Source organism: Nomascus leucogenys, chromosome 13, assembly GCF_006542625.1.
Source record: "Nomascus leucogenys isolate Asia chromosome 13, Asia_NLE_v1, whole genome shotgun sequence".
Taxonomy (NCBI): domain Eukaryota; kingdom Metazoa; phylum Chordata; class Mammalia; order Primates; family Hylobatidae; genus Nomascus; species Nomascus leucogenys.
In genome coordinates, this window is record NC_044393.1 from 5207660 (window position 1) to 5350890 (window position 143231).

At 46.6% G+C, this 143231-nt stretch overlaps 2 protein-coding genes and 1 long non-coding RNA gene across 17 annotated transcripts; 1 reads left to right on the forward strand and 2 right to left on the reverse strand.

Annotated features, from left to right (window-relative positions):
* Window positions 1-29732: 29732 nt before the first annotated feature.
* On the reverse strand, window positions 29733-101496 carry GNAS (GNAS complex locus). 15 transcript variants are annotated; one of them, XM_012511786.2, is made up of 14 exons: window positions 86329-87666; window positions 85533-86184; window positions 45210-45282; window positions 41493-41495; window positions 37371-37425; window positions 37166-37285; window positions 35454-35551; window positions 31725-31779; window positions 31518-31591; window positions 31362-31420; window positions 31137-31257; window positions 30860-30990; window positions 30527-30594; window positions 29733-30245 (listed from the first exon to the last, which is right to left on the reverse strand). In XM_012511786.2, the coding sequence occupies exons 1-14, from the start codon at window positions 87664-87666 to the stop codon at window positions 30099-30101; spliced, it is 2994 nt and encodes a 997-aa protein (XP_012367240.1). In that variant the 3' UTR covers window positions 29733-30098. The 15 variants fall into 15 exon arrangements, with proteins under 15 accessions (XP_012367240.1, XP_012367239.1, XP_012367247.2 ...); XM_012511785.2 differs by lacking the exon at window positions 41493-41495 and adding an exon at window positions 41983-42027; XM_012511793.2 differs by lacking the exons at window positions 41493-41495; window positions 85533-86184; window positions 86329-87666 and adding exons at window positions 41983-42027; window positions 100331-101496.
* LOC105740695 lies at window positions 52059-77052 on the forward strand. Its single transcript, XR_001116768.2, has 5 exons — window positions 52059-52095; window positions 57816-57928; window positions 59031-59093; window positions 73293-73379; window positions 76671-77052. It is a non-coding gene; the product is annotated as an uncharacterized LOC105740695 (long non-coding RNA).
* Window positions 100373-101513, reverse strand: LOC115830355 (neuroendocrine secretory protein 55). The gene has a single exon (XM_030825860.1). It carries the CDS (start codon window positions 101105-101107, stop codon window positions 100373-100375), a length of 735 nt encoding a protein of 244 aa, XP_030681720.1. The 5' UTR covers window positions 101108-101513.
* Window positions 101514-143231: the final 41718 nt, after the last annotated feature.

The following is a 143231-nucleotide window of genomic DNA, read 5'->3' on the forward strand; positions in this document are numbered from 1 at the left end:
GGGCACGGTGGCTCACACCTGTAATCCCAGCATTTTGGGAGGCTAAGGTGGGTGGATCACCTGGGGTCAGGAGTTCAAGACCAGCCTGGCCAACATGGCAAAACCCTGTCTCTACTAAAAATACAAAAATTAGCTGGGCATGGTGGCATGCACCTGTAATCCCAGCTACTTGGGAGGCTGAGGCAAGAGAATTGCTTGAACCTAGGAGGTGGAGGTTGCAGTGAGTGGAGATCATGCCACTGCACTCCAGCCTGGGCAACAGAACGAGACTCTGTCTCAACAACAACAACAAAAAATTAAGTTAAATGTATTATAGCAGGGATTGGCTAACTATAGCCTGTGTACCAAATCTGGCCTGCCACCTGTTTCTGTATGGCCCGTGAGTTAAGAATAGTTTTTACATTTTTAAGTAGTTAAACAATCAAAAGAAGAATATTTTGTAGCACATGAAGTGATATGAAATGCAAATTATAATATCCATAAATAAGCTTTTATGGGGACACAGCCATGCTAATTTGTTTACTTTTTTCCGTGGGTGCTTTTGTGCTGCACTGGCAAAAGTGAGGAATTGTGCCAGGGGCTGGATGTGACATTCTCATTGCCTTAAACTGCTACTTGGCACAATGAGAATTGCAGTTACACAGTTAAAAAACAACAGGATTTTGAGTGCTACATATATTGCCACACTCTAACTTTAAAAAAATCATGAGTACATATCTTTCATGTTAAAAAAAGAAGATAAAAGTAGACTTTGAATGTCTGTTTCTAAGGCATAATGGGGTGTGAATTATTTTGCTATCACATCACATGACAAATCATATCTATTGTGCAATGACATGATAGCTCTTCTAAAAGAGGATAATATGCATCAACATTGCAGAGATCCTGGCAAAATGTCTTCACAAAAATTAAAAATGACAAAGAATCCATAACTAAAATAAATTATCAAGTAGTTAGTTAACCAAGAAAGAAATCTGTTTATAAATGCTAAGTTAATTACATGATGTTTGATTACAACGGCTGAATAAATGTACCCAGAAAAAATAAACTTGTTTAAGAATATTAGCCTTGCATTGAGGATAGTTGGTTGAAGACTTTGGGACATTGCGAGTAGCATCAATAGTCCACTAAAAAACAGGCAGTTTTTTTGTTTGTTTGTTTTATTTTGTTTTTCGAGATGTAATCTCGCCCTGTTACCCAGGCTGGAGTGCAGCAGCATGATCTCGGCTCACTGCAATCTTTGCCTGCTTGGTTCAATTATCCTGTCTTAGCCTCCTGAGTAGCTGCGACTACAGGTGCACACCACCACACCTGGCTGATTTTCGTGAGGTTTTTTTTTGTTTTTGTTTTTGTTTTTTTGAGATGGAATCTTTCTCTGTTGCCCAGGCTGGAGTGCAGTGGCGCGATCTTGGCTCACTGCAACCTCTGCCTTCTGGGTTCAAACGATTCTTCTGCCTCACCCTCCTGAGTATCTGGGACTACAGGCACACACCACCACTCCCAGCTAATTTTTGTATTTTTAGTAGAGAAGGGGTTTCACTATATTGGTCAGACTGGTCTCAAACTCCTGACCTCAGGTGATCCACCTGCCTCAGCCTCCCAAAATGCTGTGATTACAGGTGTGAGCCACCGTGCCTGGCCAACAGGCAGTTTTTAAAAAACTTGAGAAGTCAATGCCCAATTTGAAGTGACTGGAGGAGTAGCTTTTATGCATGTAACAACTACAGGGGAGAATTTTTTTTTTTTTTTTGGAGATGAAGTCTTGCTCTTTTGCCCAGGCCGGACTGCACTGGCACTATCTCGGCTTAGTGCAAGCTCCACCTCCCGGGTTCACGCCATTCTCCTGTCTCAGCCTCCCAAGTAGCTGGGACTACAGGTGCCCGCCACCGTGCCTGGCTAATTTTTGTTGTTGTTGTTGTATTTTTAGTAGAGACGGGGTTTCACCGTGTTAGCCAGGATGGTCTCGATCTCCTGACCTCGTGATCCACCTGCCTCGGCCTCCCAAAGTGCTGGGATTACAGGCGTGAGCCACCGCGCCCGGCCAAGGGAGAATATTTTTAAAGAAGTTGAAAAAATATTAATTCATTACAGTCAGAAATGGAATCTATTAAGGTGTGTTACAACTGATGACAGTAAAAATATATGTGGAGCAGCAAGAGGCTTAGCTGGACAACTCTATAAAGCGTGCAGAAATATAAGAGGTTTAAAGCCTATGAAACTCATTGTATTATATATCGATATTTTGAGGAAAATATTTGAATTGTGTGTTATTGAATGAGTACTGTTAACACTGAACTTAACTCTTGTGGACTTAATCATCAGTTCCATGAATTTTTATCAGAAATAGATGATAAATACCCTGACTTGTTCTACCACACAGAAATTTGAAGGCTCATTGGTAGTGAAGTTTTATTGAGATATTTTGAGCTCAAGGCCAAGATTTAAGTTTTTCTGAACAAGAATAGCCTCTGTCAACCACTATTATACCATAGTATAATAATGCTTAGAATTTGCTGTGAATTTGAAAGTATTAATAAATTCAAGCTAATATTAAAAGGCAAAACAGTGCTTATATGCAAAACTTATATTGTGGTAAAGTCATTTTGCCTTTACTAATATTGTTTGGGTCACAGCTGATGTTGTGTCGCTTTAAATACTTCCCATGCTGTCAAAAGTTGAAACAAAAAGGAAGATCTCCATTTCCATACAAATTTCCTGTGGAATTGTTTTTGGAATTCAAGCTACAGTGTAAGCAATGTTTCTTAGAATGTGATGTGTGCTGAAAGGAAACTTACATGCTTCAAAGTCTATTTAACTGTGCAATAGAAGAGTTTCCAAACAACCTTCAATTCGAAGTGATTAATACATAATGAAATGACATGCTAAAAGGCAAATATCAAGGAAAAAATCTAATAGAATTCTGTAAATGCCTTACATGTGATGAATATAAATTACATTTAAATCACAACGGAATTCAATTCAATCACAATTAAATTCAATTAAAATCACATGCCTGTGGACTGATATCAGAATTGGCAGTACCTAGTTTTGTGAAAAGAAATTTTCAAAGATGAAATACCCAAAATCTCTTTACAGATCATCATTGATAGATGAAAATTTGCAATTGGTTGTGATGATAACTTTGACCCCCAATTAAGTAAAATGTTACCTCCCCCCAAAGAGCTTCATTCTTCTCATTAGTAGAGCTGTAAAACAAAAAAGTACTTATCATATTTTGAATTTCATCAGTTAAAATTTTGTGAAAAATTTTTTTCCTCTCTTGTTACATAATTGCCTATATAACATCCTTGAGTTTGCCCACAAAGCCTAAAATATTTACTGCCAGGCACTTACTTTAAAAGTTTCCTGGAGTAACGTTAGTGACAATTTCTGAATAAGAACCTCTAAAAATTCTCTTCTCCAGAAGAGCAATGAGAAAACTGACAAAATAGTCAAAATCAACAATTTTTTTTTTTTTTTTGAAACGAAGTCTCGCTCTCGCCCAGGCTGGAGTACAGTGGCACTATCTTGGCTCACTGCAACAAAATCAACAATTTTAGAACTTCGAAAATTAACCAAAGGTTTGCAGCCATTAGGAAAGCATGTATTTAAGAAAAATGGCTGAATCTTGATAAGAATAGTGAGCTTTGTGGTATCTTAACTTCCCCTATTTCTATTTCCCTTTCTCCAGTTTTCTGGCAGCCTTGAAAACTAATAGTGGACAATCAAAGTGGAAACCAGAGCTGGTAGTTACCAGAGAGAATGAAATGAGGTTGAAGCTCCTTCAAAGCCTCCTTCTCAGGAATTATCATTATTTTACCCATCTGATTTGTTTGCCATGACTGAAAGCTTGTTTAGTGTTAAAAGCCTCTTCCTTGGGGGCATTTGTCAAAACAATTAGGAGCGATTGTTTAATTTTATGCCTGCTTGAGGCAGTAGGTAACAGTTGGGACAAACAATAGGCTAACCAAAAAGCTGAAAAGGAAAAGTTGGGGAATTAAATGCCATAAAAAACCATAGGATCTTTGGAAAGCACACGCCCAAGGCTATGCACAGGCTCATGATGAACCAGTGAGGTTCTTTCATCTCTGGGTCACCTTGAGGCTCTATGCAAGACGGAAGTAAAGACGAAGGCAGATTTGTCAGCTGCCTGGTTCAGTATTGAAGGCATGCTCCAACATACGCAAAAGCTCCCTGGCAAAGACTGGGAGAGTTGTTGATAACAAGAATTTAAGAAAATGTCTTTCTAATAATTAGCTGACCATTAAGCTAACAGAGCAAAGACTTCAGTGGCCACACATTATAAGAAATGCAGATTTTATGGAATTTATTCAGAAAAGTCACAAAGAAGTGACAACAACAAGTAGCAATAACAATAAATAGCAACATCAACAAATCCTGGGGAAGGGAGAGAATTTGATTTTCAGAGTTGACATAGTATGTTAAGAGGCTGGTTTTCAACAAAAAAATTATGAGACATGCAAGGAAATGAAGTATTGCCCATACATAGAAAAAAGGAGCAATCAGCCGGATGCGGTGGCTCACGCCTGTAATCCCAGTGCTTTGGGAGGCTGAGGTGAGTGAATCACCTGAGGTCAGGAGTTCAAGACCAGCCTGGCCAACATGGTGAAACCTCGTCTCTACTAAAATACAAAAATTAGCTGGGCATGATAGCAGGTGCCTGTAATCCCAGCTACTCAGGAGGCTGAGATGGGAGGATCGCTTGAACCTGGGAGGCAGAGGTTGCAGTCTGCCGAGGTCGCACCATTGTACTCTAGCCTGGGTGACAGAGTGAGGCTCTGTCTCAAAAAAAAAAAAAAAGCAATCATAGAAACTTCAGAGGAAGCCCATGTAATCCCTGTCAATATCAACACAGTCTCTATCAATATCCAGCAAACATTTTTGTGGAAACTGACAAGCTGATACCAAAATTCATAAAGAATAGCAAAAAACCCAAAATAATGAAAACAATCTTGAAAAAGAACAACAAAATCGGAGGACTCACTTTCTAATTTCAAAACTTACTACAAAGCTATGCTAATGAAGACTATGTGGATACATCACATCATGTGTAATAGAATTGGGAGCTCAAAAGTAAACTCATGAATTCATGGTCAATTGATTTCCTCCCCCCCTACAAGCTTTCCTTCAGTATAAGAATCAATTGATTTTTGACAAGAGTGCTAAGACAATTCAATGGTGGAAAGAATAGTCTTTAAAAAAAAAATGGTGGTAGAACAACTGGATATCCATACCTAAAAGAAGGAAGTTGAATCCTCTTTTGAGGTAATATCCAAAATATCATTGTCCAGATCAATGTCATGGTGCTTTTACCCTATGTTTTCTTCTAGTAGTTTTACAGTTTCACATCCTTTTTTTTTTTTTTTTTAGACAGAGTCTCACTCTGTCTCCCAGGCTGGAGTGCAGTGGCACTATCTTGACTCACTGCAACCTCTGCCTCCTGGGTTCAAGCAATTCTCCTGCCTCAGCCTCCCAAGTAGCTGGAACTACAGGTGCATGCCACTATGCCTGGCTAATTTTTTTGTATTTTTAGTAGAGATGGAGTTTCACTATGTTGGCTAGGCTGGTCTCGAACTCCTGACCTCAGGTGATACACCTGCCTCGGCCTCCCAAAGTGCTGGGATTACAGGCATGAGCCACCATGCCTGGCCCAGTTTCACATTTTTAATCCATTTTTTTGTTTGTTTTTTATTAGTGAAGTAAGGGTCTAATTTCATTATTCTTCATATGGCTATCCAGTTTCCCCAACACCATTTATTGAAGAGATTGTTTTCCCCATTGTATGTTCTTGGCATCTTTGCCAGAAATCAATTGACCATTTATTCCTAAGTATTTTTATTTTGTAGCTATTGTAAATTGGTTACTTTCTTGATTCCTTTTTGAGTTAGTTTATTGTTAGTATGTAGAAATGCTACTACTAATTTTTGTATGTTGACTTTCTTTTTTTTTTTTTTTTGAGACGGAGGTTCGCTCTCGTTGCCCAAGCTGGAGTGCAATGGCACAATTTAGGCTCACTGCAACCTCTGCCTCCCGGGTTCAAGTGATTCCTGCCTCAGCCTCCTGAGTAGCTGGTATTATAGGCATGCGCCACCATGCCCAGCTAATTTTTTGTATTTTTAGTAGAGACGGGGTTTCACCATGTTGGCCAGTCTGGTCTCGAACTCCTGACCTCAGGTGATCCGCCCACCTCAACCTCCCAAAGTGCTGGGATTACAGGTGTGAGCCACTGCGCCCAGCCTATATTACAAAGCGCCTAACCTGCAACTTTACCAAATTAACGTATTAGTTCTAACGGTTTTTTTAATGGAGCCTTTAGGATCTTCCATATATAAGATCATGTCACCTGCTAACAAAGACAGTGTAACTTCTTCCTTTCCAATTTGGATGGCTTTTTTTTTTTTTCTTGCCTACTTGCTCTGGCTAGAACTCAGTATTGTGTTGAATAGAAGTGGCAAGAGCAGGCATCCTTGTCTTATTCTTGATCTTAGAGAAAAAACTTTCAACTTTTTACCATTAAGTAGAACATTTGCTGTGGACTTGTGATATATGGCCTCGATTGTGTTCAGATACATTCTTTCTATACCTAGTTTGTTGAGATTTTTATTCTGAAGCAATGTTTAATTTTGTCTAATGCTTTTTCTGTACCTATTGAGATAATGATGTGGTTTTTGTCTTTTATTCTGTTAATGTGTTATATCACATTTATTGATTTGCATTTGTGGAATCATCCTTGCAGTCCAAGGGAAAATCTCATTTCATCATGGTGAAGGATCTTTTTAATGTGCTGTTGAGTTCAGTTTGCTTATATTTTGTTGAGATTTTTGCATCTGTGTTCATCAAGGATGTTGGCCCATAATTTTCTTTTTTTGCAGTGTTCTGTCTGGCTTTGGTATCAGTAAAACTGGCTTTGTAAAATGAGTTTGGAACTATTCCCTCTCTTCAATTTTTTGGAAGAGTTTGAGATGGATTGGTACTGGTTCCTCAAATGTTTGGTAGAATTCACCTGTGAAGCCATCAGGTCCTGGGCTTTTCTTTGGTGGCAGATTTTTGATTACCGATTCAATTTCCTCATTTGTTATTGGTCTGTTCAGATTTTCTATTTCTTCTTGATTCAGTCCTGGTAAGTTGTATGTTTCTAGGAATTTATCCATTTCTACTAGGTTCCCCCTTTTGCTGGCATGTAATTATTTATAATAATATCTTATAATCCTTTGTATTTCTGTGCTATCGATTGTGATTATTCCTCTTTCATTTCTGGTTTTACTTATTTTAATCTTCTCTCTTTTTTTCTTAGCCTAGCTAAAGGTTTGTCAATTATGTTTGTCTTTTCAAGGACCCAACTCTTAGTTTCATTGATCTTTCTTATTATTTTTCTAGTCCCTATTTCATTTATTTCTGCTCTGACCTTTATTATTTTCTTCCTTCTACTAACTTTGGGCTTTGTGTGTGTTTCTTTTTCTAGTACCTTGAGGTATGATGTTGCGTTGTTTATTTGAGATCTTTCTTCTTTTTTGATATAGGTATTTATGGCTATAAACTTCCCTCTTAGAACTGCATCCCATAAGGGCCAGGCACGGTGGCTCATGCTTGTAATACCAGCACTTTGGGAGGCCGAGGCGGGCGGATCACGAGGTCAGGAGATCGAGACCATGGTGAAACCCCGTCTCTACTAAAAATACAAAAAATTAGCCGGGCGTGGTGGTGGGCGCCTGTAGTCCCAGCTACTCGGAGAGGTGAGGCAGGAGAATGGTGTGAACCCGGGAGGCAGAGCTTGCAGTGAGCCGAGATTGCGCCACTGCACTCCAGCCTCGTCGACAGAGCGAGACTCCGTCTCAAAAAAAAAAAGAACTGCATCCCATAAATTCTGGTATGTTATGTTTCCATTCTTGTTAGTCTCAAAATATTTTATTTAGTTTTAGAGACAGTGTGTCACTCTGTTGCCCAGACTGAAGTGTAGTGGCATGATCATAGCTCACTATAACCTTGCACACCTGGACTCAAGTGATCTTCCCATCTCAGCCTCCCAAGCAGCTGGGACTACCAGCATGCACCACCACACCTGGCTAATTTTTCTATGTTTTATAGAGACAGGATCTCACCATGTTGCCTGGGCTCAGGCAATCCTCCCACCTTGGCCTCCCAAAGCGCTACGATTATAGGTGTGAGCCACCATGCCCAGCCCTCAAGATAATTTTAAATTTCTTTTTAGCCTCATTTGTTGTTAAGGAGCATGTTGCTTAATTTCCACATAACTGTGAATTTTCTGAAATTCTTTCTGTTAGTGATTTCTAGTTTCATACCATTGTGGAAAAGATAAGATAGTTGATACGATTTCAATCTTCTTAATAACGTTAAGATTTGGTTTTTGGCCTAGCATATGATCTCTCCTAGAGAACATTCTATGTGTGCTTGAGAAGAATGTGTTTTCTGCTGCTGGTGGATGAAATGGTCTGTATATGTCAGTTGGGTGGAACTTTGTTTGTTTGTTGGTTTGTTTGTTTTTGAGACAAAGTTTTGCTCATGTTGCCCAGGCTGGAGTGCAGTGGCGCAGTCTTGGCTCACTGCAACTTCCGCCTCCTGGATTCAAGCGATTCTCCTGCCTCAGCCTCCCAAGTAGCTGGGATTACAGGCATGTGCCAACATGCCTCGCTAATTTTTGTATTTTTAGTAGAGACTGGGTTTCACCATGTTGGGCAGGCTGGTCTCGAACTCCTGACCTCAAGTGATCCGCCCGCCTCAGCCTCCCAAAGTGCTGGGATTACAGGCATAAGCCACCGCGCCAGGCTGGGAACTTTTTTTTTTTGAGACAGGGTCTCACTTTGTCACTCAGGCTGGAGTACAGTGGTGCCATCTCGGCTCACTGCAGCCTCGACCTTTCCGGTTCAAGTGATCCTCCTGCCTCAGCCCCTCAAATAGCTGGAACTACAGACGTGCACCACCACACCTGGCTAATTGTCGTATTTTTAGTAGAGTTGGTGTTTCATCATGTTGCTCCGGCTGGTCTTAATCTCCTGAGCTCAAGTAATCTGCCCACCTTGGCCTCCCAGAGTGTTGGAATTACAGGGGTGAGCTGCCAGCCAACCGAACCCTTTCTTTTCTTCTGCATTCTTTATTTTTTATTTTTATTTTAAGTTCTGGGACATATGCGTGGGATGTACAAGCTTGTTACATAGGTAAACGTGTGCCATGGTGGTTTGCTGCACCTATCAACCCATCACCTAGGTATTAAGCCCGGCGTGCATTAGCTGTTTTCCCTAATGCTCTCCCTCCCTACTCCCTGATGGGCCGCAGGGTGTGTCGTTCCCCTCCCTGTGTCCATGTGTTCTCATTGCAGGCCGAACTCTTTAAATATTAAGAATAAACCTGCAAGAGACTGAAGCACATCACAACAAAAATGTTAGTATGATACTAAATAAATTATAATTAATAATGACAGTAATAATTGATCACAGTTGGAGGATGCTAGGGGATCTATACATTGTTTTGAAAATGAGTAAAGAGAGGGGATCAAGCACTTATCTTGCCTTTCCTATAACAAGTGTTTATTCATGTAACCAAATAGTGGATGGGAGAAAGTTTCTTTTTCAAGAAGCATAATACGTGGAAAGAGAATGCTAAAATTGGATTTTGACGATTTTTCAGCCTCTGGAGAATTAGGGAATGCAGATATTCAATATCAATGGTTGTTCACAATAAAAGGAGAGAAAGCAAGACGTTATGTTTTTCCCGATGGAAGTACACAGCACCGCCTGTAAAGTCATCTTGTAACAAAATCAGATTTGAATCTGATGAAGCCTGTAGGCCCAACGGCCAATCTTCATTATTGAATTCAGAATTCAATAAACGAATTCCAGACTGTGGGAAATAAAACATTTTAAGGAAGAAAAACAGGGAGATAGAGGAGGACCTACAAATTCAGAGACTTGAAAGTCATGTCAAGGAATCTTGTTTCTTGAATTCTTACCTTTTTAATGCTAAAATAATTTATGAGACAATTTCAAATTGAAAATGGACAAGTGAGGGGTTATTTGATGATATTAAGGGAATGTTGTTGATACTTGTAGGTGCGATAATGCTATTGTGATATTTTAAAAGTACTTATCTTCTAGGATAAATAACATTTTCCAACAGAGACAGAGACTGATTTGCCAACCTCTTAGTGGTAGAGAGGTGCTGTGATTAATGGGTCCGTTTAGTTTTGCTACAAACAGAGAAGGAGAAATCCTTCAAATGAAAGGTGGGAAGCCCTATGAAGCTGTCAACCCTCCAATAGTCTGATATTTTTCTGCCAATTTACCTGAAGGTCCAAATTCAGTGGTCAAATGATCTAATTCTCACAAGCAAGCAGCCAGAGTTTAACACCAGCTTACCTACTGCATAATAACGTTTCCAACCCACCTCATCTCACTTCAGCCGGTTCCACATTTTAAGATTCTGCTGCTTTTAACACTCTACTTCTGTTAGCAACTTTCATTTTAGTTGAGGCCGGGGGGTGGGGGGTGGTTTCTTAGTTTCTTAGTCTGTTCAGGCTGCTGTAACAACATACTATAGACAGGGTGGTTTGTGAACAACAGATATTTATTGCTCACAGTTCTGGAGGTTGAGAAGTCCAAGATTAAGGCACACAGGCAGCGTCTGGTGAGGGCTTCTTTCTTATAGATGGCACCTTCTTACTGTATCTGCACATGGTGGAAGGGGCAAGGCAGCTCCCTGGGGCCTCATATTTTATGAAGGCACTAATCCCATTCATGGGGGAAGCTCTCATGATCTAATGACCCCTCAAAGTCCCCACCTCCTAATACCATTGCCTTGGGGGTTAGGGTTTGTACCTATGAATTTGAGGAGAACACATTCAAACTATAGCAGGGTGCTTTGAATTGCAAACCTCAGAAACCTTATTCAAACTAGATTGGTCAAAAGAGAGGATTACCTGTCTCATGTAACTGGGGAATCCAGAAGCTCATTTTACACATCACTGAAACCAGACATCCAAGTTATCAGGATCAGACTAGGTCTCCTGCCTCCCTCCTCTCTCTGTGCCACCTCCTGCTGTCCCTTTGTCAATGTGCTTTCCTTGTGACAAAGAGGATGGCTTCCAGGACCCTACAATTCCTTTTTCCCATGCCTGCGTCCCGAAAGGCATTTAGGTGGCTGGATAGTGTTCTGTTTTATTTAACCAATACTCAATTAATGAATATTTGCCTAGTTTCAAATTTTTCAATATTTTATGTGATTCTGTGATGAAAGTCGTTGCAAGTAGGGCCAGTGGCACAATGCTCTTTTTCAAATAAGTCCTAGAAGTAGAAATGCTGAATCAAAGTTTATGCATTAGTTCCCCCCCAACCCCCACCATCTCTCACACACACACACATACACACACACACACACACACACACACACACACACACACACACTGATTGTTCTCTTTCCCCAGCTTCAGTTTCATGGTCCATCCTGTCATCCACCCTCTTGCTAACACCCTAAACCCATTGCTCTTTACCCTCTGATCACACGTGTTGGCAGAACCCCAGTCTGGGATGAATCAAGTATGTATCATGCATATACCTAAGTAGCTAAGTTCTGCGGACAAAAGCCCACAACAGGATGACCTGATTTCCCGGCAATTGCTGATCACCAGCATCAACTAAACCATCTGTTCTCAAATCCTTCTTTCCTCAAATCGACACATTCTCCCTTTCTCTACAAAGATGTGTCAAACTTTCTATTCTCTCCTCAGACCTCTGACTTCACTCACCATTTCCTACCTTCACCCTTCCCACCTTCTATTGCGGAGAGAAAACAGTCCATGTGCAAGCACCCTGTCACCCGCCTAGCACTGAAGGTTCACCCCGTCAGCACTGGGCTGTCCCTCCCAGGGCCCCACCTGTGCTGAGGATCCTCTGCACTCCGCCCTCTCTGGAGTCGTCGTCTTTGGATAATTCCCTTTTCATCTGCATATTCAATCTCTCCCTCCTTTACCCTCAACATTGAAATACTTAGATTGCTTCAATCTTAAAAAGAAGGCCACTGCATGGTGGCTCACGCCTGTAATCCCAGCACTTTGGGAGGCTGAGGTGGGCAGATCACCTGAGGTCAGGAGTTCGAGATCAGCCTGAGCAATATGATGAAACCCCGTCTTTACTAAAAATACAAAAATTAGCCAGGCGTGGTGGCACATCCCTGTAATCCCAACTACTCAGGAGGATGAGACAGGAGAATTGCTTGAACCCAGGAGGCAGAGGTTGCAGTGAGCCAAAATCACGCCAGTGCACTCCAGCCTGGGCAACAAGAGCAAAACTCCATCTCAAAAAAAAAAAAAAAATGTTCAAACATATTCAAAAGAAGAGAGACTAATATAATGACCCTCAGTTTCCCAACTTCAATAATTATCAATATTTGCAAATCTTGTTTTATCTGTCCCCCTACTCCCACTGGATAATTTTGCAGGGATTTCATCTTTTCTGGCCCCTAGAAGCACTAGACAGAGGTGACCACTCCATTCCTCTTGAAACACTGGCTTCCCTTGGCCATCTCCTAATCGCCCTTCCCTTCTCAGACCTTTCTTTCTCGGCTGGTTTCTGTTATGGTCCTCTTGGAACCTCTAGGTGTTAGAAGACTGCACCTCTTGGTGCTGCTGTTGTTCTTAGTCACCTGTCTTATGCTCTGGAGAACACTCCAGCACTCTTGAGTGAAATTAAGTGCCTGCTCCTCTACCCAGAAACCCCACTCCTGGGTATGTCCCAAAGCTGTGTCCTCTGGGTCTGTAGGCGCCTCGTGCAGGCATGAGTCCACACAGCCTTGTTTGGAGTAGCAGGGAGTGGAAGGCAGCCTGGGGGTCCATAGTAACCATCAGGACTGTTCTAGATGTGCCAGCTTTCCTCTCCTACTGCCACATGCTAGAATGGAACTTCCCTGCCATATGGGATTAGGTGGAGCCAGGTGACTTATCTGGGCATGGAAGTGTGTGCAGAAATGACGTGTATCACTACCAAATGAGTCAGGGAATGCTTTGCTGTGCCTTTTTGCCTGGCATAGCAAGCGACAGTAATAGAGAGGGCACCTAGGTCCCTGGGTGATAACAAGAGCAGAACCCTCCTGTCGGTCTACAGTGGTCATGCAGTCTGAATGAGAAATGAGCATTTGTGCCTAAACTGTTACCATCTCAGGAGTGTATGTTACAGCAACATAACCTACTCTATCCTGACTGACGCAGTGACACATGTAGACACTGGAAACAATGACGGCACATACACAGCAATGTGCATAGATCTGAGAAACAGGGCCGGGTGAGGAAAACATGGAATGAGATCTGTAAGCATATCATTTATGCCAATTAAAAATAATGTACCCCTTGGCTGGGGATGGTGGCTCATGCCTATAATCCCAGCACTTTGGGAGGCCAGGGCAGGCAGATCGCTTGAGTCAAGGAGTTCAAGACCAGTCTTGGTGACACGGTGAAACCTCGCCTCTACAAAAAATACAAAAATTAGCTCGGCATGGTGGTGTGTGCCTGTAGTCCCAGCTACTCACAAGGCTGAGTGGGGAGGATCGCTGAGCCTGGGAGGTCAAGGCTGCAGTGAGCTGAGATCGCGTCATTGCACTCCAGCCTGGGTGACAGAGTGAGACCCCGTCTCAAAATTAAATAAAATAAATAAATAATAAAAACAATGTGCCCCAAACAATGTACATGTTTTTCAATAATACAAAGAGAAGGAACGTATCAGACATACTGGAATTGCTGCCTACAGGCAAAGAGAAGTGCAGCTAAGGGGAATAAGTAAATAAATAAAACAAGCACCTTGCACACACCAGTGAAAGTCTGGCCACGAAATGAGGAAGACAATGATTCCCATCTCCGGAGATCCAATGGGGGGAAAAGATCACTGCTGTGTATCTCCTCCCTGGGGCATCCAGTAATACCAGTTAGGCCTTTTAAGCATATTCACACAAAGATACATTCTCCCCTCAACACCACATGCACACTAACAGCCTTTTAATAGAAATAGAAGCACGCCAGTGAATACACTGCTCAGCCCGTTGCCTGCTTCTCAGCCTATGATGGTGAGGTTGGAAGCTCTGAAGTTTGGGACAGGCTTTGTCACAGACTGCAAAAGAGATTTGGTCTAGGGGAATGAGGCCAAATGCAGATATACACCCTTGCTCTTTACAGAGTATTAGGAAACTTTCAACTAATTTTGCCTTTTGTTTAAGGTATTTTATATTGCGTTTCTGTTACATATAACAAATCCTGACTAATACATCTGAATGCTCCTTTAATCATATATTAAATTTCCATAAACTTTGGCCTGTTTCTGGTCTTCTGTTTTGTTCCCAGGCTCTTGTCTATTCCTGTAGTAGAACCACACTAGAACGTGTTATAATATGTGGGGTATCTGGTAGGGCAACCCCATGGCCAACAACCTTCACTGTTGGAATTCCATTTGCTATTCTCTTAGATAATTTATTCTTCCAGATAAACCGTAAGATGATTTTGCCACATTAAAAAGATCAGGGTACTCTGGGGTTGCATTAAATTTAGAGTTAACTTAGAGCAGAGGTGTCCGATCTGTTGGCTTCCCTGGACCACACTGGAAGAAGAATTGTCTTGAGCCACACATAAAATATACTAGCAGTAGCTGGTGAGTTAAAAGAAAAATCTCCTAATGTTGTAAGACAGTTTATGAATTTGTGTTGGGCCACATTCAAAGCTGTCCTGGGCTGCATGTGCATGGCTAATTTTTGCATTTTTTGTAGAGACAGGTTTTTACCGTGTTGGCCAGGCTGGTCTCAAACTCCTGGCCTCAAGCGATCCTCCTGCCTTGGCCTCCAAAAGTGCTGGGATTTCAGGCATGAGCCACCATGCCTCATCTGGGATTTAAAAAATGACTGCCTTACACACACATGCGCGTGCACACACACACTCTTGTACACACCCCACACACACATACACACCCATACTCATACAAATTCATACCACGGTGGCCCTTGGCAGAGCTGTTGCTACTTCCTGTCAAAGGAGAGTGCAGGCAGGTGAAGCTCCCCTCCACCAGGGAAGGTCTTGGACGGTTCCTGAGGGTTAAAAGCTGGGCTTCTGGAACCAAAGCGGGGCCGGAACCCCAGCTCTGCCCGTGAGCTTCTCCCTGACTTCTGGCGAGGGACACCTCTCAGAGGCTCAGTTTCTGCCTTTATAAACAGTGAGATTTTAAAATATAACGTAATGTAGTCTAATATAATATAAATTGTATACGGTTTAATATGTAATTCACCTTATACAGGTGTAAGTGTATGATATGAAATATACTGTGTAAATATAAATATGTGGTAATGTAAAAGTATAGTGTTATAATATATAATAAAATATAATGTAGCACAGCATAATATAAATTATATAATTTAATGTATATCAAGTTATGCATATATAATTAGAAAATGATATAAAGGTATACATTTAAATTGAAGTTATGTGGCCTTAATCCATATAATAAAATATATTGTCATATAATATGATATAAATATATATAACTTAATATACAATATCATATCACTTTGTACATGTATAATTGTAACACATGAATATATAAATATAAATATGTAGTAATATAAAATATAACAATATTAATAACCTATAACATATAAACTATACAATGTAATATAAGTTATATGCAATTTAATATGTAATATATTACATAAATATAATTACACCATAAAGTATATTATAGAAATACATGTGTAGTAATATGTTAATTTATATTATCTAACAGAAATAGGATTTAAAGCCTCTTAATTGTTATGAGTATTAAAGTATTTCAACAGGGTCTGGCACATAATAAACACTCAGTGCGAATGAAAATCTTACTGTTGTAGTTGTGTGGTGTAAGAATAGCAAGCCCTTAAGTAGTACACGTGTGCATGGTAAGTACTCCATCAATGCTAACTTTTATTATTATAGTTAGATAGTATACGAGTATTAAGGGACTTAGAATGGGGCCTTGGCACTCAGTGAGTGTTAAGCTTTTATTATCGTACATCAAGAGAGTTTTCTGTGGGGGTTTTCTAAGCTATACAATCATATCATCCACACGTAATCACAATATTACCTTCTCCTTTCTCATATTTTCGACTTCAATCTTTTTTGGTCTGATTGTACTAACCATCACTTCCAGACCAAAATTAATAGTGGTGAGAATAGGTACTGCTTTGTTGTTCCTGACTTCAAGAATCTTAAGAATATTGATGGCTGTTGGATCCATACATGCACAGGCACACACGTGAAATGACATCAAACAAGCATTTTTTATTATCATTTTGCCAAGGGCTTTGGTTTAAAAAAAAAAAAAAAAAAAGGGACTCAATGCTCTTAGATGCCTTTCAACCCTATTAAGCTGCCAAAGGCATCTTCTCTTTTGACCCATTAACATGGACGGTATATAGGCAAATTTCATGATACTCATCCTTTGCATTCTATGGTAAGCCCTTTCGCTATAGTCTGAATTTTGTTTGCTATGATTCAGAGCTTACTTTGTAAAAAGTGTGTCAAGCATGGGAGAAGGAGACCCAAAGCATCAATATCATTGTAGGAAAAATCAAATGAGCAAGAAGCAAAGCCCAATATGGCAGCATTCTTCTAAATGTTACCATTGTTGAACTAGCGCTAACAAATGCATGCAAAAGAAAATTCTCCTGCCTCCCTCCTCTCTCTGTGCCACCTCCTGCTGTCCCTTTGTCAATGTGCTTTCCTTGTGACAAAGAGGATGGCTTCCAGAACCCTACAATTCCTTTTTCCCATGCCTGCGTCCCGAAAGGCATTTAGGTGGCTGGATAGTGTTCTGTTTTATTTAACCAATACTCAATTAAGAGTATTCAAGAGCAGCGACAGAAATTAATCTTCAAAACTCTAATGAATTTAAACTCTCACAGTGAAGATTTGGGTTTCAGAAGATGCACTGAATTATCCATGACAAAGCCCTCACTGTGGTCAGATGTGTAGATGAGTTAATTCTATGTCTTTCTATAATTGAAAAAAAGTGACTTTTTTTTTTTTTTTTTTGAGACAGGGTCTCACTCTGTCACCCAGACTGGAGTGCAATGGTGCAATCTTGGCTCACTGCAACCTCTGCCTCCTGCGTTCAAGTGATTCTCCTGCCTCAGCCTCCCGAGTAGCTGGGACTATGGAACTACAGGCATGTGCCACCATGCCTGGCTAATTTTTGTATTTTTAGTAGAGGCAGGGTTTCGCCATGTTGGCCAGGCTGGTGTCAAACTCCTGACCTCAAGTGATCTGCCCACCTCGGCTTCCGAATGAAAATTTAAATGTTTATTTGAGGTATGCAAGTGAAAAAGCTTTTTTCTTTCTTTTTTTTAGACATAAAGAAATAAAAGACTTAGCATGTATTTTCAACCTACTTACTGCCTTTGTGGAATCAAGTTTCACTGAAATTTGAACTTGACTTGAGTGAACTTACATTGTCACAGGCTCTCAAAAGAATTCTTGGCCCACACCAAGAATTTCAATGGTTTCTCCACTACTATTACTTCTTAGTAAAAGTAAAAACCTTAAGGCAAATGATAAACTACTATTACAATTTCAATTTATTGCTGAAACTGCTATGAGAATATTTTAACTTCTGTAGGAAGGTAATAGAAATGCTTATAGTTGTGGATGAAGGCAATTACATCATTCCATATGGGGTAATTTCTCGGTTGTACAATGAGCTATAATTTCATGGGTAAAGGTTTAAGACTTTGTTGTCATGTACTGTTGCTGTAAATTGAACCAGGTAAAGCAAGTTTAATTCACAGCCACAGTACATGCAGGTAATCAATTTTTTGCATTTCCAGTTACTAATTAAGAAAAGGCCTCTTCTCTTTTGTGAAATTTAGCCATTTCTGCATTCAATTCTTCTTCCTAGAAACAAATAGGCATTGTTCTAGCTATTCCAGTGATAATAATTCTCTTCTTTGAGAAGATGAGTCAACTTTAATATTTCCTTAAAATTTTGCATTATCAGCAGTCTGGTTTCTCCCTCACCTTTTACCATTTCTCATTAGGAGCCTCTGTTTCTTTGATAGCTTTTTAAGGCCAATCTAAGTGTGATCTGGTACAAAAAGTTTCTTGGTTTGGAATTAAGGATAACATTTTAGTACCAAATTAGCTGAATGAAACTAGATTAAAGAGCTCCCCCATACTTTAGGAGGCCAAGGCATTTCAATCTCAAGAGCCATCAGAAAAAAATTTGTCATTCTGAACACTGCCACTGAAGGCTATAATTCAGACGGAAGGATGAAGCTGAGAGGGGGAAATACTGAATAACTACAGATTTACCAAATGCAATGTGAGTTTTAGTGATCTTCAGTTTCAAATTATAAAAACCTAAAGAACGCAGTTCAGAATGCCCTCCCTGGCCAGTTCCTACAATTTCCAAGAATCCTGTTTGCTAATGAGCTATAAAATACTAAACCAAGTACCAATCAGGATAAATGATGAGAAAACACAAAAGCATTCTTAACCTTTGCTCCAGGAGCTGTTTGGTAATCCCAACCCTGCACTCAATTTTCCATTTCTCAATGTCTTTCTCCCCTCAAACTCAGTTTGATGGGGGACACTCTGTTTCCTTTGAGATAACGTGACCTTGGGGAACAGGGGAACAATATTTTTTCTTTATTTCTCTCCTTTCAGAAAAAGAGAAGAACCAATTCTTAATCTCTGGTTCATGGGGGGAACAGGGGAACAATATTTTTTCTTTATTTCTCTCCTTTTGGAAAAAGAGAAGGACCAATTCTTAATCTCTGGTTCATGGATCCTTATTTCTATCAGCTGATCTCAATTTTTCTCAAACTTGAACTTCATCTCTGAAGCAGTGAAGTGTGTATGCGAGGAGGACTGCAAGTAGACGGGGTTCCTAGACTTACCTTCCCATTATTGCAAAAGCCACCTTGACAAGGCCGTCAATTTCCAGAGAAAAGTGCTGGAAACGCCCTCCTATTTCCCCAGTTGGTTCATTTCACATCTCTTCAAGGACTGTTGGCTTTGTGCCAGGCACTGCTTTGGGCTCCACAGATACCAGCAGCGCCTTTTATCCCAGACTCTGACACCTGAGCCCTACCCTCCTTCACTCTCCTCTGCATGCAACCCCAAATCCCACCTCCTCCCAGGAAAGTGTATGTCACCAATGTTGGAAACAGAAGATCCTTAGAGATGCAAGGATCTCTAAGCAGCAAGATGTGAAAGTCATTAATTACAAAAATACAGTTGTGTCTCAAAATGTGTGCTGGAAATATGTGGTATGCCCCAGGGCCTTCCTCGTGGGGGCACCCGCCACCTCAAGCTCCTTTCTCCAACCTTCGCCATCTTCCCACCCTTTGAGTCCCAGTTCAAAGATTACCCCCTCAGAGAGCTCTTCCCTAGCCACACCTTTTAAAATGATACCCCTACAACCACCACACCACATGAGCTTGCTGTAGATAAACTTTGTGACCGTCTGAATTATCTTAATTATTTATTTGGTTACCATTGTATCGTCTCAATTCTCCCTCTAGCGTGAGAATGGTTTTCTACCCCATTGGCTGCTGTCACCTGACCACCTAGCACAGGGCTTGGTGGATTGTTGAGTGTCTAATAAATACTTGTTGAATGGATAAAAGTCTGTGCTATGACAAAGGATGAAAACATTTGTTCTTAAAATATGAAAAAATTACTCCTAGTAGATTTATGCCAAGAAATTACCAGACCATCATGGTGATGACAGACTAACCCAGAAATTTATATCAATAATCCCCCTCTCCTCTGCCTCACCAAGCCCCATATAGATGAAACCCCACTTTGGAAATGTGATTTGCCTCACAGTACAGGGAATGCCCCATTTGAACAGAAGCAGCCTGTCCTGGGCACCATCATCTTGTTCAGCCTTAGCCCTAAGGAGGCACTCAACAAAGTTGTGGTTGGGAGAAAGATCTCCTAAACAGCGTATTATCTATCATGCAGCAACACCACTGCATTTCTTTCCAATCTTACAATCTTGGGTGTTTATTTGAATCAAGTATCTTGGGTTGAGGGTTTTCTCTTTGTTCAAATCCCTCCTCCTTCTGTCTCTGTACGGGGGAGCTGTTTTCTTATTCCTTCCTTCTTTCTTGCCTGTTAAACTTTATGCTCCTTAAAACAAAAAAAAAAATGTGTCTTGGGTTGGAATTTAAAGTTGCAGAAGCCTGGCTACCTGGGTTTGAATCTGGACTCTACCACTTATTAGCTATGTGATCTTGAACCACGGAAGTTGTTCAACTTTCTTTCTTTCTTTCTTTCTTTTTTTTTTTTGAGACAGAGTCTCACTCTGTTGCTCAGGCTGGGGTGCAGTGGCATGATCTTTGCTCACTGCAACCTCTGCCTCCTGGTTGGAGCAATTCTCCTGCCTCAGCCTCCCTAGTAGCTGGGACTACAGGTGTGCACCACCATGCCCGGCTAATTTTTGTATTTGTAGTAGAGACGGGGTTTCGCCATATTGGCCAGGCTGGTCTTGAACTCCTGACCTCAGGTGATCCACCCACCTCAGCCTCCAAGAGTGCTGGGATTACAGGCGTGAGCCACCGCGCCTGGCCAGTTGTTCAACTTTCTACTCCTTGGTTTCCTCATCTGTAAAGCAAGGATAAAAACATCTTGAGTTATTCCCTGTAAAGTGCTTAAATTAGGGACAGGTAGATAGTAGGCTCTCAACAACATAGTTGCTGTTACTATTAATCATCTTTTTTTTTTTTTTTTTTTAGACAAGGCAAGGTCTCACTCTGTTGCCCAGGCTGGAGTATAGTGGCTCCATCTTGGCTCACTGCAACCTCCACTTCCTGAATTCAGGTGATCCTCCTGCTTCAGCCTCCTAAGTAGCTGGGACTACAGATGCATGCCACCATGCCCAGCTAATTTTTGTTTTATTTTTTTGTAGAAAGACGGGGTTTTGCCATGTTATCCAGGCTGATCTCGAACTCCTGGACTCAAGTGATCCACCCGCCTTGGCCTCCCAAAGTGCTAGGATTACAGGCATGAGCCACTGTGCCTGCCCTACTGTCATCATTAACATTGGAAGTTTTAAAAACTTTAATCTGGAAATGTAAGATTTTTCTTTCTCTTTTTCTTAATTTATTTTACTTTATTTTATTTTAGAGACAGGGTCTTGCTCTGTTGCCCAGGCTGGAGTACAATGGAGTAGCTCACTGCAGCCTCGAACTCCTGGCTTCAAGGGATCCTACCACCTTTGCCTTCTAAAGTACTGGGATTACAGGTATAAGCCACTGTGCCTGGCCCCTTGTTTGTAAACTTTTGCTTAAAATAGCCAACACATAGAAAATTAGAACAGTGCAATGGACCCCCACGTCCTGATCACCCTGTTTTAATAAGCATCACCTCGTGGCCAATCTTGTTTCACCTCCACCCTACTATCAGTGATGTGCTGGAGCTGACTGGCACTGTCTGCTCAGAGCTGACTGTGCACATCTCTTCCCAACCCCATATCCAATGGCATACTGCTGGGAGTTTGAAATCAATCATAGTGGGGGATTTACACCATGGGAATTGGCAGACACTAACATCAAGGCTCCCCACGGTGGCCCATTTACCACAGGAGAGCCTGTAGCAAAACAATTTCCAGCATGGCTCCAACTCCTGCCTTCACCCCACTGTGTGATTTTGGAACGTCGTATTATTTTGTTTCAGTAGGTATATCTGAAAGATAAGAATTCGTGAAAATCATGATGCTCCTATCACACATAAAAACGTTAACACTAGTTTTCTTAGTATTGTCAAATATCCGGCCATTGTTTAAATTTATCTGATGATTTCATACTTTTTAAAAAATAGTTGGTTTGTTCAAATCAGAAGGTTTATAATATGGGGATGCCATCAGAAAAATCTGGAATACGGAAAACTCTAGAGGACAAACAACTCGGTTTCTGAGTTGGAATCGTATAAGGGGCAAGAAAAAGAGCAGAGGTAACCCACAGATGACACGGGATTTAGGAGATGAATCAACCAAATGTAACATGGGGACCCTATGCAAGCAGTAGTCTCTTGTATTTTCTTCTTCTTTTTTTTTTTTTTTAAGATGGAGTCTCGCTGTGTCTCCCAGGCTGGATGGAGTGCAGTGGCACGATCTTGGCTCACGGCAACCTCCGCCCCCCGGGTTCAAGATATTCTCCTACCTCAGGCTCCTGAGTAGCTGGGATTACAGGCACATGCCACCACATCCGGCTAATTTTTGTATTTTTAGTAGAGACAGGGTTTTACCATGTTGGTCAGGCTGGTGTCGAATTCCTGACCTCATGATCTGCCTGCCTTGGCCTCCCAAAGTGCTGGGATTACAGGCATGAGCCACCACACCCAGCCTGTATTTTCTTCTTAAAGCTTTCTTGTTTTACCTTTCACATGCTATTGATTAAAAAAATTTTTTTTTTCTTTTTAAGAGACAGGGTGTTGCCATGTTGCCCAGGCTGGTCTCCAATTCCTTGGCTCAGGCAATCCTCCCACCTTAGCCTCCCAAAGTGCTGGGATTACAGTCATAAGCCCCTGTGGCCAGCCTGCTACTGATTTTTTAAAATAGTATTATTATTATTTTAGAGATGGGGTCTTGTTGTTGTTGCATAGGCTGGAGTACAGTGGCACAATCATACCTCACTGCAGCCTCGAACTTCTAGGTTCAAGTGATACTCTTGCTTCAGCCTCCCAAGTAGCTAGGACTATAGGCATGTACACCATGCCTAGGCTGGCATTGATTTTTACATGTTAATCTTATAAATCTGTACTTTGTACTTTACTAAATCCTCTCACTTTTTAGTAATGATTTCTCCGTGGATTTTTGGAGGGGAGAGTTATAATAATAATCACCTGTAATTTTTTTTTTTTTTTTTTTTTTTTTTTTTTTTTTTTTTTGGTTTTTCTGAGTGGAGTAGTGCACATCTCACCTCCTTCCTCTTGTCTGCCACCTCAGTCTGATACAGCTGTTTTTTTTTTTTTTTTTTTTTTTGGGATAGAGTCTCACTTTGTCGCCTAGGCTGGAGTGCAGTGGTGTGATCTCAGCTCACTGCAAGCTCTGCCTCCCGGGTTCATGAGGCTACAGGCGCCCGCTAGCATGCCCGGCTAATTTTTTTGTATTTTTAGTAGAGACAGGGTTTCACTGTGTTAGCCAGGATGGTCTTGATCTCCTGACCTCGTGATCCACCTGCCTCAGCCTCCCAAAGTGCTGGGATTACAGGTGTGAGCCACCATGCCCAAACTATTTTTTAAATTTTTATTAGAGACAAGGTCTTCCTTTGTTCCCCAGGCTGGTCTTGAACTCCTGGCCTCAAGCAATCCTCCTCCCTCTGCCTCCCAAAGTGTTGGGATTACAGGTATGGCTGATACCTGACAGTGGCTACTGCACCTGTCAAAAAGGTAGTTTTGCTTCTCCCCTTCCAATTCTAGGTCTCTCATTACTTTCTTTTGTCTAATTGAATTGGCTTATTCATCTAATACAATGATAAAGAGTGTGATGATGTGAGGCATCCTTGTCTTTCTTGTTTCTTATTCCTGACATTAGTGGAAAAGCTTTTAGGAGTTCCTCATTAATTAAAATGTTGACTTTTGGAGGTTTTATTTATATACATGATATATACTGTACTAAGTATATATAGATATGTGGTACATATAGAGTCTTTATATTAGAAAAGCATCCATTCATTACTATTTTATTGGATTTCTAAAATATGAATCAGTATTAAATTTTGGCAAATATTACTGTATTTGTTCATATTGAACAAACCTTGAATTCCTGGAATAAATCTTACCAGGCATGATGTATTATTTTTAATGTAATATGGAATTATGTTTGCTTATATTTTAAAATATTTACATTGATATTCATAAGTGAAATTAATCTGTAATTTTTTGTGTGCAATCTTTGGCATGTTTTGGAATCAGTGGTATACTTTATAAAAATAATTTTGAGGTTTTCCTTTTATTGTGTAAGTAGCATTGGGATTATTTGACTTTTAAAGATTTAATATAATTCCCCTATGAAACCACCTGGGCCTGGTGCCTTTTTCCTTTTCCTCATTAAAAAAAAAAAAGAAGAAAATGTAATACATGTACTAAAAAGTTCCAAATCCTAAGTGTACAGCCCAATGAATTTTCTCAAATGGAATATATTTGTTTAACCAGCATTTAGATCAAGAATAGAAACTTGCTAGCACCCCAGAAGTTTCCCTCATGTTTCCTTCTTGTCATCAGCTTCCCATCCCAGTGAGAGTCTGGAGCCTTTTTGTCATGGAAGCCTCTCACTCTGCTTTGTGTTTTTCTATGGTAACTGGTCAGCTTAGATTTATGATGTCACTGCTGGGGTCGATTTTGGTAAAAAGTATTTTTTTGGATGATTATCTATTTCATCTAGGCTTTCTAATTGATTTACATAGAATTATGCAAATTGTTCTCTTATGATTTGAAAGTGTTTTATTCCCCCCTAATATCTTCCCTAAGCCTTAAAACTACAGGCATTGGATATGTTTTTTTCAGATGTTCCATCAAGGTGCATACAACAGGAAATTATAAATCCCTCTCAACCGGGCACAGTGGCTCACGCCTGTAATCCCAGCACTTTGGGAGGCCGAGGTGGGTGGATCACCTGAGGTCAGGAGTTTGAGACCAGCCTGACCAATATAGTGAAACCTCAACTCTACTAAAAATACAAAATTAGCTGGGCATTGTGGCGCATGCCTGTAATTCCAGCTCCTTGGGAGGCTGAGGCAGAAGAATTGCTTGAACCCAGGAGGCAGAGGTTGCAGTGAGTGAAGATTGTGCCATTGCACTCCAGCCTGGGCAACAAGAGTGAAACTCCATCTCAAAAATAAAAATAAAAATAAAAATAAAAAATAAATCCCTATCTATGTGTGTATGCATAATAGTGTTATTGAAAAGATACAGCCTGGTTCAGTGGCTCATGCCTGTAATCCCAGTCCTTTGGGAGGCTGAGGTGGGTGGATCACTTGAGGTCAGGAGTTTGAGACCAGCCTGGCCAACATGGTGAAACCCCATCTCTACTAAAAATACAGAAAATTAGCTGGGCGTGGTGGTGGGCATCTGTCGTCCCAGCTACTCTGGAGGCTGAGGCAGAAGAATTGCTTAAACCTGGGAGGTGGAGGTTGCAGTGTGCTAAGATCACACCACTGCACTTCAGCCTGGGCGACAGAGTGAGACTCTGTCTAAAAAGACAGAAGAAGGAAGGAAGGAAGGGAGGGAGGGAGGGAGGGAGGGAGGGGAGGGGAGGAAGGAGAGAAGGAAGGAGGGAGGGAGGGATACTTTTCTATCTGTTACTTTTACTTTTCGAAGTATGCATACATAGCTGGGTATCTATGTGTATTTCACAAGGTGAAGCGTGAATGAAGAGGCCTCTATGAAACACTGACAAAAAGAGGACAAAAGAGAGTAGTTTGGGTTGTCTCTCCCTTCCTCTTCTGCCTTCAGCTGTACTGTGATACCATCTTGCAACCATGAGAGAGAAGCCAAGAGAATTGTGGACACATTAGTCCTGCCATTGATGAACTGCTGAAATAACAGGAACCACCTACCTCTAGAATTCTTGATAAGTGGATGTAAACTTCCGTTTGTCTGTGCGACTCTGGGTCAGGATTCTGTTACTTGCAGCTGAATGCATTCTTAACTGATACAGTAAATAAAATAGACAAAATGAGAAGACCTGTTGTTGGTAGCATATGCATGCATTTTTTAATGTGGGAAAATTATCCTAGAGATGCAAAGTCGTCCAGCTCTGAAATAGGAACCTGTGTAACAATTACTTAAATTAAGTGCTTATTGCAATGACCTTTTTAGTGTAAACTTTATTAAAAAGCATAATTTGCTTAAATTATTCACAATGCTCTAGATATGATTTACCTTTTTCACGTTTGAGCTAACTACTGCACAGTGGGATAGGACCTGTTGTACAAATGATGGGATGCTTTTTAATAGGGCTTTGAAAGGATTAAATGAGATCATCCATATACAGAGTCTAGAACAGTACCTGGCACATAGTAAAGTCCTCCATAAATGTTTATTATTATTATTATTGAGACAGAGTCTCGCTCTGTCACCAGGCTGGAGTGCAGTGGCACGATCTCAGCTCACTGCAATCTCTGCCTCCTGGAGGCAGATTCTCCTTGCCTCCTGATTCTCCTTGCCTCAGCCTCCTGAGTAGCTGGGACTACAGGCGCCCACTACCACGCCTGACTAATTTTTTATATTTTTAGTAAAGATGGGGTTTTACCATGTTGGCCAGGATGGTCTCGAACTCCTGACCTCAGGTGATCTGCCCGCCTCGGACTCCCAAAGTGCTGGGATTACAGGTGTGAGCCACAGCACCTGGCCATTAATTATGTTTTAATAACAATTTTAAATAATGATGTTAGCTATTAATACTTGATGGCTGGCTTCTTCTCATCCTTCACATTCTCAGGAGAAAATGTACTACATCAGAGAGGCCCTCCCCAGCTATTCTATCTAAAGTGAAATCCCTCCTCAAATATCTCCCATTCCCCACTGCCCGCATCCTGCTTATTGCTTCAGAGATTTTGTCACCATCTGTAATTCTTTTTATTATTTATTTAGTAAGTGTGTGTCTCCCTCGCTAGAACATGAACCCCATGAGAGCAGGATTCCCACTGGCTGGCATGGATCCCATGGTCTCTATGTATTTATTGAGTGAAAAGATGACCAAAGCCATCCAAGAAAGTATTATAATAAGAGGACGCCATGGTCTACATGGAAGGGCTATGCAGATGCGGCCGTTTTGGGGGGCATCATTTTGTGCACAGGTAAGTAAAAGCGGAGGTAAATAAAAATTCTGTCCAATTCTAGACCCTTCTCATACTGTGAAGGGCCCTAATGGTTTATTATTATCATGTTCAATCCAAAAGGTCAATCAATAGTCGTTTGTAATATTTGGCTTACACATCTCTACCAAGTGTGGTGCAAATTGTTACCTTTAGAAAAATAGGTTGCTTTGCACTTTAATAGAGATTTAAACAACAGATTAAATTTTTTTTTCTTTTTCTTTTTTTTTTTTTTTTTTGAGACGGACTCTCGCTCTGTCGCCCAGGCTGGAGTGCAGTGGTGTGATCTCGGCTCACTGCAAACTCTGCCTCCCAGGTTCATGCCATTCTCCTGCCTCAGCCTCCCGAGTAGGTGGGACTACAGATGCCTGCTACCACACCCGGCTGATTTTTTGTATTTTTAGTAGAGACGGGGTTTCACCCTGTTGGCCAGGATGGTCTCGATCTTCTGACCTCATGATCCGCCCTCCTCAGCCTCCCAAAATGCTGGGATTACAGGCATTCAGATTAAAAAAAATTTTTTTAAATGGCTTCTTGTAATCAAAGATTTAGATGAAATTCTTTGTAATTTTTTGTTTTTTGAAGATCCTAAAATTTAAATTTGAAAATAGCTCTGTAGAAGTTTTGCTTGGCACCAGGGTCAAAGGGAAAAGGGAAACAAAAATGTTTTAAATAGCAGCGATGAAGCCTAACATAGGAAAGCAAGTCTCAAACGCAATGGGGTGACTGGTGGGGACAAAGCCCTGACCTGGTAGGGAGGCAGGAGTATGGCCAGTGCCACGGTCTGTGGGAAGAGGCCCCACTCACCCACCTGGGTGTGGAATCCCATGGTGACCTGCAGGATTTTTGATGGGGGTCACAGGTCATGGACTCCTGATAACTGACATCATGGGAAGAACACCAGACCTTTTTCTCTTTTCTCCTGCATCTTCCAGGACAACAGTTATCTTGTAGGGACCAAGCAGTGGGCTTCGGCTACTTGAGTTTGAAGCGCATCTTCTCTGCTCACTAGAGACCTCTCCTGGGGTCTCTCTGGGCCTCTTTTACTCGTTGTCAAAATAGCAGCTGAACCTATCCCATTGGGTAATGGCTAGCACTAGTAGATACCTGATAACTGTGACTTTTGTGGCCCTTCTTCTAGAAGATACCATGAAGTCTCTGTCAGTTATGACCAACAAGGTGGGGTTCTGTGGTATCATTTTCCTTGGCATCTCTATGGCCTGGGAATTTTGTGTTTTCTGATTTTGATGGATATGTGGCTAGAGCTGTGACAATCTCGTGTGGATTTTGCTAAGAAGGTTCCAGAATTTCTATGTAAAAGGGGCATACAGGTGGCCATCTTGGAAGAGGAGCTAGGGGCTGGGGTTCAACCTTGATTTTCACTGAGCACAGCCTTTACCTGGATGAATGTTTGTGTGGCACGCTGGTCTTGTGGTTGCACTTGATAGCCACTGTTTAGGTGTTTATTTGGGGTGCTTTGGAGGATTATGAGAACTTGTGGGCTAGTCTTGGCTATATTTGCATAGCAAGCCCCGATTTTTACTTGGATTGTATATTTATTTGGGGGGCTTTTGAGGGCTTTGTACTAAAAATTGCATAGCCAGCACATGTGGACTGAATGTTAAGCATTATGTGGACTGAGTGTTACGTGAAAACCTTGATGGAAATGCAGGTATTTGCTACTTTTCTGCCCCGCTTGGGGCTCATCGCTCACCTCTGGTGAGCTGTACTATATGATTAACTTGGGTGAGAGTAATTTGATCTGGAAACTAGAATAGGAAGTGGATTTGGGACCTGGATTACAGAATGAACTTGAAGTCCCATTTGGCCAGCTTCAGAGGGCACCATCGTTGATGCTGATCACTTCCTCCCACCCTTCCTGGGAGCCACCCAGGAAGTGACCACACATAAGTGACTACACCTTGGGGGATAAGCCTAGGGGTGAAAGTCTAGGGAACCCACAGGACCTCAGAAACAAGCCACACTCCAACCCATGAGTGTGGATCCCCATCCCCACGCCCAGTTATGGTGAATATTTATTATGAGTGATGTCCCACATATCCCCAGAGGCTTACTAGCTGTTTGTATTTAAGTTGCATGCTTATATGCTGTGCCCATTTTTCTGATGGTTTTGCTTATTAATTCATAAGAACTCTGCTTATTAGGGATGCAAACTCTTTGTTAAATTTTTCCCCGACCCAGGCCCTTCCCCCATTCAAATTTTAAGTGTGATTTTCATTTTTATAGTCATCCCCAACCCCCTTATGGCCTTTAGGTCTTAGGTTATGCTGCAGAGAGGCCCTTTATAAACCCAAGATGTTAATTACAAAATAGCCACTTTAAAAAGTACCTCTTTTATTTAGATGTATGTGATCAACTTATGTCAAATTCATTTTGGTGTGTGCAATGAGGTAGGGATCCAGCCTAAATTTTCCCCAAATGGCTACACCATTTCTTGAATAACCCCACTGATTTGAAATACTGCGCTCCTCTATTTCTCCACATAATTTAGTCCCTATCTTATAGCAATAAATATACACTACTTTTCTTGGGAAGCCCGGGTCAGCAGGCAAACTGTGTGATGATGTAATGGTGTAAGTTGGTAGAATCTTTGGATAGGATGGCAATGATCAAAATGCGGAGGTGACTGGGGCGTAGTGGTTCACTACGGGGTAAAATTTAGGAGGAACAGGAGTGGACTTTTCCTATTGTCTGCAAATTGTTTCAAGACACCCACAGATTAGGGTCACCAGAAAACATACAGTGGTGAGATTTTATACCTTGAGGCCTCCCAACTTTTGATGTAAGGACCAAGTCAAAACCATGAATGACGGGAATTTGCTCAGAACCACAAATAACTCACGGGAGTCCCATCATTCTTTGCTCACATTTAATTTTTATTTTGATTTTTTTTTAATGCTGCACAACACAATATTTATTTCATTTGTTTCTTTTATTTCATTTTATTTCTGTTTGCTGCTGTTATTTTATTTATTTTTACTGAAAGTGAGAGGGAACTTTTGTGGCCTTTTTTCCTTTTTCTGTAGGCCGCCTTAAGCTTTCTAAATTTGGAACATCTAAGCAAGCTGAAGGGAAAAGGGGGTTTCGCAAAATCACTCGGGGGAAGGGAAAGGTTGCTTTGTTAATCATGCCCTATGGTGGGTGATTAACTGCTTGTACAATTACGTTTCACTTTTAATTAATTGTGCTTAAGGCTTTAATTAAATTTGGGGGTTCCCTTCTTAGAGCAGCTCGTACTGACGAAGGTGCATGCGCTGAATGATGTCACGGCAGTCGTTGAACACACGGCGGATGTTCTCAGTGTCCACAGCGCAGGTGAAATGAGGGTAGCAGTAGTGACGCCCATCTCCACTGGCAGTGCTGATCCTCTGCGGGCACAAACGAGGGGACCTGTCAGTGACACCCTCACCAGGAACCACCCTATCACTGATGGGGACACCTACCAGGGACGGCTGTTAGCCAGCCTCTGATGTCATGTGAAAACAAAAGCAAAAGGAGGGGCGCAAAGAGCTCAAATCCACACTGGATGTGCATGAACTAAAACCATGGAACTGGGTAGCTGAACCCCTGAATTTGGAATTAAGTAAATTTACATCCATGAGAAAAAGAGGAGGAACAAGAGAGGAAACTGAAGACAGGCTCGACTCACCAGAAACTCATCTCGAATGAAGTACTTGGCCCGGGTCACGCGTGGGTCCTCTCCGGGCTCGGGAGTAGCTATAAAAAAAGGGAATACATATTAATGTAATTAAAAATTCAAGCAGAGCTGGGGTGCTAGCATCACTGTAGCTCCTGAAGTCTTCAAAACCCTGATTTTTCCATATGAGAATTAGTGGGAGTGCGTTTTTCTTGCTTCTCTTATAGGTCCTTTATTGGTTTGGTGGTGGGAGGGGGAAGGGGAGGGGGATGGGGGTTTTCAGCCTGACTGTTTGAAAAAGAACCACCGCAATGAACAGCCAGCAAGAGTGGAAGCCATACGCACCATCCTCAGGAGTAGTGTAGCGAGCAAATTCTGGAAAGTAGTCCTCAATCTTCGATTTCCCAGCAAGGACTTTCTCAGCGAGCAGATCTTGCTTGTTGAGGAACAGAATCACAGAGATGGTGCGCAGCCATCTACGAGAAGGGAGGCTGTGTGAATGCTCGGGGGAAGCGCGCTTTCGGCCAGGGGTCTGGAATGCTTGCACAGGGTTCTTTTCTATAAACAGTGCAGACCAGGGCCTCCTGGGCAAGCGCAGGGGGTGGGCGGCCACTCCACAAACCTGTTGTTCCAGATGCTCTTGAAGAGGTTCAGAGCCTCCTGCAGGCGGTTGGTCTGGTTGTCCTCCCGGATGACCATGTTGTAGCTGCTGCTGGCCACCACGAAGATGATGGCAGTCACATCTTAACCAAAGAGAGCAAAGCCAAGAGCGTGAGCAGCGACACTGATCCCTAACAACACAGAAGCAAAGCATTCTTCACGAACAGCCAAGCCCACAGCATCCTACCATTGAAGCACTGGATCCACTTGCGGCGTTCATCGCGCTGGCCACCCACGTCAAACATGCTGGCGGGGAGGAGGACAGCTGGTTATTCCAGAGGGACTGGGGTGAATGTCAAGAAACCATGATCTCTGTTATATAAAAAGGTAACAGTTGGCTTACTGGAAGTTGACTTTGTCCACCTGGAACTTGGTCTCAAAGATTCCAGAAGTCAGGACACGGCAGCGAAGCAGGTCCTAGAACAAAATCGAGGTCAATGGATCTCACCAAAGCCAACCGAAATAGTAATAATTGCCAATCTAAAGCAAAGGTCTGGAGTAGTTTGGAAAGAGGGCTCAGAGTCCTCTGGTGGTGAGGGGTTTTGCACACCTGATCGCTCGGCACATAGTCGGCCTGCTTGATCACATCGATCTTGTCCAGGAAGCTGGGAGAAAAAGAAAGACACGTGGGGTGTTCACAGTGCTCACATCAATTTGCCAACTATTTGTGTCTCTCTACAAGGTCAGGCTCAACGGAAGTGACCGTCCCACAGTTATGCAGCACTAAGTCAATGGCACATTTGCTTGTGTGTTGGTTACATTTATAACTCAAAGCTGATGCCTTAAGAAGGTTAGGGCAAACAGGATTTAAGATAAATAATTTTAGGAATCAGGGAACTCTAGATGCGTCTAGCAGCTAGCCTGTGGCCTCGACGCAGTGGGGCCACACAAACAGCACAGGACAGTGGTGGGGCTTTGTTCTTCATGTTTATTTTTATTTTTTCTATTTTTCTTTTTTATTCTTTACTTAGCTTGTTTATTCCTGTTGCTCTCTGGCAATATTCTTGATTTTTAGAAGGTTTTATGCATATCAAACAGTAGAGAAAGGACCCCAAAACCAGGCTGGCCTATCACATTGTGTGCCATTTGGTAATGCTTGACAAAAACATTTTAATTTTCAAATTGCTTGATTAAAATGGCAAACAGTTTGAAAATTGTATGCCTCTATATCATTCAGTTAAAAGAAAAAAATAAAGTGACATTCTTAAAAACATCAAGGACTTTCCCCTCAAGGGCACACAAGATTGTTTTAGTTACTGAGAATCTGTATCCCTTCCTTTTTACTTTTTAAGAATCTCATTGATTAAAGAGAACAAAAGAGGTTGGCACAAAGGGGCCCTTCTCGCCCTAGCCATCCTGAACAGGAAACAACCACAAAGTTCTCTTCCGTTCTGTTTGGTCCATGAAATAGAACACTCTAGATATTAAGCTTTTCCTTAAAAAAGCGTCTTGTTTGTGTTGTTTGACTAGACACACAGGAAAATTTACTTTTGAAAGACTGGGGTAATTAATATGGAAAATTAATGTTAAAACTAGTTTATTTTTTGGAGGGAAGGGCATGTAGAGATTGGAATTGTTTTAAAGTGGGCTAATGAGAAAAGAAAATCATAAAGAGAGAAAAGTTTATTTAAAGAAACTGCCAAAGTTTTGTGTTCCCCTCTTCCTTTTTACTAGTTCAGAGTTAGTCTGGCTTAGAGGATATACTAACTTGCCCAATCAATCTTACATTACAGCACCAGTCCAGAAATAGCTCCCCAGCCGCCCTGGCCTCCAGCATGTTACCATGGCAACAGAACCACAGTTCTATAAATAGATCATCAGCACCAAATCTTGTGAGAGAGACATCTGGAGTGGAGCCAGCCAAACCCCAGCTCAACAAATAAAAACAGGCAGCTTAAGAAATGGGCACAGTACCAGTATCTGAACTTTAATATAAAGGCAGTTCAACCAGAAACGTGCCGGCCACGGCAGATGCAGGGCTGTTTGAGCCACGGGTGAGGGAGGACATTTTAAAAGTTTTAAGCTGCGTTGTTCTCTTTTTCTGAGTTTCCTTAAAACTTTTCATGATCTATACAAATGGTGCAGCTTTCAGACAAAGTTTCAGGAGTAATTAAGTGTTGCTTTAAAAAACCCCAAAAACTTCTAAATGATTTGAGAAAACAAAACCCGACAAAATTCAACAATCTGGCTAAGCTACTGTTACTTAACGAAACTGTGACTCCCTGCCCCCCCAGCATTCAAAACTGGGGTGGTTAAACTCTCTTAATCTTGTACCTGTACTTAACTTCTGACTTGGATCCAAAATACAAAATGCAAACAATTCCAGGATTTCCATTTGTTTTGCGTTACTATAATTAGCGCTTCCAGCTTTTAGTTCGAACTTTTGAGAAAATCAGGGACTTTGCTGAAGAAGGAGTGGGGGCTGGGGGCCATAGGGGCCAGCCAAGATGGACTGTTTTTTTTCTGTTCCTTGAAAAAATATACAAATTTGCTTGCATATTAAACCGCGGAATATCTATGTATGTGGCAATTGAAAATAAAGGAATTTCCTATGGGAAGGCAGGGCTGGGGTTGATAGATTGCACAGACCCTAACATAGGCTTATATGATTTATAGATGAACAGTATTACCTCTTCCTCCCTCCTGTTTATTCAGGTGGTTTTCACAATCAGTTCCTTGGGCTTGAGGCTACTAAGTAAAGCAATCTTAGCCCTTGGTGAGTCAGCCTGGCACCTTGGTTCTGATTAGTTAATACTTCCTATAGCAAAATCAGTTCCGAGTTTCAGCTACTTGTAATAAGGACGGCTAAAACATCAAACCTCTACTAGACTCCCCTGCCCCGAGTCACAAGACACTCCTACTTCAGAATATCATTAACTGAGACTGCTTTGTGCATTTCTGCAGCATCAACAAACAAAAGATATCTTTACATTTTTGGCTGGGCACGGTGGCTCATGCCTGTAATCTCAGCACTTTGGGAGGCTGAGGCAGGCAGATCACAAGGTCAGGAGTTCGAGACCAGCCTGGCCAATATGGTGAAACCCCGTCTCTACTAAATATACAAAAATTAGCGGGGTGTGGTGGCAGGCACCTGTAGTCCCAGCTACTCGGGAGGCTGAGGCAGGAGAATCACTTGAACCAGGAGGCAGAGGTTGCAGTGAGCCAAGGTCGCACCACTGCACTCCAGCCTGGGCGACAGAGTGAGACTCCGTCTCAAAAAAATAATAATTATCTTTGCATATTTTTTAAATAACCCTGACCACCACATGCTTGCTATATCATGTGCAAGATGAGGGAAGCCATAAACTATTTAAAAGGCAACTTTCTAGCTATGGGGTATGTTGTCCTCTGGGAGAGACCATGGTGGGTGACAGGGACAGAGGGCAATCCCTGAGGGAACGGTAAGTCAGGTGTTAGGCAACAAGGGAAGCAGCTTGGGCATCAGGTAGAGTTGTGTAATAAAATCTGTTTTTTAAGTTTGCCCCTTCTTCATTTACCAACACACTAACCAGGTGAGCCCACCTTTATGAGTGACTTTGGAGAAAGATGCCTTTCCCACTGCTACTGCAGGCCTTAACCTGTCCTCCTCGCAGGAAGTAATTTGTTTTATTTGAAAGTAACCCCACCACGGTACTGTACTGCTTAGGTGTACAGTTTAGGATTTAAAATCCACTGACCACTTACCATCCTTCAATCAAGACCCGGTGGGAAGGAATAAATAAGGATATGAAACAGAGTTCAAAAGTCAAGACAACACAAAAACAAACTCTACCTAGAGTCACTAAGATCTAGTAACACTAGGCAGCTACTAGAGTCGCTTACCTGAGAGCAGAAATAGAGCAATCAACAACTACCAAGGAGAGAGGAGGCGTAGCTATGTGTTCACCATTCCTCTGTTATGTTTTAAAATTACAGCAATAAAATATAGTTTTACGTTATTCAAAATGTGAGCACTGCCCTATTTCCCTAAATGCTTGGGGTCAATTCAATTAATTACTTCCCACTAATTATGAATACTATGAAACTCATCATCATTTTGCTCTAACAGGCATTAAATGTTTATATAAAATAGTGTCACTGCACTAAAAGAAAAAAAAGGAATTAAGGACTTTAAAAATAAACAATTGAATCAGATTAGAACTTTCTGCCAGTGGGGTAACTGGTTGGCTTCTATGAAAGGAATCGTTGACAAGCAACTTTCAAAGCAGGATCACAGGTTTTCATGTTTTCTTGTTTTTGCCTGTTTTATGTGCTGACGGGTTGGGTGGCGGTTACTTACTACTGGGCACAGTCGATCAGCTGGTACTCGTTGGAGCGTTCGTAGCAGGCACGCACTCCTTCATCCTCCCACAGAGCCTTGGCATGCTCATAGAATTCCTGAAAGTGAACACAAGAAAGTTTAGAGAAAGGCAAGAGCTTGAACTAATCAACAACACTGTCATTCGAACCCTGAGACCAGAGTTCCCTATGTGACTGACACTTGGTGTGATTCTGAATTTCGAGCCCAATTAATGAATTAATGCTCACAAATAACTTTAATTCAACACTTTAAACATATTCAAAAGTTCACGCAATTAGCTGCTGGTCTTATTGTGAATTACTGGTTTTGGGTAGTTTCTTTTTTTGTGTGTGGGGGGAATGGGGTAAGCTACTGAGTAATTTGGTTTCTTCACAGAATTGTTTAGGAAGAATATACACTAATCTGTGTTAGAATATGCCAATAAATGGTTCAATGTTGTGAAAATAAGAAACTTCATTTGTAAGACGTGCTGGGACTAAATTTTCCTTCTGGGAAAATGTGAATCTTACCAAAAAAATTTATGATGGGGGACTTGTAGGTAGGAACATAAAAGTTCAGATGCTAATAGGACTAATAAAAGGTTATTGTTCTGATACATTTTTAATAGGCTGGTGTTTCCTTTTCCTATTAAATATAGAATCATATTTCAAGAAAGTCAGTGGGTTATATTATACATATTGTGTTTACTGCTTTTTTTCAAAATAATGCTATTTTAAAAATTTAGCTATCCATACTAACTATATACTACTAATTTCTCTGCTAATTTAAGTTTGCAGCCAAGTCCATCTAAAATATACAAACACAAATTCCCACGAAAGCCTGACAAAAGGCAACAATAACTCATTGTTTTAGCTGTAGACAAGTCTCTTCCTTGTGGGTCTTACAAACGCATACATCTTTCCATCTCGTTTCCCGTTCCCCACTTATAAGCCATTCTCCCCACGAAGGGGCCTAAACATATATGCTTGGGCTTGAACAGTTTTTTGTTCCCTAAAAGTAGTTCTTTAGGGAGCCAACAGTGTCATGCATCCAGAGGAAAGTCTTTTCCATATGTTCTATTTTATGATTTACTTTTGAGTTATAATTTAGATATATTTCTTTTTTTTAATAACGAGAAAAGATTTCATTTGCCCCAAGACAAGGACTGACTTTAGAAAACTCTTAATAAATGTTAAAAGGTCACCTGTTTAAAATGAGAATGTCTTCCATTTGGCACTTCACTGAGGCATCCCAAGGTATCTTAGGGCACTTCCAGTGGAGTAAATGGACAATTAGTATTTGTGTGCCGTATTTAACATACAGTTTTGTTTGTCCTAAGATGTGAATGAGGGAATAATTAAGGCTGCCATAGCTCAGGACTTTCTTCCTCATAAAAATTTACAGTCTAATAAAGTGAGATTGTGGTATTAAAGAGTGATGTTTATTTGTGAGGACAGGTGAGCTAAGATGTAGAAGGGGTGACAGAATTTTGCTCATCCATCTTGAACAAAGCCCTAATGATTATTACTATTAAATTAAGGTTACACATGAAATTAACTTTTTCCTAAGGACGGACATCACTGAAATGTGGTTTTGCCTGAAGTGTGGTTTGAATGCCCTTGCCCATGTGCAGGGCTGTCACTGATGTTCCTATATGAACACTCTGCTCAGGTGGGCGGGGCTACGGCCACACAAGTAGGGGTGTAGCTTACGGGAGGGAAGTCAAAGTCAGGCACGTTCATCACACTCAGAATGTAGTCCACTCTGAACTGGTTCTCGGGGTTGGCCAGCTCCACGGGGGGCACCAGGTTGCTCATGGCGGCCACAATGGTCTGAAAATGATTTAGCAAAGCGGTCAGGGAACAGCACTGGCTGGGAGGGGCTACAAGACAGAAAGCACAAGGAGCCAGCACATACTTCGATCGCCTCTTTCAGGTTGTTTTTGATGTCCTGCACCTTGGTTGCCTTCTCACTGCAGTGGGATTGAAAAGAAAAGAAAATCATATTGCACCATGTCAGTGAAGAGTACTGCTTTCATAAAGATATCCCGACTAAAAAGCATAGTATTCTGTTCTTCGGGGAGTTGTGGGTTCGGATCTGTGCAAAGATTGGAGGTAGCTGAATAAACACGGTTGCAAATTATAACCTCCCAAATGTGTCCTGAGGACACGCCCAATTGAGGCAGATTAGCAAATTGCCTTAGCAATCATGACTGTACCAGAAGTTGCATGCAGCTCATTTAATCTTTCATGGGTTTGAAGCCCCCACACTACATACTAACACTTCCTAAAGGCTTCTCCTGGTCCTATCAGCATGTGGGTAGGGGTGAGACTGGAGTGATAGGTCACTATGAGGTTGGGGTGGAGCAAAACAGTCCCGTGGTTTGACTTGGAATTCACTCAGTTGCTAGATTAGCACACTGAGAACCAGTGAGCACAGGTGGTAGTGTTTATTATAGTTCATTACAGGAGTCTGGGTGCAGTGGCTCACACCTGTAATCCCAGCACTTTGGGAGGCTGAGACGGGCAGACTGCCTCAGGAATTGACCAGTCTGGCCAACATGGTGAAACCCCGTCTCTACTAAAAACACACACAAAAAACTAGCTAGGCATGGTGGCATGCGCCTGTAATCCCAGCTTCTAGGGAGGCTGAGGCAGGAGAATCACTTGAACCCGGGAGGTGGAGGTTGCCGTAAGCTGAGACGGCGCCATTGCACTCCAGCCAGGGTGAGAGTGAGACTCTTGTGCAAAAAAAAAAAAAAAAAAATCATATGTGCGATGCATGCTCCAGGTACTGCAGCTAACAGCAATGAAATTTCTAGTTCATGATGTTAGTGCATGTTGGTGCATGTTGGTCCATGTGCAATAGGAATCAAATAAGATTCCACCCCCTAGAAGGCCTTATAATCTAACGGGGAGGGGGGTCAGATCCCACTGGTAAGTAGAGGTTGAAGGTTTTGTAGCTTTTCCTTGACTTTAACTCAGCCACATGGGACAGCCAGCGTGGTCTTTATGGAATGATCTATATTCAGGGTCACTGGTCCCACAGGTAAAGGCCACACCCTTTGGCTTCTGGGGACCATAACAGAATGTTAATTTTTGTACCAGATTACACTGATCCAAATGCTGTATGTTTTTCAGAAACTAGCCTTCATTAGAAGCACAGCCAGGGAAGGTTCTCGAGTTTATGTTTTTAGAGGGCAAGAAAAGGCCTCTTGTGTGGAGTACGTATCTCCATCAGGTCTATAGCCCAAAAATGGAACCAGCACACACAGCACACCTGCTGTACCTGTTAGGCCCTGGGAGGTGAGTGCGTTGTCATGCGGAAAAAAGGTGCTACGGTCCTGCCCCTCTGATGGGGAAACTGAGGCCGAGATGGGGGAGTCACAGAGGCAGAAACCAATGGGGGTGGGAGATGGAGGGGACAGAGTTTATCTTTTTCACGATTTGTATATATATAAATTTTTTTTAATCTTTTGAGAGTCCCAGTTTTTGAAGCATTCACTTGGCTGATTCACCAATTCATAGAATGGAGGTAGAAATTAAAACATATAATCCCTCCAGACTAGAACATGACAGAAAGTTAAGGCAGAGGAAAGGCAAAGGGAGGTTAATTAGCAAGAGCAGACGAGCAGGGCAGGGCAGTCAGTGGAGCAGCAAGGGTGGGGGGTGGGGGGCGGGGACTGATGGTGGGGTCAAGTGCAGGCCTGTCGACAGGCCTTCCACAAATCATTTGGTCTCTCCTTTCTCAAAGAATTATACTTGCAAATTTATTCTTTCTGAATAAATGTCTGTGTACTTCTGGGCCTTCAACTGCTGAAGGATCCCATCTCACCCCTTTCCTACGTGAAGCCCCTTTCACAGGTCTCTGCTCCACTGCTCTTCTACATTGGAGTGAAGAGCTGGCGAAGTTCAGAGGAGCCACGCTCATTAGTGGTGGGGGGTGTCTGGGGTGGGGAGGGGGGACAGATGTTGCCAGGAATCCCCTCAGGGCCACTTAAGTAAAAGTGCTGCAGGTACGGAGGACCTCACAAACACAGATGACAGGGAGGTGAGCTTCAGGCCTTGTGTACAAATCTGAAATCTGATTCTGGCCCCCAGACTCTTAAAGCAACCACCTTAGAGTGAAAGGGAGTGAGTCCTGACCGCTCTGTGGGACTGTCTGCTTTGTACGTGCAGAATCAAAGCTCATTTCTGAAATTAAGAATTTCTGGCCTTGGTATTACAGTCTAACATCAATTATTTCGATGTTATAAATTAAAAGGACATGTGTTTGATGGTCCCCAATGTTCACTTTTGAATTCAGAATTTACCTAAAACCCCCTAGGGCAAATCTATTCCCATTCATTAAAAGCAGGCTCCATTTCATAGGTAATGAAAGCTATTAACCTTTGGTTTTGAGGTTCCACAGTTGTAAAATTAAATACATTTGGGTACTAAATATCCAAATCTGCATAAAGCAAGAGGAAAGTATTTCCAGAAACAAGTTTCTTTCATTCAGTTTGATATTTTGGTCTAAGCAGTAGTATGATAATTGGAAAACTTCCCGTCTTAAAATACGGATATTTTGAGAACGTGTTCAGTATTCATCTACGTATGTGAATAGGTGTGGGAGTATATCAAGTATAAAACAGCTAAAATAGAAATCTAAAATCTAATTCGGGTGTGTAATACTAAAACATAAAATTCTTCCATTGAAGCAATTACTATGTAGATGGAGATATTATACTGGGGGTTGGCAGGTTTATCATCACTTTTACTATTGCTTAATGAATTTAACGTTGATTGTGAAATTCAGAGAAAATTCCTTAGATGTCTTTAAACTACTCAACAAAGGCAAAACATATGCCATTAGCTAGAATTCTGATTCGCTACAAAATCGGGACTAAGGCTGGAAGTACTTTGAGGGTCTTGGTTCCTCCTCCTCCCCCTTCTGTGTATAAAGCAGATGGGATGCGTTCAGTTTTGAAGAGCTCCTCCCCTCCCCTCACTTCAGCTAACTAAGTGGTGGGGGAGGCTATTCAGGTCTCCACCTTATCCTTGTGCTTTGGTGGGAAAAGACAGACAAAGGAAGGAAGACAGAAGACAGACGCAAGATACAGGGATTGCTGAAACATGCAGAGAATTTTTATTTATCACGAATGTTAATACTTATGTTGACTTGCAGAAGAGAGTCAGAGAGACGTGCAGGCCAAGGTGTTAGTAGGATTCAGGGATTTAGCACGACATCTAGTACACAGTAGGTTGCTCACTAAGGACTTGTCGTATCTTGCTCAAATGCCAACTTTTGGTACAGTAGATTGTCAATTAGTCATTTCTTATAGAGATGCCTTTTTGTATAGTTGTCATACTACATTTCTGCCAATCAAGGATTTCAGTCCATTTTTCGTTTTTTCAATCATCGTTTAAGGTCAGGTAGTAGGGGCCCCATCCCCCCTCCCCCCTCAGACAACAGAATAGTATTCTTATTAGAAGTTCCTAAGACCGAGCAATTCCAGCATGCAAATTGTGATAGGACATAGCCGGGAAGATGAGAAACTGTAGCCATCATCTAGGGATAATATATTCTAAAAGAAACAGATGAACAAACATGTGTCAGTTACTTTGTCCCCAGACCCCAATATTTTTGCTCCTCCCCTCCCTGGCCACAGAAGCTGTTTCTTTGAGATGCCCTAAACTAAGTCAATGGTTCTGGATGGTCTCATGAGAAACAGCCACTCCACCACTGCATGCTAAATACACAGCAGAGCTACAGTGGTTACCTGGCATGCGTGTGTGTGTGCGCGGCGCGTGTGGCTGTGTGTGCGTGTGCATGTGTGTGCGTGTCTGTGTATGCATGTGCATGTGTGTGGGTGTGTGTCTGTGTGTGATGGGTGTGGGGATGCAGGAAGCAAAGAAAAAATAATTTGATAATGAATGGAAAAATAAAAGATGCCATCATGAATTTCCTTACCCATCAGCTAACGTAAAGTGCCTTTGATTCAAATAAATTTGATCATTTTTAAAAGGCCAGAGGCTTTTCAAGATGATTCTTAACGACCTGCTGCAAGGTACCAAGGCGTTTTTCAAAATTAAAGACGGTGCAGCATTGCATATTTTAATAAAGGAAACAAATTTTGTTTCAAAGAGGTCTGAAATTTTAAAATCAGACCAACCAGTGGGTAGATGGAATTTAGTAGAGTTTTAAAAACAAGTAGCTGGTTCAAATGGAGAGCTGGGGGAAAACAGAAACCATATGGAAAAACATCAATTCTCAAAATCCTCAACTGATCGTCTAAAGCTGAAATCTATAACTTTCCCCCAGCTGTATCTCATTCTACTTTAAGCATGGCCAAAAAAATTATGTTACGCACTTTACTTGCTCCAAAATGTCAGGAAATTGTGTGTTATTCACAAATGTATGCCAATATGGCTGATGGTCCTTTAAATGATTTTTATTTTCTTCCCGGGTCTCTGGCCTCAGTTTCCCAATATGATCTTCATGTTTGTTTTGTTTGTTAAAAAATTTTTCTGTTTTTGAATGTGCCTACCCATCGCTGTTGCTCCTTGCAGCCTGCGGGTCCTCTTCGCCGCCCCTTTTAAAGAGAGATTGAAAGCTCACCTAATCTGCAAGGCACCGCAATTTCACACAAACCCCACACAGTCTCTCTACATTCCTAAACAATCAGCCAAGAGCAAAAGCAACAATTCGCGCGCCATCCATCCTCCCGTCAATTCTTAGGTCGCCTTTCTGGCTAAATTGGAACATCCACTGAGACTGCAGGCCATGGGGGAAGAATCCCACACCTTTGCTGCAGTATTAACAGAGCTCTCTGGAGACTCTGGTTGGACACAGGAGGGACGGATAATTGTTTTCTTGTGCTTTCACTAAACGTACATGCATTAGGGAGCTAAAGCAGTGATTATCTCACAATTCTTTGGAGAATATGGCAGCGCATAAGGCTAATTCTCCCAGGTCAGAATCTTCCCAATGTTGTAACCTAAGGCACAAAGGCATAAACGGGGGAGATTTCTGCCCAGGATTTCCTGCAAAACTAATGACCTCACTTCTTGCAGTGGAAAGAAACTACCTATAAAATGGTTTTATTTATAAATAATTGTTCCCCATAAATTGTCATTAAGCTATGTCTGGACTGTGATGCAGCAAAAAAAAATTTAAAAGAACAAAAGCCCACCCCCCCACCACAAAAAAAAAAAAAAAAAAAAAAACAAAAAACAAAACCCAAACCCGATCTTCATAAACAGTAGGAATTCCTCCTTGAAGGCCGAAGGGCAGCATTCTATAGTTCGGTAATTGATTAGCTTAGTTCAACCAATGTTAATGGTGTTTATGTTTTTTGTTTTGTTCCTGGCACTAAATGTAAGAAAAAGAGTTAGCTTTGAGTTAGAAAATCCGCATCCAACCTCTGTATTTCTGAAGGTCAAATCAGTATTATCTTACTCTTAAAAATTTAATCGGTATGGCAGCCCGCAGAGTTAAGGCAAATTTAATAGCTCAGCCGAGCCCTAACAAAACGCCAGATCAGGGAGGAAAAACCCTGTACCACCCAGACCACCCTTTAGGGACAGATGTCACTGTCTCATAGGGAATTCCTAGTTAAGAAGGAAATAGCTTTTGTTGCAATACCGCAGTGAGGAAAAAGAAAAAAGGAGGCAGTTGGAGGAGATAAAAATAAGGTATCTAGGCTCCCATGAGGAATACCCCTGTAAACCCTCTCACAAGCTAAATTTAACATATCTGTGCCCTTGTCTGCAAAGAAGGCAAACTGGGAATGTTGCTTCCTCTTTCCAAAAAGAAAATAGAAAAGAGAAGTTCTGGTTTAAAACCCTTGCCTGGTGTTACAGGCTGGCTCACTTAGGGAGGAGAATCCTTTCTATAAAAATTTTTAAATTTTAGGGCGATCTGTAATGAAGCTGTCAGTAATTTATTTCAAAGGTGACTTAGCTTCCATCTGACTCAAGCTAAGGTAAACAGTGGCTGCTGCATCTTTGAAAAATGCTAGCCATGTCCAGTTTTAATCAAAATATTTATCTAGAGGATACATGGTCAAATTATTTTTGCTTAACTACTCTCATGAAGAAGTACTCCTGCAAGTTGCAGGGGGAAAATTTATGCAAGATTTTTCTTCAAATGACAGATTCACGGTTGGAGGTCTGTCTCAGGGTTTTTACTTATTGTCAGGATGGCAGTCTCCGTTGGCAGGGCTTTATCGAGGGGTGTGTCAAGAATTGATTTCAGAATTGGTTGGTGACAAGTGATGCTGACTTACTCAATAGCACGTATGTGCATGTTGATAACCCACTGAGAGTCATAATCAGATGAGTAAAGAACCTCCCTCTGCATCTCAACCAATCCTTCTGAATTCAGGGTTAAAGTAGAAAAAGCATCCTCAACTAACATGACTATTTGTATGGGTGATGTCATCCTTCTCTAAACAATTATTTGATCTAACAAATTCTAGAATTCTCCATAAGGAGCTGCCTGCCTTGCTCTGAAAGGTGAAAAAGTTCACCTTTGTTTCCTGGATGTTTAGTGACTAGTAAGGTTTGTTTTTTTGGGGGGTGGCTGGTATAATTAAATGCTACCATCTTGACTCCAACTCCCCTTTTGAAATGGAAGCCTAAGCAACTCAAGGTTAAATTCTCAATTGAATCCAGGTTTAAGAAAGGGAACAGGCCTGTGCTAACCAGCTAGTAATTACAAATTAGTGACTTCAGGTGCTTGAAATCTAGTGAGGTTAATACTCTCACACCAGTGAAAATAGACTGGTCAACTTAGTTGTTTTTTTTTTTTCTTTTTTTCTTTTTTTTTTTTTTTTTTTTTTACACATTTTGTTACATGAGAACGATGGGTAGGCCCCATCCGGGGTCTTGGGGAGAAAAGCAAGTTCCCCGATTTATTGAATGTTCCCTGTTTGCATTCCTCATGCCAGGCAGAGCTTCCTAACTTGTCTCACAGGTCTAATATAAAGTCTCTCCTGTTTAATCTTCATTCCCACTACAGATTGCCACACTGCGCTATACCAGGATACCTGGGAGGACTTTTCAAAGGCAAAAATGCCCCTCAGTGAGGCTGGGAGTGCCTAACTCCCAGTCTTTCCATCCTTTAAATAAATGTTCCCTTTTCTTTAGGCAGGGGTACTGATTTGTTTTTTGCTTTAAAGGGAAACAATGATTTGCCCATAATGGTAATTTAAAGGGGGACAAAAAAAATGAGAAACTGTAAACACGGGCTGCCACTTGCAAATCTGTTTCTGGTGAGAATATTATGGAAACGATGTTTCCCTAATAGTTTAAAACATCTTGTGTTGGTTCATTACATTGAAATCTGCGTGAGGTGGGGTGGAGTGAATTTGCAGTGATCAGCATGGGCCGGACAAGGGGGCGGCCAAAGCCACGTTGAAGACACTGCAGTGATGTCTGGAGGCTGTGGCAGGGACCTGGCCCGGAGAGGGGCTGTCACGGGGCGAAGTGCTGTCAAGCGTCCCCTGCAACCAGGCACGATTTTCTTGGGATAGGGAGATGTTTGTCACGAACACTGGTGCTTTCATCAGTACTATTTGTTGCACCAAAGATCCAAGTGGGTGGGGGGTGGGGGACCCTAAAGAGCCCTTTCTAGGATTTTCTAATATGTAAATCAGGAAAAATTAAGTGAAAACTGGCTGCCCAGCCCCCAAAGCCCACCTATACTTCCTAAAGGTTAGTATAAAGTCTGTTCCTCTTACTTGGTGCCCCCCTGCACAGATTTGACACTTACTCTCCATTAAACCCATTAACATGCAGGATCCTCATCTGCTTCACAATGGTGCTTTTACCAGATTCTCCAGCACCTAGAAAATGAAAGTAAGTCTCAGGTTATGAAGGAGGCATTTTAACACTTTGGGCAGGGAGGACTGCTGTTGTTGTTTTGTTTTTCCATAGAAGCAACATGCAAAAAACCAAGCACAAAATCATAGACTTGCAACTTTCCTTGACATTTCGACGCAGAGAAAAGGAAATCAATGTCCAACTCAGTGTCTACCTGCAGTATTTCACCATCAAAATAACAAACAAGAATTCAAGGTTTGCTGGTTTTAATTTTTTTCTTTTGATTGTTTAAAAAATTGTGGGGTGGTGTTGGAAAGGGGCAAAGAGAAGGAATGACGCAATTTTGTCATTTGTGGGGTAAACAAGAAAATTGAAGTTAAAACTGTGAAACTGAATCCCTGATACATGAACATTCACACATAAACATATCTAGACACATAATTTGTTGTCAGATGTTTCATGGTTAAAATACCCGGGATTCCCAACAATGCCCAGACACTGCAGTCTCTTCCACATCACGTAGCGATGCAGCACTTTCCTTCTAAACATTTTCACAACGCAGCTTCTTTCTGTGCAGGTTTTCCTACCCCTTGGGCTACTTAAAAATCCACCCCTAAAACTGAATTACGTTTTATCCACTTATCCATCCTCCTCTTTCCTCACAAACTATATCTTTCTAAAGATAAATTCCCTCTGGGTACAACTATGTTGCTGAGGAAAAGGGGAAACCATCAATTATCTGTCATCTTCTGGAAAAACCACACTTTAATATCAAATACAGTTCCTGAGACCCTATTAGCATTAGGTAAACTGCAAAAACAAGAGTAAAAAGTAATATAAGAACAAAACTTTAATCAAAATGAAAACTAACCTTGGGAAGTACTGAATTTGAAAGATTCCAAGCCCTTCCCAACTCAAAGAGTAGAAACACATGCCTCCATTTTAAATCATCTTTCATTTGTAAAAATACACGTATGTTTCATGGAAAAAACACATTTCCATCAAGCTAGAGGGAGGATTGCTATTTTGCGTCTTTTTTGCAATGCACATTCTCCAACAAATAATCCACGTGTGAATAGTTTTTTGCCCTCCTTCCACACAAATCTGTTTTTACCTTTTTCAACTTTTAACTGTATTGTTTTGTTTTAATGCCCAGATAGCAAAGCATTCCTCCTTTACTTGCCTTTTCACAAGCCCGTAATCAATATCTGTAAAAGTTAAAATTAGTTGCCACAGAAACATTGATTTCAAAGCAAACACTATCTTAATGAGCCTAACTCTGGTAAATTAAAAATATAAATGGCACTATTAAGAGAGGCCACGAAGACCATACATAATATTTAGCAGGATCTCTAATATTCTAATTTCAGAAGTGTTAAACTGTGTAACAGTTACAGGACCTATCTTTTATAGGCAAAAACAGATCCGTGCCTCAATTTCCATATTTATGAAATGTGGCTGAAAATTTAAGATCATTGTAGTTCTCTAATTCACTTAATTTTTATGTCATTAAGATGGAGTAAAAAGAGGATTTGGGGCATTATTAGGTTTCCTCTTTTGTGGAGCATTATTTGAGAATCACCATTTAAAAATGCAAAATGTTGTGTCACTGGCTTAAGCTGCAGATTCCTAGGCCAGTGGCAGTCAATACATCATGATGTAGTCATATAGACTAGGACACTTAGATTAGCCCGTGACGCAAGGTGTGTTCTGAGTAACAGTCTCAAATTAAGTGGAGACTTTGTGATCACTGCACAAAAGGTGTTTGAAATTTAATATATCATTAGCATCACATTTGACTTAAATTAGTATTAAGATAGCATTCATAGAAAAGATTCTAGACTTTTCCAGATTTATACTTTGAAATCAAGTTATACGCATACTAATATCCCAACAGCATAATTCTGCCTTCAAAAGTTTTAGACAAGACAGCAACACATGTACCATTTAATTACTGAAATTGCAAATGCATAAACACCAAAGACACTTATTTTCACTTAATAATTTTCTGCTTTTATAAATCTGGACCCAGGAGAACAAAGTCATGACCTATGCAAAAAGAGCAAACCAAAAGCCACCAAAGGAAAAAAAATAAAAACAGCCTTTTATATTTTCTTCTTTATACTCAAGCTGTTTTGCTGAAATGTGACCACGAACTAGGTCTTAACCTAGCAAATTCACAAATTTATTCAGAGGGCCAAATTATCAAGGAAGTGGAAAACTTCCATTTTTAATTAATGCTGTGTAATTCTTTTGGTCATTTCATTAAATTTTTTTTCCCCAAAACAGCACCTTAAGGAAAAAAAAGGAGGAAAGGCCATCTCCTTATAGTTAACCTTTTTTTATTATTTTTTAATCAGAGGAAAAAACGCAATCAATAAGAGAAGAAAAACCCAAAACCAAACAACTAAATGTCACTTGATAAACAACTAATTAATGTCTTCTTATCTCTTCCCATCTGGAGGAAAAGTCGTCTCCTTAGAGCACTCTCAATCCCCCCTCCCACCTTGAAAAGGACAAAAAAAAAAAAAAAAAAAAAAAACAACAGAAACCACGCCATTTGCAGACCAAGAAGCCATTTACAGACAAATGTCATTCTCCAGTTTTATCTGATTTGTGAATTTCTTTGTTTTTTCTTTTCACAAAGCACTCTCAATGTGGCCAGCCAGCAGGAAAATGTGTTTTTTTAATGGTTTATTAAAATAGTGTTGGGGGGGGCGCTGCTCGTGGTGGGTGGGGGGGGCAGCTGCTACAATTAATTCTCCACTCTGCTTTTGAAAAAGCCTGCAAGTCTGGAAGGGGAAAAAAAGGTCATACTGTAAAATGACGTGTCATTTGGCTTCACCGGGCACTTCTCGTACTAACTCTATCCATTTTTTGGTGGTGGGGGGTGGTCTTATTTTATTTGACTCTCCTTCTCCTCCTTCCACGGCCCGGCCTGGCCCGGGACACGTCTGCTCCGCGCACACACAGTCGGTCCTGCCCGAAACGCACCAAGTCGCGCCCAGCGGCAACCGCCCTCCCTCCTCCCCTCGCCGCCCCCCTCCCGACTCCGGCGCCACGACTCCCTTGCGCCCCCTCCCCCCCACTGCACCACCTTTACCGCTCCGATCCTTTCCGAGGGGCTGATGTCACCAGCCCCCCCACTCTCCTCGGCCACTTCTCCCCGCCAAAGCCTCCCTTTGGCGAGGCCCCCTCCGCCACCACGGCGCCCCCCAGCGTCACCCCCTCCTCTCCTCGCCCCTTTCTTCCCCCCCTTTCCCTCTCCCAACAAATCTCACACCCCACGGAGGCGGGTCCCCCTCCCTCTACCCGCCACCCGGTTTCCTGTCCCCGAAACCCTCTTTTTGTCGCAGTCTCCAGAGCCCCATGGGCTCCCCCTCCCCCTCCCCAACACGCACCCAAACCCCTGGCGTCGTGTAGGCCTCGCGGAAAGAGAGAGACAGAGAGAGAGAGGGGGGGAGAGCGAGAGCGAGAGCAAGAAAGAGACACAGAGCGGGCAGGCCGGGGGAGGGGGACCCGCGCTCGCGTCGCCACGGCCCCCCGCCCCGTTTTTGAGCCCCCGCCCGGCCGAATCCGTGCCCAGGGGTCCCCCTTCCGGCCTCGCCCCCCACAGACAGAGCCCGCGAACGGGCGGGGGGCTCGGGAGCGCGCGCCCGGGGCGGGGGGCGGGCTCGGCGCGCGCGGCCTGCGGGGCGCCCTTCGGGGGCCCCCGTGCCGGGGCCGGCGCCCCCCGCCCGCCCTTACCCAGCAGCAGCAGGCGGTGCGTGGCCCGGTAGACCTGCTTGTCCTTCTGCAGCTGCTTCTCGATCTTTTTATTGGCCTCACGCTGCGCCTTCTCCTCGTTGCGCTGGTCCTCGGTCTTACTGTTCCCGAGGCAGCCCATGGCGGCGGCGGCGGCGGCGGGGCGCGGCCGGGCTGCGGCGGCGGCGGGCGCGGGCGGCCTCACGCGGGCCGGGAGGGCCGGGGCAGCGCCGGGCGGGCGGGCCGGGCGCGGGCTCGGCTCCTCGGCAAGGAGCGCGCGGGGCGGACTGCGGGCCGCGGGCCGCGGGGCGCGCGGACGGGCGGGAAGGGGAGGGTGGTGTCGGTCGGACCGAGGGGCGCGCGCAGCTCCCCGCCCCTCGAGCCGAGGCCGAGGGGGCTGATGGCCGCCGCCGGGCCGAGGCGGACCAGAGCAGGAGCTGCGGGAGCTGCTGCCGCCGCTGCCGCCGCCGCCGCTCTTATTGCCTCGGCCGGGCCCCCGCCGCCGCCCCGAGCCAAAAGCGCCGCGGCGGGCGGGGGGAGGCGGGGGGAGGAGGAGGCGGCGGCGGCGAGGGGGGTGGAAGGAGGAGGAGGAGGAGGGCCGAGGAGCGGCCGCGGCGGCAGCGGCTGGGAGGGCGGGAGCCGGCGGAGGGAGGCGGCCCCCCGGGAGCCCGGGGAGGGGGTCCCTCCGCCCGCGCCCGGCCGGGGACGGGACGGGCCGGGGAGACGCCCCCCACCCCCCGGGCTCGGGCAGCAGCCGGGCTGAGCCGAGGGGGGAGAGGGGGCGTCTCCGCGCCAGTGACGACCCCTCGCACGACGCCAACGCTCCACCCCCCGGACCGCGTCGCCGGGCGCCCCCGAGGCCTCCTCCCCCTCCCGCGGGCGCCGCCGAGGGGCTGGGGTGGGCGGAAGGGGAGGGAGCGCGCGCCCGGACTTAGGAAAATTTTCGAAAGAGCGAGAGACACAGAGAGCCAGAGAGCAGGAGTGTGGAAAAAGCGAGGCGAGCACGAACCAAAGGACAGAGCAACCGAAAAGGAAAATGTGTCCACACACACACACGAACACGAATAAAAACCCACACTACACAGCGATGGTGGTGTCTGGTGGCGGTGGCGGGGTGGGGGGTCTGACTAGATGAGCCGCTCCTCGCGCCCCCGGCGCCGGGCGCCATGGCCCGAGCCGAAGGCGCCGCTGGCCCCGGAGCGCCCGCGGCCTCTGCGCTTGGCGCGGCCGCCCAAGTAGGAGAAGAAGGCGCAGCCCAGGAACACTCGGAAGCAGCAGGTCGCCCCGAACACGAAGCCGCAGCCGCGGCCCTGCTCCGTGCGCTTCTGCAGCAGGAAGTTGAGCACCCACGAGGGGCTGCGCACCGAGAAGACCAGGAACACCACGAGGGGCAGGTGGGCGCTCAACGCGCCAGCCTTGAGCGGCCCGGGCCGCCACACGATGCCCCCAACGCGCGGCGCCGCGTAGTAGGCGTCGTCCTCGTCGCTCGAGTCCGTGTCCCACTCAGCCCAGGCCCTACTCGTGCCCCCGGCGGCGGCGCCCTCCTCGGCGCCCCCGACGGCGCCCTCCTCGGCGCCCTCGGCGGCGGCGGCGGCGGCCGCGGCGGCGGCGGCCTCGGGGCATCGGGCCTCCTCCTGGGCTTCTGGCACCTTCTTCTTCTTCTTCTTCAGCATCTTCTCCATCTTCTTCCTCTCCTTCTCCTTCTTCTTCTCCTCCTTTCGTCTCTGCTCCAGCAGCTTCTTCTCGAGCTTCTTGCGCTCCTTGTCTGTTAGGAACTTCTCGGGGAGCGCCTCCCGCGCCGGGTTCTTGGGGTTCTTCGCGAGCTTCTCGGGGTCCCCGCTCTTCCGCGGCGCGAGCGGCTCTCTCGGCTCGGCCAACGCTGCAGCCGCCGCCGCAGCTTCGGCAGCCACCTCGGCAGCCGCCGCGGCCGTCTTCTTCTCGCTCTCCGCCGCCCGGGCTTTGAGCTTCATGGCCATCTTCAGCATGGTGGCCCGGCCACCTCGGGGAGCTCGGCTCGCGCCTGGCCCGGGCTCCCTGCTTGCCCCCGGCCTCGGGCTGCCCGGCCCCCGTGCGCCCCGTGTCGGGGGGCTTGGCTGCGGTTCCCGCCGCGCTGCCCCGGGGCCGCGGAGCGCGGCTGCCCGGGCTTCGGACTGCTGGGCTGGCTGCCTAAGAGTTAGCGTCAAAAAGGATGAGCAAACGAAAAAGGGACGAGAACAAACCAAAAAGCACCCAACAACAGCGAGAAACCAAAAAGCACCAAGAAATGTCAACTCAAAAAGAAAAGTGCAAAGGCGCGGATGGCAGGAGTCTGTTGTTACCCTCAGGCGCTCCTTGGTTTGGCTCTTGGGCACGCCAATGGAGAAGAGAAAAGAGAGAATTGGGGGGTGCCCGGAGGCGCCCCGGGGCAAGGCAGCGGCGCCTGGGCGCCTCTGCCTTGTCCCGGACCCGGCGGCTCTTGCCTGCGCCGGGCGACTCGCACTTCCGCGGGAGGCCCCGGCGCTCCCCGACTTACATGTGAGTGAGGTGCACTCACACGCAAGGCAGCGCCTGCCGGCCGCCCGCCGCCGCCCCGCGCCGGGACAGGGGCTCGCTCCAGCCGCCGCGCCGCAGCCCGGAGCCAGAGAGCAGGGGAGCGCCGCGCCGGCCAGCCACCTGACGCAGCCCGCTCCGCGGTGCCGACGCGACTGAGTGTCCCCGCCGGGGAGCAGAGCTTCTAACCGGCCCCGATGACGCCCCAGCCTCTTCAGAGGACCGACCCATAGCAGCGGCCCCTATAAACCGAAGGGGAAGCGCGAAAAATCGGCCCACCAGGGACGCACCCAAATGGGCCGCCGCGCACCCTGGGGGTGCAGGCCGGTGCGGGGACCGCGCGGGTGTGGGCCGGGGGCGCGGGGGCCGCGATGGCGGGGGGCGCGGGCGCGCCCAGGACGGTGGGCGCTCAACCCCGCCTCCCAGACCTGCCTCCCAATTTTCGGTGAGTGGTGTAGCCCTGGGCGGCGTGCAAAGTGTGCGACGGCGGCGCTTACCCCTGCTGTGCGCCTCCTTACCTCCAGCCACCCACCCCGCCCTCCCAGCGGCGCGCGCCCGCCGAGGTAGGTGTCAGAGAGCCGAATTCGAATTATTTGCGACGCCCGGACGGAGTTTCGTATCTTCGGACGAGAAAAGTGCGATGGGAGGGCAAAGCTAGCCCTGCTCGAAGCAGCAGGCGCGCCGGTGTCACGGGAGCCGAGGAGCGGTGGCCGTGGCTGTGGAGTAGGTGCTCGAGGCGTCCTCCCAGGTGGGAGAGGTGGCGGCCTTGCCTGGGCGCCCTGGGGGCTCTGGAACAGAGGGAAAAGTAGTTTACGGAACGTGAACTTGTTTGAGGGTTCTTTCAAAACTCTCAAGTGTCCCGCCGCACGCTAGGATATAGCAGTGCCCGGGATTAGGAACAGGGTTACTAAATTTTCAACCAGTTGACCCCAGCCCGCCTTTCCTGGGACCTTGGTTAGGTCATCTGCTGCCACCGTGGTGTCTGCTGGGATACAGTTTATTCATTCAATAAATGTTTGGTGCCTGCGGGTTCCGCGGCTCACCATGTGCCCAGGTGAGCCGAGGCGGCCAGGTAATCAGGCTAAGACGTGAGCAGTGTCTTGGATGGGACACAGGCCTACATCCCGGAAAGCCCAGATATGCAAAGTCGACAAACTGTCTTCCAACTTTTTCTTTGACTTCTTAACAGAGCCCATGAAACTTAAGATGTTTGAATGGAGGAGAAAAAAGAAAAGGCTACCTATAAATGGAAACACATTTAACAGTCCCCAGGGGTATGCGGCGGCTGATACCACTAGAGGCCTTGAGCAGACTGTTGTATCATTTTAAGTTAGCTTTGAAAATAAAGACACTGTTAGCCATTCAACAGGATGACTGAAATTCCCTTTTCCCCAGTTTGCTCCACTTCGAGTAAGAAAAGGTGTGACAGGTGAAGATGCCACATATTATTTTTCTTGGCCCCTTCAGGTACACCGCTGCCCCCATTGTACAAGGCCTGTTTTTTATGAATCTGAAAGGACAACAGAGGGCGATTCAAAGTCACCAAACAACACTTGAAATTAAGAACAGGAAGCGCAGCCTAGACACCATCCTGCCCTGGGCTGTTGCAGACCCCTGACTTTGTCGAACTTGGCTGAAAAGTTGGGGCCAGGTTTTTGTCACACTCCTGATCATGGCCTCTCTTCCACACAAAAATACACCTTATTTTGAAAATGCTCAAAGGAACTATCCTACGTTGATGCTTTTCACCTAACCAAATATGCATAAAAATATTGTGCAGATACACCTGAATGTGCTCATAGGAAAACTCAGCAGTAAGGCCTCAGAATCTATGATTGCTAGGCTGCTTGTAATAGTGATAGTGAGGCTCACTCTCATCCACCACCTAAATTAGAACCGCTCGATGACACAGCACAGGTTCTATATCTTTAGATGGTAAATTAAACATTCCTGGCTGAATTTGATTGATTGTTATTTTTAAAAATTGTTAAAGACTTGTAAGAGGGAAGAATAGGCCAGACATTTTTGTTATGCTCCATTTGTTCAAAAGCATCTGCCTTCCTGCTTCTACTGTGGCAAAGCACAGATACATTGTCTTTAAGAGGTACAAGGTAAACGGTAACAAATACAACCTAGATACTTATGCCAGGAGCTACAAAGTTATACAATGAATATAATGAAGAGCCTCCTTATTTGGAAATCTCTGAGCTCCATTACCACCTTCCCCTTTTAGATAAATATCACACCTGAACTTTAAAAAGGAGTGAAACTGCCCCATGTCATATACTAACGTGTTCTAGGCAAGGCACAATTGGGACTATTGTCCTAGAAATGGGTAACGCAAGATCAGGCTTTACTCCTTTCAGCTCTCGATCTATGAGGCCACTCTTGAAAACAAAAATTTTTTAAGTGTAGGTTTCACCTATATTTTATTATGACTAACTACTGATGGATAAATAAAGCATTTACTTTGTAAATAAATGACAGCAGGTGGAATCATGGGTTTACAGGTAAGCAAATGACACCCAGAGTGCTGAAACACAAGCTGGTTTGTGGTCAGCTAGGCTCTCTGTTTTCACTCCACACAAAGTGAAAGAAGAGATTTTACTGAGCTTTTGGCCTCAAATTTGACCTCTTGAGGCCCTAAAAGTTGTGATTTTTTTTTTCAAGTCTTTCAGATTTGGAGGCTGCCATGTGTGACCTTTTCATATGAGTTAGTAATTTAATTGATCATTACTGTTTTAAGTACCTAGTTTATGCTTTGAAAGTGGGGCAATCTATTAGCATAACTCTTGGAACAGTCCAGATGAGAGAGCTTTCCAATGGAAGGGGCCCCTCGTCTGGCTCAGGAAGAGAAGGGAGTTATGGAGATTTCAGGGAGGGACAAAGGGCAGAATATCTTGGGTATAAAATGCCCAAGGAGAGCACAGATCTCTGGCTCAGGAGACTTGCTTCATGACCAAGCCAGCCAGTTGAGATCATAACACATCCCTAACCTAAAACACTAGGTCACCTAATGAAAAAACTTGTTTAAACAGATGGTGTCACACACTACACGGAGATACGGCCTCGAAACATTTCTTTCCAACATTCCATATTTGACAACAATGAACAACGTCCCACATCAGGGTTTGAATTCTGTGGTCTTGTCAGCTTCGTGGTGATAAAGGCAGTTTGTGTTCCTTGGCCCCTGGGTATCCTCCTTTCTGAGTAAGAATGCCTTGTCTGCCTTTCGAAGCAGTGGACTTGCTACAGCTTAGAATCTTGAAAATACTGTTCTGCTTAATGCTGTCACTCAGTTTTTGGACAAGAATATTATCCTTGGCCTTTCATTAGTTGGGGTCATTTTAAGTTGTCTTCCAAGAGCCCAGAGCAAATATAATTATAATATTACTTTAATAGCCTAGGAAACAATAAATAGGTTTCCACTGAAACAAACTTTAGCTGTAAGGTTTTAATAATAGTATTTAGCACTTCCACAGTGTTTCCTGTCTTCAAAGCACGTTCTGCACTTTAATTAGCTAGAATGACTGAAACTGCTACTGCAAATGAATGTCAAAGCCTATGTCATGTAGGCGATGAAAGCAGGAATTGTAAAAAGCATTTCCTAGTCCCAGTTAATCCTTGTAAGAAGGCTCTATTACTTTAGACCATAAAAGTTCTTAGAAATTGAATGTAGTGATTATCTAGGACATTTTTTTTCTTGTCATATTCACTAGTTAGTAACTCCAACCACAAAGTAACCCTAAACTTGTATTCAAAACTAAACATGATATAAAACTTCATTTCAGAAGACTTGAAGTCAACTACTGAAGAATTAACTACATGGCCATATGACATTTCCTATTTATTATCCATCAATTAATTTTAAAATGATCTGTTTTTAATTCAGAACATACTCTAATTCAAACAGAATGTGGACGTACATTGGCCAGTGTGTTTGGACCCAATTTCTTGAGCCAGTGGCTTTGAGATGCTGTTCAAACATCTACTTAAAAGCGTGACACACAATATGAGGGCAATGAGGATGTTTTGCAGCCCTTCTTGATCTTTCCTGACTCTCTGATGGGGAGGTACCTCTGTGAGAGAGGCTTCCTGGTCTCTGTGGACAGACGCCCAATTCCCCAGGCCATCAGTGCCTTTCTCACCACATCCCCATGAGCCCCAGAGTGGGCAGTAATGGACTTTTACAAAGCCACCATCTACCTCAAGAAGGGGGAACATAACAAAAAGAGATGACATGTATTACTTTGTTCCTTTTAGAAGCCTAAATGATAATGATGCACATGTTACCCTTCATTGAAGATTCTAGGTGGACAAACAACTTGGATATCAACAGGGAGCAGAAAACAAACCCACTAGCAGGACCAAAAGGCAGACCCATCAGCAGAACACAGGCGGCAGCTTCAACAATTAACTCCAAAACTGAAAGTCAAATCCAGGAGAAGACTGAGGAAGCTCCATTTTCTTTGAGGTACATCAACATCAATAACAGATCAATGGACCCACTTAATGGAGCTCTTAATTGAGTAGAAAAAAATATTTAAGAGTTTTACCGCTCTACAGCAGGAAAGTTAATTTTCCTAAACTGAAATATCCTTCACTTCCCTTGGGGAAAAATTTTCATGAGGACTAAGGTAATGGGAAAACCTGTTGCTTAGAACTTTTAACTTGGCCTTGAAGATGGAAACTCATCCAGGATGGAGAATAATGTAGGGAGACTAGTTAAAAATAGACACGGACCAGTTTACTTTCATGCTTATTTACAAGATGCCTTATTTAAATGACACTTTGATCCAACATCTTACTAAACAAGTGACAACAGGAAAAAATAAGAGGCAGTTGGTGCACCTGGAGATGTGATATTGAGACCAGTCAGGAGGCCTGAGGTTCTAATAAAATTTCCTTAGATAAAAGAAGCCCTTTATAATTGTTCTTATTTTAAAGATTTTGGGTTTTTTTCCATGGTATTCACTTCAAATTTAGCTCCATAGAATTGGAGTTTAGACAGTTAAAAACACTGGATTAATCAGGCAATTCATTTCGTTTAGTTAAATGCTGCTTTGTGGACATATACAAATGAAACAACTGCTAAATAGAAGTTTTACATCTTCGGATTTTATCTACCTGCCAACCAAATGTAGGTAATCATTTTCCAACAGCCTTGCCGTTAGGGACTAGCCTCAGTTTGGGAAAACTGAGATTCAGATTGGGCCTCAGGTGTCATTTGCCTTCAGAGCTAAAACCCCCTCTCCAATCCCACTTCCATCTGCTGTTGGTAAACCAGGAATTAAGCAATTAACGTGACATAATTAGTCACACATTTAATTCATCTAGAAATGTAGATACCTTTTCATCGTTTTGTGTTTGCCCACACGTTTTAGTTGAAATTGAAAAATGTGTAATTATCACTTAGCTCCACCTATTTCCCTGGCTTTTATTTTGAGGGGGAACTAACCATCGGGGCACAGGCTGCACAGCTCCCAATGAGGAGGGCTGCCCCCTCTTTTCGCACAGGCTCCAACTCTCCTCCCCAAGGCCACCGCAGCCTTCTTCTGCTTGATTTCCGTGTAGCCTCCAGTTGGTTGAAATTAAGCATTTGCCGGGGAGCTCAGGGCTATGCCCTCTGCTCTCCCACTCAGCAGTTTATTGAGGGCTTGGCAGTGTGCACAGAACTCTCACTGGCCTGTCAGGAGCCCACTCAACAGCAGAGCCCAGATGGCACTGTGTCTTTCTAAGGTCCTTGCCGACCACTGGAAGTTATGAGAAGGGGAAAATTATTCAGCCCAAACGGCAAGCATTTGCAACCAGTCTGGGGATCAGATGAAAAGGAGATTTTTTATGAGCTACAGACCTCAGCTCTACCCACAGCCACGTCCCAGGGTCTCTGCACGCCGCCCAATACTGGGAAGGCTGCCTCTGCCCGCTTTTTTGAACATTCCTGTTTTTCGGTTGCCTTAGTCTCTACTACCTTCTCAGATTACGGCTCCTTTTGTGCTAATTACACCGAAAAAATTGAAAGAATGTCGCTGACTTTACAAAGAACACAAAGCAGACTTGCTTTAAAAACTAAATATAGCCAGTTTCTTTCAGAAGGCAGACAGACTCGGCCTTCCAATGATTTGTACTATGCAGATTAATTGCAGATGGCCAATTCATTTATTAGGACCCAAATGACAGAAGGGCTCAGCTATCGGCAGTACAGATTAAAAATGTGTTGCTTTTGGGGGCAATTTACATAAAATGAGAAGGTCTGATTAATGACGAACTTTTTTTTCCCCAGCACTTAATTGTAAATTAAGATTTGCTGATGATAATGGGCTAATTTAAGCTACCGTGGAAAGAGGAAAGAAATGGAAGCTGCCGATTGTAGGAAGCAGTACCTGTACTGCGAAGGTAAAAATATAAATGAAACGAAAGAAGAAAATCTAACTTCTCATTCTGGAAGGCAGTGGCTGCCACAGATCACGAGGATATTGTTTTGCAGCCCCTCTTCTCCATTATGTAAGAAATGGCCATTATGTAAGAAAGACAGACTTGGGAAGGGGGTATTATCTCTGCTAGCCAAGCAAATTATAGATTACTCCCCACCTCCACCCCCACCACCATGAAATCCCGAAAGAGTTAATAGGTGAACAGTAGCAGCTTGGAATGATTTATTTTTTTCTAAGGAACATTAAATACTGAATTGCTCATGCTGAAATAACGCTACAGCTGTGATCTGTGGGGCTGAGTTTTGGACACTGGCTCGAGTGACAGGTGTACTCGTTGTTTGCCCAGCTCGGCTGAAATTGTGATGCCTAACTCAAATTTTTTCCCAATTAACTGGTGAGGATTCTGGAGCCAGCCAGGAAAGGGCCTTTTGCCACAAGCACGGAAGACATGCGTGCTCAGCCTTCAACAAAAATGTCAGCCTTAGGGGAGAATGGAGCCGTTGCTCCCCGATAATAAAAACAAGAAAATGATGCTGGGCGCGGTGGCTCACGCCAGCACTTTAGGAGGCCGAGGCAGGCGGATCCCGAGGTCAGGAGATCGAGACCACGGTGAAACCCCGTCTCTACTGAAAATACAAAAAAATTAGCCGGGCGCAGTGGCGGGCGCCTGTAGCCCCAGCTACTCCGGAGGCTGAGGCGGGAGAATGGCGTGAACCCGGGAGGCGGAGCTTGCAGTGAGCCGAGATCGCGCCATTGCACTCCAGCCTGGGCGACAAACCGAGACTCCGTCTCAAAACAAAACAAAAAAAAAGAAAATGGAGGTGGACCTGCAATGTCTAGAAAGGTAGGGAAAAGAGACAATCTAATTGGGACAAAGCCCTTCTAGGTTCTAAAGCAAACAGGTCTGTCCTACAATTCAGCTCTTGGAGGATTTTAGGGATTGAAGCAAGTCCAGGATTCTAGGAAATGTGTCACCAAAATTGGTATTATTAGAGAAAGTGGCACAAAGCTACAAGTGCAGAGTCTGATCTGCAACATGCTAATTACATATATTTTTATCCCAGGGTTGCAGTGACCTAACACCAAGAAATAAAAACTCTGGAAAACTAGCCCTTCACATATAGAAGGTATGATTACCCTCGGGTATGGGAGCCCCTGGGAGAACTTTCACTGGGTCTATGGGTTTAACCTGAGGTAAGAAAGCAGCAGTCACCCAGGAAGGTGGTTGACTTTCAAGAGCACTTGGCATCAGTGAGGGAAGGCACATAGGGAGTTGCGGGATGACGTCAGCATGTAGTAAGGAGGGGAACTCTGAAATGTCCAAAGCCAGCCCAAGCAAACGGCGCTATCTCCACGTGGTGCCCTGGTTTGGAGAGGGAAGGAAGAAGGCTAGGCTATGTTTTGCCAAGCCACGACTTATCACTGAGGAAGCTTTCCTCAATCCATTCCACTGATAGCAAAGGCCCTGGATCCCTATCTTCTGCCAAGATGGTGCCAAATAGCTGAACCATACAAAGGAAGTTGATATAAAACTTAACTGGGACCCAGAGACATCTAATCTCCAAGTTAAAACACCACTCCTTTTACTCATAACCATTGGAGGCATCCCAAAGTCTAGAAAAGCCTAAATGACCCTAAATTCATATTCTGGTGTTATTTAACCCACGGCTCTGGGAGGCGCTCAAGAACAGGATCATTTAATGTCATTCTCAGCCTGAAAAGTTCCTTAGTTTTCTTTTAATTAAATCAGTAATTATTTTAAATGCATCATTTCAACAAGATACCATGAGTTAGTTGAATGAATGCATATAAAACCAAAATGTTGACTAGTATAATCCCCAAATCGAATTAATATTTTAATCTTAGGTATAACATACTTTTATATTTCACACCTTGCACGTTCTTAAATGTGTTAAATGTGTTTTCCACAACTTGGCATAACTACACATCCACTCAGTTTATTGGGTGGGGAGGCAGAGAAGATAACTTTGTTTAAAAAAACAAAACAAAACAAAACAAAAACTATGACTAAAGGATAGAACTCTACAGCAAACATTTAGTTTCTACAATTGATGCCAAAGGTAGAAGAGATTTTGAGAGGAAAAAAAATAGATGGATAATTTCTAAAACATGTAAAGCAAAACAGCAAATATGCAAATACAAGAAAAAAAAACACAACTAGCAGCATGAAAACCCCAGGGAAACAAACAAGAACATCATTGTAATTGATAGTAATTGAACCCCTGCTTAACCTTCCTCCCAATACCTGATAATTCTGTGAAATCACCCAGCTGTCACTCTTGTCCTTTTAGAAACATGACATTGATTTGTCTAGCAAAGACCCATCATTAGAATTCTGAGGTCTGCTTAATGGGGCCACTAATAAATCTAAGTCATCAATTCTTGACCTTTTGTTTCCTGAAATTCTCAGTATGTGGTAAACTGCTGAAAACACATTTTCAAGGTCTGTGACTGTAACATGAAAAATAAAGGATCAAGGCTGCGCTTTGAAGGTCTGATCATATCTGGGCTCTGCCCTGCCTGCACCCCAGAGGGAAAATGAGTAAGATGGATTCGGAACAGCATCTGGGGGTCATATCAATACCCTCTTTTGGGCTGAGCTATTTGCAAATAAAAATGGACTGTGCAAGACTGAACTACAAAGGGAGATGTACCAAGGAGCCATTGCCCCTTCTCCTGCCTCTCCGTGTTCCCTTCCTCCCCCATCTGCCTGGCTTTTTACTGCACTGAGAGATCAGGAAAAATTCCAGCCAAGAGAGTCTAAATTGGCTATGCACATGAGGAAAAAGAGAGAGAGAGACAGAGAGATTATCTAGTCTCAGTTTTGGTGACTTTGAAATAAAAGGTTTGGGTTGGGGAGGGTCAGCTTTTTTTTCAAGGAAGAGAATCATGGAAATTTTTTCTTTTTCTGTAAAAGTGAAACGCTTCTCAACCTTATTTTTTGCTGGCTGGATTGAGCTGGTTGTAACCTAAGACAAAATGTGGGCAGGTGCCTTCAGCTTCCTCTAAATTCTAAGATGGCTGCAGGCACCAGATTCTGACAGTGATGTTGCTGAGAGTCTAGCCATAAAGATATCTTTCCACACGGTTCTCCCTCCACGTCTGCCTAGAAGGACTAGCCTGCTGCTTCATTTCTCCCCTCCTCTGCAGCCGATTTCAGATGGCTGCAGCAGAGAAAACGAGACCCCCACACCTTGTTTGTGTGTACCCTTCCTTCCACGCCCCTCTGAGTGCATTTGGGCTGTGCTGGGGTGACATCGGGACAGGTGGTTGGCTGAGCTGATCCTCTCAAATATTCAGGCAAACTGGTTGTTTGTAGACAAAACATCCAGATGCTTTTTCACGATTGAACTTTTGACCAAATTGATTGGATGCTTTGGTGTCAAGAAGACAAAAACCCAAGTCAAAAAGGTCCCCAGAATAGGACATTTGCAGGCAATGAATAGTAGGAAGAATTATATATTTCTAGCAATGAAAAATGTGAGTTTTTTAGATTGTGCTAAATGACTCGATATTGACCAGAGCAAAGCCACAAGTGAAAGAATGGATCTTTTTAAGGTTATATTGTTCCCATTTATTTGGCTTTGTGCTACCAGAAAGTGGCTTGGAGGCTTGCTTTTTAGTGCTCTGTAAAATGTAAATGGTCTAAATTAAGAAGCTATCTAATCTTAAACAATATTAACTGTGACATGAAAAATGAGACCAATTCTTCCGACATTACAATCACCACCACCTCACATTAACTGATCACCTATGTTTCTCAAAAGCCTGAATATTTCCTTTTCCAAAGTGCCTATTTTTAAGAGGAGAAAAAAATCCTCAAATACTTTATTTATTCTGATGCTGAAAATGTGGTCTCCTAAAGTGGGCTTCCTTTGGCCTCCAGGCTCTGCAAACCTCTACATCTGATTTCTCTCCCCTGCACCCCCCCCCCCGCCGCCCGCTGCACCCCACCCCCCCACACCACCGCTGCCTCTGAATTAAAACTCTTTCTAAAATAAAACCACTAAGCAGCCAGACGGTCATAAGCCAGGATGCTGCTCCTGCATCTCCCTCCTTCCAGATAGAACTGCAGGACCCTAATGTTGCTTTCCAGGAGGAATAGGGGGAAAATGCGTTTTCACATATTTTTTAAGTGTTTTTCCCTAAATGGGTCCATTAAAATCAGCAAGATCACTGTTCCTCCATCTCTGTAGCAGGCAGAATCACCACGCATGGAGATAGGAGCAAATTTGTATTTCCAGTTGGCTCTGATGGGGAGATTGCAGTTGTTCTAGGGAAAGGCGGTCTCTCTATCCCTGCAGTACTGCCTCACAATTTCAAGACCACTGCCTCCTCCCATAAGATTCCGCAGATGTTGCACTTTGCTTGTTAAACCTCTTGCTAAATGTAAGAAATAAAGTTGTTTTACTTGTAAATGTCCATAATTCACCTACTGCAAAACCCTAAGTCCTTGCTGTTTCATTACCAGCTGCCCATTAATAACCATCAAATTAGAAGTGTCTCTAGCAGCATGACAATTTAGTGAGGGGAATAAAGAACAGAAAATCACAAATTGTTCAGAGAAGTTGCCACATAGCAGGCCTCCTGGGGCCGGGGCCCGATGCCCCTTGGTGTTTAGTTCAAGGCCATGGGGCTCTCTTGGGTGACATCACTTCTAACATAGATACTGTGTAATTCAGTTACACAAAAGCAGCCCAGACAAGCAGGCTCACATCATCTCTTGTGCTCTGCGTAAGTCTGCAGCAGAGGCTCTCAACACAGCCTGCACTTCCTGTTGCATGCCAGGAAAGGGCCCTAAAACCAAGGAGGGAGGTGAAAGGAAGTGCAAAATAATGCACCTTCTTTGTTTTTGTTTTTGTTTTTTTTCCTCCCTCTCTGCTCCCTTCATCTCTAAGGACTCCACAGCTAACCTGGACTCATTTTGTTACTTCCCATTCCCAGGAAGAAAGGCCTTTTCGAGCTGTGAGAGTCCAGGATTCACTTATATCTCTTTCTAAACACTACCAGCCCAGAATTCTCAGGCCACTTTTGGGCGTTGTAGCAACACAGTAGGTGCCTCCTATGGACCCCATGCCTCCAATCAGAGCAGGGATTACCGGCAAGGCCGGGAGGTGGGAAGTCAGTGACAGCGCCGTTCTCTCGTTCTTGCTTGAGCTGACTGTAGCCTCTTAACATCTGGTGCTCCAACTCTTTCCCCATTCCTAAAACACAGCTGGCTTCTGCCCATCAGAACATCAGTCCTGGGCTTCCTGGGCTCTGTCCCTTTATCCCGCTCTGAAGCCCTTAAGTGTCCATTTCAACCTCACACCTGACTTAGCACCTGACTTTAAAGAAAAACATCCTTTTCAACAATAAGGTATGTGACCACTTGAAACCCCTCCAAGGCTTTCAAAGCCGGTGGAGTAGAGCACAACTAGGAGAACCAGCCCCGGGGTTAAAATCTCGCAGAAGGAAAAGGGAAAGCTGGCACATAGCAGGTGGCTCCTTTGGGCCATCCTATTCACCATTTGCCCCTGGCTGACTAGTCCTGGGCCCCCACTGAATGGGCCCCTGGTGCACAGGCTCAGGCAAGGGCTTCTCTCCCCCTCTCCAACTGCATCTGTCATTTGGCAGTGACAGCCGTTTTGCACTCTGTACCCTGGCAGCTCACATCTCTTTCAGAGCCCCCTCCTTTCCCCCCACCACGAGCCTCCTCTGTAAAAACCGGAAAAAAAAAAATCTTCTTTCATCATAATTAAAGTGCTGTCAGGGAAAATGGCATGGCTGAGTTTTGCTGCTGTTGAAATGACCCTCCTCCTCCACTCCTCTTCGCTTCTCTCATTTGCTAAAGTGGTCCTTTCTCTGCCTGAAATCAGGCCCTTTGGTGATGGAAATTTTAGCTTAAAGCAGAGTTCTAAGCAGAATCCTAACCTTGCGAGGGTGGGGAGAAAATCAGTGTTTTGAGCTGGTGTCTGTTTGCAGCGAGGTGCTGGTGAGGCCATTTTCATCGGGAGGAACGGTGGCGGTGGCTACTTCTGGGCTTTAGGTCCACACAAGGTCTCCTAAATACAAGTCTCTGTCATGGTACACAATTTAGCAAAACTTGGAGGCTGATTCTCCCCGTTGACTTAGCTAAGGGTCAGGAGGAAGCTATTTAGAAGTAAGTACAGAGGTTCTGCATCTGGGAAGATAAAATCCAAACGCCTCTCATGCTCAGAGGGAAAGCATGCCTGCATGTTTACTATCACTGTGGGCCTACGTGCTTGTGTGTCTGAAATAAAACTGTAACTGATAGAATTCGATGCTCTCCTCCTCACTGAGGGTTACTGAATCACACTTGGGTGGGTGGGGGGGTACTTCTTGTGCGTTGTGGACACCGCATCGTGTAGGGGTCTTTTTAATACCTCATATCATTTTGTGACAATGTCATTCTAATCCTGTTAGCCATCACAGAACTTTCTGAAAATAATTTCAGGTGGGTGACATTAAAAAAATAAAAACCCACCCCTCCGAGTGACTTTGAACTCTGCCATTAGAATCCATAACATCTATTCAAATACACATTATGGGAGGGCCTCATAATCATCCCAGCCGTCACCTACTTACATTATAAGGAAACTCGAGTGTTAGGAGCTTTCAAAATTAGTTTAATTTCCTTTTCCTAAAGATCACGCATCTCAGAAAGGCCCCTTTTAACTTACACTGGGGAACTTAATTGGCAGGCTTTTGGGTTTCTATAAGAGTATTGCTAATATCTGGCAAGTCAAGATGGCAATCTGGGCTGCCCTCAGTGGAATCATTAGCTGTTAATACACCTCTGAGTAACTCTAAGCTAAGGTGTGAAATCAACCCAAGCGCCAGTAAGCCCCAGTTTTTCCTAAGGATATAACCGCAGGACAGTTGGCGAGGGGGGCTGTTTATGTAACATACAAACAACAAGGTTGTTTTGCTGCTGGCTTATTTGCTGGCCTGGCCTCCTCCCTTCTTGCTCCTTCCCCCATGCCCTTTACATTATATTTCTTTTTTAAAGAAAGCAAAGCAACCATATAGTACTCAAGCCTCTTTTATTTCCTGACTGTTGTATGTGTCATAGCCGTGGATGCTGGAGAAAAACATGGGGCTTGTCATTATCGACCGGAGCCGGAATGAGTCAGGCACCCTGAAGGCTAAGATCTGAACCTGACTGCCACTGAATGGGGGGGGGTACCCCGCTGCCAGGCAGAATAACACTAAGCACTATGCTGCTACTTGGAGATCTGGTGTGAGGGGTCCACGTGTCCTGGGGTCACAGTGGAAGAAAGTCAACTCATTGCTTAGAGGGCTGCTAGGCAGCCATAGACTTGGGTTGGGAATAACAGGGTATGGGGCTGGAACTAGAAGTGGGGAGGGGGTGACTGCCCAAATGCCCTCCCCTGTTCACCCCAATGCCTCTTGTTAGAATGCTACTCTTAAGAACCCCATATTAAAGAGAGCCATATTAAAAATGCGACTCTCTGGGCTTTTGGGCCTCTAAAGCTCTTTATTAAAATGCACATGTCCCTTAAAAGTAGCCCCATCAGCCTTTGCCAGCTAATGGGATTAACTAAAGAGAACACAGCCACCTGCAGGGAAGTAAGGAGGCCTGGGGCCAAATCACTTTTCAGATGTGCCATGTGCTCATCCACGATCACCCAGAACACAAAATTCAGGCATTCCTGTTTCGGTGGCAATCTTTAAGAAGCCACAACTTAATAATTCTATAAATCTCAATCATATTCATTATGGAGCAAAATTCACCTGAGAGTTCTTTCAGTTCAGTCATCCAGACAAAAAACCTTCCCTTGTCTTATTTTTAACATAAAAAATAGCTAGCAATCTGTATTACACACTCATATTTTCAAAAAAACATAAAGGTCACTATCATGTGCTGTGATACAGAGACCTATCAGTTAGACATATTATTTCAAGGGTAATAAATAGATAATTTAAAAGTATTTGTGAAAGGAAAGTTGGAAATTAAATTCTGGAAATTAAAATGTGTTTTTCATTCCACAATGGCTGGGAATTAATTATAGTATTTGAATACAGAGTATCTCTATCTGCATTAGGGAACAAAACAAAAGAGACCCAAAGCTCAGGATCTAAGATGGAGAACTGGAACTAAGATAGAGGGCAGGCCAGGAACTAAGATGGAAGGCAGGCCAGGAGCAAAGATGGAGGGCAGGCCAGGAGGGAAGATGGAGGGCAGGCCAGGAGCTAAGATGGAGGGCAGGCCAGGAGCTAAGATGGAGGGCAGGCCAGGAGCTAAGATGTAAGACTAGAGCTAAGACGGGGGCCAGCCCAAGAGCTAAGATGGAGGGTTGGAGCTAAGATGGAGGGTTGGAGCTAAGATGGAAGATGAAAGCGCTAAGGTGAAAGCACTCTATAGTACATGAGGATCTGGCTGCAAACTACACTTTCCCATCTAACTCTCAAAACACTAATCCTAGACATAGAAGATTTCTAAGGTTAGGTGGGAAATATTGGGCCCATCTTCCTAAGAGAATTTTAGTCTTGAAAGATCCTGGAAGGCATAGTTTGGCTCCAGAGAGTGCACAATGAAAGAAAGAAGACGGCAAAAGGCAGTTCTCAGCACCACTCTTGGGCCAGGCCTCTGCAGCCCCTCCTGGAAGCAAGACTGCCTCCTCAGCATGGCCAGTAACCCTCTGGGCTATGCCTCCTGGAGAAAGGCCTCATTCAGTCCCATGACTGACAAGTTATCAACAGGGAGGTCTATCCTGTGACTAGCAAAGGTTCAGTCACTGCTGTTTGTGCAGAAATTTTCAGCCTCAGAGTGGCATGAAAATCTGAATGGCTGTGCCTGTCAAATGTTGTTTGTTTTGACCCCAGCAGATCCTTCTAGGTTTTCTGCAGTTTAATTATCAGCACTCATGACACTTTTAGGTAATCTCTGATTTGGTGTGCTCAACTGGGCTGGAGACTCTTAGCAGGTTGCTGAAGTCTTTTGGTTGACAATCTTTCCATCTTTCCTTATTTATTCCCTGTGTAATCACTTAGCAGAGACTGCCCACTCTTGTTAACTTCCTGGGTTTGTTTTGATTCCATCAAGGGAGTAGCAATGTCTCATACTTTTGTCTTCCCCACGGGGAAGGGCACATATTTGGCACTCAATACATGTATATCGAATGAATGAATTAACAAATAAAAATGCCCGAATTGAGGCAAACTCACCGACCAGGCAAGGATTCATCCTTCTAAGGGACGTGGCAGACACGTGAGCAGCTACTGCAAGCTTAGAGATGCTACTAAACAGACAAAAAGGAGTAAGTCTTTTTCGACCTACAAGTTAACCAAAAAATTAGGAAATAACTTATCAGTGAGAAAAAATGGGTACATGTGCCAGTCCCTGTGTACCAAGGACTGGGCAGGATTCCATGCTTTTGCCAAGTTGGACATAACCTACATATGAGTAAACCTCAGACCTGCCAATAGTCAAACATTTGAAAAATTAATCTGTGACAACTGTTGTCACTTGGAACCATGATGCATTTAACTGTTTTCTTAAATTAGGCATGTCATTTTATGCTAAATTTCCATTAAACATTTCCCAACATTTCTTTCTTCCTGAAGAACCACCACGACCCCTAACTCCCTGACAACTCCAAAATGTCACAGAAGGCCCATTTTATAAACATATTTGTGAATGAGTTCCTTTTCTTAGCTATTAGATCAGCAATTATTTTCCCCAACATTGGCCCCTAATCAGCCATCTTGCTAAGTCTCAAAGCAACACAAATTTAGCTCAAATCAATTAGCAACACATTTCTAACTCTTGGAGCTTGGGGAGAGTCTGAACTCCTCCTGATGGGATGAGGCTAACGCCTTGAGAATGAACTGAGAGGCAGGTCAGCCCAGGAAGCCACTTCTGCCTTTGTGGTTGTGCTTTACAAGAAGGCCAAAACGTGGGAGAATGGGGTCCAACCACAACAAATTAGGATGAAATTTTGATTTTATTTTTTTCTCTTGAGCTGATGAATGAAGCCCAGGACATAGAAAGGCAGCTGACGGAATATTTTCCCCACCAATGCCAGGAAGCTGAAGGTCTGGTCTTGTGATTTGCATCTGGCTGTGATGTTCTCTCTCTGCCCCCCACCCTCACCCCAGCACAGAGCAATCAACCTTGTCCCTGTTCTCCTCTGACTGAATTCCCCCCTTTTCTCTTCTGCTCACCTTTCCTTGCTGAACAAAATTGTCTTCCCTCTCTAATGAACATACCCCAAGAGAATAAAACTTGTTTTTCAAAGTGGGGAGGTGGGATGAGAGGAAGAAAGGAAGGAAGGGAGGAAGGAAGGAAAAAGAAAAAAAGAAAACAACGCCTACAGTGGGTCTGGCTGGAACCCAATTCTCAAGGACATTGATTTGTAAAGTTCAAAGGTTTCCCCAACATCAAAGATGTATACCTAACATATACGACGCTCACTTTTAACCTTAGGGTTTGCTTTGTTTTGTTCTGGATTATTATCAAATTTAAAAATTTATGATTTTTTTTTAAAGAACTAGAAAGTTCTCTGTGTGCCAGACTTCCTAAAACAAAACAAAACCACTTAGTGGGATAAGGCACTTGAAAACACTTGGAAAATGAAGTTGTGCTACACGCAGTGTGTTCCTAACTTTAAAATAAAACAAAAATTGGACCATCGTTTTAGATGGTCCAGGAGATAAACATTTGGGAAACATTATCAGGAGATAAACATTTGGGAAAGCAATAAGAGGTGAGAGGGCAGTGGTCAGAGCTCAGAGGGTGGTGGTGGCCTCCGTCTTGGCACACAAGAGAGGCCTCTGTCCCAGCTTTTCTGGTTGGCACTTGAACGAACAAGGGACCTCATGGCGCAGTGAGATGGGGAGGGGAGGATGCCCCAGCCTGGATTGTGAACCTGCCTCTCCTCCCCGTACTCCTGTCCGGTCTAGCCAGCCTGGCCCCTCAGCTGTGCCAGCCACACCCTCCTTGGCAGCGCTCCACCCCCTGCCTGGTAGAAGGATAATCACTTGCAACCTGATCCTCTCCTCTGTTCCGGACTAGAAGTTCCTAGAGGGCAAGAACCCCATTTGGTGCTTAGAGCTAAACTTGGCAAAGGCACTCTTTTCTTTTTTCTTTTCTTCTCTTTTTTCTTTTCTTCTCTTTTTTCTTTTCTTTTCCTTTCTTTTCTTTTCTCCCCTCTCCCTCCTCCCTCCCTTCCTTCTTCCTTCCTTCTGTCTCTCTTTCCTTTCCCTCTTTTTTCCTCCTCTCTCTCCCTTTCTATTTTTTTTTTTTCAGACGGAGTGTCATTCTTGTTGCCCAGGATGGAGTGCAATGGTGCAATCTCGGCTCACTGCAACCCCTGCCTCCCGGGTTCAAGCGATTCTCCTGTCTCAGCCTCCCGAGTAGCTGGAATTATAGGCATGCGCCACCACGCCCAGCTAATTTTGTATTTTTAGTAGAGACGATGTTTCTCCATGTCAGTCAGGCTGGTCTTGAACTCCTGACCTCAGGTGATCTGCCCACCTCAGCTTCCCAAAGTGCTGGGATTACAGGCGTGAACCACTGGTCCCTTTCAAATTTTTAAATTTAATCTCTATTTACTTCTTTCTTTCCGTTTAATTTCTCTTTGTCTCTCTCTTTCAAAAATAAACAACTGGCCAAAGGGAATTGGTTTTAATTTCTGAGTCATTCACAAGGACCCCGGGATTTCAAAAGATCAGAGAAGGAAAAACAAAGGGAGGGAACCTCAATTCTTTCCCTGCTCTTCCCCGCTAGCGAAAGAACTGAACAAGTGAAAGAACTGTGGAAGGACGATGGCGAACACGGAAGAGCTCTAAGGAAACTGCCCTGTAGTGTGTGTTTGTGGAGCAGGGGGATTAATATGGAACTGCACACTATGATTCATGCCTTCTCAAAACTGTCTATACACCTGAGTAAAGAACAGGGGGAGATAATGATCGGTAAAATCACAGCAGGGTGAGGGCAGGCTGGGGGGATTTCCTGTAATATTATGATGTCATTTTAACAATAAATACAACTAGAAGAAAAGGCACCAGGCCAAGTGTGGGATGTGGGTTCCATGTCCTGTGGGAAGCGAAAGTGGGCAGTTGGGCCCCAGAAGGGAGAGTTCTAAGAGGGTGTGGTTCCCTCTAAGGGAGGGATTTGTGCGTCTGGCGCGGGGAGAAGACTGACCAAGAAAGCCACCAAATAAACAGACCAAACCCCCAACCACCCCTTCCCTGAGAAAAGCACAGAGTGGCTGCATTGGTGTTAAAAGTAAGGTCCCCGGGACCCAAGACAGGATGAGAGCCCCAACCAAAACACCCTGGAAACATGGGGCTTTTTTCCCATTTGGGCACCCTACATTTCATCTAGAGAATTCCAAGATCCCACTTTCTGAGAGCAGACCCAGCCATTCTGAGCTCTCTGCTGACCTCTGGTGGGGAGGAGCTCCCGTGGCCCAGGAAAGTTTGGAAAGAGGCCGCCACCTGCCCTGGCCTCCTTTGTTCCCCACGGTCTACAAGGTCACCTGCCCTCAGCCACCACTCAGGGCTAGAAGTCAGGGACTGTGAGGAGGAGAAAGTGCAAGAAAAGTTTTAAAGAATCCTCAGAAGAATATGGGCATAAGAGAATAATGTCGTAGGAAAGTTATCAAGTAAAAGAAAAAATTTTAAATAGATGGGTGGGAGGGATGTTTATCTTAAATCAACCCTGTGTATTCAGTTTCTTTAACTTTACACTTTTAAGAGAGAGGGAGGAGAGAATGTGTATATGAATGGGGTATGGAGGGTAAATTTGATCAGAAAGAAATAAATTCCCATTGGAGGACTCTGTAGGTCCTTGTGTGGGAGGCCTGTGTAGCCCTTCTCAGATAGATGACCTCATCATTTTCCAGCTGCAGGGTGGGGTGGTGGGGGGCAGAAATGGAAGGGAATGGCAATGGTACCTGTTCTTGGAACCAAGGAATTTGACCCAGACACCGTCGGACCCAGCTTCCCCTCCAGTGGAAACCAGGCCTAAAGAAGCCACAGTGGCCTGCCCCAAGGCAGTGCTGAGCCTGAGATGGACAGTAGGGGTCCCGTCCTTAGAGAGGACACCTTCGCTAGTGAGAATGCCCCGGTGTGCCGTGAAGCACTGAGAAGGGAGAGGGGTTGAAGAGGGGAAGAACTTAAAACTAGCCCTGAGGTCTCAGAGACCCTGAAAAACACAATGATGCATGAATGGAAAAGCAATGATTTATCCCTAGCAAGTCCCTTCTCTGTAAACAATCATTGACCATGCACCTCAAATTCTACTCCATCTCTCCATATTGTCTTAAATGCTAACTTCTCCAGGTAGGCCCCTTAGAGTTCCCTGGTGGAAACTGGAGCTCTGCTCACCTATGAACCTCTTTTCTAGCCCTTGATTGAGGTGTGAAAGAGTTTACCACCAAACTCTGCTCCTGCAAAGATTCTCCTGGTGATGGGGACCCAGAAACTATTAATTATTTACCAAAGGACAACAGAGGGTCCTACCACTTGATTTCCTATACAATCTGCCATTTTGGAACAGACATTTTAAAAAGTGTGTGTTGGATAGGGGGTTGGCATACCTCGTCTATTGAAACTTTATAAGATAATTAAATAAGTTTTAAAATGAGAAAGACATCCCTCCTGTTTTTTCAGTTGAGAAAAACTAGAACCAGGTATTTGTCCAAGATCTCAGGACCAGTTCCCAGGAGAACCGGGGCACCAGGGCTGTGAATCTGGAGGTTACCTGATTGTGTGCTTTCCTGCCTTGGCTAAGATCTTCAGATCCACTAGTTAAAAGTGGCCGGGATTTGTCCTTAGATGTCAATTGCTCAACTGAAAACTTTTAAAAACATTCCTCAGCCTTAGGGGCAGGGGCTGTGTCCTTGGGAAGGAGGATTTAGGGAGGGGGATGCGGGTTCTGCCTTAGGCGCCAGCGCAAGAGTGAATTTTTGAAAGCCAGGCTGTCAATAGTAAAAGCCGAGCGCCATCTGCCAGCCGGTTCTGAGTAGCCTTGCTTTCTTTCATTGTTTCCACTTCCCAGCCCTGAATAATTCGTGTTCTCATTTCTTTCCCTCCAAAAAAAAATGTAGTTCCTGCTCAGAAAGCCTCCCCAAAATAAGAACCCTATTTAAAAATAAATCTCAGAAGAGAGTGAGAGAGCGAGGAAAAAAAAGGAAAAGTGAGAAAGAAATTCGAGAATTCCTTAGGAGGCTGCTTTCCGCTCTCTCCCCTTTCTGGGTTGTGAAACTTCTGAGAAAATGAGAGATGAGCCCCCTTTCTCCAACTAAGGCAGCCCTAATGGTCTTGCTTCTTCTTTCTGACCTCCCACCTTCTTGTGGCAGAGCAGATGCCCCATTTTGAGCCTGCCTTAACATCTGAAATCAGACCCTAACTCTGGAGAATCAAGATTGCGGGGCCAGGAAAAAAAAAAAAAAGCTGACTGCAGTGGTTCATGCCTGTCATCCCAGCACTTTGGGAGGCCAAGGTGGGCGGATCATCTGAAGTCACGAGTTCGAGACCAGCCTGGCCAACATGGCGAAACCCTGTCTCTACTAAAAAGACAAATATTGGCCGGGCACGGTGGCTCACACCGGTAATCCCAGCACTTTGGGAGGCTGAGGCAGGCGGATCACCTGAGATCGGGAGTTTGAGACCAGCCTGACCAATGTAGAGAAGCCCTTCTCTACTAAAAATACATAATTAGCTGTGTGTGGTGGTGTGCACCTGTAGTACCAGCTACTCGGGAAGCTGAGGCAGGAGAATTGCTTGAACCTGGGAGGTGGAGGTTGCAGTGAGCCAAGATCATGCCACTTCACTCCAGCCTGGGTGACAGAGCAAGACTCCATCTCAAAAAAGAAAAAAAGAAAGAAAGAAACAAGAGAGGCGTCCACTATCTGCTATATGTTAGCTTAAGTCTGAGGCTGAGATGCCTGCAAGCCTTTTGGATTCATCCCTGGCACCTGAGTTCCAAGTCTCAATCTCAAGCCTCCTTTCTCAAGCTGTCCCTGTCCTGCCCCTATCTTGCGTCTTGACTTTCTCATACATAAAGCTGAACACACAGATACCCTCTGCTTCTTCCCTGACAACTCATCAAATTTAAGGTGCTCTCCTGACCATGGCAGGACCCCAGGAATACTTGGCAGAATCATTCCCAAATGGGGCCTTGTCAATACTTTCAAGAATCAAACTTTAGCCTTTTCCCGATGTCAACTTGGCAAATTCATGGAATCCTAGAATAAAGTTCTAGAATCAACCAAGGTCCCAGGAATGAGAACCCCCCAACTTCTAACCCAGTGCTGTTTGTACTATTCTAGGACCCTCCCAAAGAGCTGGAGCTCCTCTGCCCACAGCCTCCCCCATCAGATCAGACCTATGGTAGAAGACAGCAAGGAGTAAACGCCGTAAGCTCACAAACACCAAACTGCCCTAGGATGAACGATTTCGTAAGAGCGCTCCAGAATGACTGGATCCCATCAGGAACATTTCCAAAGACTCCCACTCAGAAAGGGGAACCCTCCTGGGAGTGTCCATCCTAAAACCCACACTGGCCATTTGCTTTGCAAAACAAAATGATCTAATGTGCTTCCTTTTAGCAGCTAAAAATGCTTAATTATAAATAGCTAGACGTTTTCTGGCAATCCAACTTTTAAAAATTTTCCCCTAACGTCTGGCATTTGTTTTTGGGTTCTGCCCTGAGTCTTCTAAGCATTTGCTTGGAAAGATGTTGCACTTTCGCAGGCAAAATTTCAAAATCAACATTCAAAAAGCTTGCCTTTGGTAATTTCTAGGATTCTGCAGTAAGGAGGTTTTATAGTTAGGGGGCACTTTGCTTAGCTGAACTTGTGACATAAAAAGCTAGTCTTCAGACAAGTTTTGATTTCAAATGATATTTTAAATTTTACATGTCTGATATATAATTTATCAGACTACCAATATATTTCTACACCTTCCCCTAAAGAAATCCTACTAGTAAAAGCTAAAGTGTTAAAATACACCTGCATGTCTGGAGTGGAGAGTGGTCATTGTCTATCTATTTATTTATTTTTCTGGCCTTTGCAATGAAGTCAGAGGTCATAAATTTGAAACTCCCTAAGGAAAAAAAAAAGAAAAAAATCTCCTTTGTTTGAAAAAATTAGATCCCTAATGAATCTGTTTCAGTTGTTACAATCAGATGTTTCAACTTGAAAACTTGATGAGATGAATTCAGATGTTACAATCTGAAAACTCTACAGAAAGACCAAATGGGGGCAAAAATATAAATGTGTCACGTCAAAATATAACAAAGACGTTATAAAGTCCCCTTCCATAAGAGTTACTTGAGAGAGGCTGGTCAGATGCAAGTTAGGGGCTTAGACCACTGCTTAAAATTAAGATCACAATTTAGTCCTGTTATGCTTATTCCAAGAAATAATGGTTACAGAGTCTGCCCTAGGATGGAGAAGGCGGTGTCCACTTTATCAAAGACCGAGCGCAAGACTCTTGACCAGGAAATGTCCTTGGATTGTTACTTCTATTGGCATAGCTATGTTTTATTCCTGAGAGATCTTATGCTCTTTCTCAGTCCAGCCATTCCGAGCTGTTCCTTCCACTGCCCCTCTCTCCTGCAGTCTAACTTTCTGCCTTGAAAGATCAGTTGCTAAAGGTTATAGGTCACCTCCATGCAGTAGGCTGGTTCTCTATGGGCCTGGGACTAGGGAGACCCAGTAACTGGGGCCCACACACTGCTTGCTGGTGTGTACACATTATCAGTTAAAGGCTCTGCTGCTGTTTTGGGGAACACATATAAAGTGGGGCTCCTGCCACCCTAGAGCTGATACGTTGTCAGCAGCCATCTGACAGATGGGTCCTTCGTGTCTTGGCATCCTTCTCTACAATGCAGAGTGAATTAATTGAGTGTGCACCAGTCAGAGAGAGAATTCCTAGCCTGCTACAGGAAAAGGCATCCTTAAGAACCCCTAAGTGGAAGATGTGATCATTTAAGGGTAAAGGGTATTTAAGCATTGATTTAGCCTAGCTATGGGACTGACTTGGTTAATCAAAGTCAGCTCACTGTTTACTTCCCTGAAAGAATTTCCTTTTCTATTCTAGTTAGGGTCATCTGGGTCACTTTCTTCTCTGAGATTTCTAGAAATTACTTCTGCAGGGTTGCACGTGGTGGCTCACGCCTGTAATCCCAGCTACTAGGAGGCTGAGGCAGGAGAGTCGCTTGAACTCAGGAGGCAGAGGTTGCAGTCATCTGAGATCACGCCATTGCACTCCAGCCTGGGCGACAAGATTGAAACTCCATCTCAAAAAAAAAAAAAAGTAACTGCAGTGGACAAACTTTTCTCTGGAAAAAAAATATAATAATACGTATTTTATATTATATATATGTTTATATAATATATTATATATATATTATATATATATATATTTTTTTTTTTTTGAGATGGAGTTTTGCTCTTGTTGCCCAGGCTGGAGTGCAATGGTGCCATCTCAGCTCACTGCAACCTCTGCCTCCCGGGTTCAAGTGATTCTCCTGCCTCAGCCTCCCGAGTAGCTGGGATTATAGGTGCCTGACACCACACCCAGCTAATTTTTTGTATTCTCAGTAGAGATGGGGTTTCACTATGTTGGCCAGGCTGGTCTTGAACTCTTGACCTCAGGTGATCTGCCCACCTTGGCCTCCCAAAGTGCTAGGATTACAGGCGTGAGCCACCGCGCCCAGCCCCGATATATATATTTTTAAGATACGCAAGTTACAGTATATATGATCTTGAACTCTCCAGAATTTGATACTGATGATGTTAGGGCAGTAGTTATCAATGAGGGGTGACATTTGGCAATGACTAGAAACAGTTTTGGTTGTCAGACAGAGAGCAAGAGAGAGTGTGAGTGTGTGTGTGTGTGTGTGTGTGTGTCTGGTATGTAGGGGTCAGGGATGCTGCTACACATCCCACAGTGCATAGGACAACCACCCCATGAAAAAGTGTCAATAAAGCCACTTGGAGGACCCCTCTGTTAGACTGAGCCCCCCAAAATGCTTCTAAAATTCTGGCATATAGGTAACTAGGAGAATTCACAGCGTAAAAGTAAAAAGCTGGTCTGGCTAAAGCTTTGGGGCCTATTTGAATCCAAGCTTTGTCCTGGGGTGGGGGTTGGCGGTAAAAGTCAAGGGGGACCCTTCTTCGCCTTTGCCGGCCCTGGCCATCCCTCTTATTTTCACATAGACATGCCACCTGTTTTCTGCCTTATACTGTCTCACCATCTAGTGGTCACCTGAAATATCAACTCACCTTCACCATCTTTGGGCCCTCCTAGAGCCAGTCATTTAAAAATTCCCATGTTGGGGGGCAGTGGGCAAAAGGAACCCCCTGAATGACGTCAATGATTTAATTAATAAGTGAATTCAGCATCTTGAAGGCCCTAGTAGAGCCACAGAAAGAGCAGCTATAAGGAATTAGGATGGACACTTCCTAAGATTTCAAAAGCCCATGAAGGCCAAAAAAAAAAAAATCAAGGGGCTGATTATAAATAAGGTCTGTCTTTTGAAAAGAGAAACCCACAGGGCTTTCTGCTTAAATCCCTCGGACACAGATGTTACATAACCATAGATTTTTAAAAAAGGTATCTATTTAAAAGGATGTGTTCAAGTGGTCTCAGTAACGTAAGTACCTGTATACTTCCTAAATAACACTCTCTATTCTTGACAGGTTTCCTGTTTTCATTTTTTTCAGCTGCACCACCAGCTACTACAACTCTAGAAAAATGGAGGCACAGACATGTGGGTCCCAGAGCCCTGGGGGAGCTGGAATGGATACTTGCTAACACAAGGGACACGAGATTCTCTTTCCTTTGGAAGGGTCCTGTCACGGCCCTTCTTGGGTTCTGGACTGTCCTACGATGCCTGACTTTAGTTTCTGTGGATCATGATAGGCATTACTCGTTTTTTCCCCCTCAAATATCCCACAGCTTCAAACTTACCTGAATGCAGGTTCCCTGTAAAAATACCATCATGTAATTTGCACATTAGCAATCAGTTTGATGAATGGCAAAATTGTTCAAATGGAAAAGAGGAGAGAGATAGTGTGATCTTTTGATGGAGGGGGAGAGGCAAGAGCCAGATAAATCAGATGAGAGAGGCGAGGCTCTTGCAGCCCAAGTCTTAATTTCCTTGTAAGAATTTATGCTCACTCAGTGGTGACACTGAGCTTGTGAAAGCTCAACTGTGACACTCCTTAGAAAGTAGTACAGAGATTTTTTTCCTTCCCATTATCAACTCATTAAAGGAAGTTAAAAGTACTTACTCTGTCCCACACACAGTGTGTGTGTGACAATGTCGGAAACACTGGCTGACTCATAATAAATTTGAGATTGGATAACAATTTATACTACCTTTATACCTCTCTCCTCGCCCCAAATTGAATCATTAAAAAACATTTAGTAAGATCGAATGTGCACTTCTGTGGGCAGAACTCCACAAGTCAAAATACTCCTGAATTTAAATACTCCTGAGGTTTAACAAATTACTCTGCGATGCAATTTGGGATTTTACTCTAAGGAAGTACAACAGAGGCACACTCCCTTAATTTCCATTGCCCTGTCACAGATCAGTTGCCTAACATTCTTCCCTTAGCATAGTTCCCAGTTGTTGCATGTAGAAAAGTGCTCCACTGATTCTAACTTGAAAGATGTGTGCCTCGTGTGTGCTCAAAGAGCATGTGACAATCAACATAATGAAGTCAAACATTGTTTTGTTGTGTTGTTCCCTACCTGTTTCTTGGAGGTCTCTTCATCTTCAATTCCCATGAGCTGGCCTGGTTCACCATCTGGCTGTTGGAAAGGAAACTAAACACATTTTCTTTTCTTTTCTTTTTTTTTTTGATGTGTAATAACCGTAGAACAATCCAAGCTCAGGTCCTTGAGCTCAGCCTCGGTATTGAGTTGATTTATAGTCAGGAGCTAATCAAAACAGAAGGGGGAGCTGGATAGGCAGGGGTGACAGGTGACACTTTTACAGGACAAGTCAAAAAGTAAGTTATCTCCTCATCTGTCTCTGGCACATCATTCACCTGAGAGTGACTTCACACAATTATAAATGTGGCAAGGTGGCATTTGTCTACTGCTTGAGTTGACCTTTATTTACAAAATGTAAACAAAGAATGTACTCTGAAAGGTGGAGACAGAAAGACAGAATGAGATGGCTGGCACTTTTAGAATTTACATGTTAATAGTCTAATGGGAAATGCAAAAAACAGAAAAACAAAGAAACAAACAAACAAAAAACCAGCAACAACAGAAAATTAACCAAACCCAAAACCTCACTTGGAGCAGGGAGAAAAAAAAAAATCTAGGAGGAAAAGTAAATTTCTAAAATTAAAAGTTGAGGCTTGGTATGGTGGCTCACACCTGTAATCTCAGCACTTTGGGAGGCCAAGGTGGGCAGATCACCTGAGGTCGGGAGTTGAAGACCAGCCTGGCCAACATGGTGAAATCCCATCTCTACTAAAAAATACAAAAGTTAGCTGGGCATGCTGGCAGGCACCTGTAATCTCAGCTACTAGGGAGGCTGAGACAGGAGAATCGCTTGAACCCGGGAGGCAGAGGTTGCAGTGAGCCGAGACCATGCCACTGTACTCCAGCTTGGGCGACAGAGTGAGACCCTGTCTCAAAAAACAAGAAACAACAAAAAGAACCCAAAAACCCAAAACATTTTTGGGGTACTTATATGTGCCAAGCACTGGGTTGAGCATGTTACCCTTTAAAAAAGACTCTAGATTTCTCAAATTGTAACTTTGCTTCTAGTAGCTGGCCCTCTTTTTGGGGGAATTACGAAAAAAAGGCCAGGTGCTGTGGCTCACACCTGTAATCCCAGCACTTTGGGTGGCTGAGGCGGGCAGATCATCTGAGGTCGGGAGTTCGAGACCCGCCTGACCAACATGGTGAAACCCTGTCTCTACAAAAAATACAAAATTAGTGGGGCGTGGTGGCACATGCCTGTAATCCCAGCTACTCGGGAGGCTGAGGCAGGAGAATTGTTTGAACCCAGGAGGCAGAGGTTGCAGTGAGACGAGATTGCACCACTGCACTCCAGCCTGCGCAACAGGAGCAAAACTCCATCTCAAAAAAAAAAAAAAAAAAGAATATATCCTCCTTTTGAAATACTTCTCCTCTCCTTTGTTCAGGGGCTTCTTTCCCCCAATTTGTATTTGTGCCTTCCTTCCAGTCTCTAAACTGCATAAAGGCCACTTAGGACTTGCAGACTCTTCAGCAGAACTCCCAAAGAGAGGCTCAGGTCCATTCGCCTCTTCCTTCCTAAAGAGAACATGATCTTATGCTTAGGGTGACCACAGGCCGGAACAGGAATCTGATGGGAACAAAAGCTCCATTCAGTCTAATTTAATGAAATCTGTGAAGGTGCTTGTTAGGGCCAGAGTCTCCTAGTCCCTATTCCAAAGGGTCAGAGATGGTCAATTAGGCTGCCCAATGCTTTTAGTTCCCTCCGTTGACTAGTTTTAATTGATGGTGAGGACCTTGTGACATCAATTGGCCCTGTCCCTTCTCTCTTGAAAATTGCTACTCCTCCTGAGAAATTTGATTTTTAAATGGGCAAATGGCATGAGTGGGTTTGAGAGGAACCTCACATTTGCTACTACAGGTAAAAGAAGCTAAGAAGTGTAGAAACGAATTGTTGTTCGCTACTGATGTGTCTCCTCAGAGTTATTTAGAGGCATTTGAAGAGCCACAATTTTGCTGGGGTTGGGAGTAAGTTTTATTTGGAGGAAAAACTAACTCTAAAATTAAGAAGGAGCATGGCTGGCATTGGGAATTTCAAATCTCGGTTACTTTCTCTAAAAATAAATTTATTTTTTGCTTAATACTAACCTTCCTGGCCGGGCGCGGTGGCTCATGCCTGTAATCCCAGCAATTTGGGAAGCCAAGGTGGGCAGATCACCTGAGGTCAGGATTTCCAGACCATCCTGGCCAACATGGTGACACCCCACCTCTACTAAAAATACAAAAAAATTATCCAGGTGTGGTGGTGCATGTCTGTAATCCCAGCTATTCGAGAGGCTGAGGCAGGAGAATCGCTTGAACCTGGGAGGCAGAAGTTGCAGTGAGCTGAGATAGTGCCACTGCACTCCAGCCTGGGTGACGAGTGAGACTCCATCTTAAAAACAACAACAACTAACCTTCTGCATAAAAGTCAAAGGTGATTTCTAAGGCCACACACTGACTTTTGCTAAATGGAAATTAGCCTGGACTAGAAGCAAGGCATACTTAAAAAAAATCACTAGGAAGACTATGGAGCAGAGTTATTTTGATAAGATGATGAGATCCAGGCCAGGATTCTAAACATTCTAACACTATACTTATAATAGAGCTATGCAGAAAAGTAACTGCATTTTATTATTATAATGATTAATTATTATTTAATGGAAACCTAAACAAGAAGAAAAGCTTTAGACCCTGCAAAACAAAACAAAACGAAACAAAATACTTTAAAGAAAACCTGCATTAAAAAAAAAAAAAAAAGGAAAACAGTAGCCACAACAAACTAAGACTGCAATGTTGCAGTGCTGGCAGATGAGTTAAAGCAAAGGTGTAAATGAAATATTGCCAAAGCAATGACAGCCATCTCAGAAATGGGGAGGCTCACATTTCATATGTACTCAATGGACATTTATAACCAGGGACCTGTGAGTTTTGCTATAATTCAGAAAGTAGCAGACTACTCGACACGTGTCATTTGGCAAGGGATTTTAAGAGCACATAGTATACTTAGAATAATCATGCTTTACATTTAAATAATGCTTTATAGCTTATCACATTTCTGGTAAGCATTATCTTATCTGAATTTGAAATTTGAGATCCTTTACCTACCTTGCAGTCTTTGAGTAAAAGTGCCTTATGGCTGGGCACGATGGCTCATGCCTGTAATCCCAGAACTTTGGGAGAATGAGGTGGGCGGATCACGAGGTCAGGAGTTTGAGACCAGCCTGACCAACATGGTGAAACTCCATCTCTACTAAAAATACAAAAATTAGCCAGGCATGGTGCATGCACCTTTAATCCTAGCTACTCAGGAGGCTGAGGCAGGAGAATCACTTGAACCCAGGAGGCAGAGGTTGCAGTTGAGCCAAAATCACACCATCGCACTCCAGCCTGGGCAACAGAGTGAGACTCCTTCTCAAAAAAAAAAAAAAAAGCCTGATATTTAATATCTGAGCTTTTGGTTTATTTGCTTATGAAATGGGGCCCTATCACGTTTTTATTGCCCAGGACTGTTTCAAGAGACAAATATGACTAGGTGAAAGGCTTTAAAAAATGTAAAATGTGGCCAGGCGCAGTGGCTCACGCCTGTAATCCCAGCACTTTGGGAGGCTGAGTAGATCACTTGAGGTCAGGAGTTCGAGACCAGCTTGACCAACATGGTGAAACCCCATCTCTACTAAAAATACAAACAATTAGCCAGGCATGGTGGCACACGCTTGTAATCCCATCTACTCTGGAGACTGAGGCAGGTGAATCGCTTGAACCTGGGAGGCAGAGGTTGCAGTGAGCGGAAATCCTGCCATTGCACTCCAGCCTGGGTGACAGAGCGAGACTTTGTTTCAAACCAAACAAACAAAAATGTAACCAGAATGTGTTGTTATTATTATTATTATTATTATTACTGGTTACTAGTAATACTGAGAGCAGTGAGATTTTCCTTTTCAAGTTAGGAGGATACATACAGAAAGGGGATGACCCCCAATTCTTTTTGCTTAGAACCAGTTTTCCATGGTAAATAATGTGGGTAAATTTTAAACATTAATCTACCTATATGGGAAAAATTTTTTGAGAGAAATCTGTAAGAATTAAAACCAATGTAGAATTTCAGCGTTTGAGAAGCATGAATCTTACTAGAGACTGAAAAGAGAAAATAATAAATCTATCTGGACTCCAAAATTTTGTGACCTGATAAGCCATGTCCTTCCCACCACACCAAAAGCTCAGTGGAGGCATTTAGAATACAAAAAAATGGCTGTATGTTTAAAAAGAAAAAAAAGAGAGAGAGAGAGAAAAGAAAAATAAAAAGGTGCTTCTGCAAGATGGAATACAATGCATCACTGTTGCACTTGGTGGTATAAATAATCATACAATTAATTATGATTCACTGTATAAATAAAGCATCATAGCAGCAGAATACCCATTATTATATATAGCATTTGCCTGCACAATTTTAATAAATGTGGCAGATACTAAGAAACTCTGATCTATTAGCCCCCTTCAGTTCTTAAGGAGGAAATCACACCTAAATGAAGTTTTAAAAAATGTTTAAGCCACCAAAATTATTTTAAAATGTAACAGAAACATGGAAACAGTCTATTGGTGGATAGTGTTGAGTAAGAAAAAGGCTTCTTTAAAAAGAACTCTTCAGATATTTTAGAATTTTAATCGTATTACTGATTTCTATCTATCTTTCTCTCCCCCTCTCTCTCTCTCTCTCTCTCTCTCTCTCTCTCTCTCTCTCTCTCTGTCTCTCTCTTTGATTTCTTAAGATTCCCTGTAATGAGATTAAATTGTCCCGGCAATAAAAACAGAAAGGATAAGCACATGAACATACATTTTTTCAAGCAACAGATGAATCTGCATGTCACAAATTAGCAACCATATCAAAGGACAGCCATTTGATATGCATTTTCAGTGGTAGGGATGTATGGATGTCTTGTTTTATATGTTGGGACTAGAAAGTTAGTAAAAAGTCTTGTCCTACATGTGAGTAAGTCCTCATCCTTCCTCCTCTCCCTGTCCCCAATCAATAATTCAGGTCCAGAAGAGGGACGTCACCTCTGCAAAAGGAAGCCTGGTCAAAAACTGTAGCCTGCTTTGACAAACTGCAGTGGTACAGTTACAGCTAGCAGCTAACACTGGCTATCATATTTCAGGCTTATGTTAGACATGGCCCATGGTTTACCAGCCCACCTTCTGGACTATGCTGCATCCAAAGGTGTTTGGCCACCAGCACCCGAGAACAAAGCCAGGACAAGGTGCAAGGTGACCCTAGCAAATTTCCTTTTGTTAAAGTTAATTTTTACTCCCGGTGACAAAATAAGGGGAGACAAAGGAAACTTCTAATATTCTTAAGACTGGTCCCAAACATGGACAGTTTTGCTGTAGGATTGATGGCTGCACAATCTATGGTATAAGTCTCCAGTCCTGATATAAGTGGACTGTGTCTCCTCCACCCTCCACCCTCCACCCCCAGGAAGAATAGAAGACTCAAATCATGGCGCAAAAGCATTCCTTAGTGGAGATCTGCTAGGAAAGCTTCATTTCACAAAGGAGGCAACTGAGGCCCTGCATGTCAGGCACATCACCAATTTGACAGTTAGGGGTTAGGTGCACACTGTCACTTGGGCCTCCTGTCTGTACGCATTTGTGTCCTCCCACCCCCAATTTACACGTTTGCTTCCCAGAGCTGTGCTTGGAATATTGAAATGGGTCTGTCATGGCAAAATCAGTTGTCTGCAGGGAAATTAGTGCATTGTCATTTAATGTTTGGTAGCTTTAGTGCAGTTGAGACATTTGAAATTTAAAACAACTACCATATTATATGTTTTTGGGTAAATGATAATGTCGTGATCTCCCTGGATGGGCATACATAAAATGATTCTCACATTTAAAATGGTGATTTGTGAGAGCCACATCACAATAGCACAGTTATATGCCAATAATGCCATTAATAAAAAACCATCACACATTCTAACATATTTAACAAATGTAGCGCAGCCTTAAAAACTGTGATCTTGAAATCCCTTGAAAGGTCTTAGAGAAAGTCTTAGAGAATAAAATGTAAAAATTAAGCTTGTGAAGTTTGTTTGGAAGTTTTCATTTAAACCACATATTCAGACCATTGCTAATTGATGCTTTGATTAAATGTGGCAAAAATAGTTAATGCCCCAGATTTGAAGTTAAGAAATCTTGGGGGGCTGGGGGGAGGGTGGGGAACTGGGAATGGCCAGGGAAAGACTGGGAGATACAGGAGAGGGTCTTGCTGTGGGGTAAGGAGGGGGATCCTGGAGAGGGGAGGGCACCAAGAGGTAGGGAAATGTGAGCAAAGGAGGAGGGGGAAGGTAGAAGGCCACCAAAATACCCTCCTGATGAGAATATCATGATTTTTAACTTCTGTAATTAAAATACCTTTATGTATTTTTTGTATCCAGAGCCAATTTGCAGAAGACCTTACCTTTGACAAGCCTCTTTGCCCCCAGCTAAAGCTGCTTGAAAAAATTCACATGCAAACATTTACTTGTTTTCACAAGTCATATTCACGGTTTTGCCATACTTTGTCCACACACTTCAAATACACTCAGAGCATTTTTTGAAAACTTTTATTTTAGTTGCATTTAAACACAAAGGTGACATTCCACTCACAACACATAACCCCCATCTTTTTAAACCAAGCCCCTCCTACTGTACTCTTTGTAAAAATGATTGGCTTACCTCGGGCTCTTCGCTAGGAAGAAAAATTATTTCATATTTTTTAAACACAGCCACGCCCACCCCCTTGGAACCAGCCCCCACGTGGTTTGGGATACGGACTTGCCTACAGCAGGTTGTGTTTCCCCTTCCCCCATCCCCCAACCAGGCGAGCTGTGTGGTGCAGAATACCGAACTGATGTGTGCAGCCCCGGGCGCCCCAGATACCTGTGTGTCTGGTTTTTCAACCGTAAAGGCGGGAGGGTTTGGCGAACGAATGAGAAGTGAGGAAACGCTTAGCGCAAAAGGAAAAAGAGAGAAAGACATACAGGAACAAGGTTATGGAGGCCGGCGAAAAGCGATCCCCCGCTCCCCCAAGCCAGGGGCCCCGCTTATTTCCCGGGAGGCCCCGCCACCTTCCCCGCATGTCCTCCGCACGGCTCGCCGCAGAGCGCCCGGGTGCAGGTACCACCAGAGTGTGCGAACACTGAAAGTTTTTTGCCCGCGCCATGGCGCAAACCACAAGACAGCCCGTTCCCAAGTACAAGTACACAGTCGGCGGGTAATTTGGGGGTGCCGGGATAGGAACAGGGGACACTTGAGCGTATCATGCACAGGCGAACACAGAATATGGACACCAACACACACCAATGACAAGCTGTCTGAGTCCAAGCAGCCGTGCCAGGCGAGGCGGGGGCGCGCCTTCCCCAATGACCCCAGCCCACCGTGGACCCCACCAGCCTAGCCAGGGGAGCCCCGGGGCCCCGGGGCCCCTCCCCGGCAGTTCCTGGCTCACCTGAAGCCCCTGCCTGTCCAGCTTACGGTTGCTGGCGCTGGCCTGTCCCGCCGGAAACGACCCTCAGTGTCGCTCGGCATCACTTTTCTCCCTGGAGGGCATATACTTCGGCCACCCGAATCCACCCAAGATCCCCTCCCGCTCCCAGGGCAAAGTTAGGGTCCCTCCCTGGAACTTTCTAGCAAGTTCTTCCCGCCTTTGGCTGGACCCCCTCCTCCCACTGCCGAGCCCCGAGCCCCACCAGGCAGCCCTGCCACCCCCTCCCCAGTTCCCCGGCGGCCCTGCTGCCCGCAGGCAGAGTCCGCCGCATTACCTAGAAGCAGCAGGCGGTGAGTACACATGTAGCCCATCTTTTCGTCCTGGAGTTGTTTGTCGATGAGCTTACTGCGTTTCTTCTCTGCGCGCTTCTGGGCCCGCTTCTCCAGGGCTTCTTTGCGCATCTGTCTGCGCTTCTCCGCCAGGGGTACCTTCTTGACCTTGGGAGAGTGCGAGGCTTTGGGCTGGGGACTCTCAGATCGACCGAAGCAGCCCGCGAAGGCTTGTATGAGGAAGTTGCGGAGTAAGTTGCGCTGGGGCTTTCGGCGGTGGCGATTTCGCCGATGCTGAAACCAGCGGACGCATCTGAAGGTCCCATCGTCGGACTCGTCTCCGCTGGAGTCCTCGTCGCTGCTGGCCGCCCCTTCATCGTAGTACCCGCGGTGGCCGCGGCTGCTCTCGGACTTGCCCCGCCAGGCCGACGCGCGAGTAGGCCGCGGAGTAGGCGGATCGGCAACCTGGATCTCGGGGCTGGGGGGTCTGAGATGGACCTTGCGTCTGGCCCCGGAGGCAGGGGCTGCAGAGGCCGCCCGGGGGACTCGGGCTGCCTGGGTGGCAGAAGCGGCTGGGGCAGTGGGAGCCCCTGCGTCTGGCGCAGCTGGGGCGACATGGGCTGCCCGGGTCTCAGGAGCCGCAGGGGCGGCGGGAGCCTCAGGGGCTGCCCCGGCATCTGGATCGGCTGGGGCGTCAGGGGCCGCCCCGGAGTCGGGATCGGCTGGCGCGTCAGGGGCCGCCCCGGAGTCGGGATCGGCTGGGGCGTCAGGGGCCGCCCCGGAGTCGGGATCGGCTGAGGCGCCAGGGGCTGCCCCGGAGTCGGGATCGGCTGGGGCTGCCCCAGAGTCGGGATCGGCTGAGAATGCCCCGGAGTCGGGATCGGCTGGGGCTTCCCCGGAGTCGGGATCTTCTGGGGCTGCCCCGGAGTCAGGATCGGCTGGGGCTGCAGGGGCTGCCCTGGCAGCGGTATCCGCTGAGGCTGCCCCGGCGGCAGGGGATCCGTACCCCGGAGAGGGGACTTTCCCTCCCTCCGCGGCTTCAGCGGCTGTGCCTCCTTCCATCTCTGCTGCTTCCTCCTCAACTGGGGGTCTCTCTGCTCGCTCTCTCTTATCTGGGGCTCCCGAGGCCTTGATGGGCGGGCCGTCAAGCGCGATTGGGGGGCTGCCCATGTTGATGAGAGTGTCGTCGACCCCAGCGGGGGCGCTGCCAATCTCGAGCGGGGGTCCGGAGATCTCCATCCGGGGGCTGGTGCCCGTGAAGTTAGAAGGTCTGACAGCTTCTCGGGATGGGCTGCCGATGGCGCCTGGGACCCAGAGGGGAGGCGCGTTGGCGGCGGGAGTGAGGCGGACCGCACTCGAGGCCGCGACTGCCGCGAACTGGCCGCTGCCGTCGACTTGTGCGATAACTCGGGAAAGCCCCGGGGGTGGGCTGTCGTCCCCAAATCCTTCTCCATCAAGCTCAAATGGCATAGTCTCCTCAGGGGGAGGGCTGTAGCCTCCTCTGGAGCCAGCCTTTGCCGGCCTGAGAGCCTGGGGCTCCTCGGGAGGAGCTCCGGGGACCCCTGCAGCACCTGGGCCTCCTGGAGCAAGGTCTGGGACCTGTAAGAAAGGTTGACTGCAGCCTCTCTGGGCAGGCTGGTCAAACTCAAAGGGCATAGCTTCTTCTGGTGGAGGGCTGTATCCTCCCAGGCCTGGTCTGGCACCACTGAAGGCTCCGGGCTCCATGAGTGCTGGGCCGAAGGCCTCAAGGCCTGCATGGGCCCCACTGGGGAATCCAGGCTGCTCCAGTGTAGGCCAGAAGCCTTCCGAGCTGGGTTGTTCGATCTCGAAGGGCATTGCTTCCTCAGGAGGTGGGCTGTAGCTTCCATGGGCTCCAGCTTCCCCGAATGCCGGGTTGAGGACCTGAAAGTTGGGTCTGGAGACCTCTGGGGGTCCACAGGCCTCGCCGTCATTCTCGATGGGGATGGGCTCGTTGTGAGGCGGTTCGGTCTCCATCTCTTCGGCTGGGCTAGGCCCAGCACCGGGGGCAGCTGCCCCTGGGGCTTCCAAAGGTGGTTGCTCGGGCTGTTCCCCGATTTCAGGGGGGATATCGCGTTGTCCTGACATATTATTGCCGTCGAGGCAGTTGCGCACGCCCATAACACGGTGGCGGCCTCTCAAAATAAGTTTGGGGCTCCGTAAGATGGAGCACCCAACCGAACTAGGGTGAAAAAATTATTATTATTATTTTTAAATCAAAGTACCAGCTGGAAAGTTCACCAGCCTCACTTTCCAACCCTTGTGAGGTTGGGGGGTTCAAGGCCTGGAACCCTAGACTGAGGCTGAAGCAACTCAATTGCTGCTGGTGGAGTCTTGGCTCCTTCCTAGCCACTTTTTATGCCCCCAGGCTGCCCCCCAGCCCCTCTTCCTTGGTCTGTCCTTATGCCCTCCTCTCTCTTTCTTTTTGCTCCAGGCCAGTCCCGCCTGCTTGGATCTGACGAGCGTGCCGATTCGGTCCGAAAATCGCCAGTAGCGCTCTCTCTCCGCCACCAGAGGACGCCGGTTCCAGTGCCGAGCTGGCTCCGGCTCCAGGAGCCTGCTCCTGGCGCCAGGGGCCCGGGACTTTGGGTAAGGGGGCTGATGAGCGCAGGCCTCGCAGGGACGTTCTGGCTCCTTCCACTCCTCTCCCTGACTGATTTGGAGTCTTTCTCCGCTTCTCCGCTGGCCAGAGAAAGCTCTCCTGCGTTGCGGGACACGTGACGCAAGACGTGGGCCTCGGGACGCTGGAGTACAGGAGCTGAAACCCTCCCTCCCCAACCCAACCGACTCCTCAGGGGAGGGGGGACTGAAGAAGGGTTTCATCACCCCAGGATATCCCTGAAACTCTGAGTCATAGCCCCCAGCCTCCAGGCAGCCCTGGATCTCAAGCCCCTAGTCCGGAGCGCAAGGCTTTTGGTGCCTGGGAAGGGGCGCAGGCACGCATGGGGATGCGACAGGTGGTCGTGAGCCCACCAGAGAAGCAGAGAGAGGCGAGGGAGAGGGGATGCCGAGTATGCGAGCACGCAATTTGTTTTTTAAATGCCTCGGGTGTACTTTTTGCTGCTTTTGTTTGTCGCTTGCTGAGGTTGGCTCCGGTAAAGCACTTTAACAGCCCCCACTCCCATCACACTCTAGGGGTCTCCGCAGTGGCCCACAGCGGCGCAAGCAGGGTGCTCCCTTGTTTATGTGGATGGTGACGCAGGGGAATAAGAAGGTCTCGAGTGCGTACCACCAAGAGCAAAGCCCCCTAGGGAGTAGCTGCGGCGGCACCGAGAGAGGGGTGGGGGGCGTGCTGCGCAGAGGGGGACCTCACAAAGCGGCCTCAGAGTTTCGCAGGTCCTGCTGTTCTAGGGAAGGGTTAAAGGGGATTTTGGTTGGGGTTTAATGCCAGTTTAGGGTGGTTTCGAGACTGGACAATTCTGTGCGCACTGAACCCACAGATAAATACCATGCCGCGCGGCAACCACAGCTGAGGTGCGCTGCTCGCTGCTTCGGGCACCGGCTGCAGCGCCGGTCAGTCAGCTACTTTAGCCCCACTACAGCCTGTCTCCAGCACCCTTCCAGCCCCTCTCCTCTCGCTCTGGGTATCTTAGGGTAGTCGCTTTACTCTTCCACTGCTAGAGCCCACTGAGGCGGCACTGAGCCCGCCAACCGGCCACAAACCCGGTGGTTGCCCACGCAGCTGCGCTCCCGCTACCATGCTGCGGTGGGCTCAGAGCTAGCCAAAGGTAAATACCCACACCACCTGGTGGCCTTGGTGTGTGCACATGCTATGCTCTGGTCTGGGGTCTGCAGAGGGATTGGAACCCGGGAGAAAAGCTGCTGTTAGGGGGTCAGGTAAAACCCGGCAGGTGCGCATCAGGTCGGTCTCACCAGTGAGACAGATTGGCAAGCCACGTCTAGGCACAGAGCAGCTGGGCAGGAGGTAGGGGGTCACCTGACCTGCAGAACCCTGGGGGAGGGGAGGCTGGATGAGTTACACAGGGCGGGCTGCAGCAAGCAGGGCGCACGGCGCGGGCTGCTGTATAAGAGCTGCAAGCGGGCGAACCACCGCAAGTTGCGATCCCGTTTAGTCTAACGCGTCCCTCTTAGACCCAGGGTACCACAGGCACCGTGCATCCCTGCGCCCTGCATCCACCATCCACGTGGCCACGCAGCACGGAAGGAGGCGAACACAGTTGGACCCTGGGAAACGTTTGGGATCGCCCAAAGATATATCGCTTTAGCTCTATGGGTCTACACACTTCCAGATGTCAACACTGAACTTTGATTCAAACTTTGGCCAACTACACCCACGCAAAACGGCTTAACCACTTGGGCATCCACTGAATGGCCCAACTGGGTCCCAACACCAACTCACTCTCCTCCGACCCCAGCGCCGGGTCAGCCATTGGGCAGGGGTCATGCCAATCAAGGCTGCCTGGCAAATGAGCAGGGGGCGTCAGACCGGAAACCGGATATGGGTGGGAGGTCCAATAGGAGGCGCCGCGTTGGAACGCCCGAAGAGGTGCTGCTGGGGTGGTTGGAAGCTGTTGGGGGGCGGGTGTATGGCGGTTAGGCCTGGAAGACTGCGAGGACCGCTAGCGCCGTGGGGTCACTCTTCCTCATGCCACAGGGTGCCGAGCCTCGGGAGAGAGGTGGGGTCCCAGGGGCCAACCCTTGGGTGTGTTGATGGCGGCAGGCTAACCTAGCCAACGGGGTGCCGCTGCCGGGCAAGGTGAGGAGCAAGATTTCCAGGGCTGGGAGATAGAGGGCCAGGACCCCAAGGAGAGGGCTTACTGCGAGGAGCAGCCCAGGATGGATAAGGAGTTGAGGCCCCAGGGATGCTGAGCCTGCACAAGTGGAAGGTCAGTAGACATTGGGGTTGGAGCCCCAGGGAGGCTGCGATGGGTGCTCTGAAGGGGTGGTTTGCTTTAGTCAGGCCTCGCGCTCACCCCCAAAGTACCATTTGTCGAGGAACGGGTTCAGGGTCTCTGTTCGACACCCTCATGTGTCTGTGGGATCCCTTTGTTCATTCTTTCTGATATCATGATTATTTGCCAGGGGAGCACATGCATGGAGGTGACTAAAAAAAAAAAAAAAAAGTTAGGCAAATACCAATTCCTCATCCTAGAGAGTAGAGCAGCATACAAATGAAAGAAAGGACTTCCGCTTGGGGGGACCTTGAAAGTCTTGGTGGAGAAAATGGCTTTTTATATGGGCCTCCAAGGAAGGATAGACGCCTTGGCTGTGAATAGAAGGTGGTAGTGGGGGATGGGAGACCGTTTGCCCACCACGAACAAAGGATTTAATGGTAGGAAACATGGGGCGTGGCTGGGTAAACACAACTGGCCACCTTGGCAGGCTCTTGGGTAGCAGGGGGAGAAAAGTCAGGAGAAATTAGATAGAATCTCTCTGAGGATGCCATGGAGTATGAGGGCAAGCACTTTTGAGGCTATTTTGGCAGGAAACGGAAAGGATGTTGAAAGTTTTTTGTTCTGCAAGTGAGGATTTGAGCCTACTTTTAGGAAAAGCAGAAGCAGCATGGAGGATGATCCCGATAGAGAACAAAGGAAAGGGGTTATGCACAAAGGAGATGTTTAAAGGAGAGACCTAGAACGGTGAAGGAAGCAGGAAGGCTGAAAGGTGGCACTCAAGAGGGGTCCCAAAAGATCCTCCTGGAGCAGCTCTTATGCTAGAAAGACACAAAAGATGGAGGAGCCAAAGTGTGGCACCCAGATGGATGGAACACTGGGAGTGGGACAGGGAAGTCAGTGGGAGGGGCTGGCAAGGTGGCAGTGCTGATTTGGTTTTAGACATGGCAAAGTTGAAGGAACTTTGGGCAGTTGGGATGGAGATTTTTGCAGCCCGTTATCTGGAAGGAAAGGTCTGAAGTTTAGAAAAAGATAAAGATCACACATTCAAATTGGCAATCGTCCTTACAAAGATGAATTTATGGAGTCAGATAAAACTCTTTAGGGAAGAAACACATTTGGTAATAGAATCTTGAACAATTGGCGCACTGGACAGGAAAAAGGGAGGCAGTCCAGGAGTGAGCAGGGAGGACTCAGAAGGGAGAGATGGGAGCACACCAGAGGAAGGGGTTTCAGAACCACTCAGCACATCTCATCTAGACTTAGTGATTTAGTCTCTGCACTGGTGGTATTTGGGGCCAGGCAATTCTTTGTTGTGGTGACTGCCCTGTGCATTGTAGGATGTTGAGCAGCATCCCTAGCCTCTACCCACTAGATGCCAGTAGCATCCCCTTAGTTTTAACAACCAAAAATGTCTCTAGACTTTGCTAAATGTCCTCTGGTGGGCAAAATCTCCCCCAGTTGAAAATCACCACTATAAGCTGAGAAAGGACCCTTAGATTTGAATAGGAATTGCCTTAAAGGTAAATTAAGACCAAGAAGAATAAATCCCAGTATTTAACCCTGATATTCCCCCTTTTTTCCACTCCTGTTATTTCTCTGTAGTGACTGGCTACCAGACTCTGAAAAACCTAAGTCCTTTAGATGAGTGGAGCTAAGAGTTGAAACATCAGTAGTGGGGTCAGGAACCCCAGAAGTGTGGCCAAATGTTCGAGGAGTTGATCCACCTGTTGCACCTGAAAAGCCACAGGGATCTGAGGAATCTGGTATAGTAACAGCTAGGGGTGATTGGCTGGTGGGTTTACTGGGGTCCACCTTGATTGGCCTAATTAGTTGGCTTGTCTGGTGATCCTCCTGAAGGCTGCTAATTTTGCTAGTTCAAGACAGAAACGTAGCCTTGATCTGGAGGGAGATGGCCAGTGCTGGATGTTAGTGGGCAGCGTCGTCTGGGGCCTAACCTTGCCAGAGGCATTTTAGGATCTGCCATCATAACTGTGTAATAGCAAAGTACCTTAAACATAGCTTTCCAGTGCTGGATGGATTGCCATCATGGGAAAAGATAAATATGTGATAGGACTGAGGAAGGAAAGTCTATTAATGTGTTTATGCAGCTGAGGAAGAGGAAGTCAGGAGAGGCTGGTGCCTGAAAAAAAGGCCGAGTTGGGATGGAGAGAAGCTGTGTGCCAGGCTTGACCCCTGTCCTGCGGGGCTGTGTGCTGGAGTGCAGGGCTGCAGTGGGATGATGTGTCAAGTAGGGGAGGACAGGATTGGCTGTCGAAACCCAGGGATGGTTTACTTGAAAATTGTGTATACTTGGCTACTTAAAAATAATAGTGTCTGCACTTGATGTACTAAGAAAGGGATGGAGGCCGGGCGCGGTGGCTCACGCCTGTAATCCCAGCACTTTGGGAGGCCGAGGCGGGCAGATCACGAGGTCAGGAGATCGAGACCATCCTGGCTAACACGGTGAAACCCCGTCTCCACTAAAAATACAAAAAATTAGCTGTGCGAGGTGGCGGGCGCCTGTAGTCCCAGCTACGCGGGAGGCTGAGGCAGGAGAGTGGCGTGAACCCCGGGGGGCGGAGCCTGCAGTGAGCCGAGATCGCGCCACTGCACTCCAGCCTGGGTGAAAGAGCGAGACTCCTCACAAAAAAAAAAAAGGCGGGGGGGGATGGGAAAAATTTCTCATGCTTCCATTAAACTCTGCATTTCTGAGGAAAGCCAAATGGCCCAGGTGCCACAGGTGGCAAACAGTGGCCTTTTGAAAATATGGAATCCCCAATGGAAAGAATGTATGTATTTCTTTACCATCGATTCTCTGAACAGCACCATTACAGCCCCATTCCTTGGTAGCCCCACGTGATGCCCTGGGCTTCCCAAACTTAGTCTCATCTCTCTATTGACGCTTTCGTGGCACATGTATTCAACAAGTAATTGTGTTTCTACTTACATTCTGGGATTCTTACTCATTACCAAAAGCACAAGGCGTATCCCAAGTTTAGGTAGCTACCTGTCAGCTTTCTGGGTTTATCCCTGTAGCCAACAAAGAGAAGGCAAAGTAGAGAGAGGGAAGGGAGGTGGGTGAAAGGGAAGGGAACGGAAACCACGAAAAACAGTATTTTTTTGGTAGTCATTTTCCTTTTGGTCTGCGGCTTTGCAGGGAGGAGGTGGGTGGTGAAGTTTGCAGAAGTGCCTTCTCTGTAGCCCATTCATGTCATTAGTTGTCAGTGGGTTTCTTTCAATTGAGGAAAAGGTAAAAGCAGAAAGAGAAGGTAGTAAAGAATTTAGGCAACTATGAAGTTTCTCAGCCTCCCAGTGACAAATGTTTTCTGAGTGCTGACCGAGCAGTAATAGACTTTGAAGCTGTACAATTAATTACTTTTCAATCAAGACTTGCTGCTGCCATCCTTTTCCCTTCAGCCTCTCCTCTGCCCGCCTTGGCCGGTGGAGGCAGTAGCATACTGCTGTCTGCAGAGGGGTCTGCGTGGCCAGGCTGTTTGAAGCAAATGCCAGCTAAAGGAAAAAGGCCTCAAATGGATGAGGCAAGATACCAGGTTAGAGGCAGATGCAAGGCTGATATTAGAGGCAGTGGGAACAGTCTTTATGAAAATACTTGATATGCTCAGATTAAAAAGCCCCCATCATGAATTCAGACCCCTTCACTCAGCTAATTAGCTGTAGCTCAGCAACCTTCTCAAAAGGTGCCCCAAATTCTGTTTCAGCCAAGGGATGCCACTGTCCTCTGACCACCTGTGCTTGAACAGTGGGTCCAGACATTTGTGGATTCCTTCTCCAGACTAGCTGATGATGCAGCAAAGAATTTCAGGGGAGGAGAGGCCATTCCAGAAAAGATGAACAGCACCATGGGAAAGCAACCAAGAGAGAGGCAAAAGTAGGGGTTGGAGGGGAAGAGGGAATCTCGGAAGGTAAATTTGGCTTTAGTGGAAGCTCTGCTTAAAATTCCTGCAATTCGTGGTGGAAATTCCAGCCACCCTGGGGGCTTCTGGGCATCATTGTTTAAGGGGAATGGTATATTTCACCTTCTAGAACAACCTCAATTACCCAGAGCAAATTTTCCTAATGAAATCTAATTGAGACAGCGACATAAGCCAGGACACTCAGAAACCAGCTCTCACATGGGGTTGGGGGGAGAAGAAACGTGGTCTTCTGCTGGCTGCCAGTCTTTGGCCTGTGCCCTTGGACCCCTCAAGTTTGAGAGTGGGGACCTTGAAGACCAACCTTGCTGTGAACCAAAACCCAAGGCTTTAGCCTTGGAGCTAGACAGCTAGATTTCTAGGTGTTAAATCTTTCTCTTTGAGTGTAGCAATTGAAGTACTTGTATGAAAACTCCACACCTATGAAATTGGAATTTTTGGACCAGGTCTGTAAGAAACTCTCAGGGGGACAGTGATGTTAATGGTGTTGAATCTGTGAGCCTCATTGGTAGCCCTCCAATGCCATATTTGGCTTTTAAAAATGCACTTCCTGATGTTGAGCTGAAGTCTGTCCCTTGATGCACCTGGTTCTGACCCCCTCAGCCACCAGATACTTGAAGCTGCCCTCAACCTTTCTCTCTTGAAGACTCTCTTCATTCCTTCAAACAACTTTCTTTATAATCCCCAAATTTCCTGGCTTTGTGACCCCCTTCCCCATTTCTAAATCTTTTCTGCTCCTTCCCAGGGGTTCTCTTGTCTACCCACATCTTCCTTTTTTCTGCGATCCCTCAAATTCTTCTTTTCCTTTTGTCTTCCTTAAATCTCTCCCCACTTTACTGTCACCACTTACCCTCTGTCCCTGCTGCCTGGGTTTATGTTGGCCTTTCTCATAGCCATGTGCCCTGCTAATTTGTAACATACTTACCCTAAAATAAACACAAAAAATAAACACACAGGCCATGCCCAGTGGGAGCTGGGAATGCAGCCTCCCCATTTCTACCCGGGAATAGTTGCAGGCGGAGTCCTGCCTCTGCTGGCTGAGCACTGTCAACAGGTGATGGTGGCCCCGCATTGCAGGCTCTTGGCCTTGGGAGAACTAAGTCACTAGGCTGTTTATTCTGGCTTCTCTGCCCTGTGAATTAATGGCCACTAGTGCTTGGACCAGCATAGCTACTGGAGGCGTTTGAAAAAACTCATGAGATTTTTAAACAAGGGAAAGAAAACAAATACCAGTAAAAAATTGATGCCCCCCCACCCCCCACGTATGGCCTTTTGATATGTAAGAAAGAAATTATAAAACGAAAATGGGTGCTAAATCACTTAATTTGACAGAACTAGATTTTTGTTGTTTTTTTTTGTTTTGTTTTGTTTTGTTTTAAATATTTGCTTTGTTTATCCCATGCATGTGTGATGGAGGCAAAATTGGTTTTGGGGGATGCAGTGTGCAAAAAAGTCTTAGCTGTGACAAGGTCCTGCAGTACATAAACAAATAACGGGGTATAGCTATATGTCTGTGGTATTAAAATGTCATGGGGAGGGGCAAATAAGAAACATGTCTGAAGAAGCTAAGAGGGGAGTGATCATGAAAAAAAACAAAGGTTGAGAAAACTGGCTTATCTCAAATAGCTGTAGCTTCGATACCATTTTTTTCAGGTCTAGCTTAACCAGAACACTTAAAACTGTTACCAAAAAACTTTCAACAACACTTGTGGTCCCTTAACCAATGTTCCTATCAGTCTGCCATCTCCCACAGTAGTTAGCCTCTCCAAGCTGCAGTACTAGGTCAGTACTTGCAACCATGCTGCCTGCTCCTGCTCTGAAAAGCTTGTTCTTAGACACCAAGGTCAGGGACAGAAGGTGGGGAACACACACACACACATAAAACACACACTAAATACGACTCTCAGGATGGCTAAATGTTTCCAGTTTAGGGAAAGGACACAGTGGAATTCTGCATTCTCTAAACTGCCTTTTGAGACCATTTTGCAACCAACTGTAAAGCAGATTTGACAAAATTTACATGAAACCAACACAAAACAGATTTCTTCATAGCTGGTGCTTTTTTTGTTTTTCGGGTTTTTTTTTTTGTTTGTTTGTTTTTGAGATGGAGTCTCACACTGTAGGCCGGGCTGGAGTGCAATGGCGCGATACCTAGCTGGTGCTTTTTATTTGATCAGCTTTTGAAGTTTTTTGGGAGTTCCATTAGGGTTAAAATCACTAGTATAGTGTCAAATTGGACAACCCCAGGCTTCTTAAGCTAATCAGTCTAGACATTTGGAGCTGAAAGGGATAAATAGGATCATCTCATTCAGCGACCTCATTTTAGAAGAAACTGAGGCAGAGGGGTGTTGAGTCTGACCTAAGGTCACTTGACCATGGCTAGAAGCAACCTGGGCTGCTAGCCCCGGGCCTTTCATCTTAGATGCCACTGCTCCAGTTTGGGACATCAAGTTATAGGAAATAGAGTCATTAGTGTCAAAACCCCACAACAGAACAAGAAATTCCATCTCTCATTCTTGAACGTGGGGATTAACGATGTCATTTGAGCATCTCATCCCTCTGCTGGGTGATTTTTTAGAGAAGAGCAGCAGTTGAGCCGGCACATGACATCACTGGCCTGGAAGCTTAATTTTATGTTAATGATTTGGTTTTTGTGATAGGTCACCTTCGAGTTGAGACATGCTTTACTCACACCATGGTTTCTGCTCAGTTTCCTCTCAAAAGCTTCCCTCTTCTTGAAGAGCAGTATAATAATAACTAATAATTGAGGTAAATCCATGTAGATTATTAAAAAACCAAAAAACATCATTCTTACCAACACTGAAGTTTCAGCTTTCTTCCTCTTTAACCTTCTACACAGCTGCAGAAAATGAAGGCCGAAGTGTAAGCAACTCCAGGTGAGAAAGGCTTGCAGTGCATTAAAGAAACACCTCAAAACAATCCCAAACTGTAACATTTCTAATTCCTGAATTCTCATGAACATAAAGAGTTTTGTTTGCAAAACTTTAAACCTATATCAGGTTGTCCCCACACAATATTGGAACATTGCAACATAAATTCCCAGCTCAAATAAGTTCAGTTACAAGAGTACCTTTGGGTCGTCCTCCCCTCCCCCACAAAAGCAAATTTCCATTAAGCAAATGATTAATGTAGTAAAGGAAAGAACTTCAATATTGGGGGCATATCATCATGTTTAACTAGCTTTATTCTCCTGCTCCTCCTCCTCCCTCACCCTCCATTTGAAATATTAAAAGTGGCTGGTAATTCACCTATGTGGTTAATGGTGAATTGTGGTTAATGTGGTTAATCTGCTATTTCTTGAGAGCATATCCTCACCCCACAGACCTCACCTATGTAAAAGGGGCAAGTGGGCCTATTCAAATGCTAACCCCAGTTGAGCAGGGTGAGACAAAGGGCCAGCTGGGAGACTAGTGAATTGGGAATGCTTGGGGAACTTGCTAGAAATGACTCTGGAAAAGGAAGGTAGCTGAATACGTTTCTCAGGCAGAAAGAAGGTTTGCTAAGTCTATATAGCAAAATCCTGTCTTCTCAGGGAGGGTCATAGGTGCTTTCCCCGGGGGTCGGTATAGCTCTCGGGGGTCGGTATAGCTCTCAGTTGCTTTATATGGTCTGCACTGGCTTTTCCACCCTTGAATCAGGGTGTAGAGGGAAGCTGGGGGAGGGGAATTGAGCGGGGGAGAGAGTGTGCCGGTAGGTAACAGGTTTTCACAATTGGGCTGTAATGCAGATGGCGAGGCAGTTTGTGGAAGACTGTCTGAAAGACTGTGTGTGTTACTAGATTGCCCCTCCTCACTACATGTGAACATGGTACATTGCTTACAGTTCAGGAAACCTCCCTGTGTTGGGCTTCTGTTTAAAAAACAGCAAGATGGGTGTGAGGTGTGGGCTCGACACGGAGGGCTTTTAAAAAACTTGTTTATTCATCCTGCAACAAGGCAACATGCTCATTTCTCTAATGAATAAACCTAGCTCTGTGGGAAAACGGGTCTCCCAGACTACCCAGTGTGAAGATAGCTCCCACACTTGAAACGCACACCAAAAAAATTCAACACAATCCCTGGTTTCTCTTGCTTGTCCCTAGAGACCTTTTGCTTGGTGAACTCAGGCTGAGACATTACCAGAGGAAAAACTGAACACTTAATGTCACAGAACGCAACACACCGTCATTGTTTACATTAAGTAGGAATTTCGATTTAGGCGCAAGCCAAAAGCGGGGCACGCCTAGCCCTTCCGCAGCCTCCAAACTTCTGAGACTAACATTGCTGTCGCAGAAAACCACTTGCAAATAAACTGGCTTATCCGTATTTATTAGGGAAGACCACAAAGGCATCCAACCACAGTTTGCGCTGCAGCCCGGCAGAACCAAGTCTTGGGCGCCGCGACGCCTTTCCTACGGAATCGGTCCTGGAAGGAAGACCATTTAAGGTATTTTCCTTCTATCATCATCCTTTTCTTAGGAGTTAAGAACCTGACCGTCATTCATCTCAAGCCCTCAAAACGCTTTACTATTCCTCCAAATCATTGTCATCCGAATAATTCAAGCCGGCGCAAAACGAGACACGCACACCAGGGAAAAAAAAAAAAAAAGCAATTTCCAAGTCGGATGAGATTTTTTAAAGACATTTCACTTATCGGTCTTTCCTCCCAGGACTGGCGAGGAGAGCACGCCTTCCCTTCTGAAGGTGCGTTACCAGATTGCGGCCGTTTTTCTGCTGGGTCATCAGAGCAGATTCCCCTCCAGGTTACAGATTCTAAACTTAACTCCACCCGAGCTGAAAATGGCCGGAGCACGCCGCCTCGCCTCCCCTCCCCAAGGCTGCCGAAGCCGCCGGCCCCTGCCTCCTTTTCGACTGATCGTCCAAGGACTGGCGCCGGATCCAACACCTTTCCCCAGCTCTGTGCGTACCGCGCTCTTTGGAAACGAATTGTAAGTTATCCTGATGTTAGACGCGACACCCCTCTCCAGCCTTTCCTTGTTCCGCTTTACCTTTCCGCTTGCGACCATCTCTAGGGCCTCCAGAGGTCCTGCGCAAACAGCCCAGGACGTCTCCTGCTAAGCCGCATGCAGCCTGGCCACTCGACCAGCTGCGCCAAAAGCTTGGCAATACCCCGACGTGACCATGCCTGTGCGTTCAACCCTGGTAGCCCATAGGGGCACCCCCAAGGGTCCCCTTACCTCCTCTACCTTTCCCCCAAGTACTTTCCCTTAACCGCCCGCCGCCGGGAGAGGTCAGCTCCGGCGCGCGCGGGCAGGTGCGCAAGCTCTTTGAGGCGGTCTCTGTCCCGCGAGCGCCGGGAGGCGGGCTGTAGCGGCCAAGGCAGGCGCGCGGCAGCGGGGGGCACTGGCGCGGAGGTCCCGCGGCTTAATTGTCAGCTCTGGGACCTGGGCTCCCGGCTCTGAGCTGCTTAGGCGCCGCGCGCGCGTGACTTCCCTCCCGGGTGGTCAGTCTCCAGAGTTCTCGCCCATTCCGTTCTGATTACTTTCCACGCATTTCAACAGTGTCTCTACAGCGCGGCTGCTCTCACATCGTGAAAGTTGGCGCGCGCACCTCCGAACCACATTTTGGACACCTGAGAAGGCCAACTTATTTGAGACTAGTCTTTCTAGGAGGAAGAAAAGCGCGCAAAACAAGTGACTTACCGATGCCGTTTGGGTGTGCAGCTCCAAATCTGTGGTGCGTTCGGGATTCAGTCGCGTAGCCGGGGCACCAGCTCCGAGACCTCAGGTTGTCTCCAGCGGGACGCACGGGGTGCGCCCCGCCGTCCAACAAGCCTTTGGCCACCAGGGCGCCCCTGGCATCCTGGGAAGTTTGGGGGAGCCCTCGCCGCCTCACCCTGACCCCCGGTCCCGGGCTGGCCAGCTGAGCCTCGTCTCTTCCCACTCGCCCCTAACCTGCCTTTCCTTCTCACCTCCTTTCCGCCCGCGCCGCTCCCACACCGCCCTCAGGCTCCCCAGTTTAGCGGTGGGCAACTAACCTGAATCCATGAAAACAAGGAGAATCTGGACGGCGTCCTCCATTAGTGACGCCGGATGGGGATGGGTCCCTTTTTGGAAGGGGACTCCGGGGACGCGTCACGGCGGGTGGGCTTCTTCGGCTTGCAGCGGCGCCGCTGCTTCTCCTCCTTGGGCTTCTTAGACTCTTCGGGGTCCCTTGGATCTTTGTCCTCGGGCTTGAGCTCCTCCCCTTCTCTGGGGCTCTGGGGCTCCTGAGTGCTGGGCGGCGCGCGATTTGGGGAGGCGTCGGGGCTTCGCAACTTGAGAGCGTGCAGACGCTGGGTGAGGGACTGGCCGAAGGTGGAGTGCTTGGGCACCACCGGGCCGCGCTCGTCTTCCGGCTCGGTCTCGGGCTCAGTGGTGGGGGCGGTCTCAGGCTCGGTCTCGAAGTCGGTCTCGGACTCGATTTCGGACTCGGTCTCGCTCTCGGTCTGGTAGTCGAACTCTTCCTCGTACTCTAGGCACTCGGGGAGGGACAGCTCAAGGTCTGCCTCCTCGTGCTCGTAGTCAGATTCCGATTCGGGGGACTCAGGGAATACCTGGGCGCCGGAGCGGTGGTGGGCGTTAAGGAAGCTCCGGCGTTGGGCAGCCGCGCGCTGCTGGGCACGGGCGTTGGAGGTGGCAAGGGCGCGGAGGAGCGCGATGGAGCAGGAGAGCCAGAGGAGCGCGGTGGCTGCCCGGCGGCCTATGGGCGGGCACAGGTCGTTGTAATTATGGCGAGCTCGGCGCCACTGCTGAGCCCGGGACCTCCGATCCATCCTCTTAGGCGCACACCGAGAAGCCGGCCTGCCCTCTGGCTCTGCAGAGAGCGGCTCCGAAGCGCATTGGCTGCTGGAGCCGGGAAAGGTACACCCTGTGAGGTGAGAAGCTGGCCCGGAGGTCCCAGCCTCACCTCCTGTGAGAAGAAAAAGGGAAGCACCTACCTTCCTGACCACTTAAGAACTTTCTAAAGCTCCGCGCCTTGCTTGCCTCTCTGAGCAAGAAGAAGGGATGGGAAAAAAAGGGGAAAGTTCTGTCTCCTCCCGGGCTCCTCTCGCTGAGTCTTAGATTCCGCAGCCTAAGACTCGAGAGAGGTGCCTCCGCCAGTCCTCTTGCCTGGGAGAGGACAGAGGAGACTGAGGCGAGGAGGGATGGGCAGTGAGGTTCTGCGAAGTTGCGCGCCCGGACTTCTGCCGGGCATGTGCAGTAAGGAGGTGGGGGCCACCTCCCCGCGAGCTGCGCGGTGGCGCCGAGCCTGTGGCGCAGACCCTAGTGGGCCGGCAGGTGGCAGGAGGGAACTTTGTTTGAAAGGATTTGGGCGAAGCGATGGGCGGGGAGCCTGGCGGGTGGCAAGGAGCAAGCGGCAAGCTAGCCCCAGTACTTGGGCAGGTGGGCGCAGGCTCCCGTGGGGTCGTGCCCCTCCCCAGTTTCCCCAGTTATTGGTGAAATAAACACAGCCTGGGAGCAGCTAAAAACCCAGAACTCCAAATAGCAAATATTCAGGGGAATGAGGGTCTATACACGAGTATTAAGACCCTAGCATTTTCCAATGGCTTAATAGTTTGAGGATGGTAACTTCGGGCAGCCATTAATCATGAAACTACCTTTAGCAGATCTGTTACAGTGACTAATTAGAGAAGTTTCCAAAAAATACGTGCCCAAACAGTCTGAATTGGCTAATTACCTCATCTTCTTCAACAAGGGCCCCCACGGTTGAGGTAGTAGTTTGCAAGTCTGCAAGCCCATCTGAGGACTGCCCTGAGCTCGATTGAGCTGAGAAGGTGGTGCTGGAAATGGACTGGAGCTGAGAGCATGGGTAAAGGGAAGTCTTTCCTGCGATCTCAGTTCACACAACCACTTCTCTCCTGCGGGGCAGTTCAGGGTGACACGGGATCCTCACTGGAGGCCCCTTACAGCTATTTCCTAGATAAGTTTTTTTTTTTTTTTTGAGACAGAATCTCCCTCTGTCACCCAAGCTGGAGTGCACTGATGTGATCTTGGGTCACTGCAACCTCTGCCTCCTGGCTTCAAGAGATTCTCCTACCTAAGTCTCCTGAGTAGCTGGGATTACAGGTGTGCACCACTACACTCGGCTAATTTTTGTAGTTTTAGTAGAGAGGGGATTTTGCCATATTGGCCAGGCTGGTTTCAAACTCCTGACCTCAAGTGATCCGCCCGCCTCGGCCTCCCAAAGTGCTGGAATTACGGGCGTGAGCCACCGTGCCCGGCTCCTAGCTAGGTTTTTAACAAAGGTAACTCAGCAATGCTCATTGGGTGCCTTGCATGTGCCAAGCTGTGTTTTAGGTGCCGAAGGTAGAGTAGTGAACAACAAAAACAACGAAAGTATTGTATTAAGGAAAGGATATTTTGGATTAATTTGCTGTTAATCAGGAGATTGAATCAGTCAGAATCCCTCTGTACCCACCAACGTTGTTTAATCTAGCTTGAATTCCACATGAGAAAATGATTGGATCAGGGCTAGGGGGCGGCCAGACACCACTAGATTGTGTTGTTGAACTCTGCAAGGCTGAAGACTTGGAGTAAATAGTGCCGCTCTTTCTTGGCCCTAGAAAATCAAATGATGGCCTACGGGAAGAGATCCCTGCAGTGGGAGCTAACCTGGCTGCTGCTTTTGGAGCGTGCATGTCTTCAGTCTGGCCCTCCATGATGATTATGGAGTGCCTTTTTGGCCATAGTGACAAGTCCAAAGGTGGAAACAACTCAGAGCAAAGCCATCATCCTAGAATCCATGGGAGTATCAAGAAGGTTGTTTCACTTAGGACACATGTCACGGGTTGTGTCCTTTTCTCCTTCTTGAGTCAGTATGGGGAATCTTTAAAAAAGAGGCTCTACCACTGGGTGGCCCACCAGGCCCTCCTGGTACTGGTACTTCTGCCTGGTGTCTGAAGAGTCAGTCAGGTACCCACAGCCATTCTCACCGTGATGGAACTTAACCTCACACCTTCAACACCACACCTGTATTAAAGCCACCAAGTGCCGAGTTCATACCCCAGTGAGAGACCAGCAACTGCTTTGGCTGTGCTGAGGTTTTCCTTTCTGCATCTTGGCTGTGTCTAGCTTGTATCTTGCACTCTGTGTTAGTTTGTAGCATTAAAATAGTGATTGGGCTGGGCATGGTGGCTCTCACCTATAATCCCAGCACTTTGGGAGGCCGAGGCGGGTGGGTCACTTGAGGCCAGGAGTTCGAGACCAGCCTGACCAACATGGTGAAACCCCGTCTCTACTAAAAATACAAAAATTAGCCAGGCGTGTTGACACACGCCTGTAGTTCCAGCTACTCGGGTGGCTGAGCCACAAGAATTGCTTGAACCTGGGAGGTTAGTCTGATAAAGTAGGATTGATTTGTCAAACCCCACAAAAGGACAAATGTCTATGTTCCAGTTGTGCCCTGCTCTACCACTTTTCCTGTGGAACTGCAAGGGTTTTATTATCACAGGTGCCTGCATGGCTGTAGTCACTGTGTGGATATTATCATGGGACACTGGACAGGGGCATTTAGAGCTGTATATTTCAACTCCTGATCTCTGCCTCTCAGTCCTGACTAATGGGGCACGATTCTAGAGGGTCTGCCTACACTGACCCACCCACTTTATTTCTTCTAATTAGCACAGCTCCATCGACAGCATATGGAACAGAAATATATTATCAAGCTGATATCAGGGCACGTTGGGGGAAAAATCAGGAATATATGGGTGCTAGTAAATGCCCTTTGAATGGAAACTAATGTCAGCTGTCAGCAATGAGGTGGATTATGATTCTTTAGTGTACATAAGAAAGTACTTCATTCTTCAGATGGAGTGCTTTTATGCCTATAAAGGAGATGGCAGCCCAGAGCTGATTCACTAATATAGATACACTGAGATTGCCTGCATTATTAAAAAATGTGCATTACATAATACATATTTTTGGACTAGATTCTGCATTAGCAATGCGTTTTCTTTGCAAGATGCATTTTAATCAGCAAACAAACATTTAACAAAACACTGCATTTTTGAGCCCCAGTCCTGTGTAGTTACAAATACATCTTAGTGTACATTCACCACAGCCTCTGGGAGGAAGGAGCGGGGGACTGCACTGAGATGCCATTCCATCTCACACTTAGTGCCGAGGTCGAGCAAATGGAGCCGTACGGAAGATGCTCTTTAAAATGCATTACGTGCATGACTTTAAAAATGCTTGCTGCAGAGTGAATTTCAAAAAGGAGCAAGTGGGCGATGAACGACCTCTGTTGTTACCAGGCTAAGGAACAAGGGGCTCTGTCTGTCTGCCTGCCGGTAAATAAAGTATGGGCATATATCACTTCCAGGGCTCTGCTGGAGGGAGGCTCCTAAACCAGTTGGACAGGAAAGTGCAGTTCCCAGCTCACTACAGTATCATACAGTAAGCTTCTGATTCGGATAAATTGTGAAGAATATTATCTTTAGCTCCTTAAAGGATTTTCATGTGGAAGAGGCCTTAAGATTTATTATATATGGCTCTGGAGGGCAAAATTAGAACCTATCGGTGGTAGTTGTAGCAGAAAGCCTTCAGCACAACCCAAAGAAGAATCTGACATGGAGTGGGCTGTCAGAAAGTTGGCACTTTGTCAGAAGCAATGTGAAGTCAAAGGACAGGTGACCACACACTGGAGATGTTTTTCATGGTGTGCGTGAGCGAGTGGGGTTGGAACTTGGTGCCCACAACAGTCTTACCAGGTTAGCCTCTGATTCCATTGAAGGCCCCTGTAGGCTGTGGGAGAAGGGTTTGGGGGCTCTACTGATGGACACGATCCTCCCCCCTCTACTTTTTACTATTTTGGAAGCATTGAAAGTGCAAGTGGCTCAGTGACAGGAAGGAATGTTGCGGTGGCAGTTTTAAGACAGGGCAAACAGATGTGTGCGATGGATCCAGTGGCCCGTGGAGGAGCTTTCCTCACCAAGGCAGGGCGTGGAGGCTCTTTGCTCCACAACTCACCGCTTGTTGAAGCAAAGAAATTAGTCAAGTCCATCTGTTAATTACATTGGTTCTCTTTGCCTCCTCTCCTGGAGCTGTCTCGGAAATTACAAATGAAATTGGCTATTTAGCAATCATAAATTGAGCCACTTCTATGATCAAGACACTATTCCGGGCATTGTGGGGAGATCGAAGTAATTGAGGATGAGCAATTCCTGCCATCCAACAACACACACATTGATGTGAAGTGCCCCCAAATATTAAAACCAGATTGCTGACAGGTGTAGAGTAATACATTCCAGCCCAGATAGACAGGGAGGGAAGTTGAGTAACTGGTTAGAATCAGAGGTACAGTTCATCTTGTGATTTTCAGAAAGAGATGAGTCTTTACCTAGTCTGACTCTGAGATTTTCTTTTGATTTTTAAAAGCCCATGAGAATTGCTTTCAATCCACTTGTTTCTAACCATGTGTCTACCGTGTGCAAAGCCATGTGCTAGTGGCCCTGGGGGAGACAGATGAATCATGGGTTCTCAGAAGGCTTGCAGGCTATTGTCAGGGGTCCCATAGACATCAACGCATTTTCCAAGATGAAACTCAAGATAATGGATTGGTTCTGCCCTGCCTGGTGAGTGGGTATAATCACTCTTGAAGATATTTTTTGGATAATCATTGGAAAGGACTATTTTTGGAGATGAAGAGCTTTTCAAACTTTCCTTTGGATAGAAATGAATTCAGGGAGCTTGCAGCACTCCCCACCCCTCACTGTGGCAATCAGCCAGTAAGGCTCAACCCCGCCGAGAATTTGGTATTGGCCCCTCCTGCCTGTTCCCCAGAGAGGACCAGGTACAATGCAGAAGCATTTGGCTCGGTTCTCTAGGGTGCTATTTTGCTGCTATTCAGACTGCACTGATAGCAATTGGCTCTCACCAGTAGAAATGGTGAAAACCTCGAGCTCCTGATTTTGAGATTTGGGGGGAATGCCATCTAGAGCTAAAAGCAGACAATAGAGGGAAATAATCACCTTTTCACATGGCTGGTTTCTGTCCAGGCCATTGTTGGGATTACAATACTGTATTTGTGCCATTCGTTTTTAAAGGGAGTGGGATCAGAAAGGAGCCTTCGTTTTGTGCATAGAGATTGCTCGAGCTGTCTTCCCAGGAGCTCCCTTACTTTCTCTTCACTTCGTGCTCTGTTGAGCTTCTCCTACTGATACAGTGCCTAGCTCCCTCTCTCTCCCTCTGCCACAGGAGGAGCAATTTCTAGACTCTTGATCCAATGGGAAGCATCTAGAAGCCTCCTTGCTCAGGCAAAGCATCAGTACCCAAGAGGGGTACAGGCCTCTTGGACGTGGTGTCTCATTTCTCTGCCGTGGCCCTGGAGCTTGGCATTCTGTGTTCTCCGGTTCAGCCCCTGGACTCTGACACCCTGCCTTGCTTCGTCCTGAGCTCCGGCTGTCTGCCCGGCCGGACCTACACTGAGCTTGTCTGGTTCTTTCCTGCAGCCAGCTGAGACATCATTGTCCCAGGACACCCCCAGTCTACGTGGTTCTGACCCCAGATGTCCACCTCTGCCCTGCCCACCAGCAGCCACGCCAGCCAGTGAGCTGTAGGTGAAAACACTGCTGATTGCAAAGGACCACTCAACTGTCAGGAAAGCTCTCAGCTCATAGCTTTGTCTTTTGTCCAGCTGTCCTGGACATCCTATCTTTCCTCTAGCCCCTAGCCCTGACAGAGAGCCTCAAAGTTGTTTTCGTCTTATCTGCTGAGGATCTGACTCACCCCATCAGACTTTTGGGAGGGAGAGAGCGAGCGTGCCTCGAGCCCAGAGGGGAGAAACCCTTAGTGGTGTCACGGTTTAGGCACACGCTCATAGAAATCCTTGCAGCTCGAGCTCTTCAAAATATGATTAGACCAATTTTACATGTCTAGTCACTGAGGCTGCAGTAGATTGGGACTATTTCTATATGTGCAAAGTGAAGTGGATAATTGAGGCAATTATCTTCAGGCAAATGAATCTGGGCACTGTAATCAGTCCATCCTGATAACTGGGGAGAAATCGGCGTCATTCACTGTAGCATTGCTTTGCGTTAAAGAGAATTCTAAGATATTTGTTTGTTATTTTCGCTTGGCTTCATTTTTCTAAAAGACAGTCCAGTGAAGATGAGGTCCTGCCTCATGCTGGTGTTAGGATGTGTGGCCCCCTTAGGTCTCAGTCAGGTGTGTGTGGGGTTGGTCTGGATGGGTTGATAATCAGATCAGTGCCCTAGCAGGGTGCATCCTTGGCTTCCTTGTGGTGGATACTTGGTTTCCACATCAGGGTTTTCTTTCCACTTCTTCCTTCCTTGTGTATGGGAACCCTGAGGTGTTGGATGGGTTGGTCTAGAAGGTCACCTCCACTGCTAGGATGGTAGGATTCCTAATAGGGCCCATGAGTGACATACATTGTGCATGATAAAATATCATGGAGCCAGGAGAATGAAAGAAGGGCCTGTTGACATCAGAAATGAGAACGCCCTGGAGGCTGGTGATTTCTTCTGGACCCCCTCTTCCCCATCCATTGTTTCAGCTAAAAGTCGTCACAAATTGGGAGTCCTTCCCTTTACTGGTCTAGAAGTTCCCTCAGGAAGCAGCCGTCACTTCTCTCCCAGCTCTTCACTGAGGAGGGAGGGAAGAGGAGCAAGAGAAGACTTTCTGGTCTTCCAAATAGCAGATTTGGTTTCAGGCATGTGAGGAGCCACATATAAAAAGAAAAGGCATTGAGGCATGTGAGATTTGACTTAAGTGGAGGAGATCCTCGCCCTTAAGCAATAATCTGTGTATTTAGGGAGCCCACGGCCCAGCAAGAAGTCCAGCAGTACCTCCTGAGTGCCTGGGCACCTGGTGGAGATGGTGCAGGGTCCCTGGCAAAAGAGCCTCTGGAACAGGAGTTGTAGCCGCCAGCCTGTGTCACACACTCACACTCGCAATTAGAGGACAACGGGAATTTAATTAACTGCCAAAGTGTGCTTTTGACCGTAAGCATTCTAGGAATGAGGTGCTGTGTGGGGCTTGAGATGATCCTTGGAAAATACTTAAGGGGAGGCTTGTTTTACGCTGTCAGGAAATCTTCATCTTGTCACTTTGTAAATTTCTGACCTTGCTCAGTTAGTTAGAAAAACAAAAACAAAAGCTTCCTGTCCACAACTGAGATAAGAGAGTTTTGCAAGACATCTCTCTGTCCTCGGAGCGTTGTGGCCTTCTGTGGGTTCTGTAGTTTTAATTGCTAGTGGTTTCATTCCTGCTCAGTTAGTGAAATTGTGGCATTTTCCCAGCATCTTAGCGTGACTGCTCTACAGCCTTAACAATGATGATTTTAGACTATATTTTAAGATCTGCTGGGGCAAATGCCTTCTCACTGCATAGTATCTCAGCATTCTCTGATGTTTTGTCCATTTATTTTTCTATATGAATTTAAGAACCATTTTTATCAAGTTTTATAAATGACCTTGGTGATATTTTGACTGGAATGGCGTTCAATTTATAAATTAAGTTGGGAAATATTGTCATCTTTTCTGCATTTAGTCTTAAGCCAGAAGTATGGCCTCTCAATCTGTTCAGGTCACTATTTCTCTCATTAAGGATTTGTGTTTTCTTCATGTAATTTTAATATATCCTATGTGAGTTTGATATATGAATATATATCATATATTTCCCAAGTATTTGATGCTTTTGTTGCATTGTGAGTGGGCTCTTTTTTTTTAATTATATTTTCAGGCCTCTTATTATGTATTTATAGAAATGGTATTGATTTTTGTACGTTTTTCTCATCTTCTGCCACTTTCAGAATTGGTTGGTTTATGAAGCAACCAGCAGCCTACTCAGGCAAACACTCAGAGAAGGTTTCTAGAGGATTTGGTAAAAGAGACTCCCTGATCAGGGAAAGAGTTGAACTAAGTCAGCGCTTCCCAAATGCCAGTCCACAGTGAAATGAGAAAATGAAAGATGTTGTAGTGGGGCTTTCATCAAGCTAAATTTATTCAGGGGAGGGACTTTTGATTTTGATTCTTGATTTTGAGGCTATATAAGCTTCCTGTCTTTTAGAATTTTAATGTCATTTCTTTCTAGAAGGATTGTCGATGATAATTAGGGGTTTTGTTTTGCTTTAAGATTTTAGAGTCTTTGAAAATAAATAAATCAGAAATGCTTGTAATGAATGAATGAATAAATAAAACTGCCTGAATTCTACCCTCCCCAAAAGATTTTAGATTTTTTTTTTTTTTTTTTTTTTTTTGAGACAGCGTCTCGCTCTATCGCCCAGGCTGGAATGCAGTGGCTCCATCTCGGCTCACTGCAAGCTCCGCCTCCCAGGTTCACGCCATTCTCCTGCCTCAGCCTCCCGAGTAGCTGGGACTACGGGCACCTGCCCCCACTCCCGGCTAATTTTGTTTCTGTATTTTTAGTAGAGACGAGGTTTCACCATGTTAGCCAGGATGGTCTCCATCTCCTGATCTCGTGATCTGCCCGCCTCGGCCTCCCAAAGTGCTGGGATTACAGGCGTGAGCCACCGCGCCCACTGATACTGTTTTTTAAATTTTGCTTTTATTTAGTTTTCAGTGACTTTATCTAGCAGATAAAAAAAAAAAAAAGCAAAACAGCTGGCAACCCGATGTAAGTGCCACACATTTCTTTTGAAATATTAGCGTGGTCTGGCTGGGCACAGTGGCTTATGCCACTGTGTGTAGATTTTAGTCTAAAATCTCAAAATCTAGGAACCTCCAATTCGGTGTCCTTTGGGTTTTACGGTTGTGATATTTGGTAAATCTGGACTTCTTTTTATATTTAAAATCATTTTTAGTTTATTCTTTTGGGTTCTTCTAGTTAGTAGTGCCAGTTAGATTGATGTTTTTGTTACTTATTTCGGCTTTCTCTGACTTCTTCATCCTTCGTCTGTGCCTTGCAGTGTCCCCGAAAGTGTGTAGGAGAGAGAAGGGTGAAATGGGGGCACCCTCGTTTTATATCTATTTTTAAAGGGATTTTTCTCTAATGTCTTTTCTCTGACAGTATTTAGGTGGGCTTCAAAGGGAAAATAGATGGTATCTTATAAGAGGGCTCAACAGAAAGTTTGGAGGTGAGAAACCAGAAGCCAGATTTGGGACCACACAGGCCTGGATATGAATCTTGCCTCCTTCTGCTTGCTAGCTGACCAGTGACTATGCCTGGTGGCGGTGATGGTGCTGGTTATGATGGTGGTGATGGTAGTAGTGATGATGGTGATGGTGATGATGGTGGTGTGGCAGTGGTGGTGATGGTGATGTGGTGGTGGTGGTGATGGTGGTGGTGGTGATGGTGATGTGGTGGTGGTGGTGATGATGGTGGTGATGGTGGTGGTGGTGGTGATGGTGGTGGTGGTGGTGATGGTAGTAGTGATGGTGATGGTGGTGGTGGTGATGTGGTGGTGATGGTGGTGGTGGTGATGGTGATGTGGTGGTGGTGGTGATGATGGTGGTGATGGTGGTGGTGGTGATGGTGGTGGTGGTGGTGATGGTAGTAGTGGTGGTGATGGTGGTGGTGGTGATGTGGTGGTGGTGGTGGTGATGATGGTGGTGGTGGTGATGGTGGTGGTGGTGGTGGTGGTGGTGATGGTAGTAGTGGTGGTGATGGTGGTGGTGGTGATGTGGTGGTGGTGGTGGTGGTGATGGTGGTGTGGCGGTGGTGGTGACGGTGATGTGGTGGTGGTGGTGGTGATGGTGGTGGTGGTGATGATGGTGATGTGGTGGTGGTGATGGTGGTGGTGTGGTGGTGGTTATGATAGTGGTGTAGCGGTGGTGGTGGTGGTGGTATGGTGGTGGTAATGGCCAAGAGGTGAGAGAGCGAGGGGGCAGGATTTTGAGGAACTCAGCCATGCAGAAAGAGCCTAAAACAAAGTTGGAGTTGGCAGTCGAGTTGGATTTTTTTTTTTAATTTCACTTTCCATTTCTCTTTTAGTGGATTCTTAATGGAAAGCCTTAGAAGCTGTAGAGTTTGGTCTGCACAACTGCACTGAATGCCCATTCTAGGTCCTGTACTCTGCGAGGCACTAGGAATACAATGGTGAATGCATGCAGTGAGGGGGATCTGGAAATAATGAGTCATCGTGCTAAGGAGGGTCTCATTACAACCTGAGCTAAGGACACTGGAAAAGAAACATGTTCTTTTGCTTTTTTCCCCCGAGTATACAGCAGAAGAAGCCACCCTATATTTGGGCAAGGTAGGGAATACTTTACTGAAAAAGTGATACGTGCACACTTGAGCTGAGAACTGAAGGGTGAGCATGTGGCAGCAGGGGGGTGGTGCTGTTCCAAGTTGAGGAGTAGCCAGAGGGTGGTGCATTTCCAAGTTGAGGAGTAGCCAGAGGGTAGTGCAGTTCCAAGCGAGGAATAGTGTATTTGCCAGCCCTCTGGCGGAAAGGAGCTAAGCCTGTTAGGGAAACTCACAGGTCAGCAGAGCTGGAGGACAGAGATGAATCTGGAGGGCTGGGCAGGGATCTCTGGGCCCAACAGGTTAAACGGCAGTCTTTCTGTTGTCTTGAACAGCCATAAACAATGGGAAGCCTTTCTCCTGATGGCCATGAGGAACCGAAATCAAGTTGTCTATTTTAAAGACCTCTCTGGCCACAGAGTAGGGGGGTGGAATTTGAGAGGAAGCTAGAGTTGATAGTAGCTGGGTCTAGGGAGGTGGTTGGTTTTAGAAATACATAAAGCTGAGGATAGCGAGAGTGGCTTTTAGAGTTATTTAGGAGAATGTCTTACAAGGCTTGGTGATAACAAGGATGTGGGGAATTGGCTGTGTCAGGATGACACCCAGGTGGAACTAGATGGAAGCTAGTACTTTTCATTGAGCTGGAGAAGCAGGGAAAGAGGCCCAGGTGTGAGGTAGCAGGAGGCCATGAGCTCTGCCATGTTGAGTGGGGTGGTGGGGCCAGGAGTTCTGCCATGTTGAGTGGGGTGGTGGGGCCAGGAGTTCTGCCATGTTGAGTGGGGTGGTGGGGCCAGGAGTTCTGCCATGTTGAGTGGGGTGGTGGGGCCAGGAGTTCTGCCATGTTGAGTGGGGTGGTGGGGCCAGGAGTTCTGCCTTTGGTCTGTTGAGAGCAAGGTGCCTTTAGGCTGCATGTGACAAGGTGTCAAGACAAGGTATCAGACAGGTAGAAAGATGTTCTAGGTCTTGGGCACAGTGGAAAGGCTGTTATAGAAGCAGAAAAAGTCTAGTGCTAAGTGGGAGACAAGAGAGGAATACTCCAAATTGAGTTTCCAGCCAAAGTCATTATCAACAGGAGTCATCCTGGAGCTGGATGGCACTGGAGAGATCGAGTCTCAGCCCTTTTATTTTACAAGTAAGGAAACCGAGGCTTAGAGAGGTGGGACCGGCTGGTTAGTGGTAAAGCCACTCTTAGACTGAGTTTTTCTAGTCCTAGTTCTATCCCTCAATTGTTTACTACAGCAAGCAGAGAATCTTCCTGTGGAGGTGGAACATGAGCCAAGGGCTCAGATGTCAGCCCCCTTGATATCAGATCTATTTTTTCTCAGCAGCCAAATGGACAGTTCACAGCTTCACATTCTTTTCTTGATCACTTTAGAACTGACATTCCTCCAGCTCCTTATTAAAGAAAGAGCAAAGCAAGAGCTGGCTAGAAGTGGTTTGGAACGTAGAAATAGACTATACCATGTCTTTAGTTATCAGCCTGGCAAAGTCCACATGGCAGCCGGGAAGGGTTTGGCCAAGGCTAAAGCCGTATGACTTGGTGGCACTCTCTTTTTCTGTTAGTTGTTCCGAAAGCACCAGTTATTACTTAAAACTGGCCCCTAAAATAGGAGCATTAAGGTACAAGAAAGTCAAGTTCATTTTTCTCAAGATCCTTTTTCAAGATGTCTACACTGTGAAACTGATAACATATCAGCAGCTTCTTCCAGCCATGACTTCTTAACTTTAATGTTTAACTGCACATGCAATTATATGAATTACATGTATTATCTAATAGTTTTAAAATATTAGATAGAGCTAAGGCTAATGTCTGCTTTGATGACCCCGCACCAGCCACAGTTTTCATACGTCACCTCTCAAATCCCCCAGAGGTTACCAGCTTCACAAATAATGGGTTTCCATAGAGGATGTCATCTTGAAAAACACAAACATAGTTTCATGTGTTTCAATGGGCTTCACACTGCAGCCTTTTCATCTATCTGCATATCTTGGAGACCCTTTCCTGCTGGTTCCTGTAGGATTTGCCTTGTTCTATTTCACCATCACCTCATCGTCTGGGCTGAATAAAGACAGTCAGCAGTCACATCCCTGTCGATGTGCATTCAGCTCTTGCCACTTTGTCCCTGTTAGAAACTGCACTGCCGACCATGTCGCGGTACACACCTCCATGTAAATGTCACAAGTGTTTCTCTGGAGATGATATCAAGCAGTGGAGCTGCTGCTCATAGGCCAACACAGAGCCTTGGCTACATTGCACTTCTCTACGAGGCAACCAGTGTGTCCCCACCAGCAGTGCCTGAGTATTTGTCTCCCCTCCCCTGCTAGCACCACCCTCTTCTTTCTGGTAGAGGAGACAGTAAGACCTGTAGCATCCCCAGGCCCTGTATGAGTGAGGAGAGAGGTCTTGGAGCTGTTTTCCTGCTCTGCTTGTGGGGCTGGGTTTCTGAGGCCCATGACCTTGGCTTCATCAATATTTTCTCTAGCCTGTCAAGAAAAGAAGTTGAACTTCAGTGAAATATATCTCAGAAATTTGCTACAAGGAGAGGGCTAGGGAAAACCTAACTAAAATATGTTAGAAAAGAGAGGCCAAGTGTATCCCAGGTTCTGTGTCCAGTTTCTTTTAGTCCTTCATGAAGGTGACTGAGCTGTTTTAGAAATAACATAGTTCAGCCAGGTGCGGTGGCTCGCGCCTGTAATCCCAGCACTTTGGGAGGCCGAGGTGGGCAGATCACTTGAGGTCAGGAGTTCAAGACCAGCCTGGCAACATGATGAAACACCATCTCCACTAAAAATACAAAAAAAAAAAAAAAAGCCAGGCGTGGTGGCACACACCTGTAGTCCCAGCTAGTCGGGAGGCTGAGGCAGGAGAATTGCTTGAATCCAGGAGCCAGGATCACGCCACTATACTCCAGCCTGGGTGGCAGAGTGAGACTCTGTCTAAAAAAAGAAAAAAAAGAAAAGAAAGAAGTAACATAGTTCAAAATGCCATTGGAGAACTCTTAATAGTGCTCCAATTATAAACCATGCATCTCTCCCTCACCATCTGATCATTTTAAACCCAGATCCCCTCTGCTAATCCAGGATCTAAACAGTTTAAGCCGGGAATGGCCACAATTTAAAGAATGCTCTCCAGCCTTTGAAATTCAGGTCCCTGTTCCCCTTTGGCCCCAAACCCACCTCCTGCCCACTCGTTGTAGGCATAAATGAGTTAATCATGGTGCATAACTAGGGTTACCATAACATTTGTCATCCACCTGGGACATTTTTATGCATGAAAGGCAGCACTAACCAGGGGGATGCTGGGATGACAGGGGCAGAGCAGGCTGTCTGGGCCCCCAGCCCTCCCGTCATGACAGTAGCAGTGTTGTTAATAGTAGTATGACAACATTGCAAAAAAATGTACATGCTCAGTCACATAACTATACAAATAATTAGTATTAATGTTATTATTATTAGCACTTTTAAAAGAGAAGTAACTTCCCTTCTCCCGCTATTTTTAAATAGACTTCAGTGTGCTGAAAGTTCTCCCATTGAGAGCACTTATGCAGTTGGGTGAACTATCTGCGTGAAAGTGACATTTGCTCATCTGTCTTTCTTGCTGAAGTCATCATCTAAAGGTAAGCAAAAGAGTAAGCTCAGGAGAAAGAAAATGGCGCACTCTCAGAGACCTTTCTTGGGGCTGCTGATTGAGAGACACGAGGCCTGTGGCCACCAGTTGTTGTGGCTTTAAGCAGCAGCAGCAGTGGCAGGGACTCTGGGCTTCCACGCTCCCCTCTCGTCCATGCCGGGAGCACTGCAGCCTCTTCTAGCAGGGCTAGGATGCCCCACAGCTCTGGGCCTTGAACAGGGTAGGGGTCCGTTCAGACTGGGGGTTGCTGGCCTAGGGTTATGAGTGGCTTTTGCTGGCAGAGACTATAGTTAAAACCATCTAAGTGCAAAAGTACTTTAGAAATTAGAACAAAAATTACACTCCCTTAGGAATATCGAGGTCATTTTTCCTCAGACTTCAATTATTTTCACACCACCTTCACGGTTTTTGCCATATTCCTATACTGAACTGCACTTCACAGTTCTCTCTAAGTCAGCTATTTCTTTATGTAAAAACATTGGTTTTTAAAGGAAAGTTATACAACTGCTATTGAAAGATTACCAGTATCCCTGGCTTCTGGTTAAGTATTTTAAAAATACTCATGAAGACAAGTGCATGCTCTGGAAATGGCAGCGTGGCTGATGTCCCCCCAGGTGCAGCCCTGAGCACCTCCTTGATCCTGTCCCCATCCACCCAGTCTCTTCATTGACCTGAGAAACACTCATCTGGACTCTAGGAGAGATGGTGAGAGATGGTCTTGTATGGCACAAAGATTTCCCACCAAAGGGGACAAATGAGGTTTTGCTCCCAGTATCTGGTCAGGCGCCTCTTAGCTAAGGAGTGGTAGGAAGAGTTCTCATTCCAACCAGCGGAAGCCTGTTGAGTTTCAATGGGGCTAAATTACTTGGGGCACATTTTCTTCCCATGACATTTGTTGTCTAATAATAAGTCAACAGATGGAGTTGTCTTGATCTGCCTTTACCATGACATTTGCTCCCACTTCACATGTTTATGTTTGCAGATGCAGCCAAGAAACAGTCGGTAGAGCTGTGTCCCATGCCCCAGCGAGATGAGCCCGGGCACTTCTCACTTCCTGCTGGCACGCTGTGAAGCAGTGTTCCAGCCAGAAGGCCTCTCACAGAACCCATCCACTCACCTCTGTTCTCGCTCCCAGCTTTTCTGGGGATAGGGTGGGGGGAGCTGGGTCTGTTCTCCCATAGTGCTCTCTGTTCTTGACAGGATGCCACAAAGTGCAATGCTCTCTTCATCAAGTTCGAAAGCAGGCAAAACCAAGTAATGCATGCTTGATAAAATGTTTACAGTGAGCATATGATAAATTCAGCTTCTGCATTTGGTTTCTTCTGGCAGGGGAGACCATAAGGAGTGGGAGAAGCACGTTCTGCTAGATGAAGTTCTTGGCTGCGTGCTTTCTTGGGTTGGGCTGCATAGGGTCACAGGGGTTGAATGATAGTATTTTTTTTTTTTTTTTTTTGAGATGGAGTCTCACTCTGTCGCCCAGGCTGGAGTGCAGTGGCGCGATCTCGGCTCACTGCAAACTCCGCCTCCCGGGTTCATGCCATTCTCCTGCCTCAGCCTCCCGAGTAGCTGGGACTACAGGTGCCCGCCACCATGCCCGGCTATTTTTTTTGTATTTTTAGTAGAGACGGGGTTTCACCGTGTTATCCAGGATGGTCTCGATCTCCTGACCTCGTGATCCACCCGCCTCAGCCTCCCAAAGTGCTGGGATTACAGGCGTGAGCCACTGCACCCGGCCCGAATGATAGTATTTTTAAATACTAAATTTTAAAAGTATGTATTCAGACTGCCTCCATGGGTCAGTGGCATGGGACAGCTGAAACCAGCCCAGGGCATTTGGGGGTGGGCCTGCTGTGCTGTGGCAGAAGGAGGTTGTTTTGAGGCTGAGCTGTTGCTGACCAGCGTGATGGGACTTTGCTCACCTTTCTTCTTTCTATACAAATTAAGAACCCTCAGAAGAGTTCTTAGCACATATTAGGCCCTCAGTAAATATTTGTTGAACAATTTTTCACATGTGTATTTTTAAACTTGTTGTTTTGGAAATTTTCAAGCACACCAAGGCAGAGAGGAGGCCAGCGCAGCTGCGCTGCCCGTCAGCTTCTGCTGCTCTGGTTTCCTCTGTCACCACACCTTTTCTTCTGGAGCCCTTCACAGCAAATCCCAGAAATCATAGTGTTTCACCCCTGGCAGTTTTGGACAGTAGAGTGGGTTCTTCCGTTCTGGATTTGTGGCTCTGATCCACCTAACAGTTTGTTCTTCATGGGTTCTTTTAGGATGTGTTGAAGCCGACCTCTTCCTCCCCAAAGCCAGCGTGTCAGGAAAATGAAGCCTTTCTCTGTATCTCCCTGTGGGGGGTTTCCTTGCTGCATAGGTGTGTACTTGGCTGCACGTTTGTGCTGGGCGTTGTGCTGGACCCATGTATCAATGATGAGAGAAGAAGCCTGTGGCCTGGGGCCTCCATGCAAATGCAGGCCGATGGCATGCTTAGGGGAGTGGACCCTTGTTCCTGTGAGCACTAGGAGTGTTCTAAAGCGACCACCCATCTTTTGAGCTCCCTTTCACGACTCCCAAGTTGATTATTGGTGATTTCCCCCATTGCCAAGTCAGAGTGGACATTTTCAGCAGACAGTACGCCAGCGGACTGCAGCTCTGCCCCTTCTGACAGACGGCACATTGGGAACATGCAGAGCCCACATCCAGGGTGATGGCAGTTGTCACCATCCATGTGGAAAGACCTGGCCCCAGCCAGCTGCTGGGCCTCTTTGCACCGTATTAATAGCAAGGCCATGGGGACCCACTGGGGTCGGGAGACGGGGGGAAGGAGGACAGCTGTGGCGGACATCACCGCATGCTCCAGGCATGTGCGCCCATCTCCTAGTCAGGGAGATACAGGCATACAGATGGCCACACCTTGATCTGCCTCTCCAAAGACCCCCAAGCCCCTGCCAGCCTTCTCCTTGTAGGGGCAGGAATTGGCTCGCACTGATGACCCATTTGACAAAGGAGCCAAATTAAGAATGGCATGATTGGAATAGAGGGTTCCAGTGGCCCCATGTTCAGGGTCAGTTTATGCTTTTATTGGACGCACAGGCATGGGGGCCGAATGAGGCAGTGGTATTTAAACAGCTGGGGATATTGGGTTCTATATGCCAAGGCTGGACAGATATTTTTAAATGTCACAGGCCAAATGGAAGCTCAGTTGGCAGCAGGATGGAGGAGCAGGGCGATTTGGAGGCCACTGCCTTGCCGTGGCTAGATATGGCCAGGAGAGCTGAGGAGGATTAAGGCCTGGGAAGAAGCCAGCCTGGGAAGTGCCCGTGAAGAGGGAGCAGGAAGGATCATATGAGGAAACAGTAGGCGCCAGGGGTGGCGGGCAGGCAAGAGCGCAGGTGCTGGGGCCAGGGGCGGACAGAACTGTGTGAAAGCACCAAGGACAGGGCCAGAGGAGCCAGGTCAGAGCCCAGCCCTAGCTTGGGAATGCATAGGGAGCAGAGCTGGTGGTTCAGGGCCCTGTTCTGGCATCAGAGAGATGTGAGTGCTAACCTCAGCACCCTACTTTCCACCCTGGGGCCTTGGGGTGACTTATTTATCTGCCAAGGCAGTTTCCTGACTTCAGGGAAGGGGCCAGGAGAGGATTAAGTAAGAACAAGCAGCACCTGATACTCAGAAAAGTGTCCCTAAATGATCGCCGCCTTTATTAATAGTACAAATTAATGGATGACCAGCCTCCGTTATGGGATGGAGCCGGAAGCTGCTTTCCAGGCCTGCTCTCACCCAGAGACACGGTGTGTTTCGACCACATAGGAGTTCTTTTAAGGATGAATGATGATGACTGCCAATGGTTAGGTGTCAGCAGATTTTACAGAAGCCTTTGGCCATTTGACTTCTCCTGGTCTAGTGGAGCCTCTAGTTTTCTGGGGCCTGCTTCTTCCTGTCCATAGACAACTGTAGCTGGGGTGCGGCTGCCCCCTGTCGGCCAGCAGCACGCGCACCCCTGTGCCTGCCACCACCTGTGCCTGTCACTCATCTCTGAGTGGGGCCTGGCCTCCTTAGGCATTTGCACTTGCTCTCCCTGCAGTAAAGTGGAGCTATTATTATCTTATAAGAAAAAAGGGTCATCATCAGAATTGGGCAGGGACCCAGCAACTGAGTTCTGGCCGGGGCCTCCTTGCCTTTGCTGTGACATTGGTCTGGAAGACCTGGGCTGATGGATGAGCATTGAATGGCTGGGCCTGGGGAGCCATCATGGCTGCCTGCTTTCCTCCTGGTGGGCCCCTTAGTAAGCTGAGCAGGAACACAAAATGGCTAGGGCAGTTACCGTGGCCACCTAACATCTGTGCGTCCCTTGGCCTCCCTCATTCTCGTCAGGGACAGGGATGACTTAGGAAAGCCAGAGGAGGCCCAGGCTGCTATGAAACCTGGGCCTTGCTTTTCAGCACAAGGATTTCAAGAGGAGAGGAGGTGGGGGAGGAGGGGAGTTTCTGTTGGGGCTGTTGTGGGCCTCAGGCAGCCCCTGAGTTAATCCCTATTCGTATTCAGAATTCCCTCCTTTTCCTTAGTGGGTCAGAGTTCTCTCTTGCTTATCCAGGCCTCAGAGAAGAATCCATGGTAGTTGTGACCACAGCTAGGCCTTAACTCCTTCAGGGCCATGTGCATGAAGGCTCAGAAGATCCCCTCATCTCCTGAAGAAGTGTGAGTCTCCTCCCGTAGGCTTCCAAGGGACGCTAGGGTTAGCCGTACTTGCACAGCCTGCCCCACGCTCAGGCTTCTTGGCACAGAGAAGCCCTTCCTCTTACTGATTTATGGTGCCTACCATGTTCTAGGCATTAGAGAAATGCATTAATTTACTCTTCATAGCAAACTTATGGGAAAACTGAGGTACACACAGGTCAAGTAGCTTGCCCAAGGCCACACAGCAGGAAAGTCGTGGAGTCTGGATTTGAACTCCAGTGGTTGGTCAGGCTCCAGAGGTCACCTTTCAAACCACGGCCCACAAATGCTGCCTGGAAAATGATGGAGCTGATGGAGGGGTCCGAGGTGATGGCTCTGGTGAGTCGGGAGCCTGCCAAGTCACAGGAGCACACTGGACAGAGGGGACAGCCAGTGGAAGGGCCCTGAGGTGGGAAAGAGCTGGCCGTAAGCTGTAGGGAAACAGGAAACCAGTCTGGCTGCAGGAAGTGAGCAGGGGCCAGGGAAGGAGCTGGGGTAGCCGAGGAGGCAGCACCATAAGGGCAGCCCATGGCCATGGCACTGGGGTCTGATTCCAAGTGCAGTGGGAAGCCCTGACCTTCTGCTGGCTTGAAGGTCTCCCTGACTAGGAGATGGGATTCTTGTGGCAAGAAGAGAGCAGGGAGAGCAGGGAGAGCAGGAGCTGAGCTGCCCCACATTGGGTAGCTGGGGTCTTTTCACTGAAGGGGATCTGATATGGTTTGGCTCTGTGTCCCCACCCGGATCTCATCTTGAATTGTAACTCTCACAATTCCCACGTGTCATGGGAGGAACTGGATGGGAGGTGATTGAAGTATGGGGGTGGGTCTTTCCTGTGCTGTTCTCGTGATAGCAAGTCTCATGAGATCTGATGGTTTTAAAAAATGGGAGTTTGCCTGCACAAGCTCTCTCTCTCTTTGCCTGCTGCCATCCATGTAAGATGTGACTTGCTCCTCCTTGCCTTCCACCATGATTGTGGGGCTTCCCCAGCCACCTGGAGCTGTAAGTCCAATTAAACCTCTTTCTTTTGTAAATTGCCCAGTCTCAGGTTTGTTTTTATCAGCAATGTGAAAACAGACTAATACAGGGTCCGTCTGGGAGAGGCTGCCTTTCTCTGAGGCCTCTTGCTTGGCAGTGTAGAGAAGGTTCACTAGTGCTTCTGGAATCTTCCTTGGCCCTTTGGGACTCAGCCTATAGTCAGAGCTGGTTCCTTAGGCCTTAGATGGGGCACCCTTGGAGAGCTCCCTGGGGTAGGTGTCCAGGTGCCATGTATGGCTCTGGTTACTCTGGTGCCTCCCTCCCTTCGTCTACATGGTGCTTCTGGAGGGCTCGGCTCAGCCTCGTCTTGGCAGCTGGGCCAGGAGGCAGGGCTTTGTGGGTTTCCCGTGTGTATTTCTTGACAGGGAGAAAATGAGCCTCACCTGTGTGGCTCAGCGGTCAGCATCTAAGGCCGCATCTCCAGTTCCATGACAAAAACACCAGGTCAGGTGCATGGGTGGCTGGCGCTCACCATGGTAACACCGTGAAGGCATCTCTTTGCCATTCCTGGTGCCCCCACTGGAGCGGGCGTCTGAACTCTGGTGATTGAGAACCTGGGGGCTCTGGTGGGGCACAGTGCCCAAGCCCCTCCCCACTAGATGGCACAGCTGCAGTGACAGTACGGACAAGCATTCAGCACCCCTTTTCCGGGAGGGTCACCTGCGGCAGGGTGCGAGGACCCCTTTGCGCTGGGCACCTGTTGGACCTGAGTCCGGGTCCCAGCTGTTCTACCTCACGCTGAGGTCGTGGTCACCTGTGTGGGTCTGGGTTTTTTGTCCGTGACAAAGGTTGGGACCAGAGGTAGATGGGTTCGCCTGCTCTATTGTTTCATGATGGAAACAATCCTGGTTGGTTGCCTGGTTTTTGCTTGGGTTCCCATTCCTTGCCCCGGCCCTACAGGATCAGTGGAGCACCATAGCCCTGCGTCCTTTCTCTGGCCAGCCAGAGGGCTTCAGAAAAGGCTTATCTAAGCCTGACCTCTTGCCCTCTGTTCTTGAGGGCCCTGAAGAAGTTGACTCTGGCAGATGGCTTGTCTCAGATCACACACAAAGGCCTTGGAGATTGGCACTCCACACCCATTTCATTGAAACCTGCTCTCCCCCCATCAGAAAAAGGGCCATGTTATCAAAACCATAACTGCTTCTCTCTTAAATCAGCAATAAACAACAGCCTAAAGATTGCCCATAAAAGTAAGTTCCACTGATGGCTGTTCGGGCCGTTGGAAGCAAGATATCAAGTTGGAGTGTGATCATGGGAGATTACGCCACAGGTGAGTGTGTGTGCGCCTGGCTTCATTTCTATTGTTAATCCTTTGCCCTGTTTTTCTCTTTCTTTTTATCCTGAACCTGTCTGCTCCCAAGGGTCCCTGTCTGCTTCCAAGGGTCCCTGTCTGCTTCCAAGGGTCCCTGGAACCTTCTGCAGCTGTGCCTCTCCAGAGCTCCGCCTCATTAGTGCCACGTTCCTGAAAACCATGGTACTTCAACCTCTTCTAGATGGGAGTTAACCTTTGCCCTGTGAATGAAAGGTTTGATAAGCAAACAGAGTTTGGTGAACGAGATCCTTGTGGAGGTAAGAGCTGATCTCTGACGTCCACTGGGACCTGGCTGCTCTGCAGGTTTCCGTATCACATCTTCTGCACATGTCTATTAGAATTGGAGTTGGGGCGTATCTAGTTTTGAATAAAGGCCCAGCAGGCCCTCTCAGATGCACCCTGTCAGACAGAGCATACTGTGGATTCTTTAGAAATGGCCTGACTCATTCTTGTTGGTGACCACACCACCCACAGGCACCTAAAATGAAAGGATTTTTGTTAGCTGGTTACCACCAAACCACCTCAGGCAATACGTGGGAGACTCCAAACCAGCTGCTGTTAAAAAAAAAAAAAAAAAAAAAAAAGAGGCAGCAGAGCAGTCATAGAACAGACCCTTCTTACTGCTGCATACAAGAAGATCCCATGGAATGCAGGCAGCCGCAGGTTTATCCACATGTGCTCTGTGTATCTGGGGCTGCTAGGCTGGTTAGATTTGTGGTCTTCTTCCTCCTGAGGAGGACCCTAGAGAGAGCCACCCTGAGCCCTCACCATTGTTCCTTCCCGAGCAGCACTCACAGAATGATCCTCTAAGACCTCCCCTCCAGCCCTAGCTGGGTTCCTAATTTTCCAGCTATTTAATGTCTTCTTTATGTCTCAGTGAATGTTCCCAGGCAGAGTGGCCAGACAGACTCATACTGACAGTTCTCCTCAGCCAGTCCCATCCTCCTAAAGATCTCCAGAATCAGCCACATGGACCCGATGCTAGAGGCCTGTCAGCATTGGGGGACCCGGGAGAAGCAACTCAGGTCTTCAGCAGAAGCAGGGCGGTTCTCCCAGTGGTTTTCCTTGACTGTGAGGAACTAGCCTGCTGCTTTGCTCAGGAGTGAGCTGCCGGCTCCCCTTTGATGTGTTGCGTCTGTTCAGAACCAGGCAGGGGTGCTTCACCGCGGCAGCACTTGAGTTAGGCAGTGGTTCATGGACTCTTCTCCCAGGGCCCCACACAAAACATTGTTAGCACAGACCTGCCACTCAGATCAAGGTGGCCAGCAGAGCCGTCAGAGAATAGCCTTCAGAAGATGAATGGCAAGGCCAGCCGGCAGCACGTGAGGCCAGGGCAGAGACGCAATGAACTGTGCCATGGCGCCCCGAGCCTGCTGCCAAGGCCGCCTTGGAGCTGAGATGGAGGCGGGGTGGCTGAGAGGCGAGTTTGATGTGCATGTTTGGGAAGAGGGCTCCATGGAAAGTGCTGTAGGGGCCTTGGCTGGGGACCACGTGAGCCCTTGTGTGGAGAGGGCCTGTGTCTGTGGATCTGGGGTCCACCACAGGCCGCTGAGATGGGACAGGGCTGGGAGGGTTGAGGAGGGGAGATCCTGAGTGAAACTGTGAAATCAGGCCCAGCCTCATGTGGAAGGTGAGGAGAAAGGACCCTTCCGGAGGGCCCCCCCTCAATCCTGTTGTGCCTAATTCAGAGGGTTGGGTGGAGGCTCTCCTGAAGGGCTCTGAAGAGTGCTGCACCCACAGCTGTGTGCCAGGAGTGGAGACAGGACGGTCGATACAAGAGGGGCCCCTGTCATGTCAGCGGCTGGGTCCCCTGGGGCGGCCGGGCACTGGGGAATGGTGACCTTGCCGTGCTGCGCCTCTGCCACAGTCTCCCATGGGTCCCCACTGCCAAGAGTTTCACCCACCTCCCAGCCTCAGCCATGAGCACCCGCAGGATGCGGTGCCACCCACCCCGGTGCCCGCTCCCCTTCCGGACGCTGTCTCCACCCTCAACTGCCGCCTCCTCGGGAAAGCCCCCACTCCTTCCCGACCTCACAGCATGCCGGGTCTGGGGCTTCCGCTGGGCGGCTCACCTGTTTTCCACCCCCGCTAGACTGGGAGCTCCAGGGCAAGGCCGTAGCTGCCTTGCGGATTGTTACGTTGTCCAGCTTGTCTCCAAACATGATACCCAGCAGGTGCCTAATAAACGTGTGTAGAAAGAGTGATGGATGTTTGCTCTTTTATTTATTCTTCACAGAGCCCAGCTCTGCTTGCTAAAGTCCTCGAAGCAAGTGTGCAGTGTCTGACGGTCTTGGGTTGCTTCTGACTCATGGTGGCTGCTTGGGGGTCGTGCTGGAAACATGGCACCCTCAACTCCTGCGTGGAACCAGTTGTCCCCACTGTGATTCCTCTTGCTGCGGCTGGCCCTGCCTTCGTGGCATTAGCGCAGCAGGGAGTTGCGGGCTCACTGTCTTAACGCCTGTCTCCCCCACCAGACTAAACCCCAAAGGGCAGAACTCTCTCATACACTTAGGACGGAGCAGGTCTCAGGTTATTGCCGGACGGACCAATGGATGAGTGGATGGACAGAGCAAAAAGATGAAAAGACAGGAAGGCAACTGGGGTGTGACAGGCAGGGTGGCCTGACCCTCCCTGTGTGGACAAGGCTTGGTGGGAGGTGCTGGGCATGGCTAGGAGGACTTGGGGTGCAGGTGTCCCCACAGCTGTCCTGAGGGCAGAAGCAAGGGTGAGCCTCCCTCCTGCTAGAGCTGGCAGAGTCTCCAAAATAGAGTCTGGACCTGCAGGAGCAGTGGCCCCTCCCAGTGCAAGAACGCCACTCAGAGTTGAAAGTTCTGGGGTCTCAGGGACCCCTGAAGTCCATTCTTGAGCCCTTCCCCTGGCTGTGGCCTCCCCTTAGGCAGGGGAAAGGGGGCCAGTGGGGAGCTTCCCCAGGGGCCTCTCTGCAGGAGGCCGCTGGCCACACGGTGGCTCGCCCTGGGCGCTGTCAGCAGAGGTGCCTGGATCCAGACCCTGGTGGAGACAGCAGGCCAGGAAACCAGTGGCCCCACCGCCCCCACTGGGGCCCCATAAGTTACACCAGCCAGGCCCCACAGCTGAGGTACCAGGCAGAAAAGGCACTGGTGAATAGGGCAAGAGGCCAGGGGCGATGGGGAAGGCCAGGAAGAGAGCAGAGAGGCCTTCACTCACAAGCAAGTGCACGCCCCAGGGGCGCAGGCCTTGGGGTACAGCTTGGGGTGGGGGTGTGGGGGGCTCCCTGCTTGTTCCCGCTAAGGCTGGCACCCCAGCCCTCTCTTTTGGGTGTCTCCCATGCCTGGGCTGTGCCGTAGCACAGTTCATGGGAGACTCGCCCCCAGGCCCTGCAGCCCTCACTGCCCCCAGCCCTGCTGCAGGGTTGGCCTCCCTTCTGTCACCCCACCTGCCGCTCGCCCCTCTGTCTCGGGAAAACCCACTGTGATTCCCTTCCAAGGTTGACCTGCCTTCTGGTGGCTTCTGCCCCATTCCAGCTCCCCTTTCCCCATGGGATCATTAGACACCAATCCCTCCCGAGGTTCCAGCCATGTGGGGGTGGAACAGGGCAGTCACAGAAGAGGGAAGAGCCCTTTCTGCATGGAGCTTGCTTCTGGAGGGGAGAGAAAGACCACCAACAGGAAGTGGGTGGGCTGCGTCGTGTGTGGAAAAGCGGCATGCTGGGGCCAATGAAGCGGGTCAGGGGAGCAGCAGGGGTTCTCCCAGGCTTCCCTCCTGCGGCATCTGTGCACCCCAGGCCTTCACCCCAGCACTGCTGGCCTTCGGGGCTGCTTCCATCCTTGGTGGGGGCCGTCGTGGGGATTGTAGGGTGTTCAGCAGCTTCCCCGAGCTAGATGCCAGGAGCCACCACCACCAACGCCAACAAAAGACAGATGCATTTGCCACCTGGCTGGTTGCTCTCTGTAAACGTGAGCTAAACTGCTGGCCCAGGATGGTTGACATAGAGAAAGTCTGTGATTCCCGAGAGTCCTGGTGATGTGAGGATGTGTAGCTTAATACAGAGTCTGGTGGAAAGAGAAAGACTTCTCTCCATAGGTGTGCAGAGAGGGTTAGTACATGCACGTTTGTTTCCTGGCTCTTTCCAGGGGCTCCCAGAGGAACTTGAAGCAGTGAGGCAACCCAGGCCTTAGCTGGCGGCGCCATTCTCCCATAAAAGGAACCAGGCTTTTGGTGAAAATAGCTTACTCTGGCTGAGTATGGTGGCTCACACCTGTAATCCTAGCACTTTGGGAGGCTGAGATGGGCAGTTCACTTGAAGCCAGGAGTTCAAGACCAGCCTGGCCAACATGGTGAAACCCCCATCTCTACTAAAAACACAAAAGTTAGCCAGGCGTGGTAGTGCACACCTGTGGTCCCAGCTACTCGGGAGGCTGAGGCACAAGAATTGCTTGAACCTAGGAAGTGGAGGTTGCAGTGAGCTGGGATCGCACCACTGCACTCCAGCCTGGGTGACAGAGACCCTGTTTCAAAAAAAAAAGGAAAAAAAAGGGCTTATTCTTTGGCTGGAGCAAGGACTGCGAGGTGAGCCCGGAGCATCATGTGGTGTCAGGAAGGAAGTGCCCCAGCAATGGCAGCAGGTTTCAGGGACACAGGAGCTGACAGAAGGAGCTCCCAAGGGTCACAGCTGGGACATGGGACTAGCAAAGCAGAACTGGACTGTGACCCAATGCATAGAATATCCACAGGTCCAGACTGATAGAAATCATTCAATAAGTAGATGGAAGAGACAAATCTCTTGCACAGAATAATTCCAAATAATTCCGGTAGATACTTCCCCCTCAAGGAGATAGAACGTAGCTCCCCACCCCTGAAGTATGCACAGTGCTTAGTGACTTGCTTCCAAAGAGTACACATCGAAGGTGGGAAACGAGCTTCACTGAGGAGAAACCTGGGCAGCTGTGTCTTAGCCAGCTGGAGGCCTGTGTCATCAGGGATCTTCCTGTGCCTAATACATACCCTCAATGCCACGGGATGAGGGGGTACTTCACATGGTCTTCCTTCCCCAACCGCATCACCCCAATGTAACCATGAACCAAACATCAGATCACCCGAATTGCGGGACAATCTGCAAAATACCTGACTGGCACTCCTCAAAATGGTCAAGGTTATCAAAATCAAGGAAAAGCTGAGAGACTCAGCTGAGCCTGGAGGAGCCTCAGGAGATGTGGTGATGAAATGTCACATAGGCTTCTGGATGGAGTCCTGGAGGACAGAGAGGGCGTTCGGGAGAGGCCAGTGATGTCTGCGCACCGCAAGGGGTTCAGGCAATACTGTTCACTCGTGGTGACAAATCACATGGCAGTGTAAGTGGTAGAACCTGGGTGTTGGGGACACAGAAGCTCGGCACTAGCTTTTCAACTTTTCCGTAAATCCAAAAGTTTGAAATAAAAAGTTTATTTAAACTGTGTGTGTGTGTGATATAAACAGTTGTGACCCAGCACTCATGAGCGAGGAGTGGTGCAGGCAGACTCTAAACAGAGAAACGAAGGCATCCCGCCTTCTGGGAGAGATCGGTGCTACAGAAAAAAACAGGGCTGTGAAATTGCAACCTGCCCCCAACACCCGCACACCTGATGTCCTGATCTCCCACATGTGAGCCAGGGGAAGAGGAGAGCAGCAGGCAGGGTCAGAGAGGGTGAGTCCCCTGTGGGCCATGGGAAGGACACAGAGATAATGCCCCTCCACGCACATGGTGGGGACATCCTGGGATGAAGGGGTGTGGGGGAACATAGCTGCATGTGGAGTGTGTGCACACGTGTGCAGCATTTGTGGGCACATGTATTTGTGTGTGCGAGTGCACATAACATAGTATGTGTGTACACTTGTAGCATTTGAACTTGTGCAGTGTGTGTGTGTGTGTGTGTCCGTGTGGGAGTGACATGACCAAGCCTGTAATGGGTGAGCAGAAGCTTCTTTTCCTGGCAGCTGTGGCAGCTCAGGTGAGAGAGGATTACAGGGGGGGTGGCATGAGGAAGGTGGGGAAGGTGGGTGGGCAGCCCAGGCAATGAAGGAAGGGTCAGTGTCCAGGAGGCACCTGGGGCTTTGGCTGGAGCCACAGATGTGCAGTGGGTGTGATGGAGGGGGTGGGTGCTGGGTTTGAGTGGGGGTGCAGGCAGGGCATTGTGGGGTGCCCTGGAAGCTGCTGCATGCTCCTGTTTACAGTGTGGGACACGCTGCTAGGGAAGACCCAAGCCGCCTCCAAAACGAAGGCCATGGTCAAGAGACTCGCTGGCCAGCTGGGGCCGCCTAGCAGAGATGTCCTGGGGCCTGAGGCTCTGTCGGTCCCGCCTTCCTGGCTGTTGGCAGTGGTTTCCACAAGTCTAAGAAACCCAGAGCACACTCCTGGCAGAAGGAGAGCCAGGGAGGCCTGCCTGCCCACAAACATCTTCCCACACTCCCCTGAAATTCTTCACTTTCTCAAAAGGCAAGACGTTCTTGTAATTAGAGGTGAATCTAGGCTGATGCCACCCTCTCAAAAAGAAAATGTGCCCGTGCACCAGGCATTTGCACTTGCCTTTGAATGCAGCCATCTGTGGCCTGCTGTTTCACACTGAATTGGGACGCCCGGCCTGCAGTCCAGGCCAGGTGGAAGGACACACCTGGCCCTGATGCAATGTCGAGTCCAAGGCAGGGATGAGGGTGGGAATGAGGGTGCCCCCTCCTCAGCTTTCCAAAGGAACAGCTTCCTTCTGGACAGTCCTAGAAAGGCCAGGGGAAGAGGAAGAAAAGAGGGGTCCCTAGCACCATCACCAGCTCCCTGTGGCAAGTCATAACCCATGCCTCCAAGCAGACAGTCCACAAGACAAATGCACACCTACTGCATGCCAGACCCTTATCTGGGCCTGGAGGAGGGCAAGATGGACATGCGCCTGTCCTCATGGAGATTCACGCCCATGCCTGAGACAGACCCTGGCCAAGTGAACAGCAGGAGCTTAGCAGGGAGGTACAGGGAGGGCTTCCTGGAGGAGGTGGCCAGACAGCCAAGCAAAAGGGAAAGGTGCCCATGTGGGGATGACCAGCGCATGGGAAGACCTTGACCTCCTCTCGCCCTCCAGCTTGGATTTTCCCTGGGGGTGCGAGCCATTGTTTCACATAGACAGTGACACACCCCACTTTGCATTTTGTAAAGTTCCTTCTAGAATGCCATTGGAGGTCAGAGTGGAAGTCAGGAGACATGGAAAGTGGGTACTATTGGAGTCTTCCTGGGACAAGGTCACAGTACCTGAACCAGGGAGGAGGTGACCCAGGACAGACAGAAGAGGAACAGGGTCTAAGCAGCCTGGAAGGTGGCCGCCCGCAGCTGTGAGGAGCAGGGAGAGTGGTGGAGGATGTGGGCTGGGCCACCATGCGGACAGGGATGGGGAGGCTGGGGGCGGAGGCTGGGGGCAGAGGCTTGCTGAAGAGTTTGGTGTCTCCCCACTGGTCTTTCAGTGCCCATTTGTAAAATGAGGGAGGTGGATGGACTATTCGCCAAGTCCCCTCCTAGCTCAGGACCCCTCCGAGGTGGCATACGTGTATCCTGCGGCCATAGGGAGGGCTCAAACCCCAGCACCTCCAAACTTCAGGAACCACAACCTGTGGCGCAGTCTTGGCTCACTTTGATTAAACATTCAGCTGTACTCGGCGGCAGCCCACGTCCACAGCCGATGCCCTTTCTGCATGGATGACTCACCAGAATTAATGTTCATTTGATTTTTACTATAAATTACGCCTCACATAATTTCTCCATTATGGATAGAGGACGGCTCCTTGGGAAAGGCTGGAGTGGCTATTTGGTCACTCATGCTGGGGAAGCGCTGAGTCATCGCTTCTCCCACGCACCGGCTGGCGGCAGAGGCGGCCACCCGGGCCATGGGCAGGTGGCCTAATGGCTGCATCTCCCGAGTCCACTAATGGGAGTGGCTCACCTTGGCCCCCAGAAGAGGAAGAGGGGAGTAGGCAGTGAGAGCTCCTGTTTTCTGGAACCACCTGAATATGGAAGATTGTGATGTGGAAGGCAAAAAAACAACACAAAATATCACGCTTTTAAAGATGGAAGGATCTCCTTTCTTCCCTACCTTTTTCCTTCAAATATCATGGCCTATCCCCAGAATCCATACAGTCCTGGGCAAAATGAGTCAGGTCCCAACCCCGGGGTGCTCTCAGGCTCGGGAGGAGACAGGTTGATCAGGTCATCTGTGAAGCCAGCACACTGCGAAGTGTGTGGGAAGAGCCGGGACTTCCCAGAGGAAGTGGCGCCTGCTGTGGCCGCAAGGCCGAGGGGCGGGCAGCATGCACCGGTGGGGGAACAGCGTGTGCAAAGGCCCTGGGGAGAGGACCTGGGGACTCCATGTGCCCGAGGGAGAGGGGTAAGCACGGAGCATGGGTGGGGCCAGCTCCCATCCCAGAACTGTGCTCCTTTGTTGGAAAAAAGAGGGAAACACCAGGAGGCTCTGATGTCGTCCTTAAGGAGGGAACAGGCACCATCATTATTCCGTAGATGTCCCTTCCACATGAGGACATGGCCCACAGTGGGCCTGGGGGCCTGACTCAACCACCTCAGGCTGTGAGGGAGGGCATGTCACAGAAATGGAGGCGGGGCTTGGGAAAGGGGACAACAGCAAGAGAGGCTGCCGTCTTCTTTCTTTTCACCCGTTTTGAAACCACAGGCTACTTTGTAAAAATCCGACAAAACCAGGATTGTGACTCATCAACCCCGACTCCCCGCCCAGTGGAATAAACCAATTTGCTTAAGCCTCCCACTGATCTTGTACATTTGTCTTTTTTTTTTTTTAATATCTGAAGCTCAAAAGAAACTAAAGTTTACATGAAAAAAACACCCTAAAAACCTAGCCTACTAGATTGAAACAGACTCGTGCTTATCTGTTTTCCAAAAGAACTGAATTAAAAAACAAAGCCCACAAACAGAACGTCACGACTTTCACCTGCACCAGCCCCACCACTGCTGCTCAGCCAGGGTGCCTGGAATCGCTCAGCCTGGGGTGCCCTCCCTGGCCCAGCCCCCACCACAGGAACAGGAAGCCAGGCGCACAGTGGGACCCACCGGGCAGGGTTTCGATGGGCCCCACAGGAATCCCCTCCCACACATCGTTTCTGGGACGCGGTTCAACAACCCGTGGCACAGACGTTGTCCCGTCACTGTCCCTGTTTGCAGATGTGGAAACTGAGGCTCAGGGTGGCCATTTACCTAAAGTTCTTCCCTTGTAAATATCAGAGTGGACCTTGACCCTGGACTCTGCTGCCAAAAAACCAAAGGACACAAAAGTCCTAATAGAAAGCCTTACTCTTTTCTTCCTCCAGACATCGGGTTTATATGGAACAGTAGATACATGATTCCATTTATCTCAGTGGTTCTCAACTGGGGCAATTTTGCCCCCCAGGGGAGCATTTGGCAATGTCTGGAGACATTTTTAGTTGTCATGACCGCGGTGGGTAGCATCTAGTGGGTAGAGGCTGGGGTGCTGCTAACATCCTACAATGAACAAGAAGGCCTCCACCGCAGAGAACAATCCAGCAACAAATGTCAGTAGTGGTCCTGGAACCCTGATTTAGGTAAAACGGTGTTGGTAAAATACGTGTATGCCCGCATGCAGAGAAAGAGCTAGAAAGATATGTACCCAAATGTCTACATTTGTTTATCTCTTGGTGAAAGGATTTGGGTGATTTTTTATTTTTCTATGTTTTTCTGTACTGTTTGAATTTTTAAAGAAACAATGTCCATGTATCATTTTATAATTAGGAAAAAAAAGCTGTTTTCATTTTGTAAAAATAAAAAAGGGCTTCAGGACTTACCGATTCTGATCCAGCCCCCTCACTAACTATCGGTCAGGAGCAGCTCTCCGGGAAATATGTCTATCTGGAAGTGAGAAGAGCAATCCTTCTTGCATTATATTATGGGAATATAAAGTAACATTGTCCTGGAAAAGCTCTCTGAGCTCAGAGGAGAAAAATCGTTGAGAATCCTGAGATATTACTTCCCTCATATATTTCCCCTCCGAGTTGCTGTGTAGGTTTTTGCAGCATAGCGATTTAGGAGACCTGGCCTCGGTGAGGGCCCCCTATTTGCCAGGTACCTGGCCTGAGAAGGAGGAGCACGGATAGGCCCGGTGAACCTCCTGCCCTGAGGGTGCGTGGAATGGAAACTCCCACCCTTCAAAGATAGCATTTAGTCCCGGGGTGATTTCGATTTCGTCTTGAGGGTGGGTCAGGTCTGGCTTTTCCAGCCAGGGTATAACTGTCATTTGGGGTGGGATCATTCTGTATTGTGAGGGCCATGGACTGGACATTGTAGGATGTTTAACAGCAACCCTGGCCTCTATGTGTGAGATGCAACACCTCCCTTGCAATGGAATTACTGTGTAGTGCTAAAAAAGAAGCAGAAGCCTCATTGTAGAGGGATCAGAGCACCTCCGCACCAAATCCAAACAACTGAGCGTGTCTACAGACAAGGGCACGTGCTAGTGCGGGAGTGACAAAGTCACACGGGTGCAGACCCCTTGGCTCCAGCCTGCCGGGTGTTCTGACGAGTGGACTTCGTAGCGATAACACAGGCTCCTGAGTCAGGATACTGGTTTGCTGCATTTCTGAGTCACTGCTCATGTTTTCCATCTTCAAAAATTTTCCATTTGTGTCTACCCCCTCCAAGACAGCCTACTGCCCAGACAGGACCCCTAGTGGTCTGGACACCCCCAAGTCCCCCAGACAAGCCTCACTAGGCCGTGTGAGGTGTGGGACCGGGGCTCCAGTTTTCCTACAAATAATGACATGACAGGTAGGCTGTGTTCCAGCAGCCAGGGTGACAGGAACCACAGAAATGAGCCCACGAACGCTAAAAAACAAATCTCTCACTTCCTGGGATTGCATAAAGCCAAGGACTAATTGTGAGAAGGCCCACAGAGAGGCTTCTGTGGCCACCCTGCACACCACTGCCTGACATCAGAATGAGAAGATGAACTTCAAATTGAGCAAGATAAAACCAGTTTGGGGAATGCAATATCTCACCTCTCTTCCTGTCTTTTAAAAAATCCATAATTCATAGAGAACCCAGTCAGGGGTGTGCAGCCCAAACTGAATTATCCTTTTTTCTAAAGACTGAGGCTGGAAGAGGCATTTTCTTGACATGGAGAAAATAAAAAGCAACACTTTTGAGCCCATGTCCCCTGATCTTGACTTCCTTGCTACAGAACCTTCATCCCACAGGGATGGGAACGTTATAAACACATGCTAAATGACATTCTAAAACGCATGCTAATGACACGGCTAGGAATTTATCCTGCTGCTGTCCTCACATGGGCCCAAAAGATGAATATACTGGTTTATTCATTGCGGAGCCGTTGGTAATAGCAACAGACTAGAAACAACGTAGGTACCATCACAGGATTGGTTAAATAAACCCCATTCCTCCCTTGTGATGGAATTACCACGTAGCACTAAAAAAGAGAAGCAGGAGGCTTATTGTATAGTGATCGGAGACACGTCATTGCATTGGTGAAGCAAGGTGCAGAACAATATCGTATGCTACCACCTGTGTTTATTTTAAAAAGGGGGAAAAAAATACATGTGTGCACTGGCATCTGTATACCCTGTGCATCCCCAGGCTAGCTGGTTCCCAGGAGGAGTGGGCGGCAAGAGAGAGGCTACAAAGATATCTCCCGCCCCACACTTTTGTAGGTTTTGCTTTTTGAACCAGAAATAAGTGCTCAGAAATCAATGTATAAGATTGAACTTCTTTAAAAACAAAAACAAAACCAAAAACATACTGTGATAATTTGTTATAAAAAAAAAAATAACATCATAGGGGAGGGCAAATGAATTCCTATGAAACAAACCTGAGCGTGTTGCCTTAGGGAAGCCCGGCCCGTGCTCTGGACCTCAGCATTCTCCATGCAGCGGTCGTTTTCTAAGGATCCCCTGCTTTTCTAGTATTTTGTGACGCTTTGGTGTCTTCCAAATAACAACATGGGGCCCGGCACGGTGGCCCATGTCTGTAATCCCAGCACTTTGGGAGGCTGAGGTGGGCGGATCACGAGGTCAGGAGTTTGAGACCAGACTGGCCAACATGTTGAAACCCCGTCTCTACCAAAAACACAAAAATCAGCCAGGCGTGGTGATGTGCACCTGTAATCCCAGCTACTCGGGAGGCTGAGGCAGGAGAATTGCTTGAACCCAGGAGGTGGAGGTTGCAGTGAGCTGAGATCACGCACTGCACTCTAGCCTGGGTGACAGAGTGAGTCTCTGTCTCAAAAACAAACAAAAAAACAGAAAAAAACCCCACAAATAACAACACGGCCATCCGCGTCCTCTAGTCGTGGGCCAAAACTTATTCCAAAGCTCTTGTCCCTTTAACCTTCATTTCCCAAAGCAAAGTAGAGATGGTTTTGGTTGATACATGGACAATTATTATGCTAATGTGCCTGTGCTCATTATGATGGATATTTCCTATTTGTGGCAAGTGATAGAGATTTTTCCATTCACTATGATAGAGTAAAATTTCCTTGTCAAATTATGCATTTAAATAATGAAAGAGCAAAACAATACTAAGAAAATCATAGCACAGCTAGGCCTGCAGATGCAAAAATTCAGAGAGCTGAGACCCTGCTAGCTGAAATTTGGGGTCCATGGCTCTGCACACACCACCCCATCTCCCCAGAAAATCTACTTGACTTTCAGTGACCAGGCCTTTTGGATTCCCTGAATCAGTATAATGAAGAGAAGAGAAAAAAAAATAAGCATTTGCTGTGAGCTTTCAATGTCTCTGCAGAGCAGTAGATCCAGGTGTCCAGTCATCAGCTGCGGAGTGGGGAGACGGTCTCCTCAAAGAACAGTGTGCTTTTTACTTGGTCTGTCCATCTCTGAATAGCAATGATGACCTTCACTTTCTATTGCATTTGAGAGCGTATTTTCCATTCCACTTTTTGTCCATTCTCTGATGTCTATTATGGCTTAAGTGCTGCAAATCCTAAGCTGGTAAGAGAGGCCCTAAATGAGTCCTGGGTTTGGCTGGATCGACACTTGCCTGCAGCCCTTTCTTAGAGACATTGCAAACAGTGCCAGGGATGGGTTAGGGGAGAAAGCTCTCCCTCTGAAGAGCTGTGGTCTGAGAACTGGTTAATAGATGAGATGGTGATGTTGCTTTATGGGATACCTAAATGCAAGTGATCTCCAAATTACATTGCAGAAAAACACAGGAGAGGTTCTAGTGGAGCGGGACATAACAGCTTCTCCTAATTGGGGCAAAGAGAATTCCAGCCGCGCGGGCTGAGGGTGATATTTGCAGAGTCACTGTCACAGAGAAGCAGCATCTCACAAGCCCCCAGCTCTCCCATTTGCCTTGGAAATACCCAAAGTGCCTATTTATTTGGAGCTGGCTACAGCATGGCCCTCCTTGCATGCACTCTGAAACACATCTTCCCATTTGTTAATTTTCCTCTTCTAGAAAGCTTGTTAGTCTTTCCTTTCTACTTTCATTGAGGCTGTGAACCTGGAGGTGGGGAAAGGCAAGCTCCTGGGGAACCAGAGTTTCTGGCTGGTCTGTAGAGATGTTTCTGGAAGGTCAGGAGCGGGCCATCTTTTTGAGGGTTTAAGACAATCCTGAAAATAGTGCTGGAGACTGCTAGAGGTAGAACAGACGTGAGCATGCTTTGCTTCAGGGAACCACCTGCAGCTACCCTACAGAAGACAAAAAAGAACCCAAACTATTTGACATGGTTTGAATGCTGACTGTGCACACCTCATCTCATTGGATCATACGAGGAAAGTGCTGACGCGATCCCCATTCACAGGTGGGGAGAGAGACGCTCTGAGAGCTTGGGCAACCCACCCACAGCTACACAGACATGGGACGTTGCAGATGGGGACTCAACCCCAGGTCTGACTCCAGAGGCAGGGTGCCACCCCGAGAGGCATGAGGGACTCTAGAGGGGCCAGAACCAGCCCCTGGGTGCCTGAGGAGGGGCGAGGGCTGTCCACAGCTGATTCCAGAAGACACTGCCCATGACAGCTTGTTCAGAATGCACAGCCACATTGGAGAGGGGCCTGGGCATGTCCAAACTGGGGGTAATTTTATGTCTCATCAGAGGAGAGGGCAGTGTGGGGGAAGGAAGCCGGAGAGGAGGCTCATGGAGATAGAGCCCTGCCTCTGTTGTCCACTGACTCAGTTCTGGCCCAAGCCTGCACCAGCCACTACAAAGCAAACAAAAGCATCCCTCCAGGGAGGAGCTGGGCTCCACTCAAGGGACTTCTCCAAGCTCTCCTGGGTGCAGACGGAGTCGCCCAGGGAGGTGTTCTGGAAAAGGCAATCTGCTCGTCTTCTGGTGTCGTGGTTTTGCCTCCTCAGCTGGGCCAGCACCTGTTCCTGCAGGTGGTTGGCATCCACCGCACACTCCTGCCCTCTCCCCGTTCTCTGCGCAGAAGCCCCTGGCCCTGCTCTCCTTCTGCTGTAGCACTTAGTTCCATAACACATTCCTGGCCTTTGCTTATCATCTCTTTCTTTGCCTGCAGTGGATTAAGTCTAACTAAACGAAATTGCTGCTCTTGCAGGTCAAAGACCGTCACATACTGGCGATTATGAGTGTGTTCTTCCGTATTCCATTCTGCGAGGATGGGGCTCTTCTTGATGCCTGGCTGAAGTCCCACACCTAACACAGCGACTGCCCCAAAGTGGGCCTTCAAGAAAAGCTGTGGGACGAGTGGATACAACTGGCCATTTGGGGGCTTGGAATGTCAACTTCCTGGGCTGTCAGCCCCAGAGGCAGAACATATTCTAGGTGATTCTGGGAAGACAGGAAGCCTGCAGACGCTAAGGTACTCCAGCTGTCCCGCAGGGTCCCTCGTGATCCAACCACGCACGGTCCCAGGCACAAGTAGGGACGATCGTCACGCCTTCTCACTGCCCTGCTAATGGTGGGCGTCCAGGCAGCAGAGGCAGAAGCCTAGGAAGAGTGCAAGGCCATCTGCCCCAGCCCCTCAGGACGCTTCCTCCTGCACATGCGCGGGAGCCTGGAACCCTTGCCCACTGCCCACACTGGAGGGGGTGGGTGTGGAGTGAAGGGCTGGGGGCAGGTGCCAGTGGTGCGGTGGGCCTAGTTGGCTGCGTATACCCAAAGATGACCGTTTTATACATCAGTGTCTAATGAAGGTCGCAGGTGAATGTGAATGGAACTAATGAGAAAATAATTACCCAAGCTGGGAAGCCATCAAGGCTCTGGATGTTGCGATTTTGGTGCTAATGGAAACGTGGCAAGGAGAGCGGTGACTGGAAGGAGCAGCCACTTGTGCTTCCCTGCACTTGAAGTTTCTGGTCCCAGAAAGTTCCCCAGTGGGGGAGAGTAGAGGGCCAGCCATGGGAATTCACCCCAGCCTGGCCCGTCCCCAGCCCCAGCCCCACTCCCTTTAATCCTAAGCGGAGCAAATGGAAAGTTCACCTGGGGGTCGACACTGGTGCCTCCTGAACTCAGCAGACCAAGAGGGGCTGTGATCGGAGGGGAGAAGGGCCTGTGGGGGATCAATTCTTTCCACTGTCCAGGCACTTTAGGATCAGATTGAAACCCCCTCCTTTCAGAATCTGAAAAGGGCTTGGTCGGGGAGATTGCCCGAGGAGGACGGGCAGGAGGCAGCCGGGGCCATGGCCTCGGAGGTGACGTCTGGGTTCCTCTTCCGAGCCCTGCCGCCATGCTCCTTCCTCTCAGGTAAGGCCACTTGATTGTTTTCCGAGAGAAAGGGAAATTCTACCAACCGAACCACCATCTATGCCCAGAGATTTCAATACCTCCAGACTACTTGGCGGGTTCACCTATTGTTTCTCGTCCATTTTGATAAGGCTGCAGGGGAAGATAAGGCTATAGGCCCGCCACCTCCCAGCCCCCTTCCCATTTCCTGGAAGCCAGGACAATTATGGGATAGAAGAACTGTACCCTGGTGACGCTCCCAGCATTTCTAGGGGCTGGTGGAGTAACACAGATTGCAAATTCAGGTCATTTCCAAAGACCTCAGGTACATTTCTTGGGGATCTAAATTGCAACTGAACTTGTGCTACCTAGAGAGGAAAACCCATCTTCTTTTTCACTCTTAGCTCCAGCCTTCAGGTTCAGCCTTGGGTCTACAGATTACTCCCTGTGAGGCAGCAGCTAAGTTAAAGGGCCTAATTTAGCATTTTCTTCTAGTTGTGGGGTGGAGAGCGGGGAGTGTAAGCCTGGCCATTCTGCTACATAAACTTGAACAATACAGGGTGCCAAGCCCTGTCCCAGACTTGCTGGTTTTGAGCTTCCAGGAATGGGGTTCTGGCATCTGTATTCTTACTGAAGCACCCCGTCCTCCAAACCAGCCTTGGAAACGCTGGCTTAAGGATAATTCCAAAATGGATTCTTCATTCAAAAGGTTTCAGGGGAGATTTGAGATTGAATGGTGAGCAACCGCGTTGATTTGCATGAGGGTGGGGGGGGTGAGAAGTTTTCGACTACCTTGAGACTTGCTCTCCAAACGACTTGAGGCTGTAATTATACATGCAAAATGAAGCTAACATTTCAGAGAAGTATCTGGAGAATTCAAGTCAGAAGAAGCACGTTCCTCTGAAATACCTAGATAATGAAAGAAAAAAATATATTCATTGCATAAATTGCTCATTAATTCACTCCTCTGTGGGGGCACACAGCTTAAAAGCAGACGCTTTGATTAATCCAAGCTGTATTAAATCCTCAAGATGCTTTTTTGCCCTCTGTGCCTGGATCTACGTATTTCTTTCCTCTAAAAAATCATAATAAAGCTGTCCTTTTGCAAAAAATGCATTTCAGATTTGGCTTGGCAGAATGAGCCCTGTAGTTGGTACGATCAATTTGGGTGCACCTTTTTTAAGTATACATTTTAAAATCAGATGCATTCTTTTCAGTTCACTGGAAATGCTAATTTTTTTTTCCATCGCATTTCGAAGTTACATTATGTGTGGCTAAGCGAATAACATCCAACACAATAGCACTTCAGAAAGACTGAGGAGGGGCGCGGTCCCAATCAGGGAGAAAGCCAGGGAAATGGTTAATTTCAAAGGCAGGCAACTGATTGGGGAAAAGAATCTATAGAATTATTTATTTCGTTAAAAAAAAAAAGCTGAAAATTCAAAAACCACTTGGAAATAACAAGCATCTAATCCTTGCAGGTTGATTTTTCAAGGCCCTCTTAATGAAATCTCAGCATATCTGTTCCTCGCTCGTGGACTGCGGGGCTGTCCATGGGATCGTAGACAGTGCACTTTCTTTTACTCCCTTAGCTGTTTCATGCAGGTACGATGGATGATCAGTTGTCTACCTGGCTTTTCTGCTTCTGATTCCTCTGCTCCCCAGACCTTTGGCCAGTTCCATGAGAGGCAGGCCAATCCCACGTGGAAAGCCTCTTACAGGTGAACAAAGTCATACAAGGAACTGGTCTAGGTTCCATTATCCAGTGATTTTACAAAAGAGCCTTTTTATGTCACTGGCTTGACCCAGTAAGAGTTTCCACAGTATCTTTCCAGGGATCAGTAGTAAATACTTTGTAATGTCTTGTTTTACAAAGCTTATGGAGGAGAATGGAAACGTTCTGTATTAAACAAAAAACCAAAAAAACGCTTTGTAGTAAATACGAAAGAGGATAAACATGAACGATTTTGGGGTACTTCAGGGCTATCCTTTCCGTTCAGTGAACACACTGACCTATTGTTCTAATCTGTTCATTTATGGAAATGGGCCTAGATTTGGGATTTTGTAGACCAGTAAAAACAAAACAAAACAAAACCAGGAGATTGCCACTTTTTTTATTTTTTATTTTTTAAACAGTCTTACTCTGTTGCCCTGACTGGAGTCCAGTGGCATGATCTCGGCTCACTGCAACCTCTGCCTTCCGGGTACAAGCAATTCTCCTGCCTCAACCTCCAGAGTAGGTGGGACTACAGGCGTGCACCACCACGCCCGGCTAATTTTTGTATTTTTAGTAGAGATGGGGTTTCGCCATGTTCGCCAGGCTGGTCTTGGGAAGTCCCGACCTCAGGTAATCCACCTGCCTTGGCCTCCCAAAGTGCTGGAATTACAGGCATGAGCCACTGTGCTCAGCTGCCACTTTTTATTTTATCAAGAAAGGGCATAAAAAAGCAACCACGTATCATAAAAAGAAGAGCATTTGAATTCCCTGAGAGCAACATAAGCAAGAAGGAGCGAATCTCAGGAATGATTAATTAATGTATTTATTCCACCAATGTTTTCTGGATGCCTCCCTGTGCCGGTGGGTGTGCAAGGTCCTGCCTGGGGACAGCCTTTGCGCTGCGTGAGTGTAGCCTTGTAATCGGCTTGCTCTCTGCTTACCACTTGGCTGGCTTCCCTGTGGAATGAGTGACCAGGGCCAATCCTGTCCTGGGCCGGCGTGGGGGCCCTAGCCTGGGGAGGACTTGCTGTGCTTGATAGCGCTTTGGCAACCAAGTGCCTGTTCCTCCCTGTGTCAGGAAGTCACGCATATTCTCTGGGCGATGATGTGACCGTGCCACAAATCCAGCATGGCTTCCGCCATGGAACCTGACAGCAAATAGGCAGTGAGTTCCACCACAGCAAACGAGCAGCGAATGAGCAGACAGTGGATGGAGAGGGGAGTGATGGGAAGCAAAACTGGACCCACTTCTCTTCCTAAGCACCCCAAGAAAGTCACCACCCATCTGGAAATCCTGACCCAATGACCTAGTTGGTGCCCACAGCAGGGCCTGGCCTCAGAAACCCCTCCCATGCTGCATGGACCCCCTGATCGTTCATTCCCCCTCTTTTTCCAGGAAGCACCAAGCACCTTCTGCAAGCCGTCCTGGCATCCTCTTCCCCAGAGGGCCTTTGGCTCTGAGCCCTCTTCCGAAATGACCACTTTCACTGCCCTCTACCACAGCTTTGGTGCACAGACCAGTGAGCCGGAGGGCTGAGCTGACTAAATCATCAGAAAAGGACCGTGCCAGTACCAGCCCTGTGCCTTCCAGGAAAAATGTCTTCTTAAAAAACAGCACCCCGCCCCCGCCACTGACCTCAGGGATTCCTCAGCTGCTTATACAAACTCACTTGAAAGGAGGTCTCTGGGCTGTAGCAGCAGAGAGGGTGGCTGGTGCAGGGGGATTCATGATGCGAGGATTTTGTAGAAAGATGTTCTAGATCGGGGTGGGCAAACTCGGGCTTTTGGGCAAATCTGGCCTGTCTACTAAGAAAGAAAAAAAATACATATTCCTTTTCTCATATATATATATTTCTTTTTCTTATATATATTTATACACATATATATGTGTGTATATAGAATATACATATATATACTTTTTCATACACACACACGTATGTTTTGAGACGAGGTCTCATTGTGTTTCTCAGGCTGGAGTGCAGGGGTACAATCATAGCTCACCTTAACCTCAAACTTTTGGACTCAAGCGATCCTCCTGCCTCAGCCCCCTGAGTAGCTGGGACTATTGGTGTGTGCCACAATGACTGGCTAATTTTGTAATTTTCTGTAGAGGTGGGATCCTGCTATGTTACCCAGACTGGTCCCTAACTCCTGGCCTCAAGCCATCCTCCCTCCTTGGCCTCCCAAAGCATTGGTGTGAGCCACCACGCCCAGCCAAGAATATCTTTCTTAGTACACAGAAATGACTCTGGGAACCCAGATTTGAGCTTCTCATAATATTTTCTTGGGACCCAGCCATGTCTGCTTATGTAGTTTTCATCTACAGCTGCTTTTGCTGAAAATATGTACCATCAGCTGGGTGCAGTGGCTCATGCCTGTAATCCCAACACTTTGGGAGGCTGAGATGGGTGGATCACCTGAGGTCAGGAGTTCCAGACCAGTCTGGCCAGCATGGTGAAACCCCATCTCTACTAAAATACAAACAATTAGCCTGGCGTGGTGGTAGGCACTTGTAATCCCAGCTACTTGGGAGGCTGAGGCAGGAGAATTATTTGAACCTAGGAGGTGGAGATTGCAGTGAGCCGAGATCACGCCATTGCACTCCAGCCTGGGCAACAGAGCAAGACTCTGTCTCAAACAACAACAACAACAACAACAACAACAACAACAAATGTGTGCTGTCAGGTGCTTTACGGAACAAGTTTTCCAAGTCCTGGTCTAAATTCGCTGATGGACTTTCAGAGGGCTCCTTGAATTCTCCGGGATTGTTTACAAAGTGGGACTTTTCCAGAAGAAAGTCCAGTTTTCATCAAGCTCTCAAAGGGGCCCCAGTCTGCAAAGCACAGGGCTGCTAGACTGAGCAAATACAAATTCAGGACCCTGACCCCCCCGGTTCACTGGAACTTCAGATAACTGGATGACTTTTTAGTACAAGTATATCCTATTAGATATTTGGGACACACTTATACTAAAAAAATAAATAAGCCAGGTGCAGTGGCTCAGGCCCAGCACTTTGGGAGGCCAAGGAGGGTGGATCACTTTACTTGAGGTCAGGAGTTCAAGACCAGCCTGGCAAACATGGCAAAACCCTGTCTCTACTAAAAATACAAAAATTAGCCAGATGTGGTGGTGCGCCTGTAGTCCTAGCTACTCAGGAGGCTGAGGCAGGAGACTGGCTTGAACTCAGGGGGTGGAGGTTGCAATGAGCCAAGATTGAACTACTGCACTCCAGCCTGGGCCACAGAGTGAGACTCTGTCTCAAAAAAAAAAAAAAAAAAAAGAAAAAGAAAAAAATTCATGGCTTATCTGAAATTTCCAGTGTAACTGAGTGTCTTGTATTTCATCTGCAACACAACCAGAAGAGTAAGAAGGATGAATTCCTAAGTGTCCCCTTCTCACAACCCCGCTTGCGCTCTTGGGCTGACGCCCCTTTCAATAAGGTGATGGAACTCCCCCCTCACTCCTCCTGGGCCCCTCCCTCCAATGTTTCTTGAACCATTTGGTGGTCTAGTAAGGAACATGAAATTACACTTATTTCCTCTAAACTTATTTTTGTATATTTTTTATGGCATAAGCGCTTTTCTGATGGCAATTGAAATCCGTGCTTATTCTAAAAATGGAAATCCTGGCCGAAATGGACAAT

Coding starts and splice junctions, on each gene's coding strand:
- GNAS (XM_030825850.1), bottom strand. CDS start 87,666: ATGGGCGTGCGCAACTGCCTCGACGGCAATAATATGTCAGGACAACGC. Junction 37,426..41,982: donor GCAAGGAGCAACAGCGATGG/GTAGGCACATTC, acceptor ATCCCACTGCAG/TGAGAAGGCAACCAAGGTGC. Junction 35,552..37,165: donor CTGACTTTGACTTCCCTCCC/GTAAGCTACACC, acceptor GTTCACTTTCAG/GAATTCTATGAGCATGCCAA.
- LOC115830355 (XM_030825860.1), bottom strand. CDS start 101,107: ATGGATCGGAGGTCCCGGGCTCAGCAGTGGCGCCGAGCTCGCCATAAT.